The 140995-nt window shown below is 48.6% G+C and overlaps 6 protein-coding genes across 7 annotated transcripts; 1 reads left to right on the plus strand and 5 right to left on the minus strand.

Moving 5' to 3' along the window:
* Positions 1-1534: 1534 nt before the first annotated feature.
* On the minus strand, positions 1535-22363 carry DHRS11 (dehydrogenase/reductase 11). The gene is made up of 7 exons (XM_063146589.1): positions 22212-22363; positions 9420-9629; positions 8356-8450; positions 6975-7104; positions 6295-6387; positions 4284-4349; positions 1535-1621 (listed from the first exon to the last, which is right to left on the minus strand). Exons 1-7 carry the CDS (start codon positions 22341-22343, stop codon positions 1580-1582), a joined length of 768 nt encoding a protein of 255 aa, XP_063002659.1. The 5' UTR covers positions 22344-22363; the 3' UTR covers positions 1535-1579.
* Positions 22364-30850: 8487 nt separating this feature from the next.
* On the minus strand, positions 30851-64837 carry GGNBP2 (gametogenetin binding protein 2). 2 transcript variants are annotated; one of them, XM_063146542.1, is made up of 14 exons: positions 64732-64837; positions 59898-60041; positions 46852-46932; positions 45727-45980; positions 44707-44805; positions 42030-42143; positions 40786-40995; positions 38741-38915; positions 37858-38052; positions 36336-36480; positions 35958-36083; positions 34381-34526; positions 32739-32993; positions 30851-31087 (listed from the first exon to the last, which is right to left on the minus strand). In XM_063146542.1, exons 2-14 carry the CDS (start codon positions 59988-59990, stop codon positions 30884-30886), a joined length of 2097 nt encoding a protein of 698 aa, XP_063002612.1. In that variant the 5' UTR covers positions 59991-60041; positions 64732-64837; the 3' UTR covers positions 30851-30883. The 2 variants fall into 2 exon arrangements, with proteins under 2 accessions (XP_063002612.1, XP_063002611.1); XM_063146541.1 differs by lacking the exon at positions 64732-64837 and having other exon boundaries at positions 40792-40995; positions 59898-60057.
* Positions 64838-69147: 4310 nt separating this feature from the next.
* Positions 69148-75883, minus strand: PIGW (phosphatidylinositol glycan anchor biosynthesis class W). Its single transcript, XM_063146376.1, has 2 exons — positions 75775-75883; positions 69148-71913 (listed from the first exon to the last, which is right to left on the minus strand). The coding sequence occupies exon 2, from the start codon at positions 71888-71890 to the stop codon at positions 70376-70378; it is 1515 nt and encodes a 504-aa protein (XP_063002446.1). The 5' UTR covers positions 71891-71913; positions 75775-75883; the 3' UTR covers positions 69148-70375.
* Positions 75884-78276: 2393 nt separating this feature from the next.
* On the plus strand, positions 78277-114239 carry MYO19 (myosin XIX). Its single transcript, XM_063146418.1, has 25 exons — positions 78277-78365; positions 84323-84456; positions 85705-85852; positions 87373-87521; positions 87879-87992; positions 89013-89145; positions 89647-89716; positions 90371-90473; positions 90863-90959; positions 92467-92543; positions 93910-94000; positions 94401-94572; positions 95492-95565; positions 97148-97269; positions 97433-97546; positions 97845-98021; positions 99608-99754; positions 101974-102081; positions 104430-104500; positions 106023-106132; positions 109520-109692; positions 111089-111218; positions 112154-112239; positions 112864-113172; positions 113789-114239. The coding sequence occupies exons 2-25, from the start codon at positions 84445-84447 to the stop codon at positions 113915-113917; spliced, it is 2916 nt and encodes a 971-aa protein (XP_063002488.1). The 5' UTR covers positions 78277-78365; positions 84323-84444; the 3' UTR covers positions 113918-114239.
* Positions 114240-115098: 859 nt separating this feature from the next.
* Positions 115099-120973, minus strand: ZNHIT3 (zinc finger HIT-type containing 3). The gene is made up of 5 exons (XM_063146420.1): positions 120879-120973; positions 119688-119719; positions 118203-118286; positions 116590-116667; positions 115099-115730 (listed from the first exon to the last, which is right to left on the minus strand). Exons 1-5 carry the CDS (start codon positions 120971-120973, stop codon positions 115540-115542), a joined length of 480 nt encoding a protein of 159 aa, XP_063002490.1. The 3' UTR covers positions 115099-115539.
* A 5105-nt stretch (positions 120974-126078) lies between these two features.
* LOC134412776 (lysophosphatidic acid receptor 3-like) lies at positions 126079-128115 on the minus strand. The gene is made up of 2 exons (XM_063146786.1): positions 128053-128115; positions 126079-127065 (listed from the first exon to the last, which is right to left on the minus strand). Exons 1-2 carry the CDS (start codon positions 128113-128115, stop codon positions 126079-126081), a joined length of 1050 nt encoding a protein of 349 aa, XP_063002856.1.
* Positions 128116-140995: the final 12880 nt, after the last annotated feature.

Raw genomic sequence — 140995 nt, forward strand, 5'->3', positions numbered from 1 at the left:
AGTGTCTCTGCTGAACGTATCTACTGGAGGTAGCTTCAACCCATCGTGATTAGTAGCTATTGATAGCCTTCTCCTCCATGAATTGCTCAAATTCAGCAGCAGGCATAGAGGAATGTACGGGGTTGCAGACGTACAAAACCATCTTTAGGGCAGTGGACCCATCCCCAAAATAGGCTCAGTACTTTGGATAGCTCCTGTAGAGTTCTGGCCGGTTCTGACTGAAACCCAGAATGGATTGGCAGCCCCATTGAAACGGGAGCCACCAGCTTCCACTGCTCGTGGAGGCTGGTGGCCCAATCAAAACTGAGCATGCTCAGCAGCTACAGAACGCTGGCCGACCAAGGCGGAATGGAATGGGTTGGCCAGATCTTTCAAACGGGCGCCATTTTGTTTCAGGTTCCGCTTGTCATTCCTTTTCGTTGAATGTCCCCCCTCTTCGCAGATTGCCTGAACCGGGTGGCTGGGGGAATCCACTCCGTCCAGTTGCACACTCCCTTTCTCCCGCGCCGGACTGCACAGTCATACAGTGCTGTTGCTTCTCTTGCTTTTAAAAAGGTATGGAATAGCAGCACGAGTGCCCCTTGAACACAACACACACGCATCTCTCCATAAAACTACAATTTCTCCCCCCGCCCCCAAATGCATACGAGCCAAATACAATGCAATTACCAAATCGTAGTACGTAGTATGACATTCATAATATGCAGCAGGGACAACCGTTGACCGACGGATTGCTTAGAAAGGGACAATGGTCATTCCCCTCTTCCCAGAGAAACCTGGGAAGTGTCATTTGTGAGAGGGAAAGAGCCAGGGAAAGTCAAATAAAATTCTCAACACCGTCATCAAGCTGTAATTCCGGAGACGCTTTCTTGGGGGGGGGGGCGGGGGAGTCCCGACAGCGAAAGTGGTACAAAACGCAGGAAGGTTGAAGCATAAATCCGCTCTCGGTGTGCAGAAGCCAGAAAGCAGGGGATGTTCGGATCAGCTTTTTGGCTGAACGGATACGAGGGCCAGAATCCCGAAAGGGAATTGTCTTCGTGGTGGTTATCGCAGCCGTACGGAAGAGACGAAGAGCTTGCCGTTATGAGCGTTTGGGACGGCCCGCCCCATAAAAAAGGAACGAAGGAAAGAGAAGCGGTCTGTGCAGCATTTAGTTTTGTGACGATAATCCGAGGGGGGGGGGAGCGTGTCCCCCGATAGTGACACAGCCATGCGGGAAAATAGGGTAACCCACTCATCAAACATGGCCTCATCTTCAACCGCCGTAAGACCCCACCCTGCGGGGGGAGCCGGGGAACCAAAGATTGCAGCCAGTGAGGGCGGCGTTACGTACAGTCAGCCTTTCAGTCACTTCCAAAATCAGTTCAAGGAGTGGATCGGGCGATGGACGCCGGCTGTGGCTTTCCATTTCGGTTTCCACCCGATGGACGTCGGCTCAAAAAGAGGAGAGTAACGAGGAACGGGGAGAGTATTAGCTCATCATACGTGGCCCTGAAAATGTCACCAGTCCACTGAAGAACAGCCTAGGTGGACAAAGGGCGTCCCCAAATCCACGCCGAGAGCAAATCTGGCTCCTTTGCTACAATACCTGCTCCGTAGGCCTCATCTGAATATCACCGATCTAGGAGAGACAGTTGTAGATTTCAACCATTGTGTTGCGGAAACCAATTAGGAGAAAGGATGGAAGACTTTGGGAATTGGAAGGAGATTATCATTATTATTATTATTATTATTATTATTATTATTATTATTATTATTTCCTAATTTTTGCCCGATGCTGGGCATCAAGAAGGCATTACAAAATTTAAAACATATACATTTAAAACCTATAAATAGAAATATACAAAAAAAATTAAATATATTCCAATATTGAAACATTTCAAATGACAGTTTTAAAAGTCCTTGGCCCAGGCAGAGGTCCCAATTGTTCGCCAAAGGCCTGCCGGAACAAAAAAGTTTTTGCCTGCCTCCGGAAGCATAGCAAGGAGGAGGCTAATCTAGCTTTTCTGGGAAGAGAGTTCCAGAGCACTGGAGCAGCCACCAAGAAGGCCCTCTCCTGCGTTCCAACCAGGCGTGCCTGTGATGTTGGTGGGACTGAGAGAAGGGCTTCCCCTGAAGATCTCAAAGCACGGGCAGGTTTAGAATCATAGGATAGTAGAGTTGGAAGGGGCCTATAAGGCCATCGAGTCCACCCCCCTGCTCATTGCAGGAATCTACCTTAAAGCATCCCTGACAGATTTTTGTCCAGCTGCCTCTTGAAGGCCTCTAGGGTGGGAGAGCCCACAACCTCCCTAGATCACTGGTTCCATTGTCGTACTGCTCTAACAGTCAGGAAGTTTTTCCTGATGTCCAGCTGGAATCTGGCTTCCTTTAACTTGAGCCCGTTATTCCATGTCCTGCACTCTGGGATGATCAAGAAGAGATCCTGGCCCACCTCTGTGTGACAACCTTTCAAGTATTTGAAGAGTGCTACCGTATTTCTTTATTTCTAAGACACACTTTTTTCCCCATATGAACATCTCTAAAAACGGCGTGCGTCTTAGAATCACGGGTGTGTCTTAGGGGTTTTTTTCTGTTGGTGGTACTGAAATTAGTGTGTGTCTTACAATCGAAGAAATACAGTATCATGTCTCCCCTCCGTCGTCTCTTCTCCAGGCTAAACATGCCCAGTTCTTTCAGTCTCTCTTCATAGGGCTTTGTTTCCAGACCCCTGATCATCTTTGTTACCCTCCTCTGAACCCGCTCCAGCTTGTCTGCGTCCTTCTTAAATACTCAAGATGAGGCCTAACCAGTGCCGAATAGAGAGGAACCCACTTGTAAAGGAGAAGACGGTCTTTCAGATAACCTGGACCCGAGCCATATAGGGCTTTATAGGTCATAAGCTGGCTGACGAGACCACATTACGCCAGTCCTTTTCCAGCTTCATTGGCTGCCGGTCCAGGTCCGGGCCCGATTCAAAGTGCTGGTATTAACATTTAAAGCCCTAAACGGCTTGGGGCCAAGCTTTCTGAAGGAACGCCTCCTCCCATATGTACCTGCCCAGACCCTAAGGACATCCTCAGGGGTCCTTCTCCGCGAGCCCCTGCCAAAGGAAGTGAGGCAGGTGGCTACCAGGAATCTACCTTAAAGCATCCCTGACAGAGAGTAAATTTTAAATTTTGTTTTAACTGTTTTATTCTGTTTTTATTTTCATTTTACCTTGTACACCGCTCCGAAATTTTTTCAATGAGGAACGGTATATAAATATCCTAAATAAATAAATAAATAAATAAATAAATAAATAAATAAATAAATACCAGGAGGAGGGCCTTCTCTGCTGTGGCACCCCGGCTGTGGAATGAGCTCCCTAAGGAGGTTCGCTGGGCACCTACATTATATGCTTTTAGACATCAGGTGAAGACCTTTTTATTCTCCCAGAATTTTAACAGTCTATAAATAAATTTTAACTTGGTGTTTTAAATTTGTAATTTTGCATTGCTGCTGTTTTGATCTGGTTGAGCTTTTATATTGTATTTTATACTATGGTTTTATACTGTTGTTTTATACTTTGAATGTTTTTAATTTTTGTGAACTGCCCAGAGAGCTCTGGCTATTGGGCGGTATAGAAATGTAATAAATAAATAAATAAATAAATAAGCAACACTTTGAATTATGCCCCAAAACAAACCAGAAGCCAGTGGAGTTGTTTTAACAGGGGAGTTGCATGCTCCCTGTAACCAGCTCCGGTCAACACTCTGGCTGCAGCTCTTTGAACCAGGTTGCATGACTCCATTGGTTCATGTATTCACCTTTCACACCCTTCATGCCTCCCCAAACACCTAAATTAGGGGTGTTTGGTGAGGGCCCAGGGGGGACATATGTGGTCTTTGCAGCCCCTAACCCCTCCCAAAATTCAGGAGCGACCCCCCAAAAAACTTTTTAAAAACTCCTATTTTTGCAAACAAAATGGCGTCCGGAGCTTCAGGATCCACACGTTGCGAGGTTATCGCACACCCACGGTTGAGCACTTAGGCCTGCGAATGGAACCTGGACACAGGCCATTTTCTCTCTTAGCCTCTGCACATCCGAAGGCGATGGGGGCCGGTTGTCTAGGCGCTAGCCGGAGGGAAGCGTCCGCTCCAGCGAAAAGATAATCCCTCCGGCGGCCGTCTTCTGAGCACACGGCTGACTTGGCGGCTCAGAGTCTCCAATTAGCAGTTGTGAGGCCTAGCGGAGGGGGGAAAACGGGCCTTCCTTCTTTTCGTCGTCCATTAAGGAAGAACACAGACACACATCCAACCTACCTGTACGTGAGGTGGGGCACTGAGAACGTATATCACCGCGTTGGCCACATCTTCGGCATTTAAGCACTGGAAAGAGAGGCAGAAACGAAGTACCGGGAATTAGTTCACAAAGGACATACCGTAACACTTTCAACAGACTATGGGGGGGCTTTTCTTTAAATCCCCCTACTTCCCCTCTGTTTCCACTTCAAGGATTTAACCCTCATTTTTTAAAAATCTCCTGCCTTCAACCGTACAATTTCCCCAACAATTTGGAGGACGGAGGGCTGTTTCCATGGTGAACATCCCAGCATCTGGCTGGTGTCTGGTGGCAGAGAGATTCAAACCAGGAGCCGTGCGGACGAGGTGCAATCCCCTTTCGTTGAAGAAGAACACTGGAGGGGTTTAAGCCAGGAAGCAAACGCTACAGGTCGGAATCAACCCCTCTCTAGGAATCAGGCGATCCCAGACAGCGGTGCCGTCAGGATTGGACCGCGGGGCAGAAATCCAGTGCCCCTCAAATGGGCTCCTCCCAACCTTTCTGGACCCGTGGGCACATTTGGGAATTTGAGAAGCTGCGGCGGACACCAACGCAAAATGGCTCCCATGGCAGATGTAGCAAGTTGCATAACGGCTGCCGTGGAGGCCTGCCACATGTGGGGGGAGAGAGAGAGATCGAAGCTATAGGCTGGGAGCGAGAGGGAAATGAAGAGGGTTGCGTCCAGGCCCACCCTATCTTCTTCGGCCCACCCGGATCTTCCGCCTTTGCTCTCTCCCTCTCTCCCTCTCTCTCTCTCCAATCTCAGCCTCTGGCCTCGCTCTTTCTCTCCCCTCTACCCACTTTGCGTCGCTTTCTCTTCCTACCCACTGAACAGCTGATCAGCAACAGGTTCAGGACCAGGAAGGAGAACGAGGCATCCTAATGGGTTTCCCCCTGTTTTTTATGGGGGGTTTTTTCAAGGGGAGGCAGGAAGTGAAGAGCTTTCTGGGCACCACTGGAGGTGCCCGTGGGTGCCATGACGTCCGTAGGCACCATGTTGGGAACCCCCGCCACTATAACACAATACCCCGGGGTCTAAACCTACCCAACCTGCCCAGATGTGATCCAAGAGAGCCAAGCCAAGCTATATTACCCCTGGGCCTCCTTTAACTTCCTCATACCGGGCTACTCCAAGGGAGGTCAGCTGTGAACCAAGGTGGGGATTCCGGCCCTTTAATAGCTGGGTAGAAAATTGAATTTCTGCAGGTGTAGAAACCTGCAAGCTAGACCTAATGAAATCCCCTCTTCTACGCAACTGGCACTTTTGGACGACAACTCCCATCATCCCCAGCCTGCATGGCCAACAGTCAAGGATGATGGGAGATGTAGTCCGCAACATCTAGAGGGCATCAAGTCGGGGAAATTTGGCCTAGAAGAGCCTTCCCTCACCTGCCCATTAGACAACAACCTCTATCATCTGCAACCAGCATGGTCAGCGATCAAGGATGATGGGAGCGGTAGTCAAAAACATCTTAGGAGGGCATCAGAGTACAAAAGCTTGGTCCAGAAGAGGCATTCCCCAACCTGATTATTGGACAACAATGCCCATCATCTCCATCCAGCATGGGCAAAGACCCACAATGATGGGAGTTGTAGTCAAGAACATCTAGAGGGCATCAAGTTGGGAAAGCTTGGTCTAGAAGAGCCTTCCTCAACCTCACTATTAGACAACAATCCCTATCATCCCCAATCAGCATGGACAACGATCAAGGATGATGGGAGTTGTAGTCCACAACATCTAGAGGGCCTCAAGTTGGGGAAGTTTGGTCTAGACAAACAACAACCCCTTTCATCCCCTTTGGACAACAACCCCTATCATCCCCAACCTGGCTATTGGACAACAATGCTCCTCATCCCCAACCAGCATGGGCAAAGGCCATCTAAACATCTGGAGTGGACAAGTTTGGGGGTGGTCTTGAGGAGTCAAATCTGCCACTGGGCTTATTTCCCTGCCGGCCCAACCCAGACGGACCCATCTGCTCGGTTGCCTACCCGAATACTCTCGTACGTCGCTGCGGCTCTCTCTGGATCGTTATCGTGAAGCTTAAAAGCAAATCCGGTTTCCACAAGTCCTGGAGATATGCACTAAAGGAAGGAAAGGGACGAGGGAGGAGAAAGAGGACAAAAACAGCGCCCTAAGAGGGTTTGTCATTCCTATTTCCATAACAAAACCAAGGAAGAAAAAAGATTTATCCTTTTTAGCAGCACCAAAGGGGAAAAGGCCCAAATTAGGCCAGGGATTGCTCGGAGTAGATCAGTGGAGCCGGTGGGGCTGTGAATCCATTCTGGGTTTGTCAGAACCAGCCAGAACTCTCAAGTATCTGAGGCAGTTAGCCTGTGTGCACCAGTTGCTGGGGAACATGGACAGGAGGGTGCTGTTGCACTGTGTCTTGCTTGTGGGTCCCTGGTCGATGGCTGGTCGGTCACTGCGTGAACAGAGACCTGGACTAGATGGAGCCTTGGTCTGATTCCTCAGGGCTCTTCTGATGTCCTTATGAGCTATCCAAGGTCCTGAACCCTATTCCCAAAACAGCACTCATTGGCAGCAGTGGCTTTCCAGGGTTTCAGGCAGGAATATTTCCTGCCCTACCCGGAGAAGCCAGGGTTCAAACCTGGGACTTTCTGCATGCAAAGCCGCTGATCTCCCGTGGCCACCCCCAAGGTGGACTCACCGTGGCCCGGATGTGCGTCTTTGCCTCTCGCAGTTCCTGACGGAGCCCTTCGGTCAGCGCCGTGACCGCGTGTTTCGTGGCACTGTAGAAATGCACGACGGACTGGGAAGCCACGATGTGGCCGCTCATGCTGGGGGGGCGGGGGGAGAGAAAAAGAGAGAGGGGGGGAGGGGGAGGGGGAGAAAGAGGGAGAAACAGAAAGAGAAAGAAAGAAGAAAGAGAATAAGAGAGAGAGACAGAGAGAGAGAAGGAGGGAGGGAGAGAGAAACAGAGAAAGAGACAGAGGGAGAAAGAAAGAAAAGAGAGAGGGAGAGAGAAAAAGAGAGAACAAGAGAAAGGGAAGGAGAGAGAGAGAAAGGAAGAAAGACAAAGAGAGAGGAAAGAGAGAAAAGGAGAGAGAGAGAAAGAGAAGGAAGGAAGGAAGGAAGGAAGGAAGGAAGGAAGGAAGGAAGGAAGGAAGGAAGGAAAATATTCTGGTTACAGGACAACAGCACAAGGCAAACGCCACAGATGTTTTCTGACGGACTTCCCCAAATGGCCCCCGTCCAGAAGTGTTGGGACTACAACTCCTATTATCCTCCGGGAAGGCTGTCATTTGATGTAGTTGCTTTAAACGTACATTTTCACAATGTTCTAATCCATCCTTCCCCATTGAAGCAGAGAGGGGAAGTGCGCGGTTTCAGCACGTGGGCGGCTGGCTGCCACGCCAGGAGCTTCAGAAGAGGCCGGCACGGCCCAGCAGATGGGGCCCAAGGGCAGTGGGGTGAGCAACTGCTGAGGCAAGCACAGGGGGGTCATGCTGACAGGAGTGGGGCAGTGAATCAGCTCTGGGTTTCAGTCAGAACTCGAACATGGACCTGCGGCTCCATTGGAGTCCACCAGGAGAAGAGCCTTTCGTGTGGTGGCCCCTTCTCTGTGGAACTCCCTGCTCCTGGAGGTCAGGCAGGCGCCAACGCTAGGCCGCTTCCAGCACCTCCTGAAAACAACTCTGTTTCGAGAAGCCTTCCTCAACTGACCAGCCAGTGTTTTTCTGGTTCCTTCGTTTCAAATTGAACCATTTTAATTTGCTTTTTGAATCTTCTCTCTTTTACTGTATATACGTGTGTCTGCCGCTCTGGAATCTGTGTTAGATAATTGAGCGGTATATAAATATTGTAAATAAATAAAGGGGCTATCAGAAGTGCCAAACCCTATCCGCAAAATAGGTTCAAGCCTTGGATAGGGTTCTGGCTGAAACCGAGCAGACTCGCTGCCCCACTGAGATCGGAGCCACCAGCCTCCACTGCTTCAGAAGACGGCCGGGCTAAAAACCAGTTGCCGACCAGGACTGTAAAGTATTGCTTGACGCAATGGACGTTCTGCAGGCATCCATCTCTCCCACCTGTTAACGTTAATGATGTGCCCATCGTCAATGTTTCTTTCCTTCATGGACTGATAAGCTTCACGGGTACAGATGCTCACAGCCATCACGTTGACCTGAAGGAGTAAACGGGAAAAGACACCGACAAGGAGCTGTTCAAAGGGAAGAGAAGCAACCTTGCTATGTAGGCTGGGGATTTCCAAGATTAAACGGAACAAGAACTTTGCCCCAGAACCTGTTTGCCCCCCTAATATCACAAACAAACAGGAGACCAGGGGGTAAAGTCTCCCTGCTTCTTAACCAGCATTGCAGAGGAGGGGTGTTGCACTTCTTTCAGCCGAATCCCAGTTCAGAGAAGCTCTTGGAGGCCACATTCCAGTGATGGTTGTGGCCAAAGGGGTGGATCCAAATTACCAGCATGTCTTTGCTTAAAGCTCTTACGGCCAGTAACTCAGCCTTAGGACTTTTGTAGCAACCTGCAGCTGAGCCCTGGGTGGGGCTCAGGAGGATCTGGTAATATAAGCCTTCAGGATCAGCCTAGCTGGAAACAACACCTTCTACCAGCTCCAGTGCCTTGTACCCTTGTTCTGTTATTAAACCTTTGTGTGACTGACACTGGACTCCTGCTTGACTCTTCTTCTTGGACTGTGTATTGTACCGGACAGCTTATCTGTGTTTGTATCTGGGATGTTCTCCGGACCTCTCTTTTGGAACTGGGCCTTTGACCATTGCACCTTTATTGACTTACTTTCAGATTGCCCCGTAGTTAAACCAAACACTGAGCCTGATCCAACCATAAAGGACAGGCATACACATTCACATACACACACGTTAATTCTCTCTCTGTGTACAGCATTGCACGTTGCTGGGCTGAGCAAACTCCCCCTGGTCCAATCCAACAGGGCACATCTTATAAAGCATCCCATCCCGTGTGAGCCCTGACCTGCAGTTTGAAGTGGTACAGCCCCGACACAAGTTTGCTACCTTTGTGCAAAACAGGGCTATTATCCCATCAGCCACCACTCCGCTTGCTTTGCCCCCACCCCGCCCCGGGCGGCTCCATCCACCGGTCTTCCCCTACTCACGTCTATCATCGTCCGCCATCCCTCGGTCTTTCCGGAGAGCAAGGGCTCCGGCCGCGCCAGGCCGGCGTTGTTGATGCACACGTCGACTCCCTGGTGGAGGGTCTTGATGGCGGAGAACATGGAGAGGATCTCCTCTTCCGCCGAGAGGTCGCACTTGTACGGAATGAGGACGCCCGGGTAGCTGGCACTCTGGCACTCCGCTGCCAATTTCTGGAAGGGAACACGGGCAAGCATAAGCGTGCACAGCGCATTTCATTCGGGTGTGCACCCAGGGAAGGGGTCTGACATGGGTTTTGTTCTGATTCAATGTTGCTTTCTGTGTCTGCCAGAATGTGTATATTCTTGTGGAACGAGCTTCGCTGTCCCAGGCTTGGGTGGGAGAAAAGGAGCTGGGCGCGCCTGCCAAGCTCATCTTCGCCTGGCATTTCCAATTCCCCCTGTAGCACCTGGGGATCATCAGAGGTGCTTAGAAGTCAACTCGTTTCAGCTGTGGGAAAGAATGTGGGTCTCGTTCCTGTGGGGAGGGATCGCCAGAGGCCCGGGAAGGGCAGTGGTTGGTCGGGATGGATCATGGGGCCAGGTGGCCGAAAAGGGATAAAGTGTCTCGCGTGGAAGGGTCTCCATCTTATTTATTTTATTTATTTATTTATTGCACTTATATACCGCTCCCATAGCCAGGGCTCTCTGGGCGGTTCACAGAAATTCTAAAATTGAGATAAAAACGAGTATACAAAATTTAAAATTCACAGAACACACGCACATAAAGCATTAAAAAACGTTTTTAAAAAAACCTAAACATGTGGGTGATTAAGATGTGCCGCCATATGCCTGGGCAAAGAGGAAAGTCTTAACCTGGCGCCGGAAAGATAGCAGCGTTGGCGCCAGGCGAGCCTCGTCAGGGAGATCGCTCCACAGTCTGGGGGCCACCACCAAAAAGGCCCTGTCCCTCGTTGCCACACTCCGAGCCTCTCTCGGAGTAGGCACCCGGAGGAGGACCTTAGATGCTGAACGTAGTGATATTCACGTCGGGAGAGGCGTTCCATCAGGTATTGTGGTCCCAAGCCGTGTAAGGCTTTGTAGGTCAAAACCAGCACCTTGAATTGGGCTCGGAAACCTACAGGCAGCCAGTGCAAGCGGACCAGAGCAGGTGTTATATGGTCGAACCTCCTGGTTCCCGAAATCAATCTGGCCGCTGCATTTTGCACAAGCTGCAGCTTCCGAACCGTCTTTGTTGGACAACACGCGTGTCAAGGGAAGATCAGATCTGGGCAGTCAGAGGGGATGGCTTGGAGTTAGTTAGACTTTCCTTATGTTTTAACATGTTGGGGTAGTGTGGACAAGGTCAGCCGCCGCTGCGGCGGGGCGGTGGAATGACTGATGGTTTTATTGGGGTAATTGCTAACTTTCTTTCCTCAGCTTCGTTTCTCACTCCTTTCCCCCCCCCCACTCCCTTCTCTCTTCCCCTTTGCTTAGCTTTTACTGAGCAAGGCCTTACATGTTAGTTGTAGTGGTGTTAATAAACCTGCTTTGGTCCCTAATGCTTTATTCTTGGAACATCTGTCTCGTCCCGGCGGTGGACAGGGCTAGGGAGGCGGGTTGCCTGGGAGTCTGGGATGTTTGGTCCAGGAGCCTACCTTGCAGGGACGTCAGGTGGACCCTGACTTCCGTTACAATAATAATAATAATAATAATAATAATAATAATAATAATAATTTCTTTCTTACCCACCTCTCCGATTGGACCGAGGCAGGGAACAACAATAATCACAAAACACATAAAATACTGATTAAAAACATAGCATACACTGTTAAAACATCCTAAAAGCATCCTAAAAGTATCCTAAAATTCCGCTGGGTGGGCCTGCCGGAAGAGATCAGTCTTGATAGCTTGCTTGAATGCTAAAAGACTGTCAAGCTGACGAGTCTCCTCCGGCAGGCTATTCCACAGTCTGGGAGCAGCAGAAGAGAAGGTCCTCTGGGTAAAAGTTGTCAGCCTAGTCTTTGCTGGCTGGAGTAGATTCTCCCCAGAGGACCTGAGTGTGCGGGGCAGATTGTACAGGAGAAGGCGATCCCGCAGGTAGCCTGGACCCAAACCATGTAGGGCTTTAAAGGTGATAACCAACACTTTATAATTCGCCCGGAAACTAATTGGCAGCCAGTGAAGAGATTTTAAGACTGGTGTGATGTGGTCCACCCTAGGTGTACTAGATCTTGGTACAAACGAGAAGGATCTTGGAATTGTTGTAGATCGCAAGGTGAATATGAGCCAACAGTGCGATGTGGCTGCAAGAAAGGCAAACGCTATTTTGGGCTGCATTAATAGAAGTATAGCTTCCAAATCACGTGAGGTACTGGTTCCTCTCTATTCGGCCCTGGTTAGGCCTCATCTAGAGTATTGCGTTCAGTTCTGGGCTCCACAATTCAAGAAGGAGGCAGACAAGCTGGAGCGTGTTCATAGGAGGGCAACGAGGATGATCAGGGGTCTGGAAACAAAGCCCTATGAAGAGAGACTGAAAGAACTGGGCCTGTTTAGCATGGAGAAGAGAAGATTGAGGGGAGACATGATAGCACTCTTCAAATACTTGAAAGGTTGTCACACAGAGGAGGGCCAGGATCGCTTCTCGATCCTCCCAGAGTGCAGGACACGGAATAACGGGCTCAAGTTAAAGGAAGCCAGATTCCAGCTGGACATCAGGAAAAATTTCCTGACTGTTAGAGCAGTACAACAATGGAATCAGTTACCTAGGGAGGTTGTGGGCTCTCCCACACTAGAGGCATTCAAGAGGCAGCTGGACAACCCTCTGTCAGGGATGCTTTAGGGTGGATTCCTGCATTGAGCAGGGGGTTGGACTCGATGGCCTTGTAGGCCCCTTCCAACTCTGCTATTCTATGATTCTATGATTCTACGATTCTGTGGTCGACCAGAGGGCGCCCTTTCTTCGCCATAGGCGATCATACAAGGCGGACAACTTCAAGCCACCCGTCGTCGCGTCCTGGTGTTCAGAAGATATCCGAAGGCCGTGCCAGGGCTTTCATACGGGTTGGCATTTACGGACAGGCTTGCGTGCTCTGAATAGTTCGGGATGGAAAGTAAATTGACTCCAGCGTGGGTCATCTTACGCTTCTGGATGGAGCCGTAACTTGCCCTCGTGCACCAGAGTGCTTTGTTGGCTCTGCTCCAGAACACTCAGCATCGCCCTGGGGCAAATTAAGCGGCCTCGGGGGACTCCTGCTCACGATTCCCTCAGCAAAGCAGGGCTCCTCGTTGGCTTTTGCGAGCTGGGGCACAACTGAGCAGCAGCCATTTTCCCTCTTAAATGTTGCTCTCCGGCTATTTTCTTATTTTAATCATCAGTTTTTAAAGAAAGCTTTTAAGATTCCGTCGTCAAAGAGGGAGCCAGAAGTTTTCAGAAAGTTGCACGGCTCCGTTTGCCGTCCGGTCGTCAGAGTTTGGAATTGGAACAGCGGAGGAGGGTGACTCCGATGTCAATGGGGTGGAGAATCCGCTCCGGGTTTCAGTCAGAACCGGGTAGTCAGAACCTTGGATAGCTTCTTTAGAGAGCTGTCTGGTGCTGGATGAAACCTGGAGTGGATTCACCGCCCCACAGACATCGGAGCCACCCACCTCCACTGAACTGAAAGGAACCCTAGAGATCATCCAATCCACCCCTCCTGCACCGTGCAGGATCTAGACAGCAGGGTGCATTATATCATATATCATTTGATTGGCTTATCTTATTGTTTTATTAATCCCATAAGAATCACACACTTCCTTCATTGAAATCATAGTGGTGCGTGTGGTGATGGGACACCTTACTTTGTTGTCTCAACAACCCTGTGAGGTAGGTTAGGCAGAGAGAGAGAGAGAGAGAGTCTATGGCTCAACAGAAATCTGGACCTTTGATTTCTCCAACCAAAACAACTCCTCACTGTAACCACTACACCATGCTATTGGCTCCCAGTGGAAAACACATGACTTTTGGAGCCCACACCGAGACCTGTGCCAGAGACTCATCCCAAACTATTGCCTTAGTCCACAGTCTCCGGTAGACTTGCCATTTCCTTGTTGAAAAATGGAGCTAAGAGGAGAATAAAACCAGAGTTGACTTTAGCTTTATTGATTTATCTCCTTACAGCGGGTGTTTTTTTTACCCTTGTCTTCAGCCCCAAAAGTCTCCCAGAGTGCCTTTCAGAGATTAATAACGAGGTCAGTCCCTGCCCTCACGCTTACAACCTAAAAGACACGACATGAAAGGAAAAGGAATTGGGAGGGAGGAGGAAAGAAACACACAGATATATCACTGCCCGATGTATTAGTCCAGGTTGGTTTTCCTCTTTAGCGTGATCGTTCTCTTGTCATGAGAGCCAGTGTGGCTTAGTGGTTAGAACATTGGACTGGGAGTCTTGCAGATCTGGGTTCTAGTCCCCACTCAGCCATGGAACCGTATTTGAATACGGTTTCTGCTTTTACCTCGGGGCAGACTCTGTGCTATTAAAAAGGGAGTAACAGGCCAGAAATCAACAGGTGGAGCATCTCCACACAGGGGAGGGGAGTTTGATTTGTTGTCTGTTTTGATGTTCCGTGTTGCCGAATTCCTGTGACCGTCTGCCCTCTGCCCTGCAGGCTGTAGAAACCAGACATCACATGACCTCCGTTTTCTCATTTTAGAAACTTGTCACAATCTCTTGGACTGACATCCCAGAGATGGGGGTGTCCTTCCTTGTTAGCATCAAAGCCTTTTAGAAGTGTGGGGGGGAAGCCTCCACCGGAGGCCAGAGGGTGGAGGGAAAGAGAGGTTTGAGCTGTGGCCGACGGAATGATTAACGCTCCCCGCCAGCGTTGGGAGACTCGCCTTTTCTCTTCCGCGCTAAGTGTCGTTCCGTAAAGAGCGAGAGATGTTTCAGCGTGACGAATAACCCGCAGCGAGGAAACAAAAATTAAAAACATTATTTGCGGGGCTATTAAACCTTTCACAAATACAAACTGCTTTGATCATAAAACAAGCTTCGGAGGGTGGTGGTGTTTTTTTTAAAGAAAACTGCTAAAAATAAAGAAGCAGATCTAAGCGAATCGGCCGTTTTTATTTCATCGCTGCCCCTGACGGCTGAAAAATGATGCCTGCCCATCCGTCTGGTGTGCTTGTGTTGGTCAATCCGCACGTGCGTGTGCATCAAACAGCTTGGCGTTTCCTCGTCTTGGGGACTCAAGCCTTCGTCTCGTTAGCGGTTGAATATGCGAACGCTCAAATCCATTGATGATTATTTATTTGGGAAATGGACCTTTCTGGTGAGTCGCAGTTGAGTCAGCAGAACGTTATGCACAGTTTTCTAGGACTTCGGAGCAGGACCGCTGAAAGAGAGCTTTGGCTGTTAGGCGGGACAGACGTGTAATAAATAAATAAAATACATGGGACAGTCAATCAATCCCTTGATCAGATTCGTTGCCGTTTTCCAGCCCCACGGCACCGTTTTGGAGAGGGGGCAACCAGAAAGGTGCACGCTTCTCCTAAGTGTGGCTGCAGGGTTTGAGAAACAGCCATGTCTAGTGCGTAAGCGGTAAGACGCCAGCCGCTGACAACCACAGGCAGGTTGATTTATGAGGCTTCCTCACTGCGAGCGATTCCTCATCACCACCGGATTTTGTTTTCAGGAGGGGGTGAGTGCTCTGATTAATTATACATGCGGTCTATGCCTCTTGATCATGTCGAGGAAGGGTCCTTAGCAGAACTCGGCGAGGTCAGACCCAAAGAAGAGTCCTGTTGGATTACATCGATGCTTCATCTAAGCTAGCATCCAGGGCCAGCCTGCTCATGAAGTGGGGTGGTTCCCCTGCCTCAGGCGGCAGAGAAGAAGGAGTGGCAAATTGTGTGCCACCTGCACTTTCCACCACCTCCCCACCCGCATCCCTATGTACCCCGTTGCACCATGTTTACAGGCAATCTGCAGAGACACCCGTCCTGCAAGGCCTTCAAGCTCTTATTGAGCTTTTGGAGAGGCACAAACGCCGAATCACCAAATGATCAGTGTTTGAGGGGAAAGGGAGTAGAACCAGGAGAAGAAGGCGAGGCCCTCTTCAGAACCCTGGACCAGGCCGAGGAGGTGGCAGCCAGGTGGTGGAGGAGAGGGCAGTGTGCCAGCTGCCAGCTCTAAGCTAGCTCTCCCAGCCAGGGCCGGCCCTATCATTAAACAAAGCGAAGCGGTCACTTCAGGCGGCAGATGTTAGGAGGTGGCAGCAAGGTGTTGGTGGGAGAGACCTGTATGTAATGCAGACTGTTTTGCAACTCTCAGTGAGCCCCTGCCTTCAGGTGAAGAGGAGGAGGCTGTTCATGATCAGGGAAACAAAGCCCTATGAGGAGAGACTGAAAGAACTGGGCCTGTTTAGCCTGGAGAAGAGAAGATTGAGGGGAGACATGAGAGCACTCTTGTCACACAGAGGAGGGCCAGGATCTCTTCTCGATCCTCCCAGAGTGCAGGACACGGAATAACGGGCTCAAGTGACAGGAAGCCAGATTCCGGCTGGACATCAGGAAAAACTTCCTGACTGTTAGAGCAGTACGACAGTGGAACCAGTTACCTAGGGAGGTGGTGGGCTCTCCCACACTGGAGGCTTTCAAGAGGCAGCTGGACAACCATCTGTCAGGGATGCTTTAGGGTGGATTCCTGCATTGGGCAGGGGGTTGGACTCGATGGCCTTATAGACCGCTTCCAACTACTATTCTATGATTCATCCGCCAGTCTTTCACAGGTAGGATGGCAGGGGGCACCATCTTTCTTTACCTCAAGCAGCAAAATGACTTGTGCTGGCCCTATGCTGGAATGCTGAATTAGGCCTCCAGAAAGACTGGATTCGGCCTCAAGGCTTGGCTTTCTACAACCCTTCTATATACCAGTGCCAGCAATTCCCAAGTAATATTCTCCATGGCTCCCGAGATATCTTAGCCCTGGCCCAACCCGAGGGCGATTATCTTGAGAGACAGGATTACAGCGCCAGCTGATAACGCCCACGGTTGCTTGGGTGTGTTCTCCGAGAGCTAAATATAAGACGGACGCTGGACTCCAAGTTGGGAGCGCCCAAGGCTACTCAGCGGATGTATTATTCTCCCCACAGTAAACACCTAGAGAGGGTAGATACCTGCCAAGTCAATGATTCCCAAATGTCTATTAGCCAAGGCCGCCATTTCGAAGGAGTCCTTGACCCCTGCGGCCCAAAGACATTCACTTCCAGATAGGGCGGTGATGTTTCAGCCATGAAATCAGTTTGATCCATCTTCCCCAACCTGGTTCCTTCCAGATAGGTTGGGGGGATGGGGGGACACACCATTTCCATCACTCCCAGCCCAATACATCTGGAATGTACCAAGTTCGTGAAGTCTGGGTTAGAGGAATCGGTTCAAAGCTTAGAATTGACTTTAAAAAAATGTTTTAGAAGACGCATCTGGACTTTTCTCTCTGTTTCTCCTTAGGAAGGAATTCCATTTCTTTAGAGGACCCTCTGAGAAGAGGTTGTAACACAATAGATGCATCAAATAAGGAAAGGTGCTTTAGCAGCTGTCCCTGAACTCATGCCTTCCAACATGCTGGGAATGATGGGGGTTGCAGTCCTACACATCTGGAAGGCACAAGGTTGGGAAAAGTTGTAGATAATGCACGGCCGGATGGACCAATGGTCTGACCAGGTCTGTTTCTGCTGCCTGAAGTTGCAGTCATGTTCCCCACCACCACTAAAAGTTTCCAGCACTGTCCACCTGATGTCTCGCTCTGAGGAACCGGCCCATGTCTCACTCTGAGGAATTGCTCCATATCTCGCTCTGAGGAACTACCCCAGACCCTCGCTCTGAGGAACTGCTCCATGTCTCACTTTGAGGAATTGCTCCATGTCTCGCTCTGAGGAACCAGTCCAGATCTCATTCTGAGGAACAGCCCCAGGTCTCACTCTGAGGAATTGCTCCATGTCTCATTCTGAGGACCTGCTCTACATCTCGCTCAGAGGAACCAGTCCAGGCCTTGCTCTGAGGAACGGCCCCAGGCCTCTCTCTAAAGGTGTGACTCGCATATGCTTTCAGTCAGCACTCAGCCAAGAGGCGCTGTCAGAAGGAAGTCAGGAGTCATGCCAAGGAACCAAGAGCCAAGGGATAAAGCCAGGAGGCAGAACTGGCCAAATCCCAGCCCAAACAGGAAGCCCTTGATAGCACTTCCTGTCCCTGAAGACCTCATGGCCAGCCTAGGTTGGCAGCGACAATCCAGAGCCTGAGAATATTTCACTACCTCAGAAGCTGCTCTAAGCCACCGCTCCAATGGCTCACCACACATGGCAACTGCCTGCAGATCCAAGTGTTCCCAGTTCTAGCCCCAGTGGCACCCGGTAGAGATGGGCCTATAATAAAACAGGTGGCCATTTCTTTTTTACAGAGTATGGATTAGATCTTTCTTCCACCTTCCTGACATGCCATTTACCTTCTCCACCCTTGCCCAGACGCCTGGGCTGGTTGAACTCAGGGGCCGCAGTGCTGTTTATTTGTCATCGCCTCTTCTCATAAACCATCCACGCTCATAAATAGCACCTTTGATCCATCGCTATCGAAAGATGCTTATCGCTCTCGGGCCCTTTAACACACATGCCTTTTGGAACCAGGCTTCCGCACAAGCACACACAGGGATGGCATGATGCGAGGCGCTCCTTCATGAACGCATAGCTGGCATGACCAGATACAAAAGAGGGCAGGGCTCCTGCAGCTTTCTCGGTTGCGAGGAAGAGGGCATTTCACCAGGTGCTGCATGCATGCATACAAACGGCACCTGCTGAAATTCCCTTTTCTAGCCAACTGTTAAAGATACAGGAGCCCAGTCCTCCTTTCCATAGGGTCACCCGACAGCCTCAGTGTTCCATTTTGTCGCGGGTCCCTCTTGCCATGGCTAGTAGCCCTTGATCGCTTCTCCTCCAGGAATCTATCTAATCTGCTTCTAAAGCTATCCAAGTTGGTCGCCGTCTTGTGGCAGTGAATTCCGCAGTTTAAAGCCCCCCCCCATTCAAAAGTTGAAAAAGGAATGTGCGTGCGTGCGTGCATCCACCATGGAAGTCCCAATATTTACCTCAGAAATGATTGCCCCATGCTGCCTCAGTCACGGCCTCCAAACGCAAATAAAGCCCACCTTTGGCAGCCCACCAGTCATAAACCTTTGACTGTTTCGGAAACTTTGCCCTCCAAATCCTACCTGACTTTTCCCCCAGGTGATTTTAAGAAGGGGGGACTTCAACCTAAACAATTCTCCGAGTTAACAGTCCCCCACTAAGAATACCTCTGCCTGTCCACTCGGGAACCTCAGAAGAATGGAATGGAACCCCAGGAAGGCCAGATTTCAGGGTCCCCAAACTGGTTTAGCTAAATCTTTCCGAGGTTATAAGCAAGAGCTAAAAGCAGCACCCCTTTCTTGCCCTTTGTCTGGAATTCTGGGATACACTGCCTCCAAACGGAGAGGTTCCATTTATCCATCCCAGCGAACCACTGGTAACAGACCTAGGGTGACCCTATGGAAAGGAGGACAGGGCTCCCGTACCTTTAACAGTTGCATAGAAAAGGGAATTTCAGCAGGTGTCCTTTGTAGGCATGCAGCACCTGTTGAACATCCCTTTACATCACAACAGTTAAAGCTGCAGAAGCCCTGCCCTCTTGACCAGAAGCTATGCTAGAGTGAGCAGATACAAAAGAGGGCGGGGCTCCTGCAGCTTTTACTGTTGTCACTCTAGCTATGCTAGAGTGAGCAGATACAGAAGAGGGCAGGGCTCCTGCAGCTTTTACTGTTGTCACTCTAGCTATGCTAGAGTGAGCAGATACAGAAGAGGGCAGGGCTTCTGCAGCTTTTATTGTAGAGTGAGCAGATACAAAAGAGGGCAGGGCTCCTGCAGCGTTCACTGTTGTGATGAAGAGGGAATTTCACCAGGTGCTGCTTGCCACCTGCTGTCACTTGCTGAAATTCCCCATACAACTGTTAAAGATACAGGAGTCCTGTCCTCCTTTCCATATGGTCACCCTAAACAGACCTATCTTACTTCATGAATTTATCAACCATATACAGAGAGAGAGAAGTGGGGGGGGGACACACACATCGAAACAGCCTGCATCGCTACTTTGTGGTATGGGACCAGTTACGTTGGCGGATCAGCCCAGAATCATGTGTGCCGCTGTAAGTTTAAAAGGCATGCCCTCAATAGTGCCGCTCTAGGAATATACCTTCACTGGTTGTACGGTAAAAATGTCCCTACCCATAGCAATGACCCTTAGCTTCCTCAAGATATTGGCGATTCAAGGAGAGAGAAGACGCAGGTAATTAAAACCCAGCCTGAAACATGGATAGAGGTCAGGTTCGGACAACGTGCTAAAAGTTTACCATGATGAGCAAACTTCCGGATCTCGTGCCTTCCTCTTCCCGTGCTGTCACAAGGGGATCGGAACCTTTTGCTTCTGTTTCCAATGAGCTACAGTGCGGCCTGTCGCCCACACCTTAAACTGTGGCTAAACTTAACTATGGTCTGTTGAATCAATCCAGATCCACAACCCATGGTTTAAAAGTCGGCTTGATTCAAACAAACTGCCATTAAGGTGAACCACCATAGTTTTTTTGTCTGGTTCGGATGACGCAACAAATTACGGTCAACCAAACCCTGAAGCAAATGTCTCCGAACTCCTCTTCAAGACCGGGCTGGAAGGGGAGCAGGGATCATGTGAGTGGTTTGTTCTATGATAGCATAGAATCAGGCTGAAGACAGTGAAAAGAAGAAAGATGGATACAGTGATGAGGCAGCCTCTCTACCCCACCCCAAATCTCTTATGATGCTTCGCCTTTTTTATCTCTCGTAGCTTACCCTATACATGACCGCATTCCTTTGTGACCAGCTTCCTGGGGTCCCAAGGATACTCCCCCCCTCCGCCCAGGAAGAACACGATAGACAACTTATGAAGCCATCATTCGAATGAAGCAGAATGACCATAGAAGCAGCCTAGATGGGTGTGTCTCTCTAGGGGAAAGCTCTATGCCCAGGAGGACCATTTTGCTTTCAGCCTCCTGTACAGTTTTTCTGGATGAAAGACACCCTCTGGTGTGATTTAAAGCAAGGAGTTTAAAAGACCAAATTGACTTCAGAGGAGGCACCTGATTATTATGTTTTAAGGCGGTGCCTCCTCCTATCTGCCTTCCAGGAAAACAAGGTGCCATAATCAGACGGGCGAGAACGGTTAGAAATCGCAACGATCACTGGAAAAACGTGCGCCGGGAAGATCTATTTTAAAGCTGCCTGTACAATGAAGAGTCTTCATTGCAATCGGGATGGAGCACGGAGTATTGATTTGATATGCTTGACCCTTCCAAGAAGACGCCCAGGAGAACTCCTGGGAATTGATTTTGGTCGATAAATAATCGCTTCTCCTTTAAAGGTATATTACGTAGGCTATAAAGGTGGGGAGCAAGGTTTTCGCACTGATTTCTACTTTTCATGGAACAGGAGGAAAAGGGGGAGGTCATTTCAGGGAAAAGAATAGCCCCCCTCGCAAAGAGGAGGAAAAGAATATTTCGCTTCTTTCTGTTCAGTCACATTAGGCTCAATTAACATCCCCCCCTCGCCAATTTGATCCCATTCTCCTTTTACAACCTGATGGCACATGCTAGCACCCCCTCTAGCCAACACACACATGGCCTGGACAAATTTCTCAGGGCAAATTCAGCCCCCCCCCAATCCACCCCACCCCATCGATCTGTATCACGTGCTCTCAGCATTGTCCACAGAACGGATGGACGGACAGCCCAGAGAAAGAAGTCGCGCCAGGGGAAAGGGAGGGGTGGAGTTACGCAGAGGTCTTCCCTAAATGTTTAGGGTCTTCTCCTTCTAGGGGAAAAGGAGAGAACGAGAGAGGGGCAATAGGGGAAACCCTCCAAAATAATTTTTAAAAGACACACCCCTCTTTTCTTCTCCCTCTTTCAACCTGTCCCTTCAAGTCAACTTCCTGCCTCCTCCATTTCTTCATTCATTCATTCATTCATTCCCAACCCCATTTCTCCACACACACCCTTGCCCCCTCTTTTCTGGTCCACCTCCCAGTCTTTCCTTCCCCCGGTCCTCCTTCCTTTCCTTTTTGGATTTCCTGATCCCTTCTCACCCGCTCCTCTTTCATTCCTGCCCTCTCCCAGTTCCCTCCTTCGATTCCTCTCTCCTCCTCCTCCTCCTTTTCTCTCACCTTCCTCTTCCCCGCTTTTTTCCTCCCTCCCTTCCCCCATTTTCCTTTCTCCCCGCTTCCTCTCCACCTCTTCATCCTTCCTTCTTCCTTTTTCTTATTGTATTTATTTATTTATTGCATTTCTATACCGCTCCCATAGCCAGGGCTCTCTGGGCGGTTTACAGAAATTCTAAAATTGAGATAAAAACGAGTATACAAAATTTAAAATTCTAAAACACAGAACATACACACATAAAGCATTAAAAACTGTGCTGTTTCCATCTGCCTCTCTTTCCCCGTCTTTCTTTCTCTCGCTTTCCCCATCTTTCTGTTGCTATTTCTTCTTTCCCTCCCTCCCTCCCTCTTTTCCTTCCTTCTTTTCTTTCTATCTCTCTCCTTTCCTTTTCTCATTTCCCCGACTTTCTTTGGCTTTCATTCTCTTCCCCGTTCCCCGTCTTCCTCCACCTTTCCCCTTTCTGCCTTGCATTCTTTTTCCTCTTTCTTTCTTTCTTCCTTCCGAGCTTTTCTCGCGCGCGCGGGCGCTCTGCGCCTCCCCTACGTTCCCTCCGTCCCTCGGCCCCGTGTACCTCGATCTTGTCCACGCTCCGGGCGCAGCCCACCACCTTCATGCCGTGCTGCACCAGGGCGCGCGCCACGGCCGCCCCGATGCCCACCGACGCGCCGGTCACCAGCGCCACGCGGCCCTTCCAGCGCTCCATGGCGACCCGAGCGGCTTCCCCCGGCTCGGCTCGCCGCCTGCGCTTCAAGGCGCCGGACCCCGGCAGGAGAAGCAGCAGGAGGAGGGACCGGCAGCCCGGCTGATCCGCCCCTTTCTTCAAGGGCAGCCGCCTCCCCCGAGAAAAGAAGCCCGAGGAAGAGAAGGAGGAGGAAGAGGAGGAGGAGGAGGAGCTGTCCCCTAACCCAGCCAGCCAGAGCCGGAGAGCTCCAGGCTACTTCTTGGGGGTGGGGTGTCATGATGCCACCGAATGCCAAATTAATCCATTAAGATGATGATGATGATTGATTGATTGATTGATTGATTGATTGATTTAAGGATTTTTATGCCGCCATTCAGCCAAAAAAGGCTCTCATGGAGGCTTACAAAAGTATTTCTTGACAGTCCCTGCCCACAGGCTTACAATCTAAAAGACATGACACAAAAGGAAAGGGGATTGGGAGGGAGGAGGAGGAGGGGGAAAAGGAAAGCAAATTCAGGCACTACAATCTTAGTTGCAAAGTTCAGCAGTTACAGGTGACAGCAGGAGGGAGGGGGCTCTCAGTTGGAGCTGGACCCAGGCCCGGTGGAGAGATGCCTGGCTGCAGCTTCCTCCCTCACTGGTGGCCTCTGCAGAGATAGTTGGTAGCAGGAGACAGGGGGCTCTGAGCTGGAGCTGGACCCAGGCACGGTGGAGAGGTGCCTGGCTGCTGCTTCCTCCCTCACTGGTGGCCTCTGCAGAGATAGTTGGTAGCAGGAGACAGGGGGCTCTGAGCTGGAGCTGGACCCAGGCCCGGTGGAGAGGTGCCTGGCTGCAGCTTCCTCCCTCACTGGTGGCCTCTGCAGAGATAGTTGGTAGCAGGAGACAGGGGGCTCTGAGCTGGAGCTGGACCCAGGCCCGGTGGAGAGGTGCCTGGCTGCAGCTTCCTCCCTCACTGGTGGCCTCTGCAGAGATAGTTGGTAGCAGGAGACAGGGGGCTCTGAGCTGGAGCTGGACCCAGGCACGGTGGAGAGGTGCCTGGCTGCTGCTTCCTCCCTCACTGGTGGCCTCTGCAGAGATAGTTGGTAGCAGGAGACAGGGGGCTCTGAGCTGGAGCTGGACCCAGGCACGGTGGAGAGGTGCCTGGCTGCTGCTTCCTCCCTCACTGGTGGCCTCTGCAGAGACAGTTGGTAGCAGGAGGGAGGGGGCTCTGAGCTGGAGCTGGACCCAGGCACGGTGGAGAGGTGCCTGGCTGCTGCTTCCTCCCTCACTGGTGGCCTCTGCAGAGACAGTTGGTAGCAGGAGGGAGGGGGCTCTCAGCTGGAGCTGGACCCAGGCACGGTGGAGAGGTGCCTGGCTGCTGCTTCCTCCCTCACTGGTGGCCTCTCCAGAGACAGTTGGTAGCAGGAGGGAGGGGGCTCTGAGCTGGAGCTGGACCCAGGCACGGTGGAGAGGTGCCTGGCTGCTGCTTCCTCCCTCACTGGTGGCCTCTGCAGAGACAGTTGGTAGCAGGAGGGAGGGGGCTCTCAGCTGGAGCTGGACCCAGGCACGGTGGAGAGGTGCCTGGCTGCTGCTTCCTCCCTCACTGGTGGCCTCTCCAGAGACAGTTGGTAGCAGGAGGGAGGGGGCTCTCAGCTGGAGCTGGACCCAGGCACGGTGGAGAGGTGCCTGGCTGCTGCTTCCTCCCTCACTGGTGGCCTCTGCAGAGACAGTTGACAGCAGGAGGAAGGGGGCTCTTTACATTTATATACCGCCGCACAGCCGAAGCTCTCTGGGCGGTTTACAACAATTAAAAATAGTAAACATTAAAAGTATACAAAAATTTAAAAAAACATAAAAAAAACAGTATAAAAACAACAGTATCCATTTAAAAAAACGATTCTGGGGTCCATTAAAAACAAACTTAACATTGTTCAATGCTGTTAAAATGCCTGGGAGAAGAGAAAAGTCTTTTGACCTGGCGCCGAAAAGATAACGTTTCTTATTTATTTATTTATTTAGAATATTGATATACCGCTCCCCATTGAAAAATTTCGGAGCGGTGCACAAGGTAAAATGAAAATACAAACAGAATAAAAACAGTTAAAACAAAATTTAAAAAGAAGCCAAAACAGAAATCCAAGGCTGCATGTTAGAGAAAGGCTTCTTGGAATAATGATGGTTTCAGGAGGCGCCGAAAGGAGTACAAGGTTGGTGCCTGCCTGGCCTCCAGAGGCAGGGAGTTCCACAGGAGGGGTGCCACCACGCTGAAGGCTCTTCCCCTGATTCATTCCAATCGGAGACAGTATCAATAATAATACTGAACTGTTGTCATTTGTATCGGTATCCTTAATAAACTGTGGTCATCCGTAACGATAATGAGAATTATTATTGGCATTAATAAAAACAAATCCTTATTTATTTATTTATTGGCTTGCCATATTTCTAGTCCTCCCGATAACTAATTTAGTAAGGAGGAGAGGAGGAAGATAGGAAGAGCCCTGCTGGATCAGACCAAGGGTCCAAATAGTCTGATGTTCTGCTCACACAGCGGCCGCCCACGGGGAGACCCACAAGCAGGACACGACTGCAACAGCACCCCCCTGCCCATGTTCCCCAGCAATTGCCTCAGATACCACATGGCCATCAGGACTAGTAGCCATGGGTACCCTTCTCCTCCAGGAATTTGTCCGGTCCCCTTTTAAAGCCATCCAAACAGGTGGCCGTCACCACATCTTGTGGCAGTGAATTCCATAGTTTAACTATTTATTTATTTATTTATTTCATTTTTATACCAATAGAATCATAGAATCACAGAATAGCAGAGTTGAAAGGGGCATACATGGCCATCTAGTCCAACCCCCTGCTCAATGCAGGAAACTACCCTAAAGCATCCCTGACAGACGGTTGTCCAGCTGCCTCTTGAAGGCCTCTAGTGTGGGAGAGCCCACAACCTCCCTAGGGAACTGATTCCGACAGTTTGAAGAATTCCTTCCTTTTATCTGTCCCGAATCTCCTACCACTTTCTCCACACCCAGCATAATTTTGTTCACCACTGTCAGGTCTCCCCTGAGCCTCCTTTTCTCCAAGCTAAACCATCCCAGCTATTATAACCTTCCCTCATGCTCCAACCCCATTTTAATTGCCCCTTTCTACACTTTTTCCAGCTCTACATTATCTTCTTTTTTTTAGGTGTGGTGACCATAACTGTACAAGGCATTCTCAGTGTGGTCGCACCATAGATTTGTATAAAGGCAGTACGATACTGGCAGTTTAATTCTCAATCGCTTTCCTAATTACGCCTAACACGGAATTTGCCTTCTTAACACTTACATCTGTCCGGCTTGAGACTCCGCGATAGAGCAGGACATTAATTTCAAATAACTCCAGCACCCTTTCTCGGCAGTCTGAGCGTTGAGTCAACTTATGCTGCAGGTAAGTCTTTGCAGGAGCCTGCCTAGCGAGAGCAGCAACTGCCGAAAAGCTGCCCCAAACCCCTTGTGTGCGCCAGCCACAACAGCCTGTCCTACAAGGTTCGCTGTGCCCTGAAGTACATTCTTAGAGGGGCTCAAAGGAGCAGGGTTGTGTGCGAAAGCGCAGCGAGTTCGGTTCTGATCCTGCGAAGAATGTTAAAAAACCCAGATCAGCAATAACTCCAATGGAAACCTGGGAGCTGCGACAAAAGACTCGTGTGTTCCACAATCTTCCGTTTCCCTTTCCAAAGTGACATTGGGCTCTCTTTAAAAAAAGGGTAGTGCGTACTTTTGCAAACTTCAGGGCAGCCCTTGTGTTTCAGGAGCCCTGTTTTCATTCCAGGGCTGTTGGCACGCACCACCCGAGTTTGCTTTTAGCAGGAGTGACACGCCTGCAGGAGGCAATCAGCTTTGCATCTTGTTTCCACAGCCTCCCAAACCGCTATTTTGCACTATTTTTCTTGGTGGGTTTTTTTGAGGTACTAGGAGAAAAGAAAGCCTACTGGTACCTTCCCAACCTCTGGAAAAGGTAGATCTGAACGTATCACCAGTTCTTGTGAGATTTGCGCTGCTCCAATCAGCTGCGGCCAATATATAACACAAGGGGGGAAACGGCAACCAATTGTTGCAGTATGAATGGCTCCTGTTCAGGATTCTAGCCAGCCATGCTCCCTTTCTGGATATTCCATTCCATTCCATTCCATCTCTCTTCTCTCGCCTGCCATCCAATTTTCTCACCCAGAGTGAGTCAGCGTTGCGTGGCCTCTGAACCCACTCACTCTTCACTGGGCTCATTTGGGGTTTTTATTTGTTCGCCTTAACTGTTTTCTATCCCCTATTTCCCCCCCCCTTTGACAACCCCCCCCCCTCTCTCTCATACACACATACACACACACAGAGGCCTAATCTACACCAAACAGGATATTGCAATATGGAAGTGGCATGAAAGCGGTATTATAAAAGAGGCAGGAGTCACACTACGGCATTACAGCGGTGTTGAAGTGCGCTGACAACTGTTGGGGCCCATCTACACAGACCGCTTTCATACCGGTATATCCTGCGTGGTGGATCTTATTCCTCTTACATAACATTTTCATAGTGCTACATCCTCCTTGGTGTAGATCTGGCCTAAGAATAGGCCGTTCGTATGTTGGAACCGAGGGCCCAAACCCACACAAAGCTTCTCGCTTGATTACTCTCGAGATTATGGAAACCAACTTGCGTCGAAAAAGCATGGGGTTGAAGTCAAGGTCGGTCATTTTGTATCTACGGCAGTTCTTCCTCAGCACCCGGGGGCATCAAATTACACCATGGCACGGACCAGTTGTAAGCAAGCTGCAGGGCCGGTGCTACCATAGAGGCCACTCAGGCGGCCGCCTAGAGCACCAAGCTAAGAGGGGCGCCGTGCAGTGCAGGACTCACACGCGTTGTTGGCTGTGAGCCGGCCCGAGGATTCAGCTGGGCCTGGGCAAGCAACATGCCCCCCCCCGCGCCCACCCAGCCGAAGCGAAGCCAGGGACGCTGGGGTGGGTGGGTGGCTCCATGTTTGGACTTACGCCCGGAAGCTGCCCTCCCAGAGCTGCTCTAGCCACCCGGAAGCCACCCTCCCAGATCCGGGAGGCCACCGCCAGAAGAAGAAGAAAAAGCACGTGGCGAGCTCAAACCTGGCTCAAGCCAGCCTCTGCCTTACTCCCGAGGAAAGGGCACCGGGTCGCCTCGCCTCTCTCCTCAAACAGGCCGCAATGTCCAAGCAGGCGGGCAAGCGGGACTCCCTCTCCCTTCCCCCAGGACAGCTAGGGACTTGTGGACTCCTCCCAAGGCAAACTCTCCTGCTTCCCGATCCTGCGCGCGTGGATCAACGGAACTTGCATCCGAGAAAGCGTTGCACCGGGAGGCACCAGTGCGGCCCGATCCGCCTATGCCTCCTTACTCAGAAGCCTTATTCCCTCGAGTAAACGTGCAGAGGGGATCGGGACGCCAGGTTGCGTCCACATGGAAGTAAGTCCTGGTGAATTCCAGATGGCTCGATCCCAAATCGAAGTGAGCCAGTCCCAGCTCTCTACTCGGCGCGCACGTTCGGACTTCCATGCAATATGTGTGTGTGTGCGTGTGTGTGCAAGTAGCTCGCCTTGCCTAGGGCGCAAAATAGTCTGGCACCGGCCCTGGCAAGCTGTGTGCGTGGGTCGGGGGACGTTCTGCGGACCCGGAGTCCCTTACCCAGGATCAGTACGGGAAGACTGAGATCATGAGCTTAGCTTGCAAAAAGCGGAAGCGGGCCCTACAAATCAAGGCCGGCCCTACCATGAGGGAGCGTGAGGCAGTTGCCTCAGGCGGCAAATACTGACAGACGGCAGCAAGGCATTGGAGGAGCTTGCTCGGAGCCCCTAAGCTGACTTTCTGCTCTCAAATGCAGTAGAGGACGCTTCCAATTCATCTTCCGGTCCAGTCGGCTTTTGTCCATGGAATGGAAGGGGGCACCATCTTGTTTCTCGCCTCAGACCAGCCTTGCTTACAGTAGTCCTCTCATTACATGTGTCAGATTGAACGAGGTGACTTTAGCCTGGCCAGACTGAGGTTGGTCATACACAGCTATTCTCCCCGTGGCTTGACGGTAAAACTTCGGCAAGAGGGTCTTCTCGGTGGCTGCACCAAAGCTCTGGAACTCCCTGCTGAAGGATGATACTTCGGGCCCCTTTCTTGTTGCCCTTCCACTGCTGGGGAAAGATTTTTTTACAAAAAAACCAGGCAGGTCTTTGTGCTGGTCTGTGGCTAACAGGGTTTTTTAATTGGTCTGTGTCTGATTTCTTTCATTGCGTTTCTATTTTGCCTTTCATTTATTTGTTTTTATGTCATGATTTAATTTAAGGTCTCGCTTTGAATCGGTATTTTATTGTTAGGCACCTAAAGTACCATTTTTGGGTGGAAAGGTAGGGTATAAATTAAAAAAAAATAAAGACTAATAAGCAAAGGCATGGATTCCTCGCTTTGTTGAAACTCACTGTTTGCATCAATATTTTGTAACGTGTGTGTGTGTGTGTGCTTTTTATACTCTTAAGTCAAGAGTATAAAAGCCAGTGTGGTATAGTGGTTAGAGCACTGGACTGGGACTCGGGAGATGCGAGTTCTAGTCCCCACTCGATAAAACGGAGAGAAAGGTTGGGGTCCTTGCAGGAAAAAAGATGGAGTATAAATATAATAAATTCATAAATAAAGGAACGCTTGCTTAGGAACAGTTCACACTTGGAAACATCACCGGATTCTGGCCACTGGGGTTGCTGTCAAGCGCATGGGCGCCCTTCGCACATTCTCCCAACCACATTCTCCCAACTTATTTCCTTCAGTGATTCCAACCACGCAGAAGGGAGCCAACGGAGTTCGTCCTTCCGTTCCCCCCCCCCCAAATGTGCTGTTCCCACATGGCTGGAAAACTGTTTAAAACCACTAAAGCAGGTGTGTGTTTTAACAAATTATATCCCCAAAACTCACAGAAAGGGCGGTTTCTGATGGATTAAGACCCGTGGAGCAGTTAAAATAACTTTACGTCCAGGGTGTTAAACTCCAGCCCCGCGGGCCAAATACAGACCGCTTGGGTCCTCCAGATGTTTCCGCCCCCTTTCCCTAGCCCCGCCCACTCTCCGCCATTCAGTGCTTTCCCGGGCGTTGAATATTTCCCCCCCACACACACACAAAAGAGCCCTCTCACCATCTGGAACAGATGGGGAGGGGCTGGCACCCTTCCATTCGCGGAAGCCTCTGCTGGATCAGAGACTTCCAGAAATGGAGGCACAGGACTGGATACAACTCAACAGTGCTGTTGTTTTATTTATTTGGCCTATTTTATCCCTTCACACTGTTTCGTAGAATCATAGAATGGTAGAGTTGGAAGGGGCCTACAAGGCCATCGAGTCCAACCCCCTGCTCAATGCAGGAATCCACCTTAAAGCATCCCTGACATGGCTGTCCAGCTGCCTCTAATGTGGGAGAGCCCACAACCTCCCTAGGTAACTGGTTCCATTGTCGTACTGCTCTAACAGTCAGGAAGTTTTTCCTGATGTCCAGCCAGAATCTGGCTTCCTGTAACTTGATCCCATTATTCCGTGTCCTGCACTCTGGGAAGATTGAGAAGAGATCCTGGCCCTCCTCTGTGTGACCACCTTTCAAGGACTCGATTTTCCTTAGAAAATGGGTGGGTAACTTTTTGCTGTCCTGACGTTTTTAACTACAACTCCCATCATGCCTAGCTGACAAAGCCAACAGCGAGGCATTATGGGAGCTGTGGGCCCACTGTGCTACCCACTCCTGATTTCGTAGCCCCTTATACAGAACGATTAACACTTCAACACAAATTGTCGTGAGCCGTTCTCACGTGGGAACGTACCCTGCCCTATCCGTGGGAGAAAGCAGGATATAAATAAATACCAACAATGAAGAGCAGCAACTGCTCAAGATCAAACCTCGCTTTGGAGACAATTTCAGCACCCTGTGATGACACGGGACTCTTACACCAGAGTATATAAACATTCACGCCTTGGTTACGGTTGTTGTTTTACTATGCATATTAATAAATATTCTTTATTCTTAAATTTTTGCACATTGCGCTTCAACATATTACATCCAGAACATATTCTTTTTGCAAATGGATGTCTACTTTGTAAAATCTTTATACTGAGGTCATTGCCATTTCTGTACAGAATTATAAGTACAACATTACTTTCGCCATTAAGTTGCTTTCTTTTCCTTTCTTTGCTAAGTGTCACAGTTAAGAGAAACATGAATTTGGGGGGCGGGGAGAAGACGAGATGGCTTAAATTATGAAAATCTAGGCTTGCCTCGATCTAGCCAAAACTAAAAGATCCAAGCCTGGAAGGAAAACAAACAGAAGAAAAGACCAAAAGTTAAAGGTTATTACACCTCCACCGGCCTCCAGCACAGGGAAAAGAAAAGGGGAAAAAAAGAGAGAGAGAGAGAGAGAGAGAAAGCCACGTTGATTCTTTTTTAAAAGGTAAGATTTTTGTTTAGTTGCTAAAGAAAGTGTTTGTTTTTTCAAAGAGAGAAAAGGCGCAGCAATTATCTCAAAAGTTTCAATGAAAGACAGATCTAATTTTATTGGGTTTAGTTCGCTCCGGCTGTTGTCAGCCAGCCGCTACACACTGGCCTTTTGTGATCATTCAGGCGGCAGTATTTGTTAAATTTCTCCTTCAGGTGCTGACGGTACTGTTCTCTATTGCTGTAGAAAGACTTGTTGTTCGCCATGAAGGACTGGATCTCGTCTTGGGAGATGAAGAGCTCCTCGTCAGATGTGCATTCGGATTCGTCCTGCCGAAAACAGAAAAAGAAAAAAGGGGGGGGGGCGTGGTTGGTCGGCGGAGAAAACTAAAGGGCATCTCAACACCGATCCCGTGTTCTGCCAGTTTCACGAAGCTTTCTTTGCCGGAGTTGCGTTTCGGTACCTTAGGGGTTATCTCAGGATGCAAGCATGGGGGTGCTGTGGTGCTCATAGAATCATAGAAGAGCAGAGCTAGAAGGCATCCTCTTAAGGCTATCAAGTCCAACCCCCAGCTCAATGCAGGAATCCACCCTAAAGCATCCCTGACAGATGGTTGTCCAGCTGCCACTTGAAGGCCTCTACGGTGGGAGAGCCCAGGACCTCCCTAGGTCACTGGTTCCATTGTCGTACTGCTCTAACAGTCAGGAAGTTTGACAATGGAACCGATGACCTAGGGAGGTGGTGGGCTCTCCCACACTAGAGGCATTCAAGAGGCAGCCATAAGTCAGGGATGCTTTAAGGTAGATTCCTGCATTGAGCAGGGGGTTGGACTCGATGGCCTTAAGAGGCACCTTTCAACCCTACTCTTCTATGATTCCATGGGCAGCTGGGCAGCCACTGTGTGAACAGAATGTTGGACAAGATGGACCCCTGGTCTGATCGAGCAGGACTCGTTTGACGTTCTTATCCCTGGCTCAGACAATCTTCATCAATATTTCTTACCCGCCTCTCCCTCTGGATCGAGGCGGGGTACAACACAAATACAAAACACCACAAAATACATGTAATTGATTAAAAACATGTAAAACTAATGCATTCTTAAAAGGCCTCTTAAAATTCAACTGGGTAGGCCTGCCGGAGGAGATCCGTCTTTATGGCTTCCTTAAAGTCAGGAAGACTGTTAAGCGGCAGGCCATTCCACAGTCTGGGAGCAGCAGAAGAGAAGGTCCACCGATCGAGTAATGGCCACCAATTTGGACGGCTTTGAAAGGGGGTGGGATAAATTCCTAGAGGCGAAGGCTATCCATGGCTACTAGCCCTGATGGTTGTGTGCTATCTCCAGTATTCGAGGCAGTAAGCCTGTGTGCACCAGTTGCTGGGGAACATGGGCGGGAGGGTGCTGTTGCACCGTGTCCTGCTTGTTCATCCCTGGCTGATGGCTGGTTGGCCACTGTGTGAACAGAGTGCTGGACTAGATGGACCCTTGGTCTGATCCAGCAGGGCTCTTCTAATATTAGAATCATAGAATGATAGAATAGTAGCGTTGGAAGGGCTTATAAAGCCATGGAGTCCAACCCCCTGCTCAATGCAGGGATCCACCCTAAAGCATCCCTGACAGATGGTTGTCCAGCTGCCTCTTGAAGGCCTCTAGTGTGGGAGAGCCCACCACCTCCCTAGGTCACTGGTTCCATTGTCATTCTTATGTTCCTCTGGGTAAGGGTTGTCAGCCTAGTTTTGGCTGACTGGAGTAAATTCTCCCCAGAGGACCTGAGTGTGCGGGGCGGATTGTACAGGAGAAGGCGATCCCGCAGGTAAGTTGGACCCAAACTATGTAGGGTCCATGAGTTAGACAGGCCAACGGTCTCTGGATACGGCAGCTCGCTATATCCCGACGTTCACGGCCATTGTTCTATCGTCTCCCCAACGAAGCGGGGGGGGGGGGAGACACGACCCGATCGCGCCCTCCTCGCCGGTACTTACAAGGAGTTCCACCAAACTCTTGCCACCCTTTCCAGAGTCGGCAACGGAGTCAGCCTCCTCCGGGGATTCAGTCACGCACAGCACCGCCGTTTTCCTGTGCTCTAACCAAGGCACCAGCTGCCCGGCTTTTCCCGCGTGGCAGCACGTCTCGGCGTGCGGGTCTTTGGTCTTGTCCCGGTGGAACTCTGTGTGCGGCGCCTTCCCCGAGCTCTCGTGTGGACTCGCCTCTACAATGCAGTTCGCCAATTTGTGGATCTAAAGCGGGCGGACACACACACACAGAGTAAGGTGAAGGACAAGTCCGGCTAAGTCCTTCTCTGCTCTCTCCGCAAGGTTGAATCTCATTCATTTCTAATTAATTAGAAATGTAATTAATGAGATCCATGTCTAATTAATTAGAAAACAATCTCATTAATTACCCCTTTTTTTTTAACTGACCCCAAAATAATTGTTTTCAATGGATATTGTCCGTTTTTAGGCTTTTGGGGGCTTTAAATTTTGTAAATTTGTTTTGAACGTTCACCGTTTTAATCTTTGCAAACCGCCCAGAGCACTTCGGCTGTGGGGAGGCAAATAAATGTAATAAATAAATAAAAATAAAAATTTAATCCGGCCCAATCACCAAAGTCCTCCGGGCGGATTACAGAACAGTTAATGCGTCCTCCCGTATCACTGAAAGGGTCTCTAAGTTTCTCGTGACCTCAACGCAAATCAGAAAAATAACGTTGCAATCCTCCTGAGAGAAGGCACTCACCAAGTTGTATTTTGTTTTTAGGTCACTTTTTATCTATCCTTTGCATGTTTTGGTGTGGATTTTGCTGCTCTGCGACCGTAATAAATAACAATGAATGAATGAACGTATTTTGTAACGCCAAGGGAGAGCTCTAGGTAATTTTGTCGAAATCAGGGATGGGGAAACTCTGGTGCGGATTCTCACCCACCTTGCTCTTTTAGTGTCAACTCTGATCCGAGACAAGGAGGCGTTTAAAGGGAATTAACCTTGAAACACCCCGCAAAGAGCCGCCGCGCAGAAGTGAGGCTGCGTCTGAGCCGATGTGGAGAGCTTTGCTAGCCCTGAACAACTTGGGACCACGATACCTAGCACACTACCGTCCCTTATATACACCCACGTGACATTTACGGTCTTCATTCGTCATTCCGAGATGAATAGAATATGTCACGAAGAACCTGGAAGGCGGGGCCTTCTCCCTCGGGCGGTCCGGGAGGCGGAAAATGTCATATCTTTGAAACGCCTCCTAAAAACATATCTCTGTTCAGACAAGCCTTCCCTGGACTGTAACTTAGTCTGGTTTCGTGTGATTCTGAAGTTTTAAACTGCACTGTCGTCTCATGGTTTTAGCTGTAAGCGGCCCAGAGAGCCGAGGCTGTTGGGCAGTATAAATCAATCAATCGCTGGCATGCTCTTTGGAAGCGCCACTGAGAAGTGGTCAGATTCCATCGCCCTGAAGGCGCAATCCTAAGCAGGTCTGGGTGGGAAAGAGGTCCATAATCCCCATCATGGCTGGCTGGGGGATGCTGGGAGCTGCAGGCCGCTCTTCTGTCCAAACCTGTGTAGGGTTGTGGTCTTAAAAACAAGAGCCAGCGGGCGTCCGGAAACGCGCACACAGACAGGAGCACTTACATGCTCGGCCTCACACTTCTTGCTTTTCTTCTTCTTCTTCTTGTTTTTGCCCTTCGTGCTGCTGTCTTCCGAATTCGCCCAACACTCCACACAGCTGTCGCCGTCCTCCTCCTTGTCCTCGCAGCGGTGGAGGCACGCGTCGTCGCCTGCAAGGGAGGAGGAGGAGGAGGGGGGGTTGGCGGGGGCGCCCGCAAAAAGAAAAAAGGGGAAGGGAGAAAGGCAGAAGTCGGCGGGGGCTCGCTTGCTCCAGGGAATGAGGGTGGGGAGGCACGGAAGCGTTCGCTCGTGACACCCGCGGCACGAGCGAAGGGCAAAGGTATCATGCCACGAATTTGCAGCGGAGAGGGAGAAGGGGAAAATGGGGGAAGGCCTGGCGCAGGGGTGGGCAGCCTCTTTTCTGCCCATTGCCGCATTCCCTCGTGGGTACTCTGCCAAGAACTGAATGCCAGCAGCCGACAGGGCAGAAATGGCTAGAACAAAAAGTGACAGGGTCACCCCGTTTTGCTCTCTCTGCCACCCGCCTTTTCTCTCTCTTTCTCTCTGCCACCCTCTTTTCTCTCCCTTCCTCTTTCTCTCTGCCACCTGCCTGTTCTGTCCCTTTTTCTCTCTGCCACCCGCCTTTTCTCTCCCTCTTTCTCTCAGCCACCTGCCCACTCTCTCTCTTTCTCTCTGCCACCCTCTTTTCTCTCCCTCTTTCTCTCTGCCACCCGCCAGTTCTCTCCCTCTTTCTCTCTGCCACCCGCCTTTTCTCTCCCTCTTTCTCTCCCTCTTCCTTCCCAAACAACAACCTCTTAGGGTAGGAAGAGTCTGCTCTTGCCAGAGGGCTGAACCGGTCACATACAAACAACTTTCAAAAATTTGTAGATTGTGGAAAACTGCAGAATTTGCACAAATTACAGCCACAATCTGAGCAAAGCATGCAAACCTGCAAAATCTACACCTGAAATTTGCCCAAATGACACCAGCAGGTGCCACGCAAATGCAAGCCAAGCCATGGGCGCTGGGGAAATCTGTCGAGCCCAGAAGGGCTGGGTTTCCCTGCAATAGATATCCCTAATACTGAGAAAGACATATAGCTTCCCTGCCAGCCCATATCCCTGCTATCGTGCACTGAGATCCATAGGTAATAGCAGGGGGGGTAGGCTTGGATAAACTCATGGCTCCGCAGGCCAGAATAGGCTTGCAGGCCAGGGCTTCCACACCTCTGCTCTATAGGGAGGAGGGAGCTACGTAAATGAAAGGGATACAATAAGGCAGACATATTAACGAGGACACCCCAGGTAAAGGATGTATTAAAACTGTGCCTTTTTATTCAACGAATCCTTCAGACAGCTTAATGAAAACCAACAATTAAAGGTTCGCAGCAGCGAACGACTCGAGAAACTAAAATCCAACAGAGCGTCTCTAAAAACCCACCCAGGCCGCCCCGCAATTTTCGGAAGCGCGATTGCCTGGTGTTGATCTGCCAGGGGTCCAAATACCAGCAGGGAAAAGGGGGAGGGTGTTTGCAGAGCAAGAAGAAATGGGAACATGTCCAAAGACGAGCGCAATGCCGACACCTTGATGCCGGGGCCTACCGTTTTCATCGTGGTTGCAAATCCCTTCGGTGCAAGCGACGTCCGAACCCTCTCGTGAGCCCGTCTCGCTTCCCTCCATGCTGGAGGAGTAGCCACAGTCGCTGCCGTTACAATGCGCAGATAAACCTGGGCGGAGGGCGAGAGAGGAACGTCTGCTTAGCAGCGCAAACCGCAGACAAAGAAGTGTTCGCCTTCTTACGCCGTTCGGCACACCAAAAGGAAACGTCCCAAGGTGCTTTTGAAGGTCGCTTTAACGGCGGCGGCTTCAATGCGTTTCAAGCCACTGCCGGCGTTCAGGCATCACGATAAAGAAAATAAACCGGTTTATCGTGATGGGAATCTGTCCGCCCCCCCACCCCTCCTTTTAGCTTGACGTACCTTTCTTGATTTTAGGCGAACCCAGTAAAGTACCCCCAGTGGGACAAGTGCAGGAGGTGTTCTCGCTCGTGACGATGACGTCGACGCAGCCGGCCCTGTCTTCGGTGCTGCCGCAGGCTTTGCAGCCACTTTCCAAGAAGTTTTCCTTCGGAGAGACGGAAAGAGGAGGCATGTGAAGAAGGGCAATCGGAAGAGAAGAGGGTGTGCCGGGGGAGACAGAGAGGGCCTAAACATCCTAGGGGACAAGTTTGCAAGGGTGGGATTAGAACGCCGTTGGAGGGGTTCCTTTTACCGTCATACGGGATATCTGGCAATACAGGGGGGTCCGTTAAAAAAAAAAAAGCGCAGCCTCCCCAACCTCCAGATGTTGGCCACGCTGGCCGGGGCTGATGGGAGTTGGGGGATCAAAACATTTGGAGGACACCAGGTTGGGGAATACGCTATGGGAACAACAGAAGACTGCTAGCTTGGTTAAAAGGAGCTCACCGACGCCTCTCGCGCTGAAAAAGGACCACGACGATACACATAGCCGGACACGTGACACACGAGTCCGTAACTCCGATTTATTTAAACGTTACACTGGTTAAAAGCTATATGAGGTAGCCGCTAACACTTTTTCGTCGTACATTCTAGGCCAGGCTGGGTGACGCTCGTTGGTCAACGGGAGCCGTCCTGGAACAGCTTCCCTCCAGAGGGGCAGGATGACAACACCCATAATCCTCAGCCAGCTGGCTGGGGATCATGGGAGTTGTAGTCCGAGTCTTCTGGAGAAAACCCGGTTGGGGAAGGCTGGTTTGTGGACACGCATGGAGTGGGAGAGTTTCATATCCCAAACAAGGTACCTCAAGGAGTAGCCTCAACTTCTGGCAGAACATCTGTTTTTCACGTGTAAGCTCTCAAATCCAATCCCAGGTCTTTTCCAGTTGGGAAAGCCTCAGAGGGTTTTCAAAAGGTATTTAGCCAAAAGATCTCACAATGTCCACTTGCCACTGTTGGGCGAAACTGCTCACTGGCCTGACCGAGATGGCAGGATTCTCAAAAGGAAGCCCTGTGTCTTTCTTTTTGACCCTGTTCAGCTAGCCAGGCGAAGTCTTATGAGCTAAACATTGTGGCTTAGCATGTCATGTGAACCATTCCATAACCATGGTTTCAACATGCTAGCCAAGCATTTGCTGCAAAAGGATTAGCGGCCTAACCATGGTTTAGGGTGTCGTCTGAACAGGCCCATCAGGTTTATGTCCTGTCAAAGGCGCTCAAGCTGGTATTCTCAGTTCTCCCTCACCCACCTACCTCCATCTTATGCTCATAACCACCCTGTGAGGTAGGCCTCGCCCAAGATCACAGGACATACTTTTCAGGTCTGAGTGGGGATTTGATCATGGGCCTCTCCAATCGGACAATCTAACCACTCGGCTCGAGGCTGGCAAGTACAAGCCCATTTCCTGACAGGGACCAAAGCGGATGTAAATCAATACGGAACTACAGACCTTCTGCGCTTCCGGGCTGGAAGAGCAGACCTTACCTTCTCTTCGCTCATCTCCTTCTCTTCCGTCGCTGGCACAGGAGCAGGGATCTCGCACACGCACTTATTTTTCCTCCTGTTCTTTCGCTTCTGCCGCTTCTTCTCCTGCTTCAGCTCCCGCACCCGCTCCTCTTCGGAGAACTCCTCGCAAAGCTGCTCCAGCCGGCTAATGCCTTGCACCCTTTCCACAGCCATCTGCTCAGGAAGACAAAAGGCTCAGAAGTCAGAGAGAGGATGCAGAGCTTTCTTCGCTTCCCAGCCTGCCAAAGGAACTTGTGAGGGAGGAAGCAGCAGCCAGGCACCTCTCCATCGTGCCTGGGTCCAGTTCCAGCTAAGAGCCCCCTCCCTCCTGCTACCAACTGACACTGCAGAGGCCACCAATGAGGGAGGAAGCAGCAGCCAGGCACCTCTCCATCATGCCTGGGTCCAGCTCCAGCTGAGAGCCCCCTCCCTCCTGCTACCAACTGACACTGCAGAGGCCTCCAATGAGGGAGGAAGCAGCAGCCAGGCACCTCTCCATCGTGCCTGGGTCCAGCTCCAGTTGAGAGCCCCCTGCCTCCTGCTGCCAACTGCCAACTAACTGCTGAACTTTCCAACTAAGATTGTAGTGCCTGAATTTGCTTTCCTTTCCCCCCTCCTCCTCCTCCCTCCCAGTCCCCTTTCCTTTTGTGTCATGTCTTTTAGATTGTAAGCCTGTGGGCAGGGGCTGTCAAGAAATACTTTTGTAAGCCGCCGTGAGCGCCTTTTTTTGGCTGAATGGCGGCATAAAAATGCTTACATAAATAAATAAATAAACTTCACCAATCTTAATGACTGAATTCTATCGTGGAAACTCTCGAAAGACCTAGCGGCCGGTAGTCGGGGGGGAAATAAGAGGCCGTACCTCAAAGCTTTTACGCAAAGCATCGACGCCCAGGTAGAAGAGCATCTGCCACGTTTGTTCCTCAGCCCGCAGCTTCTGCCAGATGCGGTGCAGCCGTTCGTAAAGGTGGATGCCCAGGCAGGTAAGTACCTCCTCTTGAGCTATGTCTATTGTCTTGGCATGCCTCTCTCTCCGCCTGAGGGTGGTGGTGGGGGAAAAATCACACTGAGACGCCGCAAAGCACGAAGGGCAAACTCCGAATCGGCAAACCATGAGTCGGCACGCCAACGAATCACCATCCTTCAGAAGCAATGCCTTGACCAAGAAGAGGACCGTGCATACAGTGGTGCCGTGAGGGTTGGACATTGGGGCCAGCATGCAGGCCCCCGCAGCTCGCCAGGGGCCCCAAATGACCACCCAGGTGCAGAAGCAGCCTCCATTTAATTCCTGCCATCACTACGGCGGCGCCGTTTGAGTTTAAGACACACAACTGCTCAGAGAATTCTCCTCCAACCGGGCACAGCCTCCCGGTCCGTCAAGCGTACGAACTCCCATCATCTGCCGGTGGACCCATTGGCCATGCCAGCTGGGGAATGATGGGAACTGTATTCCGACAGATCTGGAGGGCGTGCCAGGTGGGCAGAGGCTGTGCTAACCTTATCAAGAATGTCAAGGCAGTTTTAAATGGTTGGAGCACGAGGACAAGAAATGTGTGCTCTGCGTGTTTCATAAATGAAATAATACACATGGCCATCTAAACCCACCATTTAGACCATCAAGTCCAAAAATTACCTAGCTGCACCACTGCATACATATTTTTATCCATCTATAGTTAATACCTTAGCAGCACCGTTACTGGGCAGGTTAATTTCGGTTCTCGTTCAGAAAGTTACACCATATTTTTTTTAAAAAATCCTTCTTAGACCTGGAAAGGGAGGGAGCCCTCAGATTTTACCCAGTCCATGTTAGAAATCATGGGTGTGTCGTTGTCGTCCCCACGCACACCCCACTCTTAAATCATAGAATCACAGAATAGTAGAGTTGGAAGGGGCCTACAAGGCCATCAAGTCCAACCCCCTGCTCAATGCAGGAATCCACCCTAAAGCATCCCTGACAGAGGGTTGTCCAGCTGCCTCTTGAAGGCCTCTAGTGTGGGAGAGCCCACAACCTCCCTAGGGAACTGGTTCCATTGTCGTACTGCTCTAACAGTCAGGAAGTTTTTCCTGATGTCCAGCTGGAATCTGGCTTCCTGTAACTTGAGCCCGTTATTCCGTGTCCTGCACTCTGGGAGGATCGAGAAGAGATCCTGGCCCTCCTCTGTGTGACAACCTTTTAAGTATTTGAAGAGTGCTCTCATGTCTCCCCTCAATCTTCTCTTCTCCAGGCTAAACATGCCCAGTTGTTTCAGTCTCTCTTCAAAGGTGGGGTTAAGAATCAACGCAACAGTTGTTTATCTAGGGTTTTCTCCCCACACAACATGATAATAATCAACCATGGTGTGGTTTAGGATCAGCCTTGAGTTGACTATTAGTCCACGTTGAGTTGACTCACTCAGCGGGGCGGGGGGGTGGGGCTTGTGGCCCTCCAGACGTTTCGGCCTACAGCTCCCATGATCCTTCACCCACTGGCTATATCCACTCACAGGGCAGGATATAAAATATAATTCAGAGCGACGTAGCAAACTCCAACAAGCTGCAAGAGTGGGGTGTCCTTTTGCGTGGGGGGTGGGGCGAAGGAAGTGATGTCATCGACCCGCCGCAGGAAGGAACGGACCCACACACACCCCGACCCTTTTTCGTCAGACTCCAGCCCTCTCAGAAGGGGATCCTCCCGTTACGCCCGTGAGCCAAACGCAGATACGGCCCAAATTTACCCCCGGCATGGCTCAATAAGCACAAGTCCGGGGGCCTACGAGGGAACAGAGAGAGAGAGAGAGAGAGGAGGGACGGACGGACGGACACTGTGTCCGCTGAAACAGACATTCAGTAACTGCGGGAGTTGGTTGTTGTTTCGTGCAAGAAAGTAGCAAAAGTGCTAGACAGCCCATGCTCTAGCCAACTACATACTCATACCCTCCTGCAAACTCGGGTTCGGCTCGTCCGAGGAGGTGCGCGATGAAGTCCGTCTCGCAGCAGACGTGGATGTGGCGCTCGTGGGGGCAGCAACGCAGGCCCTCGTACAGCGTGGCGCAGTAGCCTTTCTCCTTGTTGCAGTCCAGTTCGCCAATGAGGATGGTGTAGGCCCGCAAGACTTTGTTCTTGCAGTCGGTGCAAAACCTGTTTCGGCAGCCGGGGGGGGGGGGGGAGGAAGGGCGGCGCAGAGTCAGAGAAGGGTAGAGGCGGAAGGGCTGTGAGCGCCGCGCCCCAGGCTCCGAACAGCAGGCCCGGCCGCGGACACGCCCTGCTCAAGCGAAGCCCCGCCGCTTGAGGAGCCTGAGGCGAGGGACAAGCGCCGCCGCTCTCCAAACTACGTGGAGGAAGGGGCGAAATCGGAAGGATTTCAGTCATCAATTAAAGCGCTGCGAATTATACGGCCTGAGGTGAATTCTTGTCAGAGTGGATGTTAAATGTAAAAAAAAAAACTGCAGATGATCGTTGCCAAACAGACACGTGGGAGTTTTGCGACAGTTCAAACAAACTGCTTAAAATTTTATTTTAAAAGTTCACAAGCTTTGTTTCATAAAAAAAGTTCCAAAAACAAAACAAAAACCCTTTTTAAAACCTCTCATCCAATCCTTTCACTCTTCTCATACACGCGTTCCTTTCTCTCACACCTTCACTCTTGAACTTTCTTTATTATTGGACCCTAATTCTGGAAAGTTAACACAGATCCTCTCCTCTTTCCGGAGTCCTTATCCTCTTCATTCATTCCCCCGCTAACACTACAGCTCTAGGACAATGGCATGTTGATACATCTTGATGACACGCACACAGACCCCTAATTTGTGTGCTATTTTAACGCACGCAAAACGACCCGGTGCTACGGGGACCAGCTTCCGCAAATCTGCCTCCTTCACCGAGGTTCTTTATGGCAGCTCGTCCAGTCTCCAGACGACGACTCGGGTCATACCCAAAAGCAGAACTCCCGGCCCGTAACAGCACGCCTCTCTTAAAAGCAACGAAATGCTTTCGCAGACAAAAGAATGTGTTGCATGAAACAAAGCTTACACACACACAAAATAAAACTGGCAGACTCCCCCGACCTCCAGTCTTCACAAAAGCCCTCGGGTTCCTTTGTCGAACGGGGAAACTCAACTGTGGCACGAAGAGAAAAAGGGGGAAGGAAGGGACTTTCGATTCCGTGCGCTCACCTGTGTTTCCGCAGGTATGTTTCTAATGTTTCCAAGAGGCAGCTGGAGTCGATTAAGACAACTTCGTCCCTGCATTCTTGGGACATGAGCTCCCACACATCCATCCAGCAACCCCTGGGGAGACCGGGGGAGAGAAAAAGGACACGCAGATTAAAAACAAGCTTAGCCCTATGCGTCAAGCAGATTAAAAGGGCTTGATATACACAAGAATGCATCACGCGCGAAAACCAACCGTTTCCAGGCTGGTCATGATGGATAAATCCCAACAAGGCTTGGATCCGTTGATGGAACGCCTCTCCTCATAAATTACCTATCCGGGCCTTAAGGTCGTTTATGGAGGTCCTTCCTGGAGTGCGCGCAAGGCCGGTGAGCATCCACGGGGAGAGAATGGCCGCAGGACGCTGCAAACGAGTCCGTCACTACAAAGCCCAACGCGTTTCAGACTCCTTGAGTCTTGGGCCTTCTCAAAGGGTTATAAAACGCGAGGCAAACGCCGGCGACGGTGTTTCACAGGGACAAGAACACCTGCCGTAGAAATCCCTGCAGACACTTTTATAACCCTTTGAAGAAAGTCTAACAATAAAGAAAGAGGCCGAAGGGCGTTGAGCTTTTCATCAGTAAAATCGTTCACAGCATCCTGAGACCATTCTCCCCCTTTGCGGTTTTCCTTCTCTGAACTAAACATTCGGACAGTGGCATTCGGACAGTGGCACTTGTTCTCCGTGGCTTTCCCTATGGCCATTACAGTACGCTTTCCCCAAAAGAGACTCGCCGGGCACATCTCTGTGGGCGTTTTTTCTCAACCCCTGGCCTTCTTAAGTTCTCGTTATTTTCGTCCCTGTGGTATTTCGTTATTTCCATCCCTGTGGTGTTTTAGCTCCTGCTGGTTGCTTTTACCTGTATTTATTTGCTGATTATTTATTTGCAGCGTTTTTACCACCCGCAACTTGCACGTGTATTTATTTTCCGCTTATTTATTTACAGCACTGTTACCCTGCTCTTTGGGGGGGAGGGGGGGGAAGGCTCCCCCGTCCCCAAACCCGCTTCCAATAAGACAGACCCTGTCTTCAGGGCTTACAAAAGACACGACATGAAAGGAATGAGGACTGGGATGTCAGAGGAGAAAAAGCAAAACTCAGGCACCAGCTCTTAGCGTCAGCGTTCTTATGGGTGCTTCTTCTATTTTCACTGCGCTGGTATTTGTGTTTTTATGGCGCAATTCAGGAAACGGTCTTCTACGGAGTCAAACCTTCGGCCCATCTAGCCCCATCCTGTCCACACTGACTGGCAGCTGCTCTCCAAGGTTTCAAGCAGGATTTCTTCCCCAGCTGGACCTGGAGATGCCAGTGATCGAACCTGAACCTCCTGGGTGCAAAAAGCAGGGGCTCTATCGCTGAGCTACGAACCTTCCGTGCATAGGCCGGAGTCTTTATTAAAGACCTGTCGTTGGATTTTGACGGCATGGGCCGTTACGTTCCAACAGATCTTGTACGACGCCTGCAGAATTCATTTTGTAAGGGCATCGAATTAAAAAACAAACACAAACCGGAACAGTCCCGAATCCATTTACCTGACGGCTCCCTGGAAAGGTCCGTGGTAGAAAGTGATCCTACACTTGCTCTCCTTCCTGTCGTCTTCACTAGTTCTCTTATCTGCACCTAACTTCTCTGTACTCGGGGCGCTACCGTTCCCTTCGCTGGAGCATATACACGGTATTAAAACAAGAACGTCAACGGCTGTATCAATCGTTCATGGCCTCCCTCTCCCTCCCCAATCCACTCCAACCCTTGACAGCTGTTCATATAGAAGCTACCTCCAAGGTGAGACCACCATAGTGGCAAACCTTATAATCCAGGCTACCCCTGGCTGCAGGTAGGTCCTGCTGAAAACCTCAGGAAAAGTCCGCTATGACAACTCCTGGTCTCGTCGAAAACATCGGGAACAAAGAGCCAGGCTAAGCACGACATTTGCCGTGCAGCGTGGCGCCGTGCAGCTCATTTCTGTTAAACAAACAGCCAGCCTGGAGTTGGGAGGAGTGCGAGCAGGATTGGGACTATGGTGTGCCTCTCTCTCGTCGGTCCCAATCAGAATCTCACCCCTACACGCCCCTCTCACAAACGGGCCATCATGCTAGGCCTCCAGAAATGTACTTTGCGTACATTATAAGCAGAAGGGGACGCCGTCAAGCCACCAGCCTAGCTCACCTTTCTAGGCTCACACTTGCTGGATGGAGACAAAGCCACCAGACAATGGCTGGATTTGATATTCCACTTTGCAAAAAAAAGTCTCGGGTACTTTAGAAAAAAAAAAGAGAGTCCGTTTCTTGCGCTGCGGCCCACCAGGTGTGTTGGACTACAACTCCCAGCATGCTGGCTGGGGCATTGTAGTCCAGCACATCTGGAGGGCACGCGGCTGCAGCAGGATATTTTAAAACCACACTTCTTTTGTGAACCGCCCAGGGAGCTTCAGCTATTGGGCGGTGCAAAAATGCAATAAATAAATAAAAATAAATAAATTCTCACGCTGCGTCGGGCCCCAAACCTATCCGACGCTTTCCTTCTTATGCCGACACACCCAGCGGCCTTGCAAATTAAGCTGGCAACTGGGAAGAGCCTCCCCCGAGGAGTCCCCTTGGCCGCCTCCAACGTTGATGGGCGCCGGCAGCCGTAAAACTTACCCCAAGGGTTTGGGTTTGTGTGTGTCCAAGGAGTGCAACTGGCATCGCTTGTTCTTCTTGCTTTTCGGAATCGCGTCTATCATTTCGTTTAATTTGGACCTTTAAAAGAAAGCAAATGATGGGAACCGCCGTGAGAATGGTTCCGTTTAAGGCACAGTCAATTCACTAATGTGTCGGTCTGAACGGAGTCATAGGGGACGCAAGGGGAAGGGGCCTCTCCGAGAGAGGCTCGGAGTGTGGCAACGAGGGACAGGGCCTTTTCGGTGGTGGCCCCCTGACTATGGAATTATCTCCCTGACGAGGCTCGCCTGGCGCCAACGTTAAGACTTTTTTTCCAGGTTAAGGCTTTCCTCTTTGCCCAGGCATATGGCGGCACATCTTAATCACCCACATGTTTAGTTTTTTAACAGTTTTTAATGCTTTATGTGTGGTAGTTCTTTGATGTTTTTAAGGGTTGTGCTGTGAGCAAAGCTCTTTCCGCACTCTAAGCATTATGTTCTGTGTTTTATGTTCTGTGTTTTAGAATTTTAAATTTTGTATATTCGTTTTTATCTTCATTTTAGAATTTCTGTAAACCGCCCAGAGAGCCCCGGCTATGGGAGCGGTATATAAGTGCAATAAATAAATAAATAAATAAGGGGGAAGAGCAAGGCAAGGAGAGAAGGTTGGAAGCTAGGAAGGGGAGAAACGGTGAGCCAAAGTAGAGGGGGAGGGCAAAATAGTGAGTCTGGAGGCTGAGAGGGAGGAGAAAGGATAGAAGGGAGAGAAAGAGCAAGCAGAGAGAAAGAGCCAGGGAAGAGGCTAGAAATGGAAAGAAATGCCCCAGCGTTTTCCAAGGTTCAACCAATATTTTTTTTTTTTGGAAGTGGGCAGAGATAGAAGCACCACTGGAAGTCCCCGTGGGCCTCACGGCGCCCCTAGGCACCACGTTGGGGACCCCCTGCCTCCGCCCCAACGGCAGCCCGGCGACCGACACTTTCTCTCGGCACGTCCCCCGTAAAGCGAGCCCCTCCGCCTTACCCGTGCACGTAGAAGAGCGTGTACAGCTTCTTGGCATCCCTCATACAGCTGGGGGTGACGGAAAGGACGCCCTTCGACCCCACCGTCAGGGGCTCCAGGGCGGGATTCCCCGACTCGACGAGCTGGGAAAAGAGGCGCTCCACGCTGCGGCGGCAGCCGACACATGGGACAAGCTGAGAAAGTGCGCTCAAGACTTCACGCGATGTCACCATCATGGCAATGTTCAAATCCTGCTGTTTGAGCATGCTGTGTCGCTGCGTTGGGGGCGGGGGGGGAGGCATGGAAGAGAAGCAGGCAGGTCAGAAACAAAACGGTGCACAGTTTTGGTCACGGCACCTAATAAAAAGATACTGGCGAGCTGGAAAAAGTTGCAGAAAAGGATCAGGAGGCTGGAGCATCTCCCCTACGAGGGAAGGTGACAACAGCGGGGATTGTCGGGGGGGGGGAAAGGAGGCTAAGGGGAGACACGATAGAGGTGTACAAAATCATGAAGAGAGTGTGAAGAAGGATATTTTTTTCTCCCACTCCCAGACTGAAAGAACTGGGTATGTTTACCCTGGAGAAGAGAAGATTGAGGGGAGGCATGAGAGCACTCTTCAAATACTTAAAAGGTTGTCCCACGGAGGAGGGCCAGGATCTCTTCTCGATCCTCCCAGAGTGCAGGACGCGGAATAACGGGCTCAAGTGACAGGAAGTCAGATTCCGGCTGGACATCAGGAAAAAGTTCCTGACAGTTAGAGCAGTACGACAATGGAACCAGTTACCTAGGGAGGTTCAAGAGGCAGCTGGACAACCATCTGTCAGGGATGCTTTAAGATGGATTCTGGCATTGAGCAGGGGGTTGGACTGGATGGCCTTATAGGCCCCTTCCAGCTCTACTATTCTATGATAATACTAGAACCTGATGAAACCGATTAGGGGAAGATTCAGGGCAAATAAAAGGAAGGACTTCTTCGCACAGCACATCGTTAAAACGATGGAATTCACTACCACAAGAGGTGGTGATGGCCTTTAAAAGGGATGGCTTTAAAAGGGGGTTGGAGAAATTCCTGGAGGAGAAGGCTACCAATGGCTACTGGCCCTAACACACACCTAAAATACGCTAAATAAATAATATAATAATACCTGTATGAACTGCTTTAATTGCGCTCCGCTGCTCTGATGTCCGTCGAGGTTTAGCACATTATCGGGAAACTCCATCACCATCTGCGGGAAGAGAAGACACACACGTGAGCCTTCCGAGAGGGCTAGGAATCACGTTGTCACCGTTGCACGAAGCTTCCTCCTCTCTCTTTTGCAACTAAGATTGTAGTGCCTGAATTTGCTTTCCTTTCCCCCTCCCTCCTCCTCCTCCCTCCCAATCCCCTTTCCTTTTGTGTCGTGTCTTTTAGATTGTAAGCCTGTGGGCAGGGACTGTCAAGAAATACTTTTGTAAGCCGGCGTGAGAGCCTGTTTTGGCTGAATGGCGGCATAAAAATGCTTAAATAAATGCGACGGTGGAATCAGTTACCTAGGGAGGTTGTGGGCTCTCCCACACTAGAGGCATTGAAGAAGCAGCTGGACAACCATCTGTCAGGGATGCTTTAGGGTGGATTCCTGCATTGAGCAGGGGGTTGGACTAGATGGCCTTGTAGGCCCCTTCCAACTCTGCTATTCTATCATTCTATGATTCTGTGAAATAAATATTGGGTGGATTTCTCTAACGCCCAAGAGCTGAAGCCCTTGGGGCGGTTTCTAACGACTGAAAACGGAAAATGCGTCATACGATAGGAGACCAAAGTTTGACACTAGGGTATAAAATAAAACCTAGCAGCAAGGCAAAGATTTAAAATATGAGTCGTGGATTTAAAACAACGGCTAAAATGCCTGGGAAAAGAAGGCCTTCACCTGGTGCCGGAAAAATTACAACGTAGGCAACCAGGGGAGCCTCTCTGGGGAGACACTCAGCAAATGTGTGGTGTAGTGGCTAAAGTGTTGGACTGGGAATTGGGAGATCCGGGTTCTAGTCCCCACTCGGCCATGGAAACCCACTGGGTGACTTTGGGCCGCTCACAGGCTCTCAGCCCAACCTACCTCACAGGGTTGTTGTGAGGATAACACGGAGAGGAGGAGGATTATGTACGCTGCCTTGGGTTCCTTGGAGGAAAAAAGGCAGGATATAAATGCAATAAAACAAATAAATAAATGGGGTGCACCACAGAAGGCAGCTTACACAGTGTTCTCTTCCTCTCCAGTTTATCATCACAACAACCCTGCGATGTAGGTTAGGCTAAGAGGCGATGACTGACCCAAAGTCACCCCGTGAGCTTCAGGGCTGAGAGGTGACGGGAATCCAGATCTGCCTAGCCTCAGGCCACTGCTCTAACCACTACACCACACTGCCTCTCACTTTTGTGCATAGCATATGCAGCCTGCCTGTTGTTTGGTTGGGGACTGTGGGGCCTACGCAGAGTCAAGGAATCTGACTGCCCACCTCAAAAAAGAAGAAAGTATTGTAGAGCTGGGAAAAGGGCAGAAAAGGGCAACTCAAATGATCAAGGGGCGCTAGAGCATCTCCCCTGTGAGGGAAGGTGGCAACAGCCGGGATTCTTTAGCTTGGAAAACAAAGAGGCTAATAAGGGGAGACAGGGTAGAGGTGTACAGAATTATAGACTTTTTTCTCCCTCTCCCAAAATCCTAGAACGGGGTCATCCCTTGAAGCTGATGGGTGGGAGATTCAGGACAGATAAAAGAAAAATATTTCTTCACACAGCGCGTAGTTAAACTATGGAACTCACTACCACAAGATGGCCACCCATCTGGATGGCTTGAAAAGGAGGGTTGGAGAAATTCCTGGAGGAAAAGTCTATCCATGGCTACTAGCCCTGATGGTTGTGTGCTCCCTCCAGTGCCCGAGGCAGTAAGCTTGTGTGCACCAGTTGCTGGGGAACATGGGTGGGAGGGTGCTGTTGCACCATGTCCTGCTTGTTCCTCCCTGGCCGATGGCTGGTTGGCCACTGTGTGAACAGAGTGCTGGACTAGATGGACCCTTGTTCTGATCCAGCATCAGGGCTCGTCATACGCTCTTATGTTAAAATAATGCAAGTCGCCGGATCCGTAGCGTCACAGAATTACACCAATGGGCACCCCTGCGGATATATACGTTTTCAAAATGCCACCAAGTCCTCAGCTTGTAAAAGAACGTTAGTTATTGGGCGGATGAGAAATGTGATAAAGAAATAAAGTGAGGGATATTTATTTATTTATTTATTTAGAGTATTTTTATCCCGCACCTCAACCAAAAAGGCTCTCGGAGCGGCTTACAATGGATCAGTAAAGAAAACAGTCCCCGTCCTCAGGCTGACATTCTAAAAAAGACACGACACACAAGGAAAAGTGGACGGGGAGGGAAGAGGGAGAAAATAAGTTCTGTGCTGTGATATTATCATAAACTCTGATATTGCTGTGCTGAGGACACATGTCTTGCATATTCGGTGGGTTTCTCTCCCTACAACGTTTTATAAAGCTTTGCTAAAGATATTCACACACAGAGAGAGAGAGAGAGAGTTAGTCATGAGAGCCGTTGTCCAAAGTCTATCAAACCAAAGGAGCCGAATCGCTTTCGGTCCGAGGGGCGAATTCAACTGCAGAGAAGCTTTCGGAGGGGGCGTGGCCCAAAGGGCAAAGGGGGCGTGGCTAGAGACAAAATGGGTGGGGCCAAAATACCGGCGTATTTGTAGCTTAAAGCGCTTGCTGATGGTAACGAATCCTTAGGAGAGGTACCGTATTTCTTCGATTGTAAGACGCCATCGATTGTAAGACGCACACTAATTTCAGTACCACCGACAGGAAAAAAAAAACCCTAAGACAAACCCGCAATTCTAAGACGCACCCCATTTTTAGAGATGTTTATACGGGGAAAAAAGGCGCGTCTTAGAATCAAAGAAATAGGGTATGTCAACTTTTTACAACGGGGTTCTGCAGCCCTCCACAAAGCCATTCTCAAACAGGGGGGGCTCTCAAAGGCTTTGCCGTTTTACCACTGCACAAATTACAGCTGCAGTAATAAGAAAAGGAAAAAGGGTGATTAACTATAAAAGAGAAGACCTTTTTATTCTCCTAGCCGTTTTCATTTTTCCAGTTTGCTTTCTACCTGGCGTTGTCTTTAAAAAAAAATTGCACAGCTCCGGGCTTCTGTTTGGTTATTATTTTTATTGTTATACTGTTGTTTTAAAGTTTTCGATCGCGTTTTATCATCTGTATTTTACTGTCTTGTATTTTGTTGTTCTATTTATTGTGAACTGCCTAGGGAGCTTCAGCTATTGGACAGAGTATAAAAAAATTAAAATAAATCCTCCGCCAAAGCCATTTTGATGTAGCTGGAAGTCCAAACTGTTCTATGGAACAGTGCATTCGGTAATACCTTGAATTTCAAATGAAATCTCCCAGTTTAGAGTATTGAAAGACATCTAGTATTTCCAGGGATCCTTTTAACGTTAACGTGCAAATGCATTCGATTTTTGTTATTATTATTTGCCTTTTAAAGTTTTTTAAAATGTTTTAATGTTAGTTGGTTTAATTCTATTTTAACTTTTGTATATTTCTATTTATATGTTTTAATTTTGTAAAGCCGCCAGTATTGGGGGAAAAGGCGGGATATAAACAGCGACAATAATGGGACAGAACAATTCCTACGGACAAAACAAAACCTTGCAACTGACCAGACATAATGGTCATAGACAAAAAAGAAAAACACACATACCTCATTGACATATCAATACCTATCAACAAAAAATGTTATAGAAAAGGAAGAGGAAAAGAGAGAAAAATATACACCACTGGCCATGGAAGTTAAAGAACTATGGCAACAGGAAAAGGTCACAATTATTACGCTAGTCGCATCATTAAAAAAAAAAACTATACAGAAACCCTTTAGAAACCGGGCCTACCAACCTCCAGAAAGCAGTCATACTTAAAACATGCTCAATAGTCAGGAAATTCATGAATCAATAAAAGTCAGCACTATCTGGCAAAGCACGTCATGTCCATCTAGAAAAACCGTCACGAGCGAGAAATTAATAATAATAATAATGTGTCTTTATTAGACACAAAGATCACATTACGCCAGTCCTTTTACAACTTCATTGGCTGCCAGTCCAGGTCCAGGCCCGATTCAAAATGCTAGTATTGACATTTAAAGCCCTAAACAGTTTGGGGCCAGGTTATTTGAAGGAACGCCTCCTCCCATATGTACCTGCCCGGACCTTAAGATCATCTACAGGGGCCCTTCTCCGTGAGCCCCTGCCAAAGGAAGTGAGGCAGGTGGCCACTAGGAGCAAGGCTTTCTCCGCTGTGGCACCCCGGTTGTGGAATGAGCTCCCCAGAGAGGTCCGCCTGGCGCCTACACTGCACTCTTTTCGTCACCAACTTAAGACCTTTTTATTATCTCAGTATTTTAACACTTAATTTTCACTTAAATTTAAATTTTACTGTTCTAACTCTGTATTTTAATCTTATATCAATTCTGCTGCATGGTTTTATCCTGGTTGTGCTTTTTATACTGTATTTTGTATTTGTGCTTTTAACCTGTTGGTTGTTTTATTGTGGTTTTAATTTTTATGAACTTCGGCTATTGGGCGGTATAAAAATGCAATAAATAAATAAATACATACATACATAAATCCCTCCTCTCTGCCTCTCCCCCCCCCCCAAATCTCTTTACAGAAGCACCAGGGGGTGGTACATTCAAATGGCATTTATACGCCCAACGTCTGCAAAGCTCAAAAGGCTAAGGCAATTTTTAAGGAGGCTGCAGCATCGCCACGCGAGAAGAGTAAATGACCCAGAGGCTTAATTACCGCAACAAAATGACAGAGCAGCCGTCACACACGGGTGACAGCTTAATGACTCGGAGGGTTGAGAGAAAGTCAATTCTCAAGTAGTGCCAATTTAGGAGCACGTTAATTAAAAACAAGCGACTCCGAGGTATAGCGTTCTCCGTCCCTCTTTGGCTGAGGCCTTGCAGGCGGGAGTTCGGAGGACGCTCCGAGCTCAAGGAATTACACAAACGGGTGATGGCTTGGTGAGATTTCCAACCCGGTTCCCGGTGGGTGGATGCAACGAGGGATGGACGGAGACCGTTATGCAGCACGGAACCGGGCAAACTTGGGGGATTCGGAACCCGGGGCCTTGCCATTGCGGGAAGCGTCAAACACAAGGCAGCCGCCTCACGGATACCGGTGGCCGCGGCCACATCATATGGAACTCACTGCCGCAAAGTGTGGCGATGGCCACCAACTTTAACGCCTTTAAAAGGGGGTTGGAGAAATTCCTGGTGGAGAAGGCGATCAATGGCTGTTGGCCCTGAAGGTTACCTCCAGGATTAGAGGCAGTAAGCCTCTGGGGAACATGGGTGGGAGGCAGTTGCTGGGGAACATGGGCGGGAGGGTGCTGTTACACCATGTCCTGCTTCGTTGGTCCCTGGTCAACAGCTGGTTGGCCGCTGTGTGAACAGAGGGCTGGACTGGATGGACCGTGGGTCGTATCCAGCAGGGCTCTTCTGATTTTCTTATCTAGATACAACATATATATCAGGGTGGGGAGCCTCTTTAGGCTCAAGGCCCGAATTCCATTCTGGGGGGGCCCCCCGCCACTGCGTGGTGGGCGGAGTCAAAAGGCAAAAGGGGGCGGGGGCAGAGGACCGCCCGATTGTCACTAACAGCTAATCCTGCCGGTAACTAAAGCCTCAAGAGATGCATTTCAACCTTTCAGAAGGGGGGGGGGAGCCTGTACAGAAGCTGGGAACTACCAAACGGTTGGTTGTCTGGGGGGGAAGGGGTGGAGCCAAGGGAAGGGGTGGAGCCAAGGGAAATGCATGGCCATGTGGCAAACCCCAGATCGGAACCCCTGGCCTGAGGATCCCCACTGAGTAGGAATCACCAACAAGGAGGGAGACGCTCCCAAGCCCCCCTGGCTTGCGATCCGCAAAGGTCCCTTCAGCCCAAAGGTAAAGACTTTTGTGTATATGTATGTGTGTACATATACACACACACACACACATATATATATATTTCCCAGCTGGTCCATTTAATTGCTTCTTCTCTGCTCTCTTTAGATTTGCTACCCCACCATAACGTCTGCATGTGGTTGGTTGGTTTTTTAATTGTATTTCCGGTTCGTTTTGTATAAAAGCCGTCCCGGGAATGCCTCGAGAGCGGGGAAGGAAGCCGCAGAACCGCACGTGTGCACACAGAGAGGCGTGCCTGCCTGCCAACCCTCTTTCCCAATCCCCTGCAGCCGGCTACCGAGGACGCGTCGCCCTGCACAGAGGAGAGGTTTTTGCTCCTGCGCAAGGTCGGAGGTCCCCGGGAGGAGGAGGAGAATGACTCACGCTCCCAGAAAGCCAAGGAGTGAACTTCGGTCGTACGCAGCGCAGCTCTGCTTTGGAGCACAAGGCGCTCGCCTGATCTCTTTGCAAAGGCCCTTTCCCTGACCTTTAACCCCGCTCTCTCATCTTGCACAAGTTGTACAAACTAGGAGACGGGCGTTTCTTCAATAAGGGTGCACCACAAAACACAGGATGTGGCCACGGACTGGATTAGAACGAGTCCACATCACACCTCTAAACAAAAGGCTGTGTGTCTCTTGACTAGGGCTGTTGGAGGTATCCGTTTCGGAGGGGGTGAAGCCTGCGGAATTTTCCTAGGCTCGACTTCGTTTCGGTCCCCGCTGCAGCGCCCAACTCCATTTGCGGCGAATTTTCGCAGATGTGTCGGGAATTTTGCGCGTTTGGGGGTTTGCGCATTTTGGGAGGAAAGTTCCGCACGCCGCCCAGAAATTGGCTCACACTGCAGAACTTCACCCGCTCCCTCCAAAAAAAAAAACAGGTGCAAAAACGTTTCTGGGAAAAAACTGCAGCCAGCCCACAGATGCAAATCAAATCGTACACGCCATGGATCTCCAGCGATCCAAAAATAGGACCCATTTCCCAAGGACGGACATCCCTACTTTTGACTCAGGTGGCACGGCACAGCCTCAGCCCAGGGACACACAGAGGGAGGGTAACACACTTCAGGAGGTGAGTCCTTGCTTTACATGCAGAAGGCCCCAGGTTCAAATCCCGGCGTACCCAATTGGGAAGGATCAGGTAGTATAGAAACATAGGAAGCTGCCTTATACAGAGACCATCTACCTGAGTTTCACCTCCGTACTGACAAATGCCCCAAAACACATCTCTACACAGATCCTGACGGGGGATCTTGATAGGGCAAAAGCCTTGGAAGGTTCCATCAACTGGGATTGTTTAGCGTGGAAAAAAGGGGACTAAGGGGAGACATGATAGAGGTGTACAAAATTATGCATGGTTTAGAGAATGTGGAGAGGGAGGCATTTTTCTCCCTCTCTCAAAATACTAGAACCCAACGGGGTCATCCCATGAAACTGATTAGTGGGAGATCCAGGACAAATAAAAAGAAGGACTTCTTCACACAGCGCATAGATAAGTTATGGAACTCACTGCCATAAGATGTAGTGATGGCCACCAACCTGGATGGCTTCAAAAGGGGGTTGGATAAATTCCTGGAGGCAAAGGCTATCCATGGCTACTAGCCCTGATGGTTGTGTGCTGTCTCCAGTATTCGAGGCAGTAAGCCTGTGTGAACCAGTTGCTGGGGAACATGGGCGGGAGGGTGCTGTTGCACCATGTCCTGCTTGTTCATCCCTGGCCGATGGCTGGTTGGCCACTGTGTGAACAGAGTGCTGGACTAGATGGACCCTTGGTCTGATCCAGCAGGGCTCTTCTCATGTTTTTATGTCCGGTATACTCTACTTTTCTGAAGCGCCTTCAAAATTACTTCCTCCTGGAGTTAAACCAGATCGGAAGATCAGAGAAACTAGCTTCAAATCCCTGCCACCCTCCACTGTATTCGTTTCCCACCTGAGAAGTGGGGATACAGGGATACGGCAGGAATATAGGAAGCGGCCTTCTACCGAGCAGAGACAGGGGAGAAATTCATTCCGGTTGCAAAACGCCCCGGCCCAAACCAAGACACAAACTGAAATGCAGTCATTCTTTGGCATGCTGGTTTTAACCTATAAAGCCTACACGGCTCGGGGCGGCAACGTGAACCTACTCGAACATTACGATCAACACCTGAGGCTTTCCTCCAAGGAAGGCTCAGAAGGTGGCTTCCCGGGGGAGGGCTTGCTCAGTGGTGGCCCCCCTGACTATGGAACAATTTCCCCACTGAAGCTCACCTGGCAACAACACCGTCAACTTTTCGGCACCAGGTTAAGACTGTCCTCTACTCCAAGGCCTTTAACGGCATATGATGGGGTATTTATGTCAGCTGCCTTCATGAGGTCTAGCAGCTTATTGAAAATGTTTTTAGCTGTTTAAGGGTGCAAACCTATGCACGTTTAAAAAGGAAAAAAAAACTCCTACAATTCCCAGCATTCCCCAGACAGCCATGCTGGGATTTATAGGACTTTTCCCTCCCCTGTCTAAACGTCTATAAGACTGCACCCTACATTATTTTAAATTTTGTATCTTTAAAAATATTATACTTTCCAATCTCATATTGGTGGTTTGTAATTTTTGTGAACCACACAGAGATCTTTGGCTACTGGGCAGTACAGAAATGAAGATAATAATAACAGTTTGCACTTTTGCAAATCTTGCAATGCAATTCTCCAGTAAAAAAACGAACACATCCTTTAGGGGGAAATGGTGCAAATTACTGAAAATAATGTACACAAAAAAGCCTTAAAATGATGGGAAATAGCTTGCAAAAGATGCACAAATTAGGAAAAAGTGAGTTCAAGGAGATGTATTTGAGGGGAAGTGCACTCAAAAGTGCGGATGAATTCTCAGGCAGAATTTTTAAAGGCAGCAAAGTTGAAACAGGAAGAAACGAACTCAAGGATGGAAAAAGGATGCGCAAAACCAAACGTGACCAGATCTGCCCATCCTTGGGTGTGAGTTAAGCCGCTGGTCATCCAGTTCACATCAGAAGTTCTCAAACTGTGGTCCACAAGGTTCATTTAGGTGATGGATTCATCGTTTCTGATGATGGAGGCTAAAGGAGGCTCAGCCGTCGGGACGGATTCTCATAAGAACGTGCTGGTGCAGGCTGCTAATTCCTCTGCCCAAAATTTAGCTGTTTAGCCTGACCCGAAGCTAAAAAAAAGCCGGCAAACATTACGCCCAAATTCACAGAACTCAAAGAGACACACCCATCGCATTAGAAAAGCAAGTCTGCAAGGTTTAAAATACAAACTACTGATTTGTAGAACCACCACCACCAAAGAACAGCCGTGTAGAAGAACGGCAACTCCTAGAATAGCTGGCTGTGAATGATGGGAATTGCAATCCAACACATCTGGAAGGCACCAGGTTAGGGGGAGGGTGATTGTAACCGGACTGGCAGTAGATCACCAGGGTTGGCGGAAGGAAGCAGTATACCTGGCCATGCTGGGATTATACCTATGACATTCTGCATGCAAATCACGTACGCGATCACCAAGCCATTTCCTGGCTTGTTACAACAACATCCCTCTCGCCAAATCAGGCTTGGAAAAAGCCACTCGCCTAGGGTGAACGTAAGCGTGCTGCTGGGCGAACAGGCAAAAAAGCTTTCACAAAGTTGGAAAAGCATTCCCTCCGCACACAAAACTATCAGCTCTGCTCTGTTCATGTTGCCATCAGGACACGAAGAAGCACGAATAGGTGACTAGCAAAAATAACTGAGCTAGTAATTTTTGCGGATTTTTTGCATCCTTCTCCGTGAGATCATATTATCATCATCATCATCATCATCATGCAATGGAAGAAAAGAAGGGAGTTAACCAAGAAGAGGGCCTTTTCTGGTGTGGCACCCTAGAGACGCTCGCCTTGCACCTACGTTGTGCTCTTTCAAGCGTCAGGTAAAGATCTTTTTATTCTCCGGGGCATTTTAGTCTTTTAGCTCTGTTATTTTAAATAGCGCATTCTAAAACTCCGCATTGTCCCTAGGTTTTATTTTGGTTTGCGCTTTTAGACCGCAGTTTGAAACTTTTACATTGGATTTCATGATGCCGTTTGTGGCTGCAGCTATTGGGCGGTATAGAAATGTAGTATATAAAATAAATGAATTTGCAGGGCTGCCTCAAGAGCGCCTTTGTTTGAGTCCAAGCAGCTGTTGGAAGGAAGCTGTGGCAGGTAAAAGGAATAGGTCCAGTCATCTCCTCAAGGAGCAACACAGAAAAGGGGGGGGGGAGATTTCTGTGAACTTAAACACTAGAACTCTGAAGCGGGGGGGGGGGGGGGAACAGCCTAAAACTTTAAAAGATGGATTCGATTTAAAATAGAAAAAGTAACTTGCCCCAGTAGAATTACTCTGCGTTCAGACAACACGCTAAGCCACAGTGGTTAAGCATTTTGAGCTAAGCATTATAGCTGAGCGTTTCGTGTGAACCATGGTTTAGGGTGTCGGGTGAACCATTCCCAACCATGGTGGCTAAACAACCATGGTTTAAACACCTCACTAACAATTTGCCGGAAAAAGGGTTAGTGGCCTAACCATGGATTAGCGGGTCGTTCTGCAAAGGCGCTTCTCATATAAGACCTGTTAAGAAGACACCTTAAACCCTGCTGGTTAAGGTCTTTGGTTGAGCAGCAGGGTTTATGGTGTCTTGTGCGATGCTTTTTGCTAAACCCTGGTCACGTTCTAACCCCAGTCGAACTGTCTGCAGCAGGGTTCGCGGCCGTAACCGTGGCTTAAAGCGTTGGGTGCAACAGCACGGCTCGTGGTTAGCGCTAACCCCAGAGAACCACAGTTTCGCTAACCACAGTCCCTGAAGTGTCATCTGAACAGACCCATAAAGACAGAGTGCAGGCTGATAATTTAGTGGTACTAAGAAAAAGTAGGACCTGGGGTTTTCCCAGGTCCTACTGCCCCAATGTAACAGGTCTCCGTAGGACTCAGCACCATGGCTGAACCATAACCGTAGAACGGCCTTCGGTGACCTGGTGACCTCCGAATTTGTTGGACTACAACGTCCAGAAGAGCTGGCTGAGGCATGCTGGGAGTTGTGACCCAACACAACCGGGTCAGGGTAGTGTCTCCAAATTCAACATCTCCTGAGCGTGTTTCCTCCAAAGTTAAGCCCTGCTGTCTTCAAAGGGGCTTACTGCCTAGTAAGTGTGTCGGGGATTACAGCCGTGTAAGACTCACAGTGACCATTTCACTGCCCCCATCCACAGCGGTGGTCAAACTACTGCACCCTATTAATTTATTTTACTTATTTACACTATTTCCATATCGCTCCCTATCCGAGGATTTCGGAGCGGTGAACAAGTGCGGTAAAAGAATAAAAACAGAATTAAAAACATCATTCAAAAATTGTATTTTAAAAGAACGGGTACAGATTAAACCACGGCTGGTCGTTCCAGGAAAAGATTCTTGGAACAATAATGTTTTCAGGAGGTGCAGAAAACAATACAACGTCGGCACCTGCCAGTGGCAGGGAGTTCCGTAGGCAGGGGGCCACCACGCTGAAGGCTCTTCTCCTGGTGGACTCCAATCGGGCCAAAGGTCCATGCGGCACCACCAGGAACGTGCCCTCAGATGATCTCAGTTGCTGGGCAGTTTGGTGAGGGAGACGGTGCTCTCTCAGGTATCCTGGTTCCGAGTTGTTTAGGGCTTTGTAATTAAACCAGCTTCTTCATCTAAGGGGGTAATCTAAGACCCTTCTGGCAGCCCAGGCAGCAGGCACAGAAAGGCTTTTGGGGTAACAAACCAGGATACCCGAGAAAGGAGGAGACAAGTTGACCCAGAGAGGCATCCCCTTACCCAGGAACAACAACTCCATAATGTTCTGGGGACATTACAGGGTGCAGGTTCACTCTACTAGGTCTGCAGAAAGGGCACTTGTGGGTGATTTTTTTTTCCTTTTCCCTCCTCGTCCCTTTTTCCTTTTGTGTCATGACTTCTCAGATTGGAAGCCTGCAGGCAGAAACCGTCTTGTTTTTATTAACTAACTGTATGTATTAACTGCATTTTATTAACCCCAGGAGCCTTTTTTTGGCGGGGGGGTGGGACTGAGGAGCAGAGAAAAATGCGTTTAGATGAATACAAGCACCTCTCTCTGGTACCAAGGTGATAGGAGAATTTGCCCTACACACACACACACACACACACACACACACACGCCCCACCAGCCTGACCCAGTGGTATCACCTCCAAGCAAAAGAGAAAAACCTCCCAAAATCACAGAGAAAGGAATCCAAAACCATTGCAATAGGGCAGGGAACAAAGACAGAAATACACACACATACATGCATGCAGTTCTGGCTAGTTAAGAGGGGGGGAATGGGGAGGGGAAGCATTTTGAAAAGATCAGAAAACTACCACAGCACAAACGCAAAAAAATATAAATATTCCTTTTGGGGGTCTTGTGCCAAAAGCTGCAGATCAGAACAGAACTTTCTCTATGGACATAGTGGGCTGAGATTCTCCCCTACTGGGAAGTTTGGATCTTTCCCTATACATTTCTCCCTGCCCAACATTGATTAAAACACACGTTATGAGCGTGCATGCAACATGCATCTTGCATTGTTACAACAGGAATCGGCTTACAATTTTCTACATTTTTTTTTTTTAAAAAGGGGGTAAAAAGAGCCTTCAGAACCCGTAACTGCACAATTGTGCTTTTACAGAACAGGGGCACAGCGAGCGAATCCTGAAAAGTTCCCGAACTGATCCGGGACACAGATCAGCAACTGACAAGGCAACAAATTGGGTGGCCGAAACGGAGAAATCTTGGCCTCCGGTGCTCCTTGGGACAAAAAAAATACCACCCACAAGAAGGCCCATCGCTTGTTGCAGAGATCCAGGTTCCAAAATGGCTACGACGGATGGCTAGGCCTTCTGGGCGGTTGTTTTTCGTGTGTGTCGGTCCGCGCGCGCGTGTGCGCACGGGTGTCAGGGACGCGGTGAAGGGAAAAGGCACGTTACAGGCGCCGAACACAACCCTGTGCCCCAGAGCTCAGCAATTAGTGCACTGGGAGCACTCCAAGGCGGGGTCAGAGGCTTTTTACCGTGGCCGGTAGAAGGAAGGAAAGTGCGGAGGAAGGCTTGCCGAGGGATTGCAAAACACCGCCTCGGGATGTTGCAACCGCTCTGTGCGCCCGAGCGCAGGGTGAAGTTGCTTACCGTCAGGGTGTCATCGATGAAAAGAGGAATCTGCCGCCTCTCGAAGGGGAATTCTTCTTCGCCGTCTCTGCAAACCGCCACCAGCCTCGCCATCGCTGCTGCTGCTGCTGCTGCTACTCTCGCTTCTTCCTCCCAGCTCCGAGACTGGAAAAAAAAAAAAGAAGAAGAAGAAGCCAAACCCCAGGCCCAAGTAAATACGAAGTGGAGTTCCTTCGTTGCACTTTCGTCAGGAGAGGGAAAGCAGCTGGCAATGTCGCATCGGGTGATTCGACACAGTGGGAGGGGGGGGAAACGGAACAGCCGATGACCGGTTACTGTGAACGCAGGCTGATTTCCTTTCCTTTCTTTTCCGGGCAATTTACAAAGCCTTAAAAGCCTTAAAAAGACAATATCGTACATGACATAAAGCACGTTTACGTCCAAACATATAATCAGGCAGTACACACACACACACACACACACACACACACACACACACACATAGATCTCTAAGTAATTTTAGTAATCAACCATACTAAATCCAGGACTCCATTAGAAATTATATTCTGCCAAAGGCCCAAAGGTAGAGGAATATCTTAACCGGGCGCTGAAAAGAGAACAATGTTGATGCCAATGTTGTTAATTTTTGTGAACCGCCCAGAGAGCTCCGGCTATTGGGCGGTATGGAAATGTAATAAATAAATAAATAAAATAAAATAAATAGGGGGTCACCACTGAGAAGGCCTCTCAGCTGCTTTTTTCGGGGGGGGGGGGGAAAGGGAGCGGGGGCGGGGAGAACTTTTCTGCCCCGTTTTAAAAAGGTCTGTGTTTTTGTCCTCATCGTTACCGGAGAACTGTCCGTTCTGGAGATTTCTGGCTAGTCCAGAAGCCAGTGAATGCTTCAAAGCTTAGAATTTTTTAAAAAAAACACACACCAAAAGATGGGGTGTTGGATTGAGGTGTGGGGAGCTAAGTCATCAAAATCTCTAAGTCTGGAAGAGGAAACAAAGAGGATACACCCATCTTTAGGAAAAACACTCTAGGGTTTATTCTAGAGTGTGTGGTGTGTGTGTGAGTGTGGAGGGCTTGCCTTCTTCCACAAAGATCTCAGCACAATGAAAAATGTTAACAGGCACCCACGATTTCAGAATGTCCCAGCACTGTAAACACACCGTGGAATAAAAACAGCAGAAGTCCAGAAAAGGCCTCATTTTGGCACTGAGAACTACCTGCTCTAGGAAGAAATAGAAAGGCCTTTTAGAATGGTTTCCCCGCATGCAGCTCGCCCTTACTAAAGGGAAACCCACCCAATGCTTGGGTTGTTAAATGCTCAAATGAGGTTGCCAGTTCAGTGGGCGGGCGGGGGGGGGGGGGGGGTTTCGCCGAAGGATGAGCCAAGATCAGCTTCATATGCAAGGACCAGCAGCATTATTGGGGGGGGGGGCATGCCCCTAAATCCTTTTTCCTGTAATGCTTTACGCCCCCCTCCCATCAAAATCTTAGCACGAGAGACTTCAGAGCAGAAGATTCTTTGAGAGAAAGAGAGAGGGAGGAAAACCCAGGAACAAACCGCGCAAATAAATGAAGATTTAGATCACAACACCCCGTCCTTTGCCCCCAAACCTAGGATGCGCACCCCTCTTAACCCAAGAAAATCCATGCCACCCCCAAAGTCGAACCCATGAAGAATTGCAGGCTTCTTTAGTGGGATCGCCACAGATTTAAGCACATAGGGGGGGAAAAAACCCTCTCTCAGGAGACAAATATGCCCATTTAACCACTCACTCAATACCAGCAGAGGTTCTGTCCTACAAGTAGTCTGTGAGTCTCAAAACTACACTCAAAGCGCTGTCACTCGATGACGTACACGGTGTCATAGATAAACGCCACAGACAATGTAAGCCTTGCAAATGCATTAACCAGGGATGACCACACCTGTCGTTCAGGTGCGCACACTGTGGCAAACTCCAGTTGCGCCCTGAGTTGAGCGCTCTATGCTACGCCACAGCACTCCCGTTTCCAACAATGCGCACAGCCAACCCCAGCTCATTCCTCAATGAGCTTGCGTGTATGACACCCAGCTCTACAACTACTTGTAATTCACACATTGCAAGATGTCGTGATGGCCACCAATCTGGATGGCTTTAAAAGGGGGTTGGATAAATTCCTGGAGGCAAAGGCTAGCAAGGGCTACCAGCCCTGATGGTGGTGTGCTATCTCCAGTATTCGGGGTAATAAGCCTGTGTGCACCAGCTGCTGGGGAACATGGGTGGGAAGGTGCTGTTGCACCATGTCCTGCTTGTTCATCCCTGGCCGATGGCCGGTTGGCCACTGTGTGAACAGAGTGCTGGACTAGATGGACCCTTGGTCTGATCCAGTATCAGAGCTCTTCTTACGTTCTTATGTACGTCTCAGTGACCATTCTCTTATGTACAGTCTCAGAACGGCAAGCAGAACACCCTGGCAGCCCCGTGACACCAGGCAAGCAGGCTGGCTAAATCTTTGGAGAGTCAGAAAAGCAATATTTGGGGGAGGGGTGTGGGAGGGGAGGGGGAAGAGGAGACTTGCTGCAATTTTTGCAGTCATCTGCAAAACCTGAATATGAGCCAACGGTGTGATGTGGCTGCGAAAAAAGCAAATGCCATTTTGGCCTCCCACACGAGAGGCCTTCAAGAGGCAGCTAGACAGCCATCTGTCAGGGATGCTTTAAGGGGGATTCCTGCATTCAGCAGGGGGATGGACTCAATGGCCTCATTGGCCTCTTCCAGCTCAACTATTTATGATTCTATAACCACAGGAAGGCAGAAAGAACTTGCAGTCTTTTCAAAGAGATTTCCCCCCCCCTTCTTTACATCCCATCCTCCAGAAGAAAAAGAACTTGGGGAAAGGAAAGAAGAATTTTTGTGAAGGAAGAGGCTTATCTTGTCAACCAGCAACACACCCCATTTCTTTTCAGCCCTTTCAAACTCCCCCAAACGCTTAAACTGTACACACACTTCCCTCCCCTTCCCCTGCAATTGTAAGTTCCTTGGGGCAGAGACCTGTCCTGTGTAAAAAGCACCCATTATACACCGATGCTGTGATATCGGCAGATGAAGAAACAAACATTAGACCCCTTTACATCTCAAGTCTTCAGCCTAAAAGAGATTCTGGATAGTATCAATAAAAAGTTGTGGCCGGGGGTGGGGGGGGTGGGGAATAGAAATTAGTTAAGTTTACATGGGGGTGGAAAAACCCGGCTTGTGCTCTAAAAGGAGAAGAAAAATTAGGGTCCCCTAAAAATTAATGAGGTAAGACTCTCTGCACTCTAAAAGGAAAAAGAAATTGGGGAGGCCATAAGAGTAATGTGAAAAAATCAATTCAGTATGCTCTCAAAAAGAAAATTGGGGGGACGTCTGTAAGAATTATGGAGGAAAAATCAACTTCCTATGGTCTAAAAAATGAAGAAAATGGGGTGTCTGTAAGAATAATGAGAAAAATCAACTCCCTGTGCTCTAAAAGGCGAAGAAAATTTGGGGGTTTGTAAGAATAAATTAGAAAAAACAACTTCTTATGGTCTTTAAAAAAAAATGGGGGTATCTGAAAATTCAATGAGGAAAGTCAACGTCGTGTCCTAAAAGAAAAGGGAAAGAAAATAGGGACCTAAAAAATAAATGTGAACAACCAACCCATTGTGGTCTAATAGAAGAAAATTGGGAGGGGGGTCCCTAAGAGAGTTTGGGGGTTCTCTTAATTAATAAGAGGGGAAACCTCCCTGAGCTCTAAAAAGAGAGCACTTAGGGGGTCGTTAATTATAATTAATGAGACAAATCGACTCCCTGTGCTCTAAAGTGAGAAAATTGAGAGGGGGGTCACTATGAGAATTTGGGGGTTCTCCTAATTAATAAGGGGGGAACCTTCCTGAGCTCTAAAAGGAGAGCACTTAGGGGGTCGTTAATTATAATTAATGAGACAAATCGACTCCCTGTGCTGTAAAGTGAGAAAATTGAGAGGGGGATCGCTAAGAGAATTTGGGGGTTCTCCTAATTAATGAGGGGGAAACCTCCCTGAGCTCTAAAAAGAGAGAACTTAGGGGGTCGTTAATTATAATTAATGAGACAAATCGACTCCCTTTGCTGTAAAGTGAGAAAACTGAGAGGGGGATCGCTAAGAGAATTTGGGGGTTCTCCTAATTAATGAGGGGGAAACCTCCCTGAGCTCTAAAAAGAGAGAACTTAGGGGGTCGTTAATTATAATTAATGAGACAAATTGACTCCCTTTGCTGTAAAGTGAGAAAATTGAGAGGGGGTCGCTAAGAGAATTTCAGGGTTCTCCTAATTAATAAGGGGGGAAACCTCCCTGAGCTCTAAAAAGAGAGAAATAGGGGGGTCGTTAATTAGAATTAATGAGACAAATCGACTCCCTGTGCTGTAAAGTGAGAAAATTGAGAGGGGGGTCGCTAAGAGAATTTGGGGGTTCTCCTAATTAATGAGGGGGAAATCTCCCTGAGCTCTAAAAAGAGAGCACTTAGGGGGTCGTTAATTATAATTAATGAAACAAATAGACAACCTGTGCTCTAAAGTGAGAAAGTTGAGAGGGGGGCTCGCTAAGAGAATTTGGGGGTTCTCCTAATTAATAAGGGGGGAAACCTCCCTGAGCTCTAAAAAGAGAGCACTTAGGGGGTCGTTAATTAGAATTAATGAGACAAATCGACTCCCCCCTGTGCTGTAAAGTGAGAAAATGGGGGTGTTTTCGTCTCTATTAGTGGAGAATGGGAGAAAGAGGCAATGAAGCCCATTAATGACCTCCAGCACCAGCACCCCACCCCCCAACACACACCTTTCCCTTGACAAGCTCCTCCTCTATTTAAATTTACCTGTCCTCCCCCCCAGCTCACTGCTGCTATTGGCTGCGGGCCTCCCTCCTCCTTCTGCTCCTGCAGCCCCAGTGAGACGCCGCCGAGCTGCAGCGAAGGGGGAAGAGACGGACACACCTCAAAGGCCGAGACGAGCGGTTTTTTGGCCTCTCTCTCTTCCCTTCCCTCCCCTTCCAGGTGGGCAGCGTCAAGCCTCCTCCTCCTCCTCCGGCTTTGGCTCCGCCCCTCACCTCCTCCTCTCGCGAGAGACAGAACAGCTAACCCTGCCCTCCTACCTTCCCCACCCACCACCCCCAACCAACCGCTCGGCTGGCCACGCCCTCTCATCCCCCAAACCACGCCCACTAACTGCTTTCAGGGCGCTTCTCTTTCTAATCCAAGCCGCGCCCTCTATTTTTTTTTTTAGCAGTTATGTAAACGAGCTCCTCACGCCCCGCCTACTTCTTCCCCTTCGCCCTTGCTCACGATTAGGAGGGAGAGGCGTGGAAAACAGTTATATATCGAGCTCATTCCGCCCCGCCCCGCCCCGCCCCCCTCGTCGCCGGGAACACGCATGCGCCGATTCGAACGCGCGCTGCCGTTATAAAACGGCTCCCGCCGCCTCGAGAAATAGTCCGCGCGGTTCTGTTGTTGTTGCTCTTTACCCGGTCGTGAGCCCCATTGAACTCAATGGGGTTTACTTCTGAGTAGACATGTCGAGAGTTGTGCTTTTAGCCGTCGTCTGGGAGTCGGCCGTCTCCTCAGGCCGCCCAAAAGTTCCTCAAGGAGGCCCTACGTTTCACACAGAAATAGTCAATAAAACTCCCCCATGTTTAAAGCCTCTGTACAGAAAATGTTAGGCTTCATATTATTATTATTATTTCTTGAGAAGACGTGGTCCACAAAAATAGCATATATTTAGGTGCGTCAACTGCCCTGAGAGCATAATAGGCTTTTTTTTCCTGTCAAAATAGGCATAGGATTTGTGCCCTGAGGGAAAAATCCCGTGATTTTCACAAAATTTCTTTATTGTAAAGTTGTAGCAAAAATAGCTACAATTTCTTACTATTTGTAAGTCTGTTAGGCCTTTTCGTAGGCCTGTTTTTCTATCGAAATGTGCATAAAATTGCATGCTGAGGGAAGGAAGCTGCCATTTTTACAAAATAGTTTAATATTTTGTACTTTATACCAGTAGTTTATACCAGTAATAGTTTATATTGCTGGTAAGCCACCTTGGTAGAATTTGTATGCCTTGAATGGTGGCATATAAATAAACACATCAAATAAACAAATATCTTTTACTTTATTTAAAAGGATTTTAAAGACAGAACTTCCTCAACTGCCCAGAGACCTTCAGCTATAGGGCGGTATATAAATGTAAATAAATAAAGCTGTACACAAGTTTTTTTAAAAAATATGCAAAAATGATACGAGTAATATTCAATAAAATTCTATAAAACACTATAAAAACAAGTAACACCTATAAAACTTGCCTCCCCACAGATTATGGGAAAGAGCAGCAGAAAAATAACAGGACTTCTCTTCAGTCTTACTGAAAACCTGGGCTAGTATCCGATGTTGGTTCTACGTAGAGTAGACCCATTGAAATGAATGGAACTGAAGTTTCAACTATAACTTCTGCACAGCAGAAGGTGCTTAGGAGTGATTGTGTTGATGCTCAGATCATCTCAGAAGCGAGCATGGCATCAAGAGGAAGTTGCCTTAAGGAAGTTGCCTCAGACCATTATTCCATCTAGTCCAATATTACAGACACTGACTGGTAGCAGCTCTCCAGGCTTTCAGGCAGGAGCTTTTCTTGCCCTTACAAAGAGATCGAACCTGGGACCTTCTGCATGTAAAGCATGTGCTCTACCACTGAGCTATGGCCTCTCCCCAGGAAGTGATCCAATCATGACAAGTGAATCATTTGTACCCCATGACGAGTGAGACATCTGCATCCCATGAGTAGACAACCATTCTTGGACCACCATCTTCCTGTCCAGTTCAGAAAACTGGTCAAGAGCATCCTGTTGCTCTGTTGAGGCACCTTGGCATGAACACTGAGGTCCCCCAAGAATGACATCAAGGCGGTCCTCAATACCAAATCCGACACAGCATTTATCAGCTCAGGCATGGAGACTGCTGGGTAGCATACCAGCAGAATCCCTTAATCTGTCCCAATTGCCCAACACAAGACAGAAATAGTCAAAACTGGGACCGGACTGGACCTGTGAAGAGGATATTCTAAATAATCTATGCCCTCAAGCCTATGCTGGTGCTGAATTGATTACTGAGGTGGACAGGGACCACATCCCAGCAGGGACCAAGAGCCCCTTGGTGTCACTCCTCCTTTTCACCATTGCAACCTCCTTATAGAATCATAAAATAGTAGAGTTGGAAAGAGCCTATAAGGCCATCGAGTCCAACCCCCTGCTCAATGCAGGAATCCACTTCAAAGCATACCCGACAAGATGGTTGTCCAGCTGCCTCTTGAAGGCCTCTAGTGTGGGAGAGCCCACCACCTCCTTAGGTAACTGGTTCCATTGTCATACTGCTCTAACAGGAAGTTTTTCCTGATGTCCAGCCGGAATCTGGCTTCCTGTAACTTGAGCCCATTAGTCCATGTCCTGCACTCTGGGAGGATCAAGAAGAGATCCTGGCCCTCTGGGTGACAACCTTTTAAGTATTTGAAGAGTGCTCTCATGTCTCCCCTCAATCTTCTCTTCTCCTTGTTCACCTTCCTCTTGCCCAGACAACAGTGTTGGTGAGAAGGAAGAGCACTAAATGCCACGGCCTACTTGCTTACTGCTTGTCAAGAAAGCAAGTGGAACCAATGACGAGGAAGTATAGGAGAAGCAAGGGAAGATGGTGACAATGACAGTGAGGTCAACTCACTGAGGGAGGTATCCATGGAGGCTGTCTTGCACAAGGTCCCTCAAAAAGCTGGAGACTAGCATTTACCCAGATTTCGATGCTACAAACCAGCCCCAGCCCCAGCCCCCTTACTCATGGTTAAATCATGGATTGTGATTGGGCATTCAGTAACTCCACAGGGCGAGCAGACTAAGATGGCTACTTTCGGACCACTGCTTGTTCCTGGTTAGCAGTTCCCCTAGCTTCTGACCTGCCCACTTCCCTGCCACGTTCTCCATTATTGATAGCTCCTTTGTACAGGCATTGGACAAGCTAGGGTCCAATGCCTGTACAGGAGGTAATTTCACAAATTCTACTGTATTCTGGTCCCCTCCAAATGTGTTGGACTGCCACACTCCCACAATTCCCAGCCAAGGCTGAGGAATGTAAATAAAATGTGATGATCCTGCACAAATGTGCATTGCTGCTGCATAGACTTGCAGCCAGCACTGCTTCCTTGGCACATACAGACAACAACACGCTAAGCCATGGTTAGGCCTCTAACCATTTTGCAGCAAATGGTTAGTGAGTGTCTTTTACATAACTGTGGTTATGTAACCACCATGGTTAGGAATGGTTCACGCGGCACACTAAGTCATAATGTTTAGCTCAAAATAGTTAGTGACCAAGGCTTAGCGTGCCTTCTGAACAGGATAGGTACATTTGTCCCAATGTACACATTTTCTTAAACGTAAGTTATGACTGACTAGTGAGAAAGGGATTACTCTGCAATCTGATACACACTTACCTGGGCGTAAGTCCCATTGGGCACAATGAGACTTACTTCTGACTAACCACGCATGGGATTGCACCAATGGAGAGGTCACCCGCACAATATCCAAAAATCCAGAGAAAGCTCAGGAACCGCCTTGCATTGTTTTGTTTTGTTTTCTCTACAAAATGGTAAGAATTATTTCAAAGATACGGTTAGGGAAAGATTACATACCTCACTAAAAACACACGAAGTACTAAGAAATTTATGGCAGCTACTTCCTCCGGCCAGAAACGGTAAGGCGCTTAATTATGGACAATAGAACAGACGTTAATTGTAAGCCTCACTCATTCAGTATTGAATGACTTACTTTATTACATAGCTTGGAAAATGTTAGATTATCCCATAATGACTTTTGTGGGCCATGGTTCCACGGTGAACTGCTCATTGTTAAGGCTATGACATCAAAAATGGGAGCCAATCAGGTGCCACTTCCTACATGGCTTCCATGTCAGAATCCCATTGGTTGAAATGGTTTTTTTATCTTCCTAGCCAATGGTAATCCAGATAATGGTGATGAAAAATGGGCCGTTTACGGAAACCCAAATAAAATCAACAATGGCAGCTCCAACTTACACATTGGCCATGATCCATCGTGTAGTTCAATAAGCATCCAAGGCTCTGTTGTGTTGTAGGACACTATCTGCTGAATGTTCAGGATTCCTGTTATTTGTCAACGAGCAACATAAGTAAACGGTCGTACAGGGAACAGTTCCAATACATGACAAGTTCAGCTTTTTTAAAAAATAATAATTTATTTCCTTGCAGGCTTTGAGGCAGTTCATTCACAAAAATAACAATTATCTTTGAGTTCTCTAGAACACCTGTGATTCATTTAGGGTGCAATGTTATGCTTGTTTAGATGGGAAAAACCTTCTATAATTCCCAACGAAAAGCTGATTTCATTGTCCAATGGGAAGCATGGCTAGCTGGGGAATGCTGGGAATTATCAGATTTTTTTTCTGTCTAAACATGCTTAGGACTGCACACTTAAGGTCTTTTCTTCTTCACCCCACTGAGTCAGTTACACCCGTTTTATTTATTTATTTGTAACATTTATATCCCACCCTACATCATTAAGATCTCAGGGCATCTCCTCCATTGCAAGAGAAAAATCTGACCTTTTTCATCAAACGGTTTATTATGGAAACATTCATTTCTATTTCTCCGTGCATGAATGCATTTTAAATTCTGTTAAAAGCAGCTTGCAAAGACTTACAAACATGCAATTTTTAGAAAGTACTAAAGCAACTACCAAAAGGGCTGAATAGAAGCCAGAAAGTAAACACCACTGAAGCACATGGAAAAACCTAGCCAGATCCTGAAAATTACTATGACCACTGTCATAGTAATAGTAACGTTCTGGAAGCCCCAAGGTGGCTCCGCTATGGCGCTGCATCGATTATACGACACAGCAGCCATATCAAAGCCATCACAGGGCTTTCCAGAGAAGACCCACTCTTTAAAAATTGGGGACTTACCCTGATTTTTCAGGATGGAGCAAGGTGAGCATGGTGGCCCTTTGGCCGTCTAACCTCACTCCATCCTTGATGCGGAAGCGTGGCTGGACAGATCATGACCCCTGATTGGGCACCATCCGCCCGGACAGTGGGTGGGCATGGCCGCCAGAATTCCCACGCATTTTTCTTGACGTGGGTACGCAATGTATACAGGCTGTCTATAGGAAGACCAGTGTGAGAAAGAGACAAATAAGCTGCAAGTATATGATTGTAGTTGTAGTTAGATCTTTGGTCCCAACGCTGCAGTCATTTGTAAATGCATCACATTAACTGATATGAAGTCATCTTGATTTAAAATGGCCATGGTGCACCAGTTTCAGAAATGGACCCTAAACTAGCTCAGTGCAAATAAATCCCCGTCCTACCAATATATATATATATATATATACAGAGCTTCAGGAAAACTACTGGGCCTGTGGTTTCCTCACAGTCAATACCTTTTATGAGACAATTTGATAAATTACCACCACTTCAAAATGACATTTTTCGCTTGCAATATATACATAATCAAACAGTTCGTAAACATATACAAGTGCAGAATAAACATGGCGGAAAGAGCGTTGCTGTGAATCGTGTCCACCAGCATATTCACCAGGCCGGTGAAAACGTTTGCTAGCAAGAAATACAAGAGCTGGTTTTTGTTTACGGCGCTGATCATGCACACGCTTCGAAGTTTTGTTTCGCCGTCTTTGGAGTTGAAATCGTGCTTCTTATTTGTTGCCGATGGCGGTGCAAAATCCCAGCTGCAAGGAATGTTGGCTCCGTCCACCAGAAGCTTCGCGAACACCAGAATGAGATCAGCCACTAAAAAGCAACAAAATAGTGTCAGGCCGTGAGCGACGACCCACACACAAAAAGACAGGTTCGCCATCCGTCGGGATACAGTATCAACATAGGTCTGAGTTATGTGCAGACATACAAAGAGGAGGAAAACGGCCACCAGAAAGAAGCCGATGACTCCAAACCACTCCCTCACTGTGCTTCTCTTCTTTAATAAATACAAGCCTACTTGCACACTAGCCATGTAGATGGAAAGGTAGCCGATGACCGAAAAGATGCCCTCCCTGTTGGCACTGAAGAAGCCAAGCCTTGAATCTTGCCCGTCGCTCCCGTGCAAGATGAACGCTTTCAGAGGCGTAAAGTCAAGAAAACATTCGTAAGACACAGCCAGCGTCACCGCGACAATCCATGCCTTGCGCACAGGGAACACAGTCAAAAGCAGCGAGGCGGCCATGCGTACGGCCGCTAAAGTGAAGAAAAAGTTCCAGTGGACGCCATATTCAGATACGTGCTCATGGTAGTCCACGGCCTTGACGCTCACCAGTCGCCCAACGCCAAGGAGCACCAAAGGCCAGACAGCGAAGAACTGCTTAGCAAGATAAAAGAATTTGCGTCGCACCGCGCCAGGTTTCATCCGGACCTCTGGACAAACCACGGCATTTCCAAAAACAAACGATCCGACTCCAAAATCCATCACTCCCGTTCCGTAGGTCTCCGTTTTGGCGTACCGTCGGGGGTACTGTGGGAAATCCACAGCCAAAATACTGATGGACGTCAAGACGTTGACGAACACTCGGAACACCGTTATCGAGGGAATGTACTCCGGTTCCAAGTTCACCTGCAGGAAATCGCTCAGGATTTGCTTGAGCGGCACTTTGGCGTAGCTTGTCCTCCAGCTGCAGATGACAGCAACCATGCCGGCACAGAACACTACAATGGAAAGTATCACCAAAGGTAGAATAGGAGCCAAGACTGTACAGGAGAGCACTGGAGGGATGACCAAAACAGTAAAATCAAGAAGAAAATGGCCACTCATTGAACATAACGGTCTTCCGTGGTGGAGAAAATACCAGGTCAACAGAAGTCCCCTGGAGAGTAGACATAACGGTGCAATAGGCAGGCCGATGGAGATCTCAAGCAAGGTAGTTCCATTCAGGTTACTTATAAAGTCTTCTTTTACTACCTGTTGTGGCATTTTTCTACCTCCGTAACGTTATGCTTTTTAAAAAGAAGAAAGAATCAGAGTTAGAGGCAGAATTAACGGCACGTCCCCACCTTTCTGAGCCACGAAGCTCATATCCTGATTAAGGCCCCTCCAGCCTGGTTGCAACACTTGTATAAACCGTAAATAATGAAGAGCTATTTATTATTTCTTTACAATATTTCTATACAGCCCAATAGCTTAAAAAATATATATATTCCAGAGCGGTAAACATAGGTATAAACAGTAAAAAGAAAAAAGATTAAAAAAGAAAATTAAAATTGTTCAATTTTAGGACCAGAAAAAACAGTGGCTTGTCAGTTGGGGAAGGCTTCTCAAAATAGAGTTGTTTTCGGGACTCCGGGAAAAGCCTAGTGTTGGAGCCTGCCTGATCTCCGGGGCAGGGAGTTCCACAGAGAAGGGGCCACCACACTAAAGGCTCTTCTCCTGGTGGACTCCAATCGGACCATGGGTCCATGCAGAACCACCAGGAACATGCCCTCCAATGACCTTAGTGGCCAGGCAGGTTGGTCAGGGAGAAAGTGCTCCCTCAAGTATCCTGGTCCTAAGTCGTTTAGGGCTTTGTACACTAATACCTAAACCTTAAACCTGGCCCAGTAGTCAATAGACAGCCAGTGTAATTTCCTCAGCAAAGGAAATATTTTACTTGCTTTGTGGTGCATTTGGGATCTTGGCCTTGGTCAAGGTGGAGAGGGGTCGCTTAGCAACAGCATCCTCCCCTCACACTCTGATGTAGCAAAATAGCTAGTTGGTCCAGGATGGACGAGGACGGATCCAGCAGGGCTCCTCTTATGTTCTTAGACATGCATAAGTCGGCACTGTCCATCTATCACCCTTAGGTAACTTTCCTTAGAATTAAATCCCACTATGTTCATTAGGTATCTCAAATAAATTTGTATAGGATTGTAGCCTTAAGTTTTAAGCTGCGGGGGTGGGGTGGGGTTAGATTCAACAACCCGCAAGCAGAACATGAGTGCAACAGCACCCTCCTGCCCATGTTCCCCAGCATATTAATTTAAGCAGCAATAAAATTATCCCTATTAATTTAATCAGCACCAATGGACAGAGGATGAGAAGCTACTGGGCCCTGCCCCAAAGATGTTACAATTTTTATGTGAACTAGCTTTGGTTATTGGGCAGTATAGAAATGAAATAAATAAATAAATAAATAAAAAATAATAAGCCTAAAACTGTATGCACACTTACCTGGGAGTCAGCTCCATTGAACACAATGGGGCTTACTTCTGAGTACTCGTACATAGGTTTGTCCTACAAGTAGATTTCACATTGTGGGTGGGGGGACGGGACACTGGCCAAGGGTTTTTGAGGCCTGTTACAATTCAACTGTCACCTTGTTTTTCCTCCTAGAAACATTTATACTATATACATCTCTGGAGTGGGCAAGTTTCAGCTTGTCTCTCACCACACCCTGGCCTCTGAGCGTTGCAAGATCCTTTTGCAACTACAGGTAAGATGTTGCCCATGTTTAATTGCAGCTCAGAAAGCTTTGATGAAAGACAACGTGTCGGTAGCTAAACCAGCTTATTGACAGTGCTGGTTTTGAGTCTGTCTCTGTCTCGTGTCTATGGTGTCATACAACCTAAACCAGGGGATGGCAACTGATGGCCCTCCAGACGTCTGTGCAGGACACGGAATAAGGGGCTCAAGTGTCAGGAAGACAGATTACGGCTGGACAGCAGGAAAAACTTCCTGGCTGTTAGAGTGGTACGACAATGGAAGCAATGACCTAGAGAGGTGGTGGGCTCTCCCACATGAGAGGTGTTCAAGAGGCAGCTGGAAAGCCATCTGTCAGGGATGCTTTAAGGAGGATTCCTGCATTCAGCAGGGGGTTGGACTAGAAGGCCTTATAGGCCCCTTCCAACTCAACTATTCTATGATTGGCCCTACAACTTCCATCAACCCTCGCCAGTATAGCCAATGCTGCAGGATCATGGGAGCTGTATGTCAAAACTTCTGGAGGGCCCCAAGTTACCCACCCCTCCCCTAAAGTTCAGTTTTGCGGGGGAGGCAATAGGTTTCCCAAACACTTGTTTTTATTCAGAATTAAGAACGTAAGAAGAGATGTGCTGGATCAGCCCAAGGGTCCATCCAGTCTAGCATTCTGTTCACAGCGGCCAACCAGATGCCTGCGGAAAACCCACAAGCAGGACATGAGTGCAGCAGCACCCTCCCACCCATGTTCCCCAGCAACTGGTGTACATAGGCATACTGCCCTTGATCCTGGAGGTGGCATACAGCCATCAGGACCAGTAGCCATTGACAGCCTTCTCCTCCAGGAATTTATCTAACCCCCCTTTTTAAACCATCCGAATTGGTGGCCATCACTACAACCTGTGGTAGCAAATTCTGGTAGCAAAGTCCTTCCTTTGATCTGTCCTGAATCTCCCACCAATCATTTCATGGGATGACCCCACTGAGTTCTAGTATGATGGGAGAGGGAGAAAAATGTCTCCGAACCTCATTTTCTCCACGCCTTACATGATTTTGTACACCTTTATCATGTCTCCCTTTTCTCACCCTTTCCCCAAGAATATAGTAATTTGCAATGTTGCATGTTTAGAAAAAGAAATCCCAGTACATACTGAATAGGGCAGTGTTTCCCAACCTGGAGCCCTCTGGCTGGGGACAATGGAAGTTGTAGTCCAACATGTCTGGGGAAGGTTGAAATAGGGCAACAAAACAATAGGTGAAATGCCATCTATGAGTACTTACCCCAAAACCGTGAACAAAAACTAACCATGTCTACTCAGAAGTAAAACCCACTGAATTCAATGGGACTTACTCTCAGGTAAATGCGCCCAGGATTGCAGCCTAAACCTTATATATGTGATCAACAACCCCCACTCCAAAACCTTTGGGCATGCATCCTGGTGTGATCAAGTTTGGCTTTCTTTTATATATGTAAAACAAATGAGGGAAATTGTTTAATAAGAAGTATAACTACATTTTTGACAGGGATTCCAACATTTGGTCATGGCAGTCTCTCTCTTAAGGGATGGGGCTGAAATTCTTTCGGTTCGCACGTACTTACTCTGCACTTCCCAAACAAATATGCAAACCAGAATGTAATTTTCCTTGGCTTTTTGCACTCCTCTGAATTTTGTGATGCAAAAAATGCAGGCGAGAAATGCATTCCTTAGGGGGAACTGCATGCAAAATTGCATCCACTACAACTCCCATTATCTCCATATGACACAGACAATGGTTTAAACACATCCCACCATCCCCAGACAACATTTAAGCACTTGTCAAGCAACCATGCTGGCTGGGGGATCCTAGCAGTAAGCCTTTTTGTCTGTCTAAACATGTGTAGGATTTCACCTTTACTGTACAATCCTATAGGTGTCTACTCAGAAGTAAGTCCCATTTAGTTCTACGGGTTGTACTGCAGTGTAGGATTGCAGCCTGATAGGAATTGGGGAAATGTGTACCTAGAAAGGTTTTTGAAGTAATTGCCTCTATTATTTATTTATTTATTGCATTTATATCCTGCCTTTTCCCCTCCAAGGAACCCAAGGCGGCGTACATAATCCTCTTCCTCTCCATTTTATCCTCACAGCAACAACCCTGTGAGGTGGGTTGAGCTGAGAGTCTGTGACTGGTTCAAAGCCACCCAGTGGGTTTCCATGGCCGAGTGGGGACTAGAACCCGGATCTCCCGACTCCCAGTCCAACACTTTAGCCACTACACCACACTGGCCCTCAGAAAGTATTAGTCAATATACAGAGGTTATTATTATTATTATTTTAAAGAGGATAAAAAGAAGAGCAGGGGTTGTAGGGTTGTAGGTTGTAGATAAATAACTGATCTATTTAGTTAGATCAAAATATTCTCACCATCAAAGGAGCAGCCTACAACGAAGGATCGAATTTGCTCTTCCTTTGAGAAAAGATTGCATTTAAAACCGAAATCTAGGTTTCTTCCTTTGCTCTGCAGTGTTCATCTGTTTACTTCCTGTAGTCACAACCTTCTGCGAGGAGAAAGTAAATAAGGATTTTGTTTCATGATGCCGTTTTCGTCAGTAAGTAGCCTGCTAAACCACATTGCCTGATTCATCAGACTGCTTAAGCAAGGCTTTCATCAAAATTACACAGATTACTAAGGGCATTAAAAGATACTAAAAAAACTAAAGAAAAAAGAATTGCATCCAGAACCTATGCATGTTTACTCATAAGTAAGTGCCATCAAGTCCAACTAAAAAGAGCAGAGATTCATCTGGCATCTTGAAGATTCAACAGATTTAAGCTGCAATCCTATACTCACTTACCTAGGGGCAAGCCCCATTGAACTCAATGGGACTTACTTCTAAGTAGACATGTATAGGAGTGCAGCTATTGTGGTAGACGTTGCCATACACGTCTCAGTTTTGGGATGCCACAGACAGCATTGCAGAGCGGCTTTTGGTTTTGTGTTATTGATCTACTGTTTTCCCCAACCTAGTACCTTCCAGGTGACCTGGACTACAACTTCCATCACACACAGCCAGTATGGTCAGTGAGTTGGAATGATGGGGGCTCTAGTCCCAAAGATCTGGAAGCCACCAGGCTGGGGAAAGGTTGGAGCTTAATTGTGTGCAAAATTAACTTTTACAGCCATAGTTTAAAGGCACAATCCTATGCATGTTTAGACATGTTTATGCATGCTTGGGGTTGTAGGACTTTTCTCAGTCTGAATCTGCATGGGATTGCACTTTTAAGTCTGGCTTTATGTACCGTCCAGAACACTTCAGGGCAGCACAGAAATCTAAATAAAAGTCTTAGCATACTAGAGTAAATTAAAACCTGTACGCTACTGGCATAGAAACCATTGCCTCTGTTTAGACCAATGTGAATAGAATCAAACTTTTTAATAACTTGCAATTTAGCCCTTTCATGCTGGCATTTCTGTTTGGAAGTTTCTTTGTCCCAGGACAGCTACATTATAATCCGTCAACAGAATGCTATATGGTGAAATGCCTTCCTACGGGTTTCCAAACGTTGCCATTTCTGTCGGATTTCTGTGCATTTTATCATTTTTAAAACTAATTTTGTACAACACCGAGGTAACTTGGTTTATAGGCATCTAGCCAAGAAATATAAGATTCACACTTTTGCATACAGACTGTCTCATATGTCTTGTAGAAGAAAGAAATCTCTGTCCACACCAGGCATAATTCATAAAAAAAAAAATCTATCAAGGCATTTATATGGGATGGCATTGATTTACACAGCAGAAATTTCTATTGTAGAGCAATGCAGATTACTGGTGGAAAGACAAACTATTCATCCATACATTGCTTGTTTGCTGTCTATCTCTGTCTTGCCAGCCAATCCCAACTCCAGTTTTAAATCCGGAGCAACCCAAAGCCACCAGGTGGGCTTGGTTTGCACACATCCAGTTCAGCTCTCAGCTTTCTGTGTTGAATATTCATCTCCAGTAATAGACTCCCTGCAAGTAAAAATGATAATAATCTAGCACTTTGCGTGCTAGTTTTCTACTTGCAAGGAGGACTGCTGGTGGTTTGAATGCAAGGAGGCAATCAAGCATTTTGATTGCACCCCACTCAACATCTGAAGCGATTTGGCAGCTTTCATTTTATCCCCACGTGGTTTCGAACCAGTAAGAGGATGGATGTGTCCCCTTTGCCACCCACCCCTACTCGATCCGAATCGGAACTGGATTAAAGCTGCGATCCCACGCGCACACTTTTTCCTGGGGCGTTGGGCCCATTGATTTCAGTGGGACTTACTCCCGAGTAAAACATGCAAGGTGGCGATCCCACGCACGTTTTCTTGGACCGCTAGCCCCATTCAACCCAGCGGGGTTTACTCCCTTGTAAGCAATGCAGGGCTACGATCCCACACACGGTCCCTTGGGCGTAACCCGCCCTGAAGTCAGTGGGGCTTACTCCCGAGTCAGCATGCACAGGACCGGGCTGCGATTGCACGCACGTTTTCTCCGGAATAAACCCAATGCACGCAGTGGCCTTACTCCCGAGTAAGCAATGCGGGGCCACGGTCCCATGGGGGCACGCACAATCCTGGACTGCAATCCCGCGCGCATTTTCTCTGGAGTAAGCCCATAGAACTCAGCCGGCCCTTACTCCCAATGCAAGTCCTCCTTGGACGCGAGCCCTATCCAAGCCAGCGGCGCTTACTCCCTTGTACGCATGCAGGGCCGCGATCCCGCGGACGCTTTCTGTGCAGAGATTCCCTTCCGAGTCGATATTGCACCGGGTTAAGCTGCGCGTGTTTCCCGCAGGCGGGGCGCTCAATCCCGATCCGTCCAAACCTTCCCGATTCAAATTCAGGTTCCTCCGCCTCCTCCTGCGGTAGCTCCGCCTCTGCCCGGGACTGAGCTCCCGTCCTCAGCCTCTCCTTCCCGGCTGGCTCCAGAGGACATTTCTTTTCGCTCCTCCGCGCACCGTCCGCTCCTTAATATGGACCAGGTAAAACCGGATTAAGCCAATTAGTATTCCTAATTTCTTGCCCCTATCGTTTCCCTATGAATATAGCTGCAACTTTTCTCCCACCACGCTCAATCCCCGGCACCTATTTCCCTCACCCACCTACGCCCATATGCCTGCTCTAGAATCCTTTCAACGGTCGACAAAGGAACGAGGTGAGAGTTCTCCTGAGCGTGTGCAAAGTTCCTCCCCATTCTCCATTGAGAAACTGAGTTGTGGGGGAAGAAACTTTGCGAAAGGAAGGGTTGGAGAAAGCAGGATTTGGAGGAAAAGGCCCTAGTTTCCCGACATCCCTAGCACACGTGTGCGTTGTGGTCCTCCAGCTGCTTTGGAACTACAACTCCCATCAGTACTGAGTTGTAGGCTGAAAGATTTAGAGGGTCAGTAAGTTGCCCATTTGTAACCAATGGGGCTGAAATAGAAACCGTAAATGATAAATAAAAACAGCACCTCAATAATTTTAGCATCTAATATTGATCCTATGCATATGTAGACAGAAAAAAAGCCCTACAAATCCCAGCGCTCCCCAACCAGCCATGTTGGCTGGGGAATGCTGGGAGTTGTATGATTTGGTTAGATGAAAATAGCCTCATCATAAAAACTAGGAAAAAAAGTCCTGCAAGTTTTTATTTCCTTTTTTTCTCTTCTTTTTTAAAAGTTAACCTTGACTGATACAAGTAATTCAAAGACCTTTCTAGACACATGTTTTCCCAGTTATTATAAGGCTGCAATCCTACATAGGAGACTACTACTCGTTAAATTCAGTAGGACTTACTTCTGAGTAAACACATTTAGAATTGCACAGTAAGCAAAATTCTTGATACATTCAATGAGAGAGAGAGAGAGAGGAACAGGGAGAACAGTGCTATTTACTGATTTAATGGATTTATATTTATATAATGCTGGACATATTTAAAAATATCTCTGAATGGTTCACAAAATACAGTATAATATACACTGAAATGCAATTGAAGTTCATCAAAATGGCTAAAATGTTAATATAAAACATTAATATGTTATTATAATTCATCACATTTCTATGCTCTCTGGGAGGTTTCACAAAGGTTCAACATGGTTAAAAATACAATATACAGGTGTAAACTGATTTATATAAAAACATATTAACAGATAGCATATACACAGACAACGTCAATCTAAAAACAATTCTAAATCATCAAGGAAAGACAAGCCAGGACCTCATTAAAGTTCATAATATGCTGCCAGATGGCTAAGAGAAAAAGGATAGTTTTTGGCACCAGGTGGGCCTCGTTTGGGAGATAATTCCATTAAAACCAGTAAAAGCAATTAAAATAACACTAGGGTGACCATATGAAAAGGAGGACAGGGCTCCTGTATCTTTAACAGTTGCATAGAAAAAGGAATTTCAGCAGGTGTCATTTGTATATATGGAGAACCTGGTGAAATTCCCTCTTCCTCACACCAGTTAAAGCTGCAGGTGCCCTGCCCTCTTTTAAATCTGGTCACTCTAATATAGCTCCTGCACTTTAACCGTGGTGATGAAGAGGGAATTTCGTCAGGTTCTCCATATATACAAATGACACCTGCTGAAATTCGCTTTTCAATACAACTGTTAAAGATACAGGAGCCCTGCCCTCCTTTTCATATGGTCACCCTAAATAACACCATAATTGCAAATAAACAGACAGGGAAGCACACTCAGCCTGGGAAGGCCTGGGTCTTTAATTGAGACCTAGCGCATGATACAGTTGGCACCTCCCAAATAACAGGGGAGGTCATTCCATAAATTGGGTGCCACCACAGAGAAGGGCCCGCTTCCTGGATTCCTGCAAGATGGAAGCCTGCAGGTTGTGGTACCACCAGGAGGACCTCATCCGATGATCTTAATTATCACACAGGTCTCTACTGGGGAAAGCAATCCACCAAGGAACCTGGTCCCAAGCTGTTCAGAGCTTTATATGCCAACCTAGGGTGACCATATGAAAAGGAGGACAGGGATCCTGTATCTTTAACAGTTGCATAGAAAAGGGAATTTTGGCAGGTGTCATTTGTATATAAGTAGAACCTGGTGAAATTCCCTCTTCATCACCACATTTAAAGCTGCAGGAGCTATACTAGAGTGACCAGATTTAAAAGAGGGCAGGGCACCTGCAGCTTTAACTGTTGTGATGAAGAGGAAATTTCACCAGGTTCCCCATATGTACAAATGACACCTGCTGAAATTCCCTTTTCAATACAACTGTTAAAGATACAGGAACCCTGTCCTCCTTTTCATATGGTCACCCTATGCCAACCGCAAGAGCCTGTACTTGCCTCGGTAGTTAATAGATAGCCAGTGCAGTTGTCTCAGCACTGGTTAGGGTGACCCTATGAAAAGGAGGACAGGGCTCCTGTATCTTTAACAGTTGCATAGAAAACAGAATTTCAGCAGGTGTCAATTGTATATTTGGAAAACCTGGTGAAATTCCCTCTTCATCACCACAGTTAAAGCTGCAGGAGCTATACTAGAGTGACCAGATTTAAAAGAAGGCAGGGCACCTGCAGCTTTAACTGGTGTGATGAAGAGGGAATTTCACCAGGTTCCCCATATATACAAATGACACCTGCTGAAATTCCGTTTTCTATGCAACTGTTAAAGACACAGGAGCCCTGTCCTCCTTTTCATAGGGTCACCCTAGCACTGGTGCTATATGTGCACAGCCATCTGCCCCCTTCAGCAGCTTTCAGACCAAGCACAAGGGTAGCCCTACTTAAAGTGCATTACAGTAATCTAACCCTAGCTAACATGGGCCATGGTGAGGCATGATGGGAATTGTAAACCAAAACACCTGGAAGGCCACAAGTTGCCCACCCTGGTTTAGAACCTCTGAAATTGAGAGAGTTCCAAAAATTGAGCTGTCAGGCTCGCTGGTCCTCATGATTTCTATTTTATTTCTTAAGTTGTTTTTAAAAGAAAAAAAATCACAATTTTATTTGTTTTTAATCTGGGACGTTGGCATGTTGCAAAGCCCTCTGGTACCATCTTGAATTTGAAAGACAGATTTTGTGTTTTCGAATTCAACCCCTATGCCTTGTATTTAATATCTTGGGCAAAACACTTCTGTTTCAGTTTCAGTTTGTCTTCAGGGAATGAGCGTTTTGTGACTGGCCATGAGAGCCATTTTATGAATGGGTAAGCCACACCCCCCCCCAGAGCAGCCATTTTGTGAGAGCATCCACGACACTTTCTCCAAACTCCCACCAACCCCCAAAGTTTGAACGCCCTGTTTAGCGTGTCGTCCAAATGGGAGATAGTGGCTTGTTGTGTCCCTAACAGGCCAGAATCGCAACCCAAGTTTTATTCTTGGTGTACTTATCCTGGCTTGTTTCGGAGCGGAAGGCCAGGATCCCCAGTTCAGACAGCATGCTAAACAAATCATTCCTGGTTTGTTTAGCGGTCTTGTTTGCGGGGATGAGCAAAGCCTGAGCAAACAGGCCATATAGTTCCGTCGTGGCAAGCCAGGGTTCTCTGGGACGCTTGATCGGGGAAAATGCATTTTGGGCAAGGGGTTGAAGGCAGGTGCAGCACAATTTGTGTGTTGTAGGAGTCCCAGGAATAGCTGGGCTAGTCCTTTACAAGATGGTTGCAGAGCAGAAAACCCGGGCGCTTTGCCCTTCGGCTGAACGGTTCAGATGCTTATCTTTTACCTACAGACACAGGGCAGATTTTGAAACTGGTTCTGTTTTGAGCAGGCTCTTGCATGGGGTAGGGAGCGGGGCGCGGGATTGTTTGGCTACTGAATTGTTTAAACTTTTGAAGGCCTTTGAACTGGGCTTTGTTGACAAAAACAGAGAGAGAGAGGCGCAGTTCGGACAACATAGCGAAAGGAAGCGAAAGCTCCACTCAATGGTTGAGTTCCTAGGGGGCTCTCCCCACACAACGCGTTCTAACCCTGCCGTTGCGTGACTGTGGGCTCCCGTGGGGTTGAGTAAAATCCATCGCGACGGATGGATGGAGCGGCATAGAAATATAAGAAATGAAATGGAAGGTCTAGAAATGTTGACTTGGCTGACAGAGGGATTGGGGTGAGAATTAGGGTCTTCTCTCCCTTGTCCGGGGTACAGAGGAATAAGAAGTGACTTCTGCCTTTCCTTACCTGCTCGGAAGCTGGTGGAAATGAGACTTCTGAGGTGTAGGGCTATGTTTGGTGGTGCTTGGTGCCGTGCTCGCCAGAAGGCTGGGGTACTCACCCTAGGCGAGCTGGCAAAAGGATTTGTGAGTGTCTAGAGAGGTTTGCTTGGTGCCTACATTGTTTTCCTCTCGTCCGCCAGCTGAAGACCTTTTTATTCTCTCAGTATTTTAACACCTAATTTATCTTAAATTTAAACTCTGCTGTTTTAATCTCATATTTTAACCTATATCACTTTTTGCTGTGTGGTTTTATCCTGGTCGTGCTTTTTATATTGTATTTTGTATTTGTGTTTTTAAATTATTGGTTGTTTTATTATGCTTTTCATGGTTTTAATTTTTGTGAACCGCCCAGAGAGCTTCGGCTATTGGGCGGTATAGAAATTAAATGAAATAAATAAATAAAAATAGTAGTAATTATACCACCTTGTAAATAAACCCACAAAAGCAACTAGCCTCCCAAAGAAAATTACGAGCCAGCTAAAAGGCTTGTAGCTGTGTTTCCGTGCCACCTCGTCTTATATTCTTGCACAGTTTGTGTCTTTATGGGGTGAGTATCTTAATAAATAAGTAGAACGATAGCTGAGGAAATTAAAAAAGCTGTGAGGCCCTGGCTGAGACTTCAATCTGCCAGCAACCATTTGCTGAGTTTACTGTAGCGGGATGAAACTGGCAGTCAGCAAGTATTTAGATTTTTATTTTATTTTTTTGCCCTTTGCGCGTAACTTTCCACAGACCACGCCCCATGCAAAAATGTTCCGCTCTCATTTTCCCCTGAGGCCTTCCTTCACTCCACTGCCCCAATCTGTTTACAAAAGACGGGAAACTTTTACATTTGCGGAGAAAATCCACTCTGCTACCCGTAATCTTCTCGGATCCCCAAAACAATGGCCGAGTAATTGTATAGTCTTGAAAACAAATATTTCTCTTAACTAGATTAAGTTGGTTAGGGATGTGTGTATGTGTGTTCTCCCCACCCCCAGTTTGTCGCACAGCACATTGATGTCTCCAGTTGGCGCATGACGTACTTGGGGAGGTGTAGACATTGTGGTTTTAATACGTATTGTGAGCCACTGAGGGTTTTGTATTATATTCAGCAGTGTATAAAGGTCACAAATAACATAAATACAATAAAAATAAAATAAGTTCCATTCTTGGGGGGGACGGGACACAAAATGGCAGCCAGCCAAGTGAGAGGGAAAATGCCAATGAATTTCCTGTCTCTGGAATTAGTCCTATCTAAAAAGTTGACTTTTAAACTTGGTCCAAGTTTAATTCAGGCATCAGGCCAAACCGTGGTTTGTACTAACCATAGTTTAGAACCCAGACTGTGATTTGAGTTTACAAGCTGACAATGTCTGCTTTTGTTTTCCATTATTGTGCCATACTGGGACTCCGTTGCACTGTGTCCTGCTTGTGGGTCCCTGGTTGACAGCTTGTAGAGCCGGAAAAAGGGCAGAAAGGGGCAACTCAAATGATCCAGGGGGCCGGAGCATCTCCCCTAGGAGGGAAGGTGGCAACAGCTGGGATTGTTTGGCTCGGAAAAAAGGAGGTTAAGGGGTTTGATCCAGCAGGGCTCTTCTTATGTTCTTAAGCAAAGATTACCAATCCTACATACACTTATTAGGGCGTAAGTTCTTATGACTCCCAGGCCAACAAGCGAAGCACCAGGAAGAGTTTAGGATGCCACGGAGTCCCTGCAACGGACGAGGGTCGCTCCTTCTTGCCTGGAAAACGGCCGATCCAATCATGTGATGCAGATTTCTAAATCTCCGGACTCTCTCATATTTAGGGCGCCTGGTTTGTCTCGCTCAAGATTCCTGCAACGTAAAGGCTGCCGAGATTCCGTCCCTCCGGTTGGTTTTGAGCGATTCGCCTGCCGAAGCTCCGAAACGCCCTAAAACGAGGAGGAAAATGCCCACGCAGGTATGTGATGGAAAAGCTAAGGTGGTAGGATGGAGAATCCTCCAGTGATTCACTCAAGGAACAGTTCCGGCGTGTATTTCATGTGTGTCGGGCCACTGCGTGATGTGGCTACCACACCACATGAACGGACTTGGCTGGTGCTGGGAAGGCCAGCTGTTTCTCCCAGCACCTCTCTCTCTCATCGCCGATGATGATGATGATGATTTCTATACCACCCCAAAGCTGAAGCTCTCGGGGGGGGGGGTGTGCATTTATTTATTGCATTTATATACCGCCCCATAGCCGAAGCTCTCTGGGCAGTTTACAAAAGTGAAAAACAGTAAACATTAAAAGCAAATATACAAAAGTTAAAAACATAAAAAGCATAAAAACAACAGTATCCTTGTAAAAACAGCTATTCTGTTTTTACAATTAAGACGACTAAAAACAATATACGAAATTTAAAACCGCAAAAACATAAACATACATCTAAACCCAACGATAAACAACTTTAAGCTATTATCGGTATTTATTAATAATATTACATTCCGATCTGAGATTAGGGATTGTGGAGAATTTTATTTATTTGTTACCTTTCTGTACCACCCGATAGTCGAAGGTCTCTGGGCAGTTCACAGAAATTAAAATCTGTTTGTGGGGTGGTGTTTGGCAAGTTTTCCCAGGCCTGGCCCCACTTTGGGTCCAACTCATCTGTAGCGAGTGGAGCCATTTTCTGGGAATTTTGCGCATTTTTAAAAGTTTGGCAATTTGCACAAGTTACAGCCAAATCTGCCTAAGTTATGGCCAGATTTTCCCAAATCATGGTCATAATTTGTACAAATTCCTCTGAAATTTGCGCAAATTGGGGAACCTTCCCCCTCCCCCCGGCGCCAACATTGGAGAAACAACCCACAGTTTGGCTCACAGACACAAAGTACACGACACGGAACTCATCTAGCCAGAAATGGATGTCCCAGTGCTGCACGTCCTTATCCGAGATGGGAGGTAACAGCTGGGATTCCTCCAGGGGGACGTCCCCTAGGGAAACCTGCCGCCCCTCCGCAGGCAGGATGTGAGAATCTCCGCGGGCCACAGGTTCTGCATCCCTGATTTATTATGACATCCGAACACAGCCAATACCGTATTTGATGTACATGACTTGGTCTATGTCTCCTTAACTTTTAAGAATTGACACTGTATCTGAAGTGGATGATGTAATATCCTACGATCTTGTCCGTGAGTGAACATTTCTTCAATCTCTGCTTTCAGGTCAATGGCCCAAAGGGCGCTGCGTCCATCAGCCACAGCGATGACGATCTGCATCTTGGGGACGAAGTTAAATCTTTCCTGAGTGATGAGCTGCAACTCCATCGCTTTGATGACCTGACCAAAGTGAATCCAGTAACCACCACAACCGGTAGAGTCCAAGAAGTCCTGATCACTTAAGGCTGCTGTCCACTACTCCAGAGCTGGGGGGACCTTCTCCCCACCCCTGACCCCTGGGCCGTATTTCCTGGGGAAATCTTCTGGGGCCTAGATGGTGGGCGGGGCTAGAGCCAAAAGTGGGAGGGCCTAAACCACCACTGCAAATCCCCCTCCCACCGCAGGAATTAGCTTCTTCTTTTTTTTAGAATAGCCCCAATGGATGGTGATTCTTTTGTTTTAGAAAAGCCTAATTGGTTCTCGGAGGGGCAAGGTGAAGGGAGGGCACCACAGGCCAGATGCGGGGGCCACACGGGACGGGGGGGGGGTTCCCTATCCCTGCTGTATAGTTTCCTGGGAGTAGGCCCCACTGAACTCACTGGCACTTTCTTCTGAGTAGACATGTCAATGTCATGTAGAAGGTAGTTTGAAGAGCTAGTCACAGTTTGGGCCATCCTGTTGCTGTTTGGTTATGGGTACGTCTGTCTTACACAACAGGGCTGTACAAATAAAAAGTGTGTCTGCGGCTGTTTTAACTCGGGTCCATATTAGGGACATATGAAGTTGCCTTATACTGCGTCAGACCACTGGTTCATCTAGCCCAATAATGTCAACACGGGCTGGCAGCAATGGCTCTCCAGGGGTTCAGGCAGGAATACTTCCAGCCTTACCTGGAGATGCCGGGGATCGAACCTGGGACCTTCTGCGTGCCAAACGGATGCTTTGCCACTGAGCCACTGCTCCAAAGAGTTCAAAATGGGTGGGCCGCTTTAGGCCGGAACTGCAGCCTTGGTGGCGCCCTTTCCCGCTAAGGTACAACCTTCAAGTGTTGCTTCCTAAGACACTCTAGGAACAAGGTTTCTATGCTAGGAACCATAGGGCCTGTGCCTAGAGAGGCCTTTTCCTTCCCCCTCCCACCTCATTTATGGAGTGGCAGGTGCTGGAGGTCTTGGGGCCATCATATGAGGCCTGCAGCCCAAAGGCTGTGCTTTTTGCACCCCTGACCTATGGCCTCATCTCCCCCCAGAACCTGGAGTGATGGAGATGCAGGTGCTGGAGACCATGTCCTAAGGGACCCTCCTTGAGACACACACACCCATCCAGTGGAGGCTGGTGGCTCCAATTTCAGTGGAAGCTGTGAATGCATTCTGGATTTTAGTCAGAAAACAGCCAGACCGCTAAAGGAGCTATCCAAGGTGATGAACCCGATCCTCGAAATAAGTTCAACACTTTGGATAGCTTAGAGTACTGGCTGAACCCAGAATGGATTCACAGCCCCACCGAAATCAGAGCTACCAGCCTCCGCCGGATAGGAGGGTCTCAAAGCAGGATTCCCACCGAAATCATGGTCTCCACTGTCTCCGCCCACCCGCTGCCTTATGAGGGGGTCCATCGGGTTGGGGTCTTTACTAAGAAGCCCTCTGCTCAACCATTTACCTCTCCTAAAATGGGAGGTTGAAGCCAGAAGGAATCGGTTTCTGGCCAAGCGCTGACCTGACTTTCTCCCTCCCTCAGTCCTGAAGTGCCTCCAGGCGCGATACGCCACCGATGTGTTCTACACCAACGCCGGCTGCAGCCTCGTGGCCGTCAACCCCTTCCGTCCCATCCCGCCTCTCTACTCTCAGGAGCTCATGAAAGAATACCACACCGCCGCCCGCCTTCAGGTGAGAGAGGAGGCCACCGCGACAGCGGCCTTTCTTCCACACGCTTCAGGCCCAACCAGCCCGGAGGGAGCAAGCAAAGGAAGAGGCGGCGTCTTCTGCTTTCATTGAACACATCTTTAGAGAGGACAAGTGAGCAGGCGGTGAAAGGAAGAAGAGTAAAAGCAAGCCAGGGGGTTCCGGGAATTGGCTGGGGGGTGGGGGGGCTGAGATGTGGACCTTGACAAGTGCCCAGTGATGCCCACCTTTGGCGCCAATTCTTTATCTTAAAGACCTGGAAGCCGTTGTTGAATTGCCCTGAACAGCAGCCTTTTTTTTCGTTCCAAACGCCTCTTTTTGTGTGTTCCCCCCCTTCCTTAGGAATTAAAACCGCACGTTTTTGTGGTGGCAGAGGAAACCTACAGGAACGTGGAAAGCCAGATCCCACCAGTAAACCAGTCCATAATTGTTAGCGGTGAAAGCGGCGCTGGGAAGGTAAGAGGAAGGGCTTTCTTACGCCCCGCTCGGATTGGCTGCTTGCATCCTTCTCTCTGGGCTTTGTGTTGGCTCGGAACACGGTACTTTTCAGATCCCCGCAAGGTTCCCTGCACGTAGAGATCTAGCACCTCTAATAGAAGACGTAATGCTGATTCCCTGATGCTCTAATTTGCTACCTGCAGGGTGCGATTTTCACGTTTTTTACAATCTTTCGGTTTTGACGAAAGGGTTGCTTTTCTGTTACGTCCCAACTTGGGTAAATTCTGAATTATTCTAACCATCGGTAGTTGTCAAACCAAGATCAAATAGTGGTTTTGGATCCTGGTTTGTTAAGTAACCATAATTATTTAACACAGTTACAATAAACCAGTTACCCAAGGCGTAACAGGAAACTGATTTACTGAAAACCAAATGTGGAAACTTTCATTCTCTTCTGGTAAATTCTGGTTTGTTCTAACCATCGATAGTTATCAAACCAGGATCAAATGCTAGTTTCGGATCCTGGTTTGTTAAGTAACCACAGTTACTATAAACCAGTTTTCCGTGACCTAACAGGAAACTGTGATTTATTGAAAACCAAACTTGGAAAGCTTTCATCCTATTCTGTCACACATGAAGGAAAGAAACAGGTGAGCGCTGCATTGGCCATTCAGTGTTATGCATAGGTGGGTTGAATGTTCACACATTCAGTTGGAATTCATTGTGTGAATAGTCCTACAATATAAACTCTCCTTATGTTATCGTGTGAACAGTGGAGCCTGGTGGCTCCGATATCAGTGGGGCTGTGAATAGGCTCCAGGTTTCAGTCAGAATTAGCCAGAACTCTGGATCACTCCTTCAGAGTTCTGGCTGGTTCTGACTGAAATCCGGAAGGGATTCACCACCCCACTGACATTGGAATCAACAGCCTCTACTGCTTGTAGATACAGTTCTTCATTTCCTCCCCATGAACACCTTTGCACGTATGATACCTGGCAAAACCAGCCACTGGCTGACGCCATTCGGCTCTGTTTCTAGACGTGGACGTCCCGTTGCTTGATGAGATTTTATGCCACCGTTGCCGCGTCATCCACCCCCCAAAAAGGCAGCGTAGCCGTGGAGAGGATAGAGAAGAGGGTCCTGGACTCCAACCCGGTGATGGAAGCTTTCGGTAAATAAAAAATGCACTCTAGTTTGAAACTCTTTCACCCCGAGGGCCGATTTTTTTTTTTCAGAGAAGCTCTCGGGGGCTGCAGTGGGCAGGACAAAGTCAAATGGGTGGGGCCCAAAATATTCAAAATACCATCCTGCTTTCGCTTCAAGCTCTTACTCTCCGTATCGAAGCCTTAGGAGAGGCATTTGAACCTTTTAGAGTGGGGAAAACATCGCAGGAAATCATGGAATTGCAGTTAAGGGAAAGGGGGTGGAGCCAATGGCAGGAGGCGTGGCCTTCTGGAGCACCCTGGAAGGCCGGATCGCAACGCCAGACAGGCCAGCTTTGAGGTTCAATAGCCCTGTCTTACAGGAATGACCATTCTCCTCATTTGATTGGCACACTGCAAATCTGCCTTAGCTGTGTTGCCTTTCCGCGGAGAAGAATCGCCTGGATTTGTGTTTTCTTTCATCTCATTGGGGTTCATTTGTGTCTTGTCTCTTTCCGACTGGCTTACAGGAAACGCATGCACCCTGCGGAATAGCAACAGCAGCCGTTTTGGGAAATACATCCAGCTTCAATTAAACAGGTATTATTATTATTATTATTATTATTATTATTATTATTTAAAAGGCACACGCACACATACAACTGCATCATGTTGAAATCGATTGGCATTCCCATCCATTCTTAGAGCTGTGTTTTAAGGATGCAGACAAGCTGGAGCGTGTTCAGAGGAAGGCAACCAGGATGATCAGGGGTCTGGAAACAAAGCCCTATGAGGAGAAACTGATTGAACTGGGCATGTTTAGCCTGGAGAAGAGAAGATGGAGGGGAGACGTGAGAGCACTCTTCAAAGACTTGAAAGGTTGTCACACAGAGGAGGGCCAGGATCTCTTCTCGATCCTCCCAGAGTGCAGGACACGGAATAACGGGCTGAAGTTACAGGAAGCCAGATTCTGGCTGGACAGCAGGAAAAATGTCCTGACTGTTAGAGCAGTACAACAATGGGAGCAATGTCCTAGGGAGGTCATGGGCTCTCCACATTAGAGGCATTTAAGAAACAGCTGGACAGCCATCTGTCAGGAATGCTTTAAGGTGTATTTCTGCATTGAGCTGGACTCGATGGCCTTATAGGCCCCTTCCAACTCTACGATTCTATGATTCTATTTTTCTTATGTTTTTATGTTCTTATGATGTTCACAAATGCATTTTCCAAAAAATTAGTTCTCACTTTCTCCAGATCTCAGCATCTAACCAGCGCTTCCATTCAGACATTCCTCCTGGAGAAAACAAGAGTTGCCTACCAAGCCCCTCGCGAAAGGAACTTCCATATCTTTTACCAGGTTTGTGACATCGGTGTGGTGTTGGTTCTTTTTTTAAAAAAAAATCGAACACATGGCCTTGCCATTTTGTATGTGCGTGTGGAGGCTGCACAGTAAATGTCCAGTTTTTCTACTCCTTTGCTGTAGATCCCAGAATTAGGAAACCAACTGTGCAAAGGATGAAAAATGAAAGACAAACCACTCAAAATCCATGGTTTGCATGTTGTACGTTTGGGAGCTTAAACCATGGTTGGCACAAACCATGGTTAGGCACCTGAAATTTAATCAGAAGAATGACCTCCCCTTCCTGCTTCCGTTAACTCTTCTTTTTCTGTACCAATTTATAGTTTACCGATTATTGTTTGCTTTCCGGGAGAAGACCTGGATTTTATTTTATTTTTTCTTTCCAGATTGCAAAGGGTGCCACCCCGTGGCAGCGACTGGATTGGGATCTCCCAGAAGGCGCAAACTTCTCTTGGCTGCCGAATCCCGAAAAGGCTCTGGAAGGTGCCATTTTAAAACCCAGATGTTCTAAAGAGTTTTAAGCCCCCTTAGGGAAAGCATGGAGGAGTTTAAGCATAAGCCTCAATAAATACACGTATTATTATTTCCGTGACATTAGACAGCTCTGTTACAAAGAAAAAAATGCACTAGCCAAAGAAACCGCTGGGTGAAGATAAATATTTGCGTAAATTAAGAGGATAAAGCGGTCTTTTTTAGGTGCTTACGAGTAACCTAAAAAACATTTTCGGACTTTCAGTTAGTTAATCACTCTAGTTTAAATGGCTTTACATCTTTCTGTTGGTTTTTTCTTTCCTGGTTTCTTGCAATGCGATCCCATGCATGTTTACTCAGAGGTAAGTCCCACTGTGTTCATTGAGACTTACTTCCAAGTAAATCTGCATTGGATTGCAGCCGTCCTGGTTTAATTTTTATGTCACGTTTTGTTTTTATTATTTGTAAGCTTCCTTGAGTGTTAGGAATGAAAAACAAGTTTAATATTCTCTTCTCTTTGCTGAAATCTGGATATCTAACCCTAAGTATGTTTGCTCTGAAGTCAGTCCTATTGTGGTCAGCGGAGGTTACTCCCTAAAAGGGGTGTCATTTAAGACTTCAGCCTACATGTAGGAAATGGGATGTTCAGACGATATTGGGACGTGAGACGTTCAGACGATATTGGGTCTGAACATCTCACGCAACAATCGGTCATCTGTCTTGTACTTGAGAAACCTTGGGTAGACTGTGTTGGTTCAGACGTCAGGCCAAACCATGGCTTGCTCTGCATTTAGTGACACCGAACCACCGAACCATAACAACGTGTTTGGTATCTCTCTTTTTCCAAAATCCCTGGACATCCTCCACTCAAGGTTCCTCAGAACAGTGTCTCAAACCATGGTTTGTTGGTTCAGATGTAATGCCAAACCACAGCTTGTCCAATCCATGATTTGCAAGCCAACCACATTCTCTGATTTGGTGGCATGTACAAACTATTTTTTGGGATGCTTGTTGTTTCACATATCGCAACAAGCCATGGTTGGGGTTTTGGGGTGGCTGTTTGTTTATTTTTGCAAACCATGGTTAGTTTCCCCACTCCCACAAATCACTCATCGGTTTTTTCTTTTTCTCAAACCATGGCTAGGGTTTTGTTTTGTTTTCTGCAAACCATGGTTAGATGTGCTCTGTTTTTTTTTGCAAGCTACAGTTAGAGGGGTTTGTTTGTTTTGCAAACCATGGTTAAGGTTCCTTGGGTTGGGTGTTTGTAAACCGTGGTTTTTGGGGGCGGTTTGCAAACCATAGTTAGGTTATTTTGTGTGGAGGCTTTTTGTTTGGAAACCATGGTTAGGTTTTTTGTTTTTATTTATTTTTCCAACCATGGTTTGGCATTAAAGCTGAACTACCATTTTAGAGAGTAGCATCCACACTGAGAAAAATGGTAGTTCAGCCTTAATGCCAAACCATGGTTGGAAAGATGGAGCGCCCTTGTGTAACTCAAGTGTCTCTTTCTCCCCCCCAGAGGACTGCTTTGATGTGACCCAAGAGGCCATGTCCCACTTGGGCATCGATGCTTCCACACAGAATAATGTTTTCAAGGTCAGTTGAAACGTGGCTCAATCTCAGTTGTGTTCTTCTATTAAAGAATTTTAAACCTTGAAGTTGTATTAGCATGAGCGCAGCAGTTGTCTTTGCATCAGAGGCACAGGCATGATCCAGCTCCCTTCCAATTGCTCTGCTCTTCTGCCGATCGCCCTACACTGCAGACATTGAATCTCTTTCAGCCCGGGGGCCGGATTAGATTTCAGAGAATCTCCCAGGGGCCACATTCCAGTGGTGGTCGGAGCCAAAAATGCCAGCCTATTTTAGATAAATCTCTTCCTTCCAGTAACTAAGACTTAGGAGAGGCATTTCAATGTTTTAGAATTGTGGAGGGGGGACAGCATAAAAGCTAGGAAACTCCCACCTACTGGGGGTTGGGGGAAAGGGGTGGAGCCAAGGGAAGGGGTGCGGCCATCTGGGGAAGCCCCAGTGGAGTGTTTTGGGAGGCTTGATTCTACCTGTGGGTCTGAGATTCAACACTCCAGGCCTATACAAGTAACGAACTCAATTCTCTGAGGATGGATCCTTATGTATCCAAACCATTACCATCCTTGCACAAGAGAAAGGTTAGCAGCAGGCTTAAGGAAACCCCAAAGTTAGCAGAATGATTAAAAACAATCTTTAGTGGGGGGAAAACCCTTAGGGGGTAGCAAACAAATTCAGAACAACCCAGTGAGAACTGAGCGTGCTCAGCAGGCACAGAATGCTGGCTTATTGTTGGGTTGGGTGTGGGAAACAGGGGCAGGAATGGAATGGAATCTCCGAAAGGGTATGGCTGGCTAGAACCCTGAACAGGAATGCTCCACGCTGCAACGTTTTGTTGCAGGTCCTGCTTGTTCAATTCATTTGTGATATTTATATACCACTTTTCCGCCTCACCCGTGTAACGCTGAAAGCTGCTACAAATCCACCCACCTCTGAAGGCAGAAGCACCCCACAGGAGAAGGCCCCCTATTTCGGATCTTAAAAGATCAGAAACGTAATAGCTTCTATGCTCCTGGTCTGTTCTCGCTATTTGTTTTTAATGACTGTTGCAATTTTATTACGGATGTTAAACATTGCAAGATACCTTGTAAACCTACCAGATTAAAAGCAGACAGCGAGGTGTTTTAATCAGAAAAATAGTATCCAGGCACAGTGGTTGGAGCTGTTTGCTGTCGTGATGATAGGAACTTTTGAAAGTGCTTCATGTGACGTCTGTGTAAACTCCCTAATTTTCTCCGGTCTGCTTAAACCTTGGGGGATCTTCAGTGACGTCCTGTTCTGCACCTCCAGGGACGTTTGGAATCCTGGCTGTTGGCCAATCCAAAACGTCCATCCGCACAACCCCCAGCTCTGAATCCTGCTGTCTCTCTTGTTGCAGATATTAGCGGGACTTCTCCACTTGGGCAACGTCCGTTTCTCGGAATCGGAAGACGAATCGCAGCCCTGCGAGCTAGAAGATTGTGCCGAAGGTGAGAGACCCAAGGTCCCTCCTGCCCCACAACCAATTTGGTTTGAATTCCCGCCTGTAGACAAAAGGTGGTATCACTCGAATTGTGGAATTCGGTTTGTGGAGCGGCTAAAAATATGAGCTAGGAAAGTTGCGATCTACAGTTCAAATCATGTCTCAACTAGGAACTCACTCTTAAGGGTACAGTCCTATGCAGGTTTAGGCAGTCCTACAATTCCCAGCATCCCTGGCTGGTGTGTGCTGGGAGTTGTAGGACTTTTTTCTGTCCAAACCTGCATAGGATTGCAAAATTTAGAATGTCGTAAAAAATCAGGCAGGTTCATGTTTATGGACTTTTGTTGTTTTGAGATGGTTAAATAAGCCGCCGGTTTCTTCTTTTTTCACGGTTCTTTTGAAACAAGCTTTTGCCAAGTCCGCTTCAAGGTTGTTAAAAGTGCCTGTGGAGGAGCTGTCAGACACGCTGCGGATCCGGACGATCATAGCCGGGAAACAACAGCAGGTATTCAAGAAGGCGTGCCCCAAGGCAGAGTGCGAGACCAGGAGGGACTGTTTGGCCAAGGTGATCTACGCCCGGTAAGTGCTCTGCCTCTCCCTTCTTCAGAGAGGTGTCAATTGTTACACCGTCTCCTGTCCTTCCTTCCTTCCAAACTCTCATTCTGTCTTTGTGACATCCCTGTGAGGTAGGTTAGCCTAGAAACGAGAGCAATCACCTTTGTGACCAATCAGGATTTGGCTCTGTAGTTTCCATGTTCCAAACCCCAAGACTTCATATTCACCATTTTGCGAGGGTGAACAAATGATTCTAACCATAAGACAAGAACAATTTTATTCACGTTTATTCCCCTCTATACATGTTTAGACTGGAAAAAAGTCCGACTCCCTGCTTTCCCCAGCCAGTCATAGGACTTTTTTTTGCTAGGTTGCACGGAGGGTGCATTTGCAATCCACATGCAATCCTGCTTTTAATGTTCCTTTGAATCCCCTCTTTGGTGTTCCCAGGTTTCTCTGAACATCTCCCGTGCACTTACTTTTGTCATTCTTTCACTTGTCCTGAGACTCGGTCCCGATTCTGAAAATAGAAGTTAAGCCCTGCACAAGGACACCTTCTGAGCTCCGGGGCCGTCCCTACCATTAGGTAGAGTGAAGCAGTTGCCTCAGGTGGCACATGCCAGGAGGTGGCAGCAGGGTGTTGGGGGAGAGAAATGTGAGCCATGCAGCCTACTCTTCACTCCCTAAGTTCTCCTGCTGCCTCCTCAAGTGTGGTGGAAGACACGGACCCATCATCCACGTTGAAGACAGATTCATCTGCTAGTCAAGTTGACTTTGGGGCATGGGATGGGAAGGGCGCCATCTTGTTTTCTGCCTCAGGCGGCGAAATGTCGTGGGCCGGTCCTGCTGGGCTCCTTTGTTTCTGGCCACTTTTGTAGCTGCATGAGACGTGTGCTGCATCTCCCTAGCTGACTGGGTGGCCAATTTTGTATTTCTGTTGCAGGATATTCGACTGGCTTGTTGCCGTGATCAACGGAAGCATTTATGCAGACCCTTCCGTGTGGAACAATTTCATAGGTATCGTTTTTAATCCCTTTTGGATGTGGGCATCAGGGCTGGTTGGACTCCACACTGAATTTCTATCTGTAAAATTGGATCATTTCTATACAGGGTGCAGAACTCCGCATTTGTTAAAAAGCACGGAATTTAGATTAACTGGGTGCAAAATTTATATAAGTTCTGCAGCCAATATATTCTACAGCCAGTAAATCTAAATTCTGTGCTTTTTAACAAATGCTGAATTCCACAACCTGTATATAAATGTTAAGAGTGGGTTTGGGGGAGACACGCTCCTGTTCGGTATAGTATATTCAACCCACTCCTATTCCTTCTTAACTTCTATTTAATTAAAGTGGTTTTTTTTACCCCATTCTTCAGCCAAGAAAGGCTTTGAGGGTGACTTACAAAGATCAATACTTATACGGTATCTGCCCTCAGGCTTACAATCTAAAAGGCACGACATAAAAGGAAAAGGGACGGGGAAGGATGAGGAGAAAGGCAAATTTGGGTACCCCTTTTTTCTTATAGGGTTTTTTTTCTGGCAGAACATGTAACAAAAATACCATATCCCACCTCTTCAAGGAGCTCAAGACGGTGTATATAATTCCCCTCCTTTCCATTTTACCTTCACAACATCCCTGGGAGGTCGATTCATCTGAAAGATAGCGACTGGTCCCAGGTGTCTCAGTGAGCTTCATGGCTTAGCGGGGAATTGAACCTGGGTCCGGTACTCTAACCGCTGTGACACAGGGCAGTCACCAAGACAGGTCTGGGTCAAGCCATGTCTTGGGGCGTAGCTGTCTTCATCTTTTGGAAACGCCGCAAGACTTACCGCCCGGAGCTGCCCTTTCGCAATTCGGGATTAAGTTGTGAACGGACTTGGGGCGAAATCGCACGTAGGTTTGGCTCCCCGGCGCTTCTGTCCTGCTTGGTTTCTGGTTTTGTCTACGCAAACCCACCTTCCCCTTTCCAACGGGGCAGGCTGGAAATGTGAAACTTTGGAGCTGCGCGGTCTGAGCACACAGCAACCCTTCCTTGAATCTAAGCACAGCCTGAGCACAGCTGGTGCCCCCTGGGTGGGGAACTTCGTGCACCCCATCAAACCCCCCCCCCCCCCGGCATTCTTGCTGGAAGAAAGGCGGGATAGAAATCCAGAGTGTGGGACATCTTTCCAGTTGTGGGAGGGGCCAAAGGCAAAAAGGGGTGGGGCCCAGAAGAACAGCCTATTTTAACTTTGACCTCTTACTGCCAGGAGCTGAGCCTTTGGAGCAGCATTTCAACTTTTTTTAGAATGGAGGAATAACTGTACAGAAGCCCGGGGGGCGAGGGGGCAGGGACACAGGACCCAAATGGTATGGGGAAGGGGATGCCCCCCCCCCCCAGGAAGGGAGCGGAGCAATTTGGGGTGCCCTGTTTGCTGCGTTACCTATCTGGATCGGTCCCACCCATTCCGTGCGCAAATGTGCCGCTCCGCGTGCCCTAGGATGGGTGTGCGTGCGTGCGGAGCTCTGCTACTAGGAACGTCAGGAAAGAAATGCTGGCTCAATAAAAGCCCCCGGCGCTGCGGATCAACGCTTTGCCTCCCTCCGACCTCCTCCAGGGCTGCTGGATGTTTACGGCTTTGAATCTTTCCCGGAGAACCACCTGGAGCAGCTGTGCATCAACTACGCCAATGAGAAACTGCAGCAGCATTTTGTCGGCCACTTCTTAAAGGCCCAACAGGTAACGCCCTTCCTATGGCTTTCCCAGAAGGCCGTTCTGCACCAGCCGGGCCTGGGATTCAGCAGGGGTGGGGGTGGGGTGCTCAGGAAAGACGCTGCTGTTTCTCCTCCTCCTCTTGCCCCCCCCCCCCCAGTTCCTGCTATTGTGTTTCTGTTTCCCCCAGGAAGAGTACGCCGCCGAAGGCTTGGAGTGGTCTTTCGTCAACTACCAAGATAACCAACGTGGCCTGGATGCGATTGAAGGCAGCCCTGTCAGCATCTTCTCCCTGCTGAACGAGGTGGGTCCCGAGTTCGAGTTTCCACCGGCTGTCAGCCTAGCCTCCCCTCCCTTGCCACTCCTCCAAGCCCTGCTGCCAAGTCCATTTGCTTTTTTTCCTCTTCCCTCCCCATGCCTTCTTCTTTTTGCGTTGTGTCTTTTTAGAATAGAAGCCTGCACGCAAGGCCTGTTTTGTTTTTTATTGATTGTGTGTAAGCTGCTACGGGAACCATTTTTTGGCTGGGGAGCAGGGATAAAAAGGCCTTAAATAACTAATAATAGTCTTCCGACTCTCCCTGCCGCCGTCTTTTCTTTTGCAGGAATGCCGCCTCAACAGGCCCTCCAACGCCGGGCAGCTTCAAACTCGGATCGAGATTGCTCTGTCCGAGAACCCGTGCATTAGCAGGGACAGGCTGAGCAAGGAGCCAAACTTCACAGTTTCTCATTATGCCGGCGATGTCCGCTATAGGGTGGAAGGGATGGTGGAGAAGAACAAGGTACGGTTGCTAGAGGACCTTTTTTTTTTAACCAGATCACCGGCAGCATGTTTGCTTAATCCGAGGATAGGTAGGAACAGCAAGCTAGATAACTGTAGACCCTGGACGTAACGATATAAGAACATCAGAAGAGCCCTGCTGGATCAGACCGAGGGTCCATCTAGTCCAGCGTTCTGTTCACACAGTGGCCAACCGGCTGTCGGCCATGAACCGACAAAGCAGGACACGGTGCAACAGCACCCTCCCACCCATGTTCCCCAGCAACTGGTGCACACAGGCTTACTGCCTCGGATACTGGAGGTAGGCTAGTAGCCATTGATAGCCTTCTCCTCCAGGAATTTATCCCACCCCCTTTTAAAGCCACCCAAATTGGTGGCCACCACCACATCCTGTATTCCGTGGGGGCCTTCTAGACGGCCCTGAGTGCGCGCACACAATTCACATTTCTCCCAGCCCCGCCATTCCAGGGTCGGTGTGGAGAACGTGGATTGGGTGCTGAGAAAGTATTTCTCCACCTCCCCTGATACTTAACCCAAAAGGGTCCTCCCATGAAGCTGATTGTGGGGGGAGATTCGGGACGGATCAAAGGGAAGACGACTTCACATAACTTTGGAACTCACTGCCACAAGGTGATGTGACGGCCACCAATTTGGATGACTTTAAAAGGAGGTCGGAAACGTTCCTGGAGGAGAAGGCTATCCATGGCTACTAGTCCTGATGGCTGTATGCTACCTCCAGCATCAGAGGCAGTAAACCTGTGTGCACCAGTTTCTGGGGAACATGGGCAGGAGGGTGTTGTCACACCCATGCCCTGCTTGTGGGTTCCTGGTCGACAGCAGATTGGCCCCTGTGTGAACAGAGTGCTGGACTAGACGGACCCTTGGTCTAATCCAGCAGGGCTCATCATCTGTTCTTTAGCTTTCCAGTTGCTTCTACATCCCTGACATGTTAGAACAACCACTAAACTGTTTGCCAACCCTGTTTTTTTTTAAATAGTAATAGTACCCCGAGCGTGTGCATTTTTGCATTTTAAATTCACTTAAATCGTTGCACCCTCATGTCTATGGGAATAAAAAAGGGTCTTGCTTCTGCCCCTCTCTGGGTGGTCGTGGGGTGGGGGGGCTTTCACCCCAGGGTCCAACCATAGCAACACCAGTGGGTAGGAGGTAGACACAGGTCCACAACACACAGTGAAGAAGGGACCAGGAGGGAACGTTAAGTCCACTTTCAGCAGGGATGTTCCCTTTGCCTGCTGCTGTCTCCCTCGCTCCATCTTCTTTTAAATGATGCCAGTCGGCCTTGTGGGGTGTGGGCGAAGGAGCTGTCCAACAGGTGCAGGCTTTAAGTTGCCAAAACCACACTCTCCGCACTCTAGAGGGAGGTTTCAACAGGTTTAGGGGAATTCCCAAGTTTGCAGGAGTGCAAAAATACTAAAAAAACACACACCCAGGAACCCTAAATTGAGTGATTGGGTGGCGGTGGTGGAATGAACCAACCGAACTAAACAGAAAGCACTTCACGCTGCAACGTCTTGTGAACCGCAGTGGAGATTTACACTTTTGTGCTTCTTCTTGTCGTACGACAAGGACCCCGTTCCCCCAGAACTGGTGCTCCTGCTGCAGCAGTCCAAGGACCCCTTGCTGCAGAAATTATTTACGAGCCAAAAAACGGACGGAGACGACATCAAGAGCCAGGCGAAACCCACGGTCGTTACGGTGGTCTCCAAATTCAAGGTTCGTAACATTTCTCGTGTTTTTTTGTGTTTTTAAAAAAAGATATAACACACTCTGGGGTGTTTCGCTCTCTCCTGCAACAACAGAGGCTAGACGCTTGAATTCGTGGATCAAAACGGAAGCCGAGATTCTCAGAGCACAGGAGGCTGTGTAGAATGGCCTTCTGTAAATGGGCAATAGCTATCAAATGCTGTAAGGCAGGCGTTTCCAAGGTGTCTGGCTTCGAGGAAATCCTCTCCCACATTGACTTGGGGTTGCCGAGGATTCTGGGAACTATTCCAGAATACAGGCTCAACCCATGCATGGTCAGGCTCACTCTTGCTCTGCGTGAAGCTGGCGCGTGGCCTCGACTGCTCCCTCGTTTCATGGGATAGTCCATAACAGTGGGCAAGCTGGCACAGTGAGAACTGCACCCACCTGAGGGAGACATGAGTCAGCCAAGCCCCCTCCATCGGCCGGTTGGAATCAAAACTCCCCAAACTTCCTCCATCCATCTGCAGCCTCTCCATCAGTGGGAGGGGAGTCAGTGAGGCCCCCTCTATCTGTCTAGCCAGGACCAACTGCCGTTTGGCTGCTGGCCTCCCGAGAGCTTCCTCCATCCACAGCCGTTCCACCTGGCTGCATCGGAGGGAGACATGAGACAGCCAAGCCCCGCCATCGGCTCAGCTGAGACCAGCTGCCATTTGGTTCCTTCCCTCCCAGAACGGAGTAGCCACTTCGCCTCGTGGGGATGTAAAGAAACAAACAGAGTCAGGACATGAAGTTTTTACCTGTTTTTCCTTTTTGCACCCCATCCGTTTTTTGGAACATGGCCATTAAAAAGAAACTGGCTTCAAGTGCATTGGCAGAAAGGGTGGAAATAAAAAATAAGTTAACATTTTTAAAATGCGCTCATCAGGCACAACTGAGCTCCTCCATTGAGGGAACCCCAGATATTCTTCCAAGGAGCCCTAGGGTTCCCCAGAACGCAATTTAAAGCAGTCCTCCACCTGACGCTCCCGGATGTGTGTGGACCACATCTCCCATCATCCCCAACTAGTATGATTGCTTTGGGCGATGGGAGAGTCCACATGCATCTGTGGGGTGTCAGGTTGGGGACGGTTGCCTTAAATTGTATGCTGGGTTGGGATCATGGGAGTTGTAGTAGTCCGGGCTACCAGGTTTGGGAAGGCTGCCTTAAGGACTAATAAGAAAAAGGGAGAAACGTCTCAGGATGCTGTAGACAACTTTATTATGAACAAGCCCAACGCGTTTCGGCCTCTGGCTTTCTGATAGGCCTTTTTCAGGGGTTGTAGCAATGTCTGCAGAAATTATTGAATATGAGCCAACAGTGTGATATGGCTGCAAGAGAAGCAAATGTGATTTGGGGCTGCATTAATAGAAGTATAGCTTCCAAACCACGTGAGGTCCTGGTTCCTCTCTATTCGGCCCTGGTTAGGCCTCATCTAGAGTACTGCGTCCAGTTCTGGGCACCACACTTCAAGAAGGAGGCAGACAAGCTGGAGCGTGTTCAGAGGAGGGCAACCAGGATGATCAGGGGTCTGGAAACAGCCCTATGAGGAGAGACTGAAAGGACTGGGCATGTTTAGCCTGGAGAAGAGAAGACGGAAAGGTTGTCCCACAGGGGAGGGCCAGGATCTCTTCTCGATCCTCCCAGAATGCAGGACACGGAGTTACAGGAAGCCAGACTGCCTGGACATCAGGAAAAACTTCCTGAGAGCAGTACAACAATGGAACCAATGGCCTAGGGAGGCCATGGGCTCTTCCTCCTTAGAGGCCTTCAAGAGGCAGCTGGACAACCACCTGTCAGGTATACCTTAAGGTGGATTCCTGTATTGATCAGGGGGTTGGACTCGATGGCCTTAGAGGCCCCTTCCAACTCTACGATTCTATGATTCTATTTACAGCTGGCTTTCTTGCCAGTGTATAGACACGAGACACCCTGTTGTAAATAATTTCTGCAGACATTGTTACAGCCCCCTGAAAAAGTCCTATCAGAAAGCCAGAGGCCGAAACGCGTTGGGCTTGTTCTCAGTGCAGTTGTCTACAGCATCCTGAGACGTTTCTCCCTTTTCCTCCTTCACCTTGGATGCTTGCCTGCCTTGCACACTGCCTTAAGGACTAGCAGCTTTGGCTGTTTAGAAACACAGATGGATGGCTGCCAAACGCGAACTCCCGACGTTCAGAAGACTGTGTCCTTAACCCTGTTCCTCTCGTAGGGCTCCCTGGAACAGCTGATGGAGATCCTGCACAGCACTACGCCCCACTACATCCGGTGCATCAAGCCCAATGCAGACTGCGAGGCGGCCCTGTTCCGGAAGGACGAGGTAAGACTCCCTCCGAGTGGCAAAAGCTGATCCGGGTTTGATGCGTGGTGTCTCCTTCATCTGTGCCATTTCCATGCTGCCTTTCCTCCCAAGGAGCCCACGGCAGCGTACATAATTCCCTTCCTCCTCTCTCCCTGTGTCCTTGCAACAACCCTGCAAGGTAGGTTGGGCTCAGAGTCAGGGACTGGCCAAAACTCCCCCAGTGCGCTTCATGGCCGAGTGGAGACCAGAGATACAAACACGGCTGTTTGTATTTGTATGTTCTCATCTGCCAGATGTGTGGCCACGGAAGATGACTTTCTTGTCAAAATGCCTCTGGCCACTTGAAAGAGAGCACTTTTTTTAGCAACTCACTGGACGTACAATTTCAAAATACAAGTGGTCCTATGTAAAAGTCCTGTTAATTTTAATTTATATGTACTGCATTCAGTTTTGTATGTTTTATCGTCCTTAACTTTGTTCTTATCAATAGTTTGGATTCTTTTAAGGCTAGAATCTTTTTGCGTGTGCGAGTGGAGACTCGAACCTGGATCTCCCCAGTCCCAGGCCAACCCTCTAACCACTACGCCACACTAGTTGGCGCATGTGAGCCATGGCTTCAGCACTCGCCCATGGCTGACCGAACTGGGCACAGTCACAAACAGTTGCTTGGATTTGGTCTGCAAAAAGGGAAACCGAAAAGATCTTTCAAACAGACTTGCAAACTATTTGCCAATTGTAGCCCCATCGCAGCAGCAGGGAGAACATACTTTAGGGTGATTATTGGCCAGTTCTAAAAGCTTCTCTAAAGATCCTAGACTTTGCTAAGCATCTGAATACAGCGGAGGGCATTCTGTAAGATTGGCAACGCAACCAAGAAGGCCCTGTCTCTTCTGGACGCTCTGTGTGTTTCAGTCGTTGGGGAAACATGAAACCGGGAGCCCAGATTTTGAACAGGGTTTCCCCCAACCTTGGTTGGATGGTCAGTGGACACATTTGGAATTTCAAGGAAGTGTGTCATGGGCACTCTCACAAAACGGCTGCCATTGGAAAGATGTGGCGCATTCATAAAATGGTTGTTGCGATGTGCAAGGCTGGTCACACAAAGATCAGTTCCCAGAAAGCAAACTGGTGAATATAAGAAGTAGCAAATCCAAAAATCTTAAGTACAAGGCAGAGGTAGGCGGGGTCTGAGCTCCAAAACATAAGGCCACTTTTTTGAACCCAGATAAAAATGGCACTGAGGCACAGCCCTTTTTTGCAACGTGCCTGGCTCCAAGTTTATGTATTTATTTCCTTTTAATGATCTTAAAAGAAATTAAAATGAGGAGGGGCAGGAAACCAGGTGGGTACAATGGAGAGCCCAGGAACACAGAGTCCCAAGTGCACCCCTGGGTTTGTCATTTGTAGTGTGCTGTTATGACAACTAGGAATGGGGGGTGAGGGATAGAAAGCACTCCCCCATTTTGCAAAGGCTTTGCTTCCTGGTTGCCTGGAGATGATTTCTTACTCGCCACAGGCGACCAGACACATGGTCATTTGTTATTACTAATGATAAGAAGCAGCAGAATATGGAGCAGTTTGTACCGCGTTTTCAAATGCTCAAAGCACTTGCCATAGATTCATCTTGCAATCCTTACAACAACCCTGCGAGGTAGATCGGTATTGTTGTCTACCCACCTTGCGGAGGTAGGAGCTGAGGCTAAGAGTGAGTGGCCTGGCTAAGGCCACATGGTTTCCTGGCACAGGGGGCTGGAGCGTCTCCCCTACGAGGGAAGGCTACAACAGCTGGGATTGTTCAGCTTGGAAAAAAAGGAGGCTGAGGGGAGACACGATAGAGGTGTACAAAATCATGCCTGGTGCGGAGAATGTGTAGAGGGAGACATTTTTCTCCCTCTCCCATATTACTAGAACCCAATGGGGTCATCCCATGAAGCTGATGGGTGGGAGATTCAGGACAGGTCAAAGGAAGCACTATCTTTACGCGGCACATAGTTAAACTACGGAATTCACTGCCACAAGATGTGGTGATGGCCACGAACTTGGATGGCTTTTAAAGGGGGTTGGATAAATTCCTGGAGAAGGTGATCGACGGCTACTAGTCCCGATGGCTGTGTGCTTTCTCCAGTACCTGTAAGCTTAGATACACCAGTTGTTGGGGAACATGGGTGCGAGGGTGCTGTTGCACTCAAGTTCTTCTTGTGGGTTCCCCATGGGCAGCTGGTTGGCCGCTGCGTGAACTTGTGTGCTGTACCAGATGGACCCTTGGTCTGATCCAGCAGGGCTCTTCTCATCTTCTTACTCGAACCGCGGACTTCTTGATTCAGAGCTCTTCACGGCCGTCTTTAAAAGCCACCTTTCCCTGGCAGGTGCTGTGTCAGCTGGAGGCGTGCGGCATCGTCGAAACGGTCAACATCAGCGCCGCCGGCTTTCCCGTTAGGTAAGTCAGAGCTGTCGAACCTCAGGACCAAAGGCCAAATCCGGCCTGCCTGGAGTTTTAATCTGGACCTTTGGGGTTCTGCTGAAAGCCATGCCCTCCCCCCAAATGTATTTATTTAACAGATGCATATATGGTTGACCATATTTAAAAATACCTCTAAGTGGTTTCTCGGCGTTCGTGCAGAATTTCCCCATGCTAATCGCTTGAAATGCCTCCCCTGAGGCGTAGTTACTGGTAGTGAGAGCTTTAAGCCACAACATGCTGGTATTTTTGCCTTACCCCTTTTTCCTTTTGCCCCACCCACATTGGAACGTGCCCCGCCCCCATCCACGTGCTTCTCCAAAATTTAATTCACCCCTCAAACGGAAAAGCGGTTCCTCACCCTTGAGGTAACTCTTCCCCAAAGCTGCACATAGGACGCAGACAAGCTGGAGCGTGTTCAGAGGAGGGCAACCAGGATGATCAGGGGTCTGGAAACAAAGCCCTATGAAGAGAGACTGAAAGAACTGGGCCTGTTTAGCCTGGAGAAGAGAAGATTGAGGGGAGACATGAGAGCACTCTTCAAACACTTGAAAGGTTGTCACACAGAGGAGGGCCAGGATCTCTTCTCGATCCTCCCAGGGTGCAGGACACGGAATAACAGGTTGAAGTTACAAGAAGCCAGATTCCGGCTGGACATCAGGAAAAACTTCCTGACTGTTAGAGCAGTACGACAATGGAACCAGTTACCTATTGAGGTTGTGGGCTCTCCCACACTAGAGGCCTTCAAGAGGCAGCTGGACAACCCTCTGTCAGGGATGCTTTAGGGTGGATTCTGCATTGAGCAGGGGGTTGGACTCGATGGCCTTGTAGGGCCCTTCCAACCCTGCTATTCTATGACCTTGCCTCGTTTCAGCTTCCCTACCGTGTTGGGTTTGCCCATGTTTGTCCCTCATTGACCAGGCTTCCCTCCAGTCCTCTTGGAACTGGGTTGTACCGCTTCATGCCGTCGGTGGGAGACAACTGTACTGGAATGCCTTCCCCACATTCAAAACATAAAACAAACCCCCTGCCATAAAACCCTCCAAACCTAGCACGTAAACGTCATAGAGTAGCCCTTTCCCTGTTGTGGACGCCAGGTCCAAAAAGTAAAGGTGGTTGGATTTTTTAGTTTTAGTTTCCCCTTGAACCCTTTCAGACACACGCCCTGAATCGCCACTTGGGTGGGGGGGCGAGGTATTTGGGGATGTTGGAATGTGTTCAGAGGAGAGGATTAACACATCTGTGACACGCACGCCTCGAAAATCACCCCACATGGCAATTAAGCAGAAATCAGAATCTTCCATTGGTGCGAGGAGAAAGATCCGGGGCTCTAGGAACTAGTTTCGGGGGACCGGGCTCCATGAGGCCCTCTCTAACAACGCCTCCTGCAGTAGGATTTCTGGACACGTTTCTGGTGTGTTTGGATTCTACCTGCTTTAACTGTACAATTAGCACCGCTTAGGGCTGACTCCCCCTTCCCCCCTCTCGTTTGGCTGGACAGGCTCTCCTTCAAAAGCTTCCTAGACCGTTACGAGGTGCTGAAGAAATCTGGTCGGCCACCGTCCAAAGCCGCGGGCCAGGAAAACGGCTTGCCCCCCTTTCTGGGCAACGGTACGTTCTGTAACAGAGCGTCTTTCCCTAGAATACGCCTGGAATTAACCGATCTTTCTGGCTTGCTGCATTCAACCCGTCTGTACTACGCTATCAAATTCCCCCGTTATAAAACTTCTGTCCTCCTCTTTTGACTTTCTGATATACTTGTGATCCTGGGGATGGCAGGAAAAGTAAAGAACCCGGTGTGGAGTGTAGGGTTCAGTTAACTCAGCAACTCTTGAAGTCCGTGGAGGGAGAGGTAACCTAGCCATGCTTTTTTTTTAAAAAAAGATAGCTATTTATGGGTGGCTCTTTGTGCCAGAATGTGAGGATAGATGTTCGTTGGCATTGCTTAGCTGGATGGACCGCCTTAAGCATGTATCTAAGAACATCAGAGGAGCCCTGCTGGATCAGACCAAGGGTCCATCTAGTCCAGCACTCTGTTCACACAGTGGTTGACCAGGGACCCACAAGCAACAGCACCCTCCCACCCATGTTCCCCAACCGATGCACACAGGCTTCCGGCCTCAGATACTGGAGGTAGCGCATAAGCATGTGGACTAGTAGCCATAGATCGCCTTCTCCTCCAAGGATATCTGGGGGAGTTGCAGAAAAGGGCAACCGAATGCCGGCCAACTCCCTGACAAGGAGTCTTCGCATTTTGAGCTTTTGAACTGAGAAAAGCAGCGTGTAAGAGACGAAACGTGGTGGAGGTGGGTATCATTAGTGCCTGGCGTGGATAAAGTGGGTGCAGAAAGGGTCCCCACCCCCACCCTTGCTCTTAAGTTTTAGAACCAAGGGGGTCATCCCAAAAAGCTGAAGGGTGAGAGATTCTGGATAGAGCAAAGGAAGGACTTCTTCACACAGCGCAGAGTGAAACTATGGAACTCGCTACCACAAGATGTGACGGCGGCCACACATTTGGATGGCTTTATTTATTTATTTGTTTGTTTGTTACATTTATATGCCGCCCCATAGCCAAAGCTCTCTGGGCGGTTTACGAAAGTTAAAAACGGTAAACGTTAAAAGTATACAAAATTTAAAAACATAAAAACAACAGTATCCATTTAAAAGAGGCTTTGAAAGAGGGTTGGATAAATTCCTGGAGGAGGAAAAGGCGATCAATCCTGATGGCTAGATGCTACCTCCAGTAATCAGAAGCAGTAAGCCTGAGTGCACCAGTTGCTGGGGAACATGGGCAGGAGGGTGCTGTTGCACTCCTGTCCTGCTTGTGCGTTTCCACTGGGGGAACCGAATGCTTAGGCAGAGAAGCCTTTGACCTGAGCCAGGAGGGCTCTTCAGTTGATGTTATCGGGGCACAAGTTCCTAGCCCTCATGACTGTGTATATGTGTTTGAAAGCAAGCGGACAATGGGTGCAGGAATCTCAGCAGCTCGTAACATTTACAGTGCTGTGGAGGAGGGGGGGTTCCTTACCCCCACCCCACCCCAATAGCTTTTAAGGACAAAATGGATTATGCAAACGGAGCGAACAGAGCTTCATTTACATGGGTGGCAGGATTTGGTTTCGCTTGTCATGGAAATGAATTAGGTGGTCATAGTTTTTTTTTGTTTTAACGGAGGGTATGTAAGACTCTGGACTTTGAGGAAACGGTTGCATTTCTCTCCCCCACCCCCCTCCATTTTATTTTTTCTTTTCCATAAATTCTGCTTCATGTACTCTCTGCACGTGTGCGTCCAAGGTCTTCCCAACTCGGTCTTCCTGGCTCTCCTTGGATTCTTCTTCCGCTAACTCTGCTTCTCTCTGCGGGACTCTCTCTTCCGAGCAACGAGCCTTGCTGCTCTCTCTTTGCTCTAGTAGAACCGGACCAGCCCGGAGAGGTAAGCTTAGCTGAGATGCCCAGGGATGGCAACACCCGGCCACTTGTTGAAGGGCTGCTCCTGTTCATGTGCAAAGTGGGAATGTGTGTGATTTTTTTTGAAAACTAGAAATGGTTCCTTTTCGTTCTTCTGCACCATCTGTTAATTCAACAGTTCGCACAACACGCTAACCCACCCTCAGTGGTTGAGCGTGGGTTGTTCTGAACCGTGGGTTGTCGTGTTGTCTGAATGCAGCCCCTTTTCCACAGGGTGGGTTATTGCGTTGTCTGAATGCAGCCAGGGTGGCTCATTAGGTGAGATCCTAGTGATATAGGGTGGGATACAATTTTTTTAAAATAAATTAACCCTGCAGGGTGACTTGTTAACCACCTTCTACAACCCAACTATACACCAAGGTAGCTTGTTCGAGAAAATAAGCCACTAACTCACAGCTCAACAAACAACCCTGAGTGTGCCTCAGCATCTTGTGTGAACAGCCCCTCCGTGTGGCAGGAGGTAAAAGCCGCTATGGGGAAGAGCTACAGGGGTCAGTACAGTGGGGTGAGGATTCAGCAGCCCCCTGCCTGAGAGAGACTGTGTGGTGTAGTGGCTAGAGCAGGAGCAGGGGAACCATTGGCCCTTCCAAATGCTGTTGGACTCAAAGTGCCATCAGCCCCGGCCGGAATGACCAAATGAGTCAGAGAACATGAAAGTTTATTTTATTTACTGAATAGATTTATTTACACCGCTTTCCAGATCTAAAGAACACATCTCTAAGTGGTTGAGAGAGCAATGATTAAAGCACACAATAATAAATGCAAAGACGTTTATAAACACCCTGGAGAGCCAGTGTGGTGGCTAAAGTGTTGGACTGGGTGTCGGGAGATCCGAGTTCTAGTCTCCCCACTTAGCCCTGGAAGCCCGCTGGGTGACTTTGGGACAGTCACAGACTCTCAGCCCAGCCTACCTCACAGGGTTGTTTGTTGTGAGGATAAAATGGGGAGGAGGAGGATTATGAACACCGCCTTGGATACCTTGGAGGAAAAAAGGCGGCATGTAAATGCAATAATAAATCAATCAATAAACTCAAAACGTTATAATTAAGAAACGGGACCGGGCAGACCCAGGTTCCAATCTGTGCTTGGCCATGGAGTGTTCAATGGGTCACTCTCTCTTGGCCTGGCCTACCTCGCAGGGTTGTGTTACGGATTAAATAAGGGGAAGAGAATTGCTCACAATCTCCTCGGAGGAGAAGTAGCATGTAAAAAAAATTTAATACGTTGGATCCAGATTTAAGCGGGACCGACTGTGTTGGCAGAACTGGTCTTCCTGCCTCCCCTCGGCAGCCTCTTGCAGAAGGCAGATACCGAATCGAACCCCCGATTTTAGAATAAATAAAAGCCCCCCTTCGATGCGTTTAAATCTCCCCGCTCCTCATGCTCTACACTTTTCAAGATCCGGGCCTGCCTTCATATCGTGTCATTTGGCCCTTGCTCTGAGGACATCCTTGTATTTGGCTGCAAATCTGTAACGCTTGCGTTTCGGTAAATTCTTTTAAAATTAGCTGCGATTTATTTATTTCTCAGGCTGGACAACAGCTCCTTCCGTGGAAGAGGAAGGCGACGCTTTACGCTGTGTGGCTCAGGGCATCCTTTGGCAACTGTGCCTCGGCGTGCCGGCCCTCAACCCTGCAAAAAGCAAACCCGGGATCACGCCAGCATACTGCGGCAAAACCAAAGTATTTCTGACCAACCCCACGGTAAGAGACGCCCGGTGGGTTTTGGAGCGGGGAAACTGTTTTGTTCAGCGCTTGGGGTCACCGTGAGCCTTGCGGTAAATAGGAGCCCGTGTCTGGTGCGGTTCTACCGCAGCACACTCCGTGCTCAGAAATCGGATCTTTTCTTAAAGACAATCAAGTTTCTAGCCCTTATGGCTGCAAAGAAAGGCTCAAAAGTGCGTGGGCCAGTTCATTGATTGCATTTCTGTACTGCCCAATAGTCAAAGCTCTCTGAGCGCTAGACAAAGATTAAAAAACGTTAAAAGGACAGTGCCATGCAGAATATAAAAACAGTTTAGCTACAGACTTGTAAACAGAGCAGACACGCAGACAGCATCCCATGACTCGATTGAAAACCTTATCCAAATGCCAGGAAGCAGAAGGAGGACTTAACCTGGCTCCGAAAAGAGAACAATGTTGGTGCCCGGTGGGCCTCGCTGGGGCGTTAATTCCATATGTCAGGGGGGGGCACCTCTGAGAAGGCCCTCTCCCTCGTTGGCATATTCTGAGCCTCCCTTGCAGGAGGCATTTAGAGGAGGGCTTTAGAGAATGAGCCTACTGTATGGGTAGGTTCATGTTGGGAGAGGCCTCCTATCAGATGTTGCAGTCCTGAGCCCTGTAAGGCTTTATAGGTCACCATCATGTCCGGTAAAATCTCACAAATCCGAGAGGAACTGAACTGGCCGGGCTTCAGCGGTCACCAGAGCACTCAGTCCCTCCCCCTGGGATCCCAATTTGTCTTTGATCCGCGTTGCGTTTCAGACGGGTCACAGAAACCGGCGCAGGGCGCTTCTCGCAGACTACGCACCAACCTGTTCCAAATTGGATTTTAGAAAGAAAAAAGAGTTGCGTAGCTGCGCCTTCAAAAGAATGTAGCGACGAACAAACCCCAAACTTCAAAGCGCTCAGAGGGAACTGCTTCTTGGTAAAGGCAGAATTGAGCGAGGGGGGGGGTATGTAACCCTTTCCTTCCCCAACTTGTGGGGGTCGAAAGAGTTGCCGTCTACATTAAGTGCATCGTTCCTTCTATTTCTGATGTGCAGGTGGTGAGTGCCGTTCATTATTTAGCCAAATCGGTACCATCCATCACAAGAGGGGAGGTTTGGGGGGAACCCTACAGTTTGCAGCAGTGCCCCCCTCAAACTTTAGTACAGGACCCAGCATTCTGGGGGTGGTGTAGTAAATTGCCTCCTGTTGCATTCAATCAGGAGGAGGAAAGTTAAAGCAGCAGAGCCACACTGGCTGTTGCATGTGGGCGGTTGTGTGTAAGGCGTCCTCTGTCAGTGGTTGGCTTTTGGAAAAAGATCCTTGATTCTGGGAAAAAGGGCCTGGCCGGAACCAACCCCAACAGGGAGGATTCTTTTCTCGCCCTTTGCAGTTGGAGCTACTGGAAGCTCGGCGAACCGGCGTCTTATCGGAGAAAGCGTCCTGCATCCAGCGTTGCTGGCGACGGTTTAAGAGGCGGGAGCTGGCGAAGCAGAGGCGCTCTGCCACCGTCATCCAATCAGGTGAGGGGAGAATGAAGTGGGCGGAGCAGGCCCTTCTGGACTAGATGGACAAATGTGGCATGTGGCCATTTCCTGCGTATAGCCGAGGGGAGGGAGGCGTAGCTTAGCGGTGGGGGGTACCTGCTTTGCACGGCGAAGGTCCCAGTTTAAATCCCCAGCACCTTCCAGTGATTAAAAGATCTTGACAGGAAAAGCCTTTCTCTGCTTGAGGCAAGGTGGACACAGAGTCAAACCAGGTCTAATGTCCCTATGGCTGGGTTTGCGCACCACGTTAACCCACGCTCTGTGGCTGGGCGTGGGTTGTTTGTTGAATCGTGGGGTTGGCGTGCCGTCTGAACGCAGCATGTTTTCTGCAGGGTGGGTTAGCGTGTCGTCTGAACGCAAGCCCTGGCTTGTTAATGACGCGGTTTGGCTTGCTAACCACCCTCAGCAACAAATCATGGATTCTCAAGAAGGCTCATTCAAGAAAAACAAGCCACGCTACTTGGTTAGCAAGCAACCCTGGCGACTTTCAGGCAACGCACTAAGCCAAGGTTGAGCGAACAACCCACACAGCACGGCATGTCGTGTGAACAGTCTCCCTGTGGTTGAGTGTGGTTTATTGTTGAACGTGGATTGTTCGTTGAACCGTGGCTTAGCAGGTTGTCTGAACCTAGGACATTTTCCACAGGTTGGTTTGTTATCCATACAGTGTGGCTTATTTTTCCTCAAACAAGCCACCTTGAGGACCCATGATTTGTTATGTTGTTCAGGATGGTTAACGAGGGACCCTACAGAAAAAGGCCTGGATTCAGACAACATGCTAACCCACGGTTCAACAGACAACCTACACTCAAACACTGAGTGTGGCTTACTGTGTTGTGTGAACCCAGACCCTGCCCTGCTCTTGCCAATGCTATTTCCGTAATGCAATTTCCCCTCTCCTTTGTCATCAGCTGTTCGCTCGTGGCTAGCCCGGGAACGTTTCCAGAGGCTGCGAAAGGCCGCTACGGTTATCAAAAGGGCTTGGAAGAAGTGGAAGGTGAGAAAGCAGTGTTTGGCCAGGCAAGGAATCTTCCTGGCAACTTTTTGAAAAACGGAAACCAGGCCTGTGTACTCGCAAGAAAATAAAAGAGCATAGAATGTAGTGTTGAGTACAGATTTCTACAACCCAAGAATCTCAAGATTACTTTTTCTATGTTTGCCTTGTTTTAACTTTCCAGTCCTCACCGCTGTCAAATCCTTGAAAGCATATGAATAATGCTTGGTGAAATCTCAAATGCTGAGTAAGATTTCTGGGCGTCCGAGGGTGAGGTTTTATGGCAGGTGTCCCACATCGCTGACAGGATTAATACGCTACACCCAATTGTGGGCCAACGCAAATGCAGTACATTTCAACGAACTTGTAAATTATTCCTCGGTTTTTACTATTTGCAGAATCTAGTTCTGCTTCTTTTACTCGTGGGGGTGGTGCGTGCCCTCTTCCCTTTCAATTTTCTTGAAACGTATGCCCAAAAACTGGGTGTACCTTTCTGAAGGGTATTAATACCGTCAGTGACGTGGGTTGCCCAGGAAATTTAGAATTGGAAACCTTCCAGTGGCCTAAATTGACTGGGATCTAATTTTAGCATGTTTGTTAAAGTACTTTCCCTCCACCTCTCTATAGGCCAAGATGGATGTACTCGCTGCAGAGGAATTAGATGACACTGAAGGGAAGCCCCTCTCCTCGTTCCCTGGGGCCACCGTTGCCTCAAGCCGGACTCGTCGTGAATTGGAAAAATCGCAGCCACGGAGCGCCATCATCCAGTTCTGGCCCCTTGGGCTTGTCCTTGCAAGCGGCCCTGCAACCATGGGCAGTTTCCAGAGAGACCTCGCCCTCCTGACGTGCCTCCAAGTCCTACAGAAGAATGACTTTTACGAGCCAGGCACCAAGCCGCCCACGCACGGCATCACCTCCATCAGAGCACTCCCGCAGGTAAGAGGCACGCGCTGTTGCGTTCCCCCAGCCTGCGAAGCGCTTCAGCCAGGGAGAGGGGTGATTAACCTCAAATCTGGGTGTGTGTTTCTAATTGTCTCCTGGAGTTCCCCGTATGACCTGCCCATCGTTCAGTGGGTCCCAGCTCGTGTGCCTTCCCCCCCCCCCCACATTCTCAGAGGTTAAAATGCCTCCTCAAGGCCTCAATTGGCCCCCGTCAGAGCTTTAAGCCAAAAGATGCCGGCATTTTGGCCCTTCCCCCTTCCGCCCTGCCCACCAGTGGAACACAGCCTCCCCCCCCCCCAACAGCTTCTCCAAAATTGAATGCATCCCTTTGGCCTGAAAGTGGTTCAACATCCCTTGAACTAAGGACACTGGACAAGAAAGCCAGGGAGCTGCCAGTTAAAAAACACACAAGTCAGTGAGAAATTCACCCCCTTGGATGACTTGTGGGGGCGTGGCTAATAAATGCCCCCCGCCCAACTGCCATCTCTTTGAACCAGGGTTCAAGTTAGTGGACTCTTAAGGTTGTAGTAAAAAACAAAATAAATGGCTCTTGCAGCCTGCCCGAAACACCCAAATCCAAAAACTAACGCAGGTCTGTTTTTCTGCCCAGGGCTCCGTCAAGTTCCGTTGCAGGAAGTCGCCGCTGCTTTACACGGAAATGAGGCCGCACAGCCACGGCTGCGCTGTGACCGGGTTCAACCAGATCCTTCTCGACCACCACCAGCGCCTCTCTGCTTGACCGGGCACTTTATCCATCAAAGTATTTATTGCACTCTTACCTCCCTTTCTCAGCCAAAGAAAATCCGCTGGACGCTTTTTCTGCCGCGGCGTTTTAATGCCCTTTTCTTCTGGAACGGTTTAGATCAGCCGGATTTCTCACCCCGGGGTCATCCAGGTGTTTTGGATTCCAACTCCCATCAGGCCCAGCCGATGCCCAGGAATGCTGGGAGTTGCAGTCCATCACATCTGGAGGGTGACAGGTTGAGGACGGCTGGTGTACAGTGTCAAAAAGTTCTAGTCCCCACTCGGCCATGAAGCTGCCTGGGTGACTTTCGGCCGGTCGCTGACTCTCAGCCCAACCTACCTCACAGGGTTGTTGCGCAGACAAAACGGAGGATCGTGTATGTCCTGCCTCTTTTCCCTATCGCGTGGACCAGAGGGGCTCCTGTCTGTATTTAACCTTCTGTTCTCTTAGAGCCATCAGAATTTGGAAGCAAATCCTATTTAAACCAGTGGGGTTTAGAGGCCAAGTCCTTACACTTCAGGGAGCTGGATCTAGGATCTGCCTGATTTTCAGGGATTCCACCCCCCCCTCCCCAATGTCAGAGTTCACCCCATTAGCAGAACCCACCGAGTTGCAATTTAGCCTTCTAAAGGGACTAGAGATGCTGATAAGAGTCCACATCCAGAAAGCAAGATGCAGCAGGATCCAACCCAAATCCTAAGCAGGGATGTACAAGAACGTCGTTCCGGTGCACAACCGACTCCAAGCACAGTTGGTGGGGACTGGGTGCCGTTCCCCAAACTTGTGACTGAAAGCGCACACACACACACGGGAAACGCGGCATTTTCACACTTTAGCCTATGAGGCAGGAGTGCGCATTTTGGATTTGCACTTCAAAAAGAACGTGCGTTTTCCCAGATTGGGGGGGGGGGATGAAGAGAAATGAGCTTCAAGGAGGAATTCAGAAAACCCCACCCCTAATGACGAGTCTACCTGAATGTGCGAAGCAGAGAGTCCTCCCATTCTAAAGGAAAATGCCACAGGATGGTCACAGAGCATAACCAAAGTTCCTTCTTTAATATTGTGAAAACTCTAGTCACCACTTTCAAAGTTTCTCTACTGCGATACAGCAGGGTCATTCTTGAGGCAAGGACAGGGGGAACCCCCAAACCTGTTGCTTTTCTCAAAACCCGTTTCACGGATTCCTCTTGGGCAAGATGCAGCCGTTACACCCAAAGAGTCATTCAAAAGTTTCAACAGGTAAACGCCACCGCTCCCGGCCAGGGTGGGCGAGGCAGAAGAGTCGTCGTACAAGTCTTTTAGGTCAGCAGTTTGTATCCGGTGGATTCTGGTTGCACACAACTGGGTGATTTTCTACAAATAAACTTCTGTTCTATTAAACCTGGTGTCGTTGGTTTTGTTTCCCCCAGTGCCACTTGGAGTGCAACCCCTATCATTCCCAGCCAGCATGGCCAATGATGGGAGTTGTAGTCTGAGACATCAGAAGGGCACCAGGTTGCAAAAAATCCATCCTAGGAACTTACCTTGGATACCCAGCGCTTAGTGAGAAGGGACGGAGGCCCCACATGTCTGCCTGCACGGCCTCCCTCGTCCTCGACCGGTTCCCAAGCCCAATTTCAATCCAGGAGTTCGTTCTCCTCCTCAGGCGGCTCGACCGTCCGCAGGCAGCAGTCTGCAAACTCCACGAAGAGCGGCTCCTGCATGTACTTTTTCAGGGCAGCGCTCTTGTCTTCGGCCCGGTCGACGTCGAGAAGCAACGCCCGCAGGTGGGGGTTGAGCAGGATGCCTTTGAGTTCTTCTGATTCACCTGGGTTTTAGGAAAGGAAAGAAGGAGGGGAAGGTAACGTCAAGGAACAGGCAGACGTTTCCTGGCCCCTGAGTTCGATCATGCAAATATCGTCTCTGTAACAGCAACTGTGCGTCTCCCATCCTAGCTGTCCCCGAAGTGGTCTTTGGGACTACAACCCCCAGCATTCCTATCCTGACCAATGGCCCTGCTGTCCATCAGGGCTGATGGGAATTGAAGCCCAAGACACCTGGAAGGCAGCGGGTTGGGAGAAAAGTCTGTTGTATCTTATAAAGCAGAACAACACATTACAAGGAAAGCCCTTCTCCTTGTAGGGCACATTCTCTTGGGCATGACCCGACCTCCTTGGAGGCTCTGTGCTGAGTGGACATGGTAGCAAGCGGCCAATCTTTCCACCCTCTGGAGCCTGCCCTGGGAAGATGTTTTGGGGGTAACATCTCCCTGTAAGAACTGGATGTCTGAATTCACAGATGACCACAAATACACAGTCCATTTGACAGCTGGTTGGCGTGCTGGACTAGACGGACCCTTGGTCTGATCCAGCCGGGCTCTTCTGATGCTCTTACAAGCAGGATATAGATGCAACAGCACCCTCCTGCCCATGTTCCCCAGCAACTGGTGTCTATAGGCTTACCGCCTCTGATATTGGAGGTAGCACATAGCCATCAGGACTAGTAGGCATTGAGCGCCTTCTCTTCCAGGCATTTATCCAGCCCCCTTTTAAAGCCATCCAAATGGGTGCCCATCAACGCATCGTGTGGCTAGTGAGTTTCCTAACAGTAATATGTTTTTGTACACACACACACACACACACACACATAAACCCAGAGAACACTGCATTTTAAACCAGGGAGCTTACTTAAGAGCTGAAGTTTGTCGAAAGGCACCTTGTCGTCGTCGTCTTCTGTCAAAATGTCGTCCACGGACCACGGGCTTCCTAAGAGAAAACAGAGGGGGTGGGAATAGTGCTAAATAAAGAGGTAGAACGGCGCTTAAATCCTGTATCCTGCCATCCTGTTGCAGAAAATAAAAACTCACTGTAGTAGTGCTCTGCAATGGAATGTAGGCCAATAGGTTTTTTTTGGCCTACTGACTCCCCGACTCCAAGCAGCTGGTCGTCCCGCTTAGCCAGAACAACCCTCAATAAATTTGCACCACCTCTGAATCGGTACCAGCGTTGTACGGCCCTGCTCCTATATAAAGGGGATGCCAACTCTGAACTACCGTATTTCTTCAATTCTAAGACGCACTTTCCCCCCCATATAAACATCTTTAAAAACAGGGTGCGTCTTAGAATCTCAGGCATGTCTTAGGGTTTTTTTTTCTGTTGGTGGTACTGAAATTAGTGTGCGTCTTACAATCGAAGAAATACGGTAGCATCACGTTGGTACCCAATGGCTATTGCTCCTGGGATTTTATTTTGTGGAGGGTGCCCGCCCCTGACCTGCCATGCTTTGAGGTGTACGAGAATTGGACTATCAGGGCAATAGAATTCAAAGACACTCACCCTTCTTTATTTTAAAAAAATGTTCCTAGTCCTCATGTTTGTGGGATTGCATCTGCAGATACGTTGGCTGTCAAAGGTGCCGACAGCAGCTCAGCGGCCCGTACGGCCTTTCAGAGACGTCACACCAGCCTTACCACAAGTGTAACGCACCCTCTGCTCCCCATGCAACTGTTTGCCTTGCAAAATTCAATAGAGACAGAAAAATCCTGCAAAAAGTTTTATAAGGAAATCCACACGGATTCAGGGGAGCGTGAAATAAAGCACGCCGACCGAGCGCTTCACCTGAACGTAGAACCGTGATGGAGGTATTTCTACCCCACTGCAAAATGTAAGCAGCAACTGGACAAACGCGTTTCCTCGCTGCACATTTTTAATTATTATCATGATTTCTGTGATACCAAAACGGAAACCTTTTCGTCGCAGTTCGGGGTGCGAAACAGGTCTTTTGTTCCAGAGAGGACCAAAAACCTTCCCCTCCCCCGCGCTATGCAAAGTCTAGCTTTTGCTTGTCTCCCAATCACAATAAATACATATTTTTGGACACGGCAGTGTTTTGTGATCTAGCCGATTTCAGAAAAGAATCGGGCAAATGCAGGGTCAATCTGTCATGGCTATTAGCAGGGCTATATGTTACCTCTAGGATCCGAGGCAGTATGCCTATGTATACACCAGTCGCTGGGGAACATGGGCAGGAGGGTGCTGTGGCTCTCCTGTCCTGATCGTGGGATTCCCAGGGGAGCGTCTGGTTGAGGGGAACAATCTACTAGCCTAGATGGACTTTTGCCCTCATCCAGCAAAGCCAAAACTCCTTCCCTTGACATCAGCCAATCGGCTCTTCTCTGGCCGACTTCAGCCCCGGTGCCCTCTGGATGTGCTAGACTACAATCCCCATCGCTCCCAGCCAGCTGCTCTGGTTCATCAACCCCCATTCGTTTTAACAATCAAGTTGGAATCGCAGGAAATACCTTCAGCATCCCTCCGAGCATCACAGGAAGCTTCTGTCGTCTTTGCAGGCTGCGGAACCGGAACGATTTGGGCCACACATTGTTCTGTTCAAATTCAACAGGCATCTCGTTATTCACTCCGAGCCAGCAAGGTTAAGGTTCGGGATCAAAGGGGGGGCCTGTTTTGTGGTGGCCCCTCCAAATTGCCTGCACACGGAACCTCTCCCCCAGACTCACACATGATCCTCTGTTTACACAGGGGAAGGAAAGGCTGCACAATCCGTGCACTGACTAAGAGCCGATATGAGCAAAGAGATAACGCAGGCACTAGGAAACTGCTAGTTCAAACTCCTGCAAGCTCATAGAATCATAGAATAGCAGAGTTGGAAGGGGCCTCTAAGGCCATGGAGTCCAACCCCCTGCTCAATGCAGGAATCCACCCTAAAGCTTCCCTGACAGATGGTTGTCCATGATATGAGACAGATTGAAACCAGCCACGGCTCACTCTGGGTTCACACAACACACTAACCCACACTCAGTAGCTGAGAATGGGTTATTTTTTTAACGATGGGTTGTTTGTTGAACCGTGGGTTAGCATGTTGTTCAAACCCAAGATATTTTCCGCAGGGTAGCTTGCTAACAATGCAAGGTGGCTTATATTCTCTAAACAAGCCTCCTTGGAGAAACCATGGTTTGTTGTTGGCTTGTTCAGGGTGCTGAACAAGCCACACTGCACAGTTAACAAGCCCCCCTGGGGAAAATGTCCTGGGTTCAGACAACACGCTAAGTCACAGTTCAACAAACAATTCACGGTTCAAAACAACCCATACTCAATCACTGAGTGTGGGTTAGTGTGTTGTGTGAACCCAGCCTGTGTCCTGGGAAATAAAGACAGTGCCCTTCAAATTTCAAAATTCCCGCTCAGAGTTAACTCACTGCTACTATTCATTTATTATTTAATTCAAGAAATAATTTTTCTTAAAAGCTGTTCTTTGGTTATTGTTACTTGTCCCACCCCTGTTACAAAGCTACTCAAGTCAGCGTACATGCCTCCCCTCCGAATTCATCCTCACAACAGCCCTGCGAAGAAGGTACAGTCGAGAGTCTTTGGGGCAGGACAGAGATTCGAACACGGGTCCCCGCAGTTTACATCCAACACCAAGCAAGCACAAGTGTGAGAGATCTAACCGTGAACGTGTCAGACTTGGGACTAGGAGAGACCCGGGTTCAAATCCTCACTCGGCTTTGGGCCAGTCTCTCCGAACAGCTCTTGGTCCTTTGGCTGATGGGTGGGATCAAAAGCACACAGGCAAACGCTAAACGCGCCCTAAAAATCCCATGGTGGATTAAACGCCCCACGCAAGCGAGAAGCAGAATGCTAGGCACTGTCGACTCCGTCGTAAGTCCCGCGGAGTTCCATGGGGCTCACCCCCAGGTTAGAGGCTATGGGGACAGGACTGCAGGCTACGTAATATCTTGCGGGGAGGAGAAAGAACATCCGCCTACCTTTGTGCTTCTTGTAGCAGGGCACCGAACAACTGAAAGTGACAAGAGAGGATGCATTATATTTTTCTAAACGCAGATAAAAAGGAAGAATGAATCGGTTTCAAGCCGTGACCTGGAAGATCCCTCCCTTAAACCCCTGGTTGGTAGGACCCGATGGTGCTCGATCACTAGCGAGGAGGGGGATGTGTTCTACTCTGCACGTGGGCAGAGGCACTCTTGTTACTGCCTTACACATTGGGAGGGCTGAGCCCCCCTGGTGTGGACAGGAGCTGGGTCGAAGGCCCGGGACCCCAGGGGAAAGAGACACGAAGGTATGTAGGGACCAGGGATGAAAACCCACAATTTAAACCCGCCATTATCTGGATCAGCCTTCCTCAACCAGGGGCGCTCCAGATGTGTTGGACTGCAACTCCCAGAATGCCCCAGCTGGGGCATTCTGGGAGATGCAGTCCAACACATCTGGAGCGCCCCAGGTTGAGGAAGGCTGATCTGGATGATCGAAAGAAACTGCACCCTTCCAGTCCCAGGAAGGCTGCCTCCCTAGGCACTGTTTACCTGTGAGTCAAGGGCCATCAAACACAACGGGCTTACTTCTGAGTAAACATGCATAGGCTCGCGGTGCAGGTTTTGGGGGGGGGGGGCAAGACTCCTTTACGCGAGTCCAAAGGGGTTTAAAAAGCGATAGAAAGCGGAAGCCCCACCCCCACCCCCCTGGCCGAGGTGGGCCAGAGCCGCTCCGATTATGGGATGGGCCTCCCTGGGGTGAGGGCGCCTCTGAGCATACACAGAGACCCCTGTGAAAGCGCCTTTGATCAAACAGTGAGCCACTTCCGTCCCTGAGCGGACACAGAGAGCCCTTCCTTTAGAGGCACGCCAACTTCTCTGAGCTTACAGAGTCCTTCCCAGCACAGCAGCCCATCTGAGCATACACAGAGAGCCCCTTCCCTCCCTGGGCGGAATCCCCTCCGAGCATACACAGAGAGCCCCTCCCGCCCCTGCACGAAAACCCCTCTGAGCATACACAGAGAGCCCCTCCCGCCCCTGCACGAAAACCCCTCTGAGCATACATAGAGAGCCCCTCCCGCCCCTGCACGAAAACCCCTCTGAGCATACACAGAGAGCCCCTCCCGCCCCTGCACGAAAACCCCTCTGAGCATACACAGAGAGCCCCCCCCCCGCTTCCGGACTCACTATCTCTCCCTGCAGCCCGGGCAGCGGTACTTGGCGGCGCTGGGGCCGCTTCCCCCGCAGGCGACGCAGCAGCGGCCTCCGCTCGCCCTCTGCATGGCTGCCGACCCGGCTTCCCGGCGCCTCCACGTGGCCGCCCGCTTCCTGGGCGGGGCTCCGGATCGCCCAGACCCACTCAGCCGAGCGCCTCCCACCGGAGCCCGACGGCGCTCGATTGCTAAGGCTGCAGGATCCCTGCGCGCGTGTGCGCTGGCCGGGGAATGCTGGGAGTTGTAGGACTCCCCCACTGTCTAAACATGCATTGGATTGTAGGTCTTTTTGTGTCTAAACATGCATTGGATTGTAGGGATTTTTGTGTCTAAACATGCATTGGATTGCAGGGCTTTTTGTGTCTAAACATGCATTGGATTGTAGGGCTTTTTGTGTCTAAACATGCATTGGATTGTAGGGCTTTTTGTGTCTAAACGTGCATTGGATCGTAGGGAATTTTGTGTCTAAACGTGCATAGGATCGTAGGGAATTTTGTGTCTAAACGTGCATAGGATTGTAGGGCTTTTTCTTGTAAACATGCATAGGATTGTAGGGCTTTTTGTGTCTAAACATGCATAGTAGGGCTTAACATGCATAGGATTGTAGGGCTTTTTGTGTCTAAATATGCATAGGATTGTGGGACTTTTTCCTGTCTAAACAAAATAGCAGCATTCTCCAACCCAGTCTCCTCCAGACATGTTGGATGACAACTCCCACTATCCTTAGCAAGGGCCATGTTGGCTGAGGATTGTGGAACTTGTCGTCCAACGTATCTGGAAGGCACCATAGGATTGCGCCTTTAATTGTCTTTCAAGGCCATCTTATTTTATGCAGGTTACAGCACAAAAACAATATAGTCATACTAACCAAAATTCATATTAAATGTGCACAATTTTAAGCAAACCAGCTTCAAATTTTTTTAAAAAAAATGCAAACGTTTTAATAAAATCATATTAAGTATAACCAATTCCAAAAAACCCAGTTTGAATAAAATGCAATTTCAAAAACATCCACCAGCAGCAGCGAATAACATTAAGCTTTCCAATCAAAACCCAGGGAGAACAGATAGGTTTTTAAAAGCAGTCAAAAAGGGGGACAAGTTGACCTTTCTCTGCAGAGGAGGGACCAGCTCTGTGAAGACCCTTCTCTGGTGTCCATCAACCTTACTGGCAGGTCCCCAAAAGTTTTGAGAGTGTCAATAAACATGTAGGCAGGGGCGATCCGGTGGGCATTGTTTACTTGGACTTCCAAAAGGCTTTTGATAAAACCCCACACCAAAGACTCCTGAATAAACTTAGCAGTCATGGAATAAGAGGAGAGGTCCTCTTCTGGATAAGTAACCACTTTAAGTTCTGTACAGCGCCATGAAAATTGATGGCGCTTTATAAATAAATATTAATAATATTATTAATAATAAAGAACAGAAAGCAGAGAGTAGGAATAAGTGGTCAATTCTCCCGATGGAGGGAAATAAATAGTGGGGTCCCACAAGGATCGGTATTGGGACCCCTTCTTTTCAACTTATTCGTAAATGATCTGGAATTAGGAGCGAGCAGTGAAGCGGCCAAGTTTGCCGATGACACCAAATTATTTACGGTTGTTAAAACACAAAGGGGTTGTGAAGAGCTCCAAAGGGATCTCTCCAAGCTGGGAGAGCGGGCGTCCAAATGGCAGATGCCGTTCAGTGTAAGCAAGTGTAAGGTGACACACGTTGGGGCAAAAAAACCCAACTTCAAGTATAACGTAATGGGATCTGAGCTGGTGGTGACCGAACAAGAAAGAGGTCTTGGGGTTGTGGTGGAAAAGCTCGATGGAAATGTCCACCCAGTGTGCGGCCGCTGTAAAGAAGGCAAACTCCATGTTAGGCATGATTAGAAAAGGAATTGGGAATAAAACTGTTGGTATCATACTGCCTTTATACAAATCTATGGTGCGGCCACACTGAGAATATTGTGTACAGTTCTGGTCACCGCACCTAAAAAAAGATATTATAGAGGTGGGGAAAGTATGGAAAAGAGCAACTAAAATGATCCAGGGGGCTGGAGCATCTCCCCTAGGAGGGAAGGTTACATCAACTGGGATTGTTTGGCTTGGAAAAAAGGAGGCTAAGGGGAGACATGGTAGAGGTGGACAAGGGAAAAGGTGGAGGAGGAGACATTTTTCTCCCTTTCCCAAAATGCTAGAACCCAATGGAGTCATCCCATGATGCTGATGGGTGGGAGATTCAGGACAGATCAAAGGAAGGACTTCTTCACACAGCGCAGAGTTAAACTGGAATTTGCTACCGCAAGATGTGGCAATGGCCACCAATTTGGACGGCTTTAAAAGGGGGTTGGATAAATTCCTGGAGGAGAAGGCTCTCAATGGCTACTAGCCTACTTCCAGTATCCGAGGCAGTAAGCCTGTGAGCACCAGTCGTTGTGTCCCCTTTTGTATCCATCCCCCCTACATTGAAGCAAGAATGAGGTGGGGAAAATACACGGACACACACACGGACATTTACTCCACTTCTTTCACAGGTTACTTTTGAGGCTGCATGGCCAGGCCCCGTGCAAAATCCTCACGTTCAGCGTTATGTAAACATTATGAACACAGCCATCTCTTGTGCACTGACGCACCAGCAAATTAAATTAAATTAAATATAGCAAGCTTGGCCTTTCTCAGAAAAAGGTTAATGATACCGAAAGAAGGAATTGCACTTTATTAAATCAACAGTGCCAAAGCAAACAACAGACCTGCCCTCGTAGGCTCAAAAGTTAGAGGGGGGGGTGAGGGGTGGACAAGTTATTTTAAATCACAAACACCCTGAAGACTGCAAGCTATATTCACTTGCCTGGGAGTAAGTCCCATTGAATTCAATGGGGCCTAGTTCTGAGTAGAAATGCGTAGGATTGCATTTTTAGTCACAATTAACCTGCAAACTAGCCTTCCCTCCACAGATATGTTAGACTAGGATGATTCCAATTGCCCCCATTCACGTGGCCATGATTGCTGCAGGTGATGGGAGTTGTAGTCATCTGGAGAGCCCTTGGCTGGAGAAGGCTGTGAACCGCCCAGAGAGCTCCGGCTATTGGGCGGTATAGAAATGTAATTAATAAATAAATAATAAATAAATAAATAGGCCACGCCGACCCCAAACGAAAGCAGGTCATCAAAAACTGCTGTGCGTCACACCAAAGATTTGACATACCTTTTATTTATTTTACAATGACGTCCTTTCAGATCGCTACAAAGATTTCAGGCATGCGGTATATATTAAGAACAGTGTGTTCCAAACATCTAACATATGAACTGAAACACAGTTCCCCCTTCCAAACCCTCAATTAAATGGGAGCCACACTTTAGTCGTAAAGGGTTTCATTTCAGAACCCAATCCTGACAGATGAGACCACACGAGTCCAATTAAAGATTCTATAACCACTTAAGATCATAAGAAGGCAGTACTGGATCAGGCCAAGGGTCCGTCTAGTCCGGCATTCTGTTCACACAGTGACCAGCTAGGTGCCCAATAGGTACCCACATCCAGGAGAGGAGTGCAACAGTAGGTACCCAACTGGGGTACATAAGGCATAGTGCCTCTGATACTGGGGGTGGCACATAGCCATCAGAGCTAGTAGCCATGGATCGCCTTCGCCTCCAGGAATTTATCCAACCCCCTTTTCCAGCCATCCAAATTGAAGAATTCCTTCCTTTGATCGGTCCTGAATCTCCCACCAATCAGCTTCAGGAGATTGACCCCGTTGGGTTCTAGTATTATGGGAGAGGGAGAATAATGTCTCCTTGTCCAGATTCCACACACCAGGGGCTGCCACCACATTTTGCAGAAGCGCGCATTCATAATTCAGCCTTCAACGATCTGGCACCCTCCATAAATGTTGGACCACAACTTCCATCATCCCTGGGCATAATTGGAGTGGTAACCCAATTGAGCAAAGCTGCCATAAATTGACTATGTATATTTAAATTGTATAAGAGTGAGAGCTACTCAGTGTCAGTGCCCCTATTTTTCTCCTGACTGGGAGAAAACCGAGCACAGAGCAGAGACAACGGGCAGCCATGCGTTTCTGCACGTGGAGTGATTGAATGATTCAGTCACATTTGCATGTGGCAGAATTAACGGCGTCCCCAGAGAACAGTGGCTGGAAAGTAGCAAAGGCCAGCACAGTGACTCACACAGAGATGCCACAGGCACCCTCCTCTCTAAGTGGATATTAATTCATTTATTGCCTCATGCTACTAGATTTTCTCATGATGCACCAGTGTGGTGAGGTACAGAGAGTTTCCAACTCAATTGCATTCATCAGCTTCAATGAAAATATATTTAAGGTGCAACCGTATGGTCTGGACAGAAAAAGTCCTACAATTCCCAGCATAATGCTGGACTTTTCTCTGTCCAGACATGCGTGGGATTGCACCCTTACAATCCTAAATAAAAAAGCAGTCTACATTTATTATTTTTGGGTTGTTTTTAAAATCAGTCTTTTGCAAAATAACTCTGCCTTTGCCCGCTTCATGAGATAAACCAGTCATATGTGGGAGAGATATTAATTCAAGCAAACATCTTTCTTTCTTCTCCTATCCAAATAGTCAGTTGAATAAGTTGCAATGCCTAATAATAATAATAATAATAATAATAATAATAATAATAATAATGATGATGATGTAAGAAGCCTGGAATACTGCTGTTATTCTAATCAGAAGGAAACTGTGGCGAGTTTTTTTGGACGTCAGCTAAGCCACGGATTGGGTTTCTCCGGTCTGATGGCTCACTCTAAATGTAGTTCATACTAAAACCTTGCTTTTTTAGTTGTTGTCCAGAATAATCCTTTCCATTGATCCAACCGCAATTTTAACTTTCAAAGGGTGATCAAGTTGTCGCAATATCATCTATTTCCCTCTTTCTTTGGCTTCGGAACTGTCCATGGAAGCTAGTGCTGAAATCAACCGGATTTAATGTGCCAAAAACCTCAATCCTCAAAACAATGAGCTACCCATAAAGAGATCTCAGGCTGCAATCCTAAACACATTTACCCAGGCGTAGATCCCAGCGAAGGTAAAGAGGCTTACTTCTGAGTAGACACAGATAGGGCTGCATCCTCCATCGTGCCCAATGCAGAGATTTCAAAGCGTTCGGGCGGGGGCTGAATCGGGGATGTACACTTTTGAGCCCAGGTCACGCATCCCCAATGGCTTGGACGGCAATGCGATTTTTGGGGGCGCGTTTCAAAGACTTGAGCCGGCGCCCCAGCCTTTTCACGTTCAGGGTGTATATGATGGGGTTCCCCAGCGAATTGATGGTAATCATCATTGCCGTGAGGTTTCGGAAGACGTAGACGCCCACGGGGAGCTCGCTGGGGCACCGCTGAGTGGCCGAATCAAACACGACACCTATGAAGAAGGGCGCGTAAGAAAACAGAGCCAGGAGCCAGATGAACACGCTCGTCTTAGCTACCTGGATCTCGGCCAGCCGGTAGGTGGGACGGGCCTGTCCTAGGACGCCCATGGCCAGCTTGTGCTTTCTCAAAAAGCTAATGATGTTGAAGTAGGTGAAGAACGGCAGAATTAAAGCCACGGCACAGTTGGGGATGGTGAGGAAGACGAGGTAGTCGATGCAAAGAGGGCTATATAGAGCAGAGATGTTGCCCCTGTCCAAGCAATTCCACCCCATCAAGGGCATGAAGCCCAAGAAGGAGGAAAACAGCCAAATAAGCAGCGAGATCCCAAAGGTCTGGTTTCTGGTAATCCAGCATCTCGACTTCAGGCTTTCGACCACAGCCAGGTAGCGCTCAATCCCAATGGCAACGAGGTTGTAGATGGTGGCCAGGATCGACGTGGCGTAGAAGGCGTACGCCCGGAGGGTTTCGCTGGACCCGACGATGGTGCTTTGGGGGTTGGTGACAAACACCAGGGCGATCCAGAATCCCGAGGCGCTGGAGAGGAGGTCGGACAGGGCCAGGTTGCAGAAAAGGATGAAGATGGGCTTGTGCAGGTCTTTGGAGTGCGCGACGCTGAAGATGATGGCAGAGTTGAAGACCACGGAGATGAAGGTGATGGTCAGCTGAGGAACGCCCAGGGAGAGCACCAGGTGCCAGCTCCAAACGTGAGTAGTGCGGTTGACACAAGTGTGGCTGGGGAGCATGATGAATGTCAGAGATGAGCCCTAGACAGCACGTGGAGGGAAAGTGGGGAGCTGTCCCAGGGAGTCAGAGACTAAGGGTGGAGCCAGGCGTCAGAGTCGAGAGTTGGAGCCAGGAGTCAGAGACCAGGGGTGGAGCCAGGAGTCAGAGTCGAGAGTTGGAGCCAGGAGTCAGAGACCAGGGGTGGAGCCAGGAGTCAGAGTCGAGAGTTGGAGCCAGGAGTCAGAGACCAGGGGTGGAGCCAGGAGTCAGAGTCGAGAGTTGGAGCCAGGAGTCAGAGACCAGGGCTGGAGCCAGGAGTCAGAGTCGAGAGTTGGAGCCAGGAGTCAGAGACCAGGGGTGGAGCCAGGAGTCAGAGACCAGGGGTGGAGCCAGGAATCAGAGACCAGGGGTGGAGCCAGGAGTCACAGTCGAGAGTTGGAGCCAGGAGTCAGAGACCAGGGGTGGAGCCAGGAGTCACAGTCGAGAGTTGGAGCCAGGAGTCAGAGACCAGGGGTGGAGCCAGGCGTCAGAGTCGAGAGTTGGAGCCAGGAGTCAGAGACAAGACCTTAGATGTTGTTCAGGAAAGCCTCAGCCCAAACAGATAACCCTTTATAGTGGTTCCTGCCAATGAAAGTCCAGACCAGTGCCTGAGAATCTTTTATTGCCCCAGTCAAAATTCCAACCCACACCTCAGGTTGCTTACCACACGGAGCAGCTGCTCACAGGCCCGGGGGGTGCCTGGTCCTAGCCCCCTGAGATTCCTGATCATGACAGATGAAGACATGGCTCAAATTTTAAATCAGATTTAAAAATCCACCACGGTTCTTTTCATCCCCGTATCCAGCAGCGCCATGCAGGGTAACAAAGCAGAATGACCTTCTGCTTTGCGTTTCCAAGGGGAAAAGGTTCAACATGACACATTCTTGTTTCCGTAATAGCACCCAAGCTGTGGGTTAAACGTTAACTCTTGGGGATCTTAACGCCTTGCTTCTTGGCTCCATACCCTGAGGTTGCTAGGATGATCCTACGTAGCAAAGGTATCCAATTAGTTCCCGCTTATCTCCCGTGGCGTTCTCTGTCGGGAATCTCATTTTGGCCACCTACACTGGAATTACATTCATTAATGGCCAAATCGAAGCACGGCAACTTGGAACGTTCGAACGGGTGGGAACCTCATGACCACAGTAAAGACGAAGGCATTTGTGGAGGATTACGTGGTCAGGACTTAGAGCTCATTTTGTCACAACAAAGGATGCAAATATATAGGCTTGGCTAGAGTTTCGGACTGGGAGTTGGGAGATCCGGGTTCTAGTCCCCACTCGGCCAAGGAAACCCACTGGGTGACTTTGGGCCACTCACAGACTCTCAGCCCAACCTACCTCACAGGGTCGTTGTTGCGAGGATAAAAATGGAGAGGCGGAGGATTATGTACACCGCCTTAGGTTCCTTGGAGGAAAAAAGACGGGTTATAAATGTAAATAAATAAATTAAATAATCCAGTGCCACAAGACTCCTCTTCAGTTTTGCCATAATGTGCGGTGTGTGTTTTCATGTTTCAACAAAACAAAACAATAAAACAAAAAATAAGAATAAAAATGCAGGTGTAACTACATACTTTAAAAGCCTCCATTTCAAATATTACATTTTAAAAAAGGAAAGGAAAAAGAATTAAATTACACATAAACTGCAGGTGTGACAGACCAAATATCCAAATATAAGTCTGTTTGTGAACGGCGCCCGTATAGCACTCTTGCAAATGTTGTGAGTGTTGCTAGGCCTTAGTAAACCCCTTGCATTATAGGCGGTGAGCTTTTATCTTTCCAGCGTTGTAGGATCAGTCTTTTAGCAGTCAAGAGGGCCCGAAAAATCAATTCATGCTGATTGTGTGCGACGTTCCAAGAAGCAGGCACACAATTTAAGAGAATACGTACATCAGAAAATATTAAAGAGCTTTCCAATACAAAGTTTATCTGTTGGATGGCTTCCTCTCCAAAGGAGGAAACCAGTGGGGATTTCCAGAACATACGAACAAAAGAAGTGTTAACTGTATGACACCTCCAACGATTAGCCGACTTTGACCAACCTTCGTTAAGGAGACGGCATCCAACAGACCCGAAATAAACATTTTTGCCGAATGAGATGTAACCGGGAGTCCATGGACATATCAGATACCAACGCCATTGGTTAGACAAAATAGGACATTCAAATTCCCCTGTTCTGCTGTAACATAGGAAGCTTTCTTGTAAGAGCATTTCTCCATTTTCCCCACTATTAACTATACTCGGCTCAAAATCCAGGTGCCACTTTTGCTAGTACCGACCAACCTGAGATGTAAGATTTGGGGGGGGGGCGTGCTTTGGTTGTGGTGCCGTCGAAGATGTGGCTCATGGGACTACCACATGCAGCATAGCCTTCTCTGTGGTGGCACCCCAACTTGGAACTCCCATCCGGTAAAGATTCGGCTGTCCCCTACACTGTTGTCAGTGAGGTGCCAGTTCAAGATGCATTTATTTATACACGCTTTGGGGGCATAGGCACGAGTTTCACTTGTGTTCTGGAATCAGAACAGTGGCCGTGGTTTCCGTGTGTTTTCCTGTGTGGATGTGCTTTTAGCGTTATGATTTTAACGGTGTTCATGTGTTCCATGGTTTTTATGTGAGTTGTTAGGAGCCCTGGGCTCCTTGCAAGGAAGGGCAGGATATAAACAGAAGTAAACCAATAAAATAGATATTCCGGAATGACAGCAGCGCTCCCGGGCTCAGGCAGGACTACATTTTCCCCATCACCTGTGACCTGTACTTTTAGCAGGCGATGCAAGGGATTGAACCACCCACCTTCTGCATGCCACGCAGCTGCTCTGCCACTGGGTGACGGCGTGTTTCGCACCTTGACCAGACAAAAGGATCCTCCCTCATTATCTGCTGGCCACCTGATCTTTTTTAGTGGATTGACACTGGGATCTTCTTAGCAATTTTGCCTTTCTGCTTTTCCTCATATCTCAGGTTCTCAACAAAGACAAAGGATTATTATTTTTCTTTCTTTCTTAAGACGACAGCTGAACATTCAGGACTAGAGACTTAGTTTTAAAAAAAATCTAAGACGAAATTCACTGAATGAGCCTGGCCCCCAAGACACCCCCCACCCCATGGATACAGCCTTGGTTCAATTGTAAGTATATGCACACAGACACACAGACACACAGACACACACACACACACACACACACACACACTTAAAGAGAAGTTAATACTTCATTAGGGTGACCATATGGAAAGGAGGACCGGGCTCCTGTATCTTTAACAGTTGTCTAGAAAAGGGAATTTCAGCAGGTGTCATTTGTACGCATGCAGCGCCTGGTGAAATGCCCTCTTCATCACCACAGTTAAAGCTGCAGGAGCCCTGCCCTCTTTTGATTCTGGTCACTCTAGTATAGCGCCTGCAGCTTTAACTGTTGGGATGAAGAGGGCATTTCACCAGGTGCTGCATGCATACAAATGGCACCTGCTGAAATTCCCCCTTCAATGCAACTGTTAAAGATGCAGGAGCCCTGTCCTCCTTTCCATATGGTCACCCTAAGACGTCATTCACCCTCTAAAATACAAATGCTCCATTTTAAACAGATTACTGTTAGCATCTGCTTTTGTTTTGCAGATTAGAATAAAATACAAGTGCTAGCAGCCAGGCTCCGTTGGGTGCAAAGCAAACATTCAGAGCGCCTCGGTCTTGAGAATCCAAAATCTCTTACTATTTTGTCGCATCAGAATAGTAAAAGAAGTGAGGCTCATTGAGGGATCCCAGCAGCAGAGGGAGCTATTTCATTTTCATCCCATTTTCTAATTGCAAGTCTGTTTAAGAAAGGTAGTCGCATTGATTACACAGGCACTTACTCACAAGAAGCCCCTCAGCTAAGGACTGACAATCGAAAACCTTTATATTATTGTCTGCTGTCGTGCATTTTGCAATAGTATTTTACTGAAAGCGTGGGGGGGGTATTTAAAATGATTGATGTTTAATATGATTTTTATTAATTTGTTTGTATTGGTTTCGATGCTGCAAGGTGCCTTGGGAGGACTATGACCTTGAAAGAAGGCTAGGAAATGGGATAAAGACATGCATAAATACGTTTCACAAGTGTAGGCCGGTGGCCCCGATTTCGGTGGGGCTGTGAATCCATCCTGGGCTTCCGCCAGAAACAGCTGGAACTCCAAAAGAGCTATCCATAGCGCCAAGCCAATTTCGGGGATAGGGAACGGCAGCTCCTTTAGAGCTCCAGCTGGTTCTGAGTAAAACCCAGAATGGATCCACAGCCCCACTGAAATCAGAGCCATCAGCCTACACGTGTGAAGCTTATTATACAAGGAGTTCAAAGAGAGTTGGGGAAAATTGGGAGGAGAAAAGAGAGGGGGAAAGGGGGGCCTCTTGTTCTTGGCAGAAAAGAACGTTTCTCACAGCATAGGAAGGAACATCCTTATCAGCCGAAAAGTACAAACCAGGCAGAGCGCTGCACCCCTTCCTAGAGTTGGAACACCGAAAGACGGTAGTGCAAAATGCTGGTAACTTCGAGGCTTGGCTTCTGCAAGGTGCTACCTTTGTGCCTAGTCCAGAAACTTCAACTAGTTCAAAATATGGCAGCCAGGCTGGTCAACGGCACATCTAGGGGGGGACCGCATTACACCAGTTTTAAAATCTCTTCACTGGCTGCCAATTAATTTCCGGGCGAAGTACGAAGTGTTGGTCATTACCTTTAAAGCCCTTCATGGTTTGGGTCCAGGCGACCTGCGGGATCGCCTTCCCCCGTACAATCCGCCCCGCACGCTCAGGTCCTCAGGGGAGAATTTTCTCCAGTCAGCCAAAACAAGGCTGACAACTGTTACCCAGAGGACCTTCTCTTCTGCCGCTCCCAGACTGTGGAATGGCCTGCTGGGAGAGATTAGTCAACTTAATAGTCTTTACGAATTGAAGAAGGCTCTAAACTAAAGACTGATCTCTTCCGGCAAGCCTACCCAGAAGAATTTCAAGATGTCTCGCTGTTATTTTAATAATGTATTAGTTATATGTTTTTAATCAGATTTATGTATTTTATAGTATTTTTGTTTTTGATTTTGTTTTTCGATCCAGAGGGAGAGGCGGGTAAGAAATATATCATCATCATCATCGTCATCGTCATCATCATCATTTTCTAACTCTTGTTAGCAGCACACAAAAAGACCCCAGCTGATGTTCACTGTGCATAAATGCAGCTATGAGAACCAACTCTAAAATCATCAAAATTGCCAGCTGCTCTACCAAACTGGCATACGTTGGACACTGCGTCTGACTCGGTGTAAATTCAACACCTGACTCCTCGCCATTCTTTCGAAACCAAATCCAATACAGAGAAGCCGTTTGGGAAGGGGAGGTGCCAGATTCACGGGGTTTTTTTCCAGCCAGGCCAAGGGCCTCGCTGTCTCACTTCTCCTTCTCATAGAATCATAGAATAGCAGAGTTGGAAGGGGCCTACAAGGCCATCGAGTCCAACCCCCTGCTCAATGTAGGAATCCACCCTAAAGCATCCCTGACAGATGGCTGTCCAGCTGCCTCTTGAAGGCCTCTAGTGTGGGAGAGCCCACAACCTCACCAGGCAACTGATTCCATTGTCGTACTGCTCTAACAGTCAGGAAGTTTTTCCTGATGTCCAGCTGGAATCTGGCTTCCTTTAACTTGAGCCCGTTATTCCGTGTCCTGCACTCTGGGAGGATCGAGAAGAGATCCTGGCCCTCCTCTGTGGGACAACCTTTCAAGTCTTTGAAGAGTGCTGTCATGTCTCCCCTCAGTCTTCTCTTCTCCAGGCTAAACGGGCCCAGTTCTTTCAGGCTCTCTTCATAGGGCTTTGTTTCCAGACCCCTGATCATCCTGGTTGCCCTCCTCTGAACACGCTCCAGCTTGTCTGCGTCATGTAGCAGGTAGAAAGGCTGCCAGTGGCAGCTGGTCCCAACCAGGCTAGCGGAAGGGGCCTGGCTTGTGTCCCAGGTGGAATGACCGATGAGAGAGGCAGTTCTGTGGAGGAAGGAGCCCAAGGGGTCCTGGCTGGTCCCGGCCAGACTGTTGGAGGGGGGCTTGCTGACTCATCACTCCCTCTGCTGCAGCGAGGTGGATTTGCAGCTGGACTAATACCGCTGAGGGAGAGGAGGACCAGCCAAATTCTTTCCCAGGAACCATGCGGAAATAGCCACAGAGGCACAGGTAACCACAGCGTTCTAGGGCACGCATAAAGGCCTGCCAGGTGATCAGCTGCCTGCATCGTACCGCCCTGTGTATTGTTTTAGCCCCAACTCATGGCACTGGGTGGCTTTGTGTGGGATCTGGTGCCTGCCAAATGGATTACCGGCCCTATCAGATTTGACAGGGCCCACAATCTACCTGTCGGCAGGAGAGAGGATGAGTGGCAGATGGAAACGCCCTTCAAACAAAAGCTGTGTAAATCCAAATCAATCAGGCTGGTATGAGGAAAGCCAACGTCAAACCCAACACAAATGAAGGCGGCCCAGGACTGACGCGGGCTGTCCTTCCAGCGGAGACAGTGGCACTGGCGCCTTAGGAGTAATCACCCGTTGACACGGCACTGGGGGAAAGAGCTGGGCTTTGGCAGCTGGGGCGGTCTTGTTGCTCTGGGGAAGGCCAAATCGGGCACGGTTTTGAAGCTCCGGCACCCATCAGGCCCCGTAGCCCACGTCCCAAAGGGCGGGCCAGAAATGCAGGCAGCGGCCTCAGCCTGTTTGCACAGGCCTGCATCATTTGTGACCAAGGAGCAGGCCCTTTCTTCACAAAGCGCAGAGTTGAACTATGGAATTCGCTACCACAAGACGTAGCGACGGACGCCCATTTGGACGGCTGTACAAGGGGGTTGGATAAATCCCTGGAGAAGGCGATCAATGGCTACTAGTTCTGATGACTCTATGCCATCTCCAGCATCAGAGGCAGTAAGCCTGTGTGTATCAGTTGCTGGGGAGCATGGGTGGGAGGGTGAAGAGCCCAGAAGAGCCCTGCTGGATCAGACCAAGGGTCCATCTAGTCCAGCACTCTGTTCACACAGAGGCCAACCAGCTGTGGACCAGGGACCCACAAGCAGGACGTGGGTGCAACAGCACCCTCCCACCCATGTTCCCCAGCTGTCGACCACGGACCAACAAAGCAGGACACGGTGCAACAACACCTCCCGTCCATGTTCCCCAGCAATATAGGCTTATTGCCTCTGATGCTGGAGGTAACATAGAGCCATCAGGGCTAGTAGCCATGGATAGCTTTCTCCTCCAGGAATTTATCCAACCCCCCAACCTTTAAAGCCACCCAAATGGGTGGCCATCACCACTTCTTGTGGTAGTGAGTTCCGTAGTTTAACTCTGAGCTGTGTGAAGCAGTCCTTCCTTTGATCTGCCCTGAATCTCCCACCAGTCAGCTTCATTGGGGTGACCGGTGGGTCCCGGTCGGTGTTAAATCCCTTCCACTTCCGTTTTTCAGGTTGTTAGGTCATCCGCTCACTGATATTTTTGTTTTTATCAGAATGCCACTCTCCGTGGGCTAAGGCACACCTGCGCAAATACGCGCGTTAATCCAGATCACACATTTGCACAGGTGCGCAGTATCGCTAATCCGCCCTTGGGCTGCTGCACCAATGCGAGGCAGCGCTAAAACGAATCAGCACACATCCCCTGGTGAAAAAACAGTCTGCAAATCCCTAGCATCTGTATGACTCGGAAAAAGCCACTGTGGAATCCACAGTTCAGATTTACAGAAATCTGAGCTGATTTGAATGGGTGGCGGAATTCTTGGACATCCCGCGATTCAAACAACCTCCTTGAACTACGCTCTGCGACCCTGCCAGAGCTGCAGACAAACATGTCCGTGACCACAGCACCCATGTGCAAGAGTCCAGATGCCAAGTTCTGGGCGCGTGCTGAACAAACTGAGCACGCAGCACTCTTATCGTCCAGCTCAGCTTCGTAACTATAAAAACAACTTTTTACAATCTGGGTGGGCCATCGTGCGGCCAAACCGGGGAGATAAAAGATAAATCCGGAGAAGCGTCCAGTGACTTCCCTGGCGATAAATCTCAATTGGCGTGGGGGGGGGGAGGCTATCCTGTTTATCGTTGCTGATAAGCCATGTTTGAAAATATTAGAAGCAAACGTAGAGATAAGATAGCGAGACGTGACGTTTGCAAATCACTCAAAGGTGTAGGCCTGAGAGCCTCCAAGGACACGCGCACACCTACACCTGTCCTTTTGGTGTTCAATAAAACAGTTCAAGTAGAATAGCGCCTGCAGAAGGAAGCTCAACTGCATTAGATTTAGGGTCAAATGCCCAGTTATGTCCAATTACGACGTTCCACCAGGCAGTTTTGGTTTCAGGGCAGGAATTTGAAGCAGATGTCCAGGGACCCCTGCGATGGACTGAGCCAGGGGACCTCACGCACAGCAGGTCTGAAAGGAGTGAAGTAATACGTGTTAGCATCTAAACCCAGGGGAGGCTGGGGACTCCGATTTTGGTGGGGCTGTAAATCTATTCTGGTTTTCCGTCAGAGACAGACAGAACTCTAAAGGAGCTGAACCCTAGCCCCAAAATCATTTTGGTACCTGTAGAGGACTCTTCGGGACCTGTAGAACTGGCTGGCTCTCACAGAAAACCAAAATGGATTCGCAGCCCCGCCAAAATCGGAGCTGCCAGCCACCACTGTCTAAAACCATTCGGGCCAGAGTCGAAAATGAATTCACAGCCTCCTCGGTCAGCAGAAAAAGGCAGTGATGGAAGGCCAAAATGGGGAGCTTAACTCTCCCCCCAATGCCATTTTAAACTCAAATTTCACCCCAAACACCCCACTTTAATACTGACTTGTAGTAAACGATATGATTTTAAAAATTTTAAGCGAAAGAAAAATGCTGCTCCCAAATTGATCCTATCTTTGATCTTAGTTCATTGAAGTTTTTTCTTTTTTCTAGTTGATTAATCTAACTGATTAATTGATGCTACTACAGCCCTAAAGGAACACTTCCCTGAAATTATAGCACAGCCGGTGCCTTCCCAGATGTGTGGGACTACAAAGCCCCTCATCCCCATCCAGCCTGCCCATGCGGGAAGCTGTAATGCAACATACCTGAAGGGCACCATGAGGGACACTGTGATAGCACATTCAGAAAGCACAGGAAAAGTGAATTGTCCTATTATCCAGTTTATTCTGGTTTTGTTTTCATTTGGTTAAAAAATAAGGTGGATTAAAGCCTTCCTCTTCGGCCATGAAGGGTTTGTGATCTCTTTCCAGCTTTTTTTTTCTCTTTTTCTTTTGTCAGGGGTTTGATTTTATTTCTACCCAGGCTCCAAACGCAGACAAATTCCTGTGTCCCATGGATTTCAGCTTCTGGATGTCCGCACCTGACCTCTGTGCAAGAGTTCAGACCTGGGACAATTCTCACACTTGAGAGGGGGGGAATCTGGTTGTGGAGGGTCATAACAAGAGCAGGAAGAGGCTCATTCAGACCATGGACCAAAGACTCCCTGGATGTCTAGGGCTGGAAAGAAAAACTAGCAACAGAACGCCGGGGGTGGGAAAGTTCATGGGATCTGAAGCAAGTGTGCCCCAGGGAATGCTGGCAGAACACACCGGGTGTGCTTGTGTGCTGTGTTCACGTTTGCTTTGCTTTGTGCAAAAGAAGGAAAAAGACAAGCGATAAAAGAGCAGTCCTCGCCAAGTCCCCGCCCTCAATACTGTTGGGAAATTGCTTCACATTATACGGCGTAATTTAAGAGTTCATTGGGGTGAAAGGAGAAAGAGCGACGGAGCACCAGGGGATTTTTCAGCGCCGACAGAAACGTACTTTGAGATCCCAGAGATTTCAGTACCAACAATCTTTGCAACAATCCCAGCTGCCAATAAGAAAACGTGTGGTTATTTTGGTGGGTGCTAAGAAAAATAGCTGGGGCCCCACAGGTGACTTGATGCCAACCCCTGACTTAAATGTTACTGTCCCAATAATTGGTATCCATTTTAAAGGTGAGAGGGCAAAGAACATGGCTGTATTTGGCATGGCTTCCTGCCAAAGGAAAGGCTACCAGGACAAGGGCCTTTTCTGCTGTGGCACCCCAGCTGTGGAATGAGAGGTCTGCCTGGCAACTACGTTCTACTCTTTCTGGTGCCAGGTGAAGACCTTTTAATTTCCCCAGTATTTTAGCAATTTAACTCTCCCAGTCTTTTAGCTCTGCTGCTTTAACTCTGCATTTTAAATCTGCATTTTAAATCTCTGCAACGCTGTTCGGTTTTATTCTGGTTGTACTTTCGTATTGCGGTTTTATGTTGCGGTTTTGACTCTTCATATTACTTTTCGTGCTGTACTTGCGGTTTTAATGTTTGTGAACCTCACAGAGAGCTTCCGCTATTGGGAGGCATAGAAATGAAATGAAATAAATGACGTAATCGTTACAATTCCCGTAATAAAAGAACTCCGATTTTCCACAAATGGATCTGTTGTCAAACAGATTCATTCTTTCATTTATATATACATTTCTTTTCTTCTTCTTCTTCTTTTTTTTAAAAAAAATCAATTTACACATACAGGCTGCTGACCATCTCTTCCAAGGAAACTAATCTGATCCAAAAAGAAAATTTGAGGGTTTTTTTAGTTGCCTGTGACTCCAGTTCTGGCAGCCGCTAACAAACGCATAATCAATTCCATATCTTCAATCTAGAAACAGATGTTTCGCATACCCAAACAATGGATCGCATCCAGAGGTGTCATTCCACTAGCACCAACGCTTTTGACTCTTTGCAGACACTCCACCATCGGCGTTGCGTAAGTATTAACCCAACACTACGACAACTTGATGCACAAACCCTTTCACAACTCTATTCCATTATGCCAGGAGCTGCTTGTGCTACCTCGGCTAATTTAAGGGTAGGAAACATTTAATACTTATCACTCCCCGCTGAAAATTTCAGAGCGGTGTACAAGATAAAATGAAAATAAAAACAGAATAAAACACTTAAAACAGATTTTAAAAGAAGCAGATACAGTGACTCATGGCTGAACGTTAAGGAAAGGCTTCCTGGAATAATGATGTTTTCAGGAGGCGCCGAAAGGAGTACAAGGTCGGAGCCTGCCTGACCTCCAGAGGCAGGGAGTTCCACAGGAGGGGGGCCACCACGCTGAAGGCTCTTCCCCTGGTGGATTCCAATCGGAGGATGGATCTAGGTGGAACCACCAGGAGCAGGCCCTCGGATGACCTCAGTGACCGGGCAGGTTGGGAAGGGAGAAGGCGCTCTCTCAGGTATCCTGGTCCCAAGTTGTTTAGGGCTTTGTACACAAGTACAAGAACCTTAAACCTGGCCCGGTAGTGAACAGGCAGCCAGTGCAGTCCCCTCAGCAGAGGAGTTACATGCTGGAAAGGGGCAGCTCCAGACAACAGCTGAGCTGCTGTGTTCTGCACTAGCTCCAGCTTCCAGAGCAGCTTCAAGGGCAGCCCCACATAGAGCATGTTGCAGTAATCCAGCCTTGAGGTTACCAATGCCTGTACCACCGTGGTCAAGCTATCCCTATCCAGGAGAGGCCATAGTTGGCGAACCAGCCGAAGCTGGTAAAAGGCACTCCAAGCCGTAGTGGCCACATGGTGTGCGTGAGCTTTGGACATCCTTCCTGGTCCCCAGGAATGTGTCCCAACCATCCCACTTAAAAGATAATAACAACAACATGTCTTATTAGCATCTGGTGGATCAATGCAAAGCGAGACCTCCATCCGCTGCCATCTTCATTTCCCAAGAGTGCCTCTGGGCCACGCGTGGGTTCACACAACACATTAACCCACGGCTTGTTCGAGAAAAGGAAACCACACTGCGTGGTTGACCAGCCACCCTGCGGGAAAGCGTGCTGCATTTTATTTATTTATTTATTTATTACATTCTTATACCACCCAATAGCTGAAACTCTCTGGGCGGTTCACAAAAATTAAAGCCATGAAGACCGTAATAAAACAACCAACAATCTAAAAACACAAGTACAAAATACAGTATAAAAAGCACAACCAGGATAAAACCACGCAGCAGAAATGGATATAGGTTAAAATACGGAATTAAAACAGCAAAGTTTAAATTTAAGTTAAATTAGGTGTTAAAATACTGAGAGAATAAAAAGGTCTTCAGCTGGCGACGAAAGGAGTACAGTGTAGGCACCAGGCGGACCTCTCTGGGGAGCTCATTCCACAACCGGGGTGCCACAGCGGAGAAGGCCCTGCTCCTAGTAGCCACCTGCCTCACTTCCTTTGGCAGGGACTCACGGAGAAGGGCCCCTGTAGATGATCTTAAGGTCCGGGCAGGTATATATGGGAGGAGGAATTCCTTCCGATAGCCTGGCCCCAAGCCATTTAGGGCTTTGAATGTTAATACCAAACTATAAAGGGCTTTAAAAGTAAGCACCTTTAAAGTTACATTTTTAAGTGAACACTTGAAAACTTAACTATACACCCCAATAACCTGGCCCCAAGCCGTTTAGGGCTTTAAATGTCAATACCAGCACTTTGAATCGGGCCCGGACCTGGACTGGCAGCCAGTGAAGCTGTAAACGGACTGGTGTGGTGTGATCTCATTGGCCAGTCCCTGTTAGTAAGCGTGCTGCCCTGTTTTGTACCAGCTGAAGTTTCCGGACCGTTTTCAAAGGCAGCCCCACGTATAACGCATTGCAGTAATCCAAGCGAGAGGTTATCGGAGCATGGATCACTGTAGCCAGGCATTCAGGAAACATGTTAGCTCACCCTGCGGAAAGCGTGCTGCGTTCAGATGACATGTCAACCCAACCTACAGAAAACACGCTGCGTCCCGACAACACCGGTGATGGTGAGGAGGGAGAGCAGGAGACGCCGCGGCCTGCGTGCTCCCTGGCTCTCTGCAAGTGGAAGCCATGGGCTCAGTTCAGACAACACAATCACCGCTGGTGGCTTTAGTAGCCAACTGTCAGTTGCCTGGTCAACGGTTGGTAACTGTGTCATCTGTCGGGCAAAAACCACCACGCGGTTGAGTTTTTCCTCAAAAAAACCCACCACCGCTGGAGAAACGCAACCGGCTGCAGGGTTGACTTCTCACACAACCATTGGTTTTCGTGTTGTCTGAGCTGAGCCAGCGGAGGGGTTTTGTTTGCTTTTTCCTAAAGCTTTTAAAACTTGATGTTGTGCAGACTTCTGCTGTTACTTTCTACTGTTAGTTTTACCCTACCCTGTGCCTGCTTACCCTACCCTGTACCTGTTTGCATTCTCTTCCCCTCCTTATTGTTTTATTATGATTTTATTAGAATGTAAGCCTATGCGGCAGGGTCTTGCTATTTACTGTTTTACTCTGTACAGCACCATGTACATTGATGGTGCTATATAAATAATAATAATAATAATAATAATAATAATAATAATAATAATAATTGTTGTTGTTGTTGTTGCAGGGTTGTGTTGACTTTTTGCCTGGCTACAGAGTTCCCAGGCAAGAGTGGCCAAAAGCGTGCCGGCCACTCTGCTACAGCCGGCATAACTCGCGGAGGCTGCTGGGATAGCACCGGGAGGACTGAGGGAGGAGGGAGGGTGGGGCACGGAGCAGGGCCGATGCCGGGTTGACCATTAGTCCACTCAACGCCAGCCCCAGCCGTTCCACAGTTGTGTGTTGTGTGGGTGCGCCCCTTAGAAAAACAACTGTGGGTTGACTGCTCCACCCAGCATTGACTAAAGTGTTGCCCGAACGCAGCCATGATGAGGAAGAGGAGGAGCAAGATCAGCTGCTTTGCACGCAGAAGGTCTCGGGTTCAACCCCCAGCTTCTCTGGGTAGGGCTAGGAAGGAATCCTGCCTGAAACCCTGGAGAGAGTCATTGCTGCCAGTCAGTGTCGACAATACTGGTCTCAGTAGAAGGCCGCTTCCTGTGTCCCTGCAAGTTGTTGGCCAAAAGTTTTAGGGGGGTGCAAGTGGTCCAAAT

The sequence above is a fragment of the Elgaria multicarinata genome, chromosome 22 (assembly GCF_023053635.1).
Source record: "Elgaria multicarinata webbii isolate HBS135686 ecotype San Diego chromosome 22, rElgMul1.1.pri, whole genome shotgun sequence".
Classification (NCBI taxonomy): Eukaryota; Metazoa; Chordata; class Lepidosauria; order Squamata; family Anguidae; genus Elgaria; species Elgaria multicarinata.

Coding starts and splice junctions, on each gene's coding strand:
- DHRS11 (XM_063146589.1), bottom strand. CDS start 22,343: ATGGAGCGCTGGAAGGGCCGCGTGGCGCTGGTGACCGGCGCGTCGGTG. Junction 9,630..22,211: donor GGAGCGTGGACAAGATCGAG/GTACACGGGGCC, acceptor GTTCCCTTCCAG/AAATTGGCAGCGGAGTGCCA. Junction 4,350..6,294: donor CGACGTACGAGAGTATTCGG/GTAGGCAACCGA, acceptor CTCTCTTTCCAG/TGCTTAAATGCCGAAGATGT.
- GGNBP2 (XM_063146542.1), bottom strand. CDS start 59,990: ATGGCGAGGCTGGTGGCGGTTTGCAGAGACGGCGAAGAAGAATTCCCC. Junction 46,933..59,897: donor TCATCGATGACACCCTGACG/GTAAGCAACTTC, acceptor CTCTTCCCGCAG/ATGGTGATGGAGTTTCCCGA. Junction 42,144..44,706: donor CACAAACCCAAACCCTTGGG/GTAAGTTTTACG, acceptor CGGTCTCCCCAG/GGGTTGCTGGATGGATGTGT.
- PIGW (XM_063146376.1), bottom strand. CDS start 71,890: ATGCCACAACAGGTAGTAAAAGAAGACTTTATAAGTAACCTGAATGGA.
- MYO19 (XM_063146418.1), top strand. Junction 90,960..92,466: donor TCCCGAAAAGGCTCTGGAAG/GTGCCATTTTAA, acceptor TCTCCCCCCCAG/AGGACTGCTTTGATGTGACC. Junction 97,270..97,432: donor ACTTCTTAAAGGCCCAACAG/GTAACGCCCTTC, acceptor TGTTTCCCCCAG/GAAGAGTACGCCGCCGAAGG.
- ZNHIT3 (XM_063146420.1), bottom strand. CDS start 120,973: ATGCAGAGGGCGAGCGGAGGCCGCTGCTGCGTCGCCTGCGGGGGAAGC. Junction 118,287..119,687: donor CTGCTACAAGAAGCACAAAG/GTAGGCGGATGT, acceptor GAATTTGAACAG/AACAATGTGTGGCCCAAATC. Junction 115,731..116,589: donor CGACAAACTTCAGCTCTTAA/GTAAGCTCCCTG, acceptor CCTAAAACCCAG/GTGAATCAGAAGAACTCAAA.
- LOC134412776 (XM_063146786.1), bottom strand. CDS start 128,115: ATGAGATTCCCGACAGAGAACGCCACGGGAGATAAGCGGGAACTAATT. Junction 127,066..128,052: donor TAATTGGATACCTTTGCTAC/GTAGGATCATCC, acceptor CGTGCTGTCTAG/GGCTCATCTCTGACATTCAT.